Source organism: Myripristis murdjan, chromosome 13, assembly GCF_902150065.1.
Source record: "Myripristis murdjan chromosome 13, fMyrMur1.1, whole genome shotgun sequence".
Taxonomy (NCBI): Eukaryota; Metazoa; Chordata; class Actinopteri; order Holocentriformes; family Holocentridae; genus Myripristis; species Myripristis murdjan.
The window spans coordinates 19,391,273-19,535,451 of record NC_043992.1 but is presented as its reverse complement, the minus strand read 5'-3'; the positions used below and the strand labels follow the sequence as shown (position 1 = coordinate 19,535,451).

General features: G+C 41.3%; 5 protein-coding genes across 9 annotated transcripts in view; 1 reads left to right on the top strand and 4 right to left on the bottom strand.

Annotated features, from left to right (window-relative positions):
* Positions 1–2,113, bottom strand: part of polr2i (RNA polymerase II subunit I) — a 4,493-nt gene extending 2,380 nt beyond the window's left edge. The window contains exons 1-4 of the mRNA XM_030067900.1: positions 1,937–2,113; positions 1,723–1,777; positions 565–638; positions 171–245 (exon numbers count right to left, since the gene is read on the bottom strand). Of these exons, the coding sequence (XP_029923760.1) occupies positions 171–245; positions 565–638; positions 1,723–1,777; positions 1,937–1,998 (266 nt within the window). The 5' untranslated portion in view covers positions 1,999–2,113. The remainder of the gene's footprint in view (positions 1–170; positions 246–564; positions 639–1,722; positions 1,778–1,936) is intronic.
* A 24,083-nt stretch (positions 2,114–26,196) lies between these two features.
* Positions 26,197–28,651, top strand: c5ar1 (complement C5a receptor 1). Its single transcript, XM_030067081.1, has 2 exons — positions 26,197–26,226; positions 26,660–28,651. Exons 1-2 carry the CDS (start codon positions 26,212–26,214, stop codon positions 27,707–27,709), a joined length of 1,065 nt encoding a protein of 354 aa, XP_029922941.1. The 5' UTR covers positions 26,197–26,211; the 3' UTR covers positions 27,710–28,651.
* A 1,663-nt stretch (positions 28,652–30,314) lies between these two features.
* dact3b (dishevelled-binding antagonist of beta-catenin 3b) lies at positions 30,315–42,768 on the bottom strand. Its single transcript, XM_030067127.1, has 4 exons — positions 42,538–42,768; positions 33,951–34,083; positions 33,306–33,416; positions 30,315–32,703 (listed from the first exon to the last, which is right to left on the bottom strand). The coding sequence occupies exons 1-4, from the start codon at positions 42,766–42,768 to the stop codon at positions 31,196–31,198; spliced, it is 1,983 nt and encodes a 660-aa protein (XP_029922987.1). The 3' UTR covers positions 30,315–31,195.
* Positions 42,769–47,847: 5,079 nt separating this feature from the next.
* Positions 47,848–104,022, bottom strand: LOC115369905 (protein Aster-B). Of its 5 annotated transcripts, none has more exons than XM_030066631.1 (22): positions 103,983–104,022; positions 75,384–75,594; positions 72,127–72,147; positions 70,448–70,471; positions 67,191–67,211; positions 66,423–66,446; positions 60,964–61,048; positions 59,826–59,929; positions 59,605–59,700; positions 59,060–59,140; positions 58,732–58,847; positions 56,824–56,986; positions 55,153–55,345; positions 54,921–55,064; positions 54,373–54,491; positions 54,049–54,191; positions 53,692–53,795; positions 52,827–53,127; positions 52,509–52,520; positions 52,224–52,331; positions 51,668–51,788; positions 47,848–49,873 (listed from the first exon to the last, which is right to left on the bottom strand). In XM_030066631.1, the coding sequence occupies exons 2-22, from the start codon at positions 75,495–75,497 to the stop codon at positions 49,784–49,786; spliced, it is 2,184 nt and encodes a 727-aa protein (XP_029922491.1). In that variant the 5' UTR covers positions 75,498–75,594; positions 103,983–104,022; the 3' UTR covers positions 47,848–49,783. The 5 variants fall into 5 exon arrangements, with proteins under 5 accessions (XP_029922491.1, XP_029922487.1, XP_029922488.1 ...); XM_030066627.1 differs by lacking the exon at positions 103,983–104,022 and adding an exon at positions 83,629–83,853; XM_030066628.1 differs by lacking the exons at positions 66,423–66,446; positions 103,983–104,022 and adding an exon at positions 83,629–83,853.
* Positions 104,023–113,904: 9,882 nt separating this feature from the next.
* On the bottom strand, positions 113,905–124,972 carry LOC115369689 (uncharacterized). The gene is made up of 7 exons (XM_030066360.1): positions 124,563–124,972; positions 124,235–124,346; positions 123,774–123,778; positions 118,146–118,235; positions 114,647–114,673; positions 114,162–114,176; positions 113,905–113,956 (listed from the first exon to the last, which is right to left on the bottom strand). Exons 1-7 carry the CDS (start codon positions 124,970–124,972, stop codon positions 113,905–113,907), a joined length of 711 nt encoding a protein of 236 aa, XP_029922220.1.
* Positions 124,973–144,179: the final 19,207 nt, after the last annotated feature.

Genomic DNA, 144,179 nt, shown 5'->3' with positions numbered 1-144,179 from the left:
ATATTTCCACCAACACTGACAGTATGTTGACAACACTAATGATAATGTTTCAGAGAAGGACAACTTAAAATAAAAACACCAACATCAGCCTTAAAGAGAACAATAAGGGGTGTTTTGTGTGTGTGTGGACAGAGGAGGACAGAGGAATACTGAAAGACTGTAAAACTAACTTGGGACAGGGGTGGTCTTCTGTTCTTGGTAGCGTTGGATCCTGGGACACATCAGCGATGATTTGTGTCAACTCACTGGAGAGAGATGGAGACAAAAGTTATGATATTTACTAACAACGAGTCCTACAGTGCCTGCCATTGTATACGCTGCATGTACATCCACACACAGTAACAGGTCTTTGTATTGTACACAGGGCTGGTGCATTACCAATACTTTGCACCATGTAGTAATCAATATTTGTAACACCATGAAACCACTGATTCAGTCTCAATGTGCACAAATAAAAATGAAGCCTTGTTTTACCATTACCATTTTCCGACTTTTTAAATGCTGGGTTTGGTTATCGTGAAGGAGTCGCTCTCATGTGTCGTCACTGTGGGTCTGTATACTTACTCAACCTCGTGGGTGATCTTATTGACATAGATGCAGCTGTTGTCTGCCTCTTGTTGGTAGTCGCAGTTCCTGCACTGTGGAATGAGATACGCAAATCAGTTACGGCTTCAGATTGTTCTACACCTATTTTTCAAGCAACATTTAGTTTTGATTTTTTCAAAGTTCAACAAAAAGTGACAAAAGCTTATCTTGTGCACAACCACTTGCAATTACACTGTAACTATCAGCATGCTTATAGAGATCTGACAGCCAGGCAAACATTATGGCACGTTTCTTTATTTATTTGGCAGAGGGATATGAATACATGATTATTATTAAAGTTTTGGGCTCAAGGAATATTTTTAGGCTATGCATTTCTTAACATTTTCAGATCTGCTGTGTACAAGATAAATATAAATTCTTCCTCTTTGCTTATATGACACCAGATATTTAAGGACAGGTGATAAATGAAAGAAAAAAAAACATCAAGTATCTTAGTAAAGAGTTGGGCCACCACGAGCCACCAGAACAGTGTTTATTGTGCCTTGGCATAGATTTTCCAAGTCTTTGACAGTCCACTGGAGGGATGAACACCATTCTGCCAAAACATATCCCTTAATTTGGTGTTTTGATAATGCCAGTTGAGACCGCTGTCTAACATGTTGGTCCATAATCTCTCACAGGTCTTCAACTGGATCAGGATCTCATGACTTAAAAAGGTTAAACCATATAATTTACATCATTAAATGATTTCCATCCAAATCAAACCATTCAGTCAGGCCTCATGCCCTGTGGATCACTGCACCCACTGTCACAACTGGTTTACACTCAAATTTGGATTAGTAAGTTACTGGCTGCCGTGTTAGTTTGCTTTAGCTTTCCTTGTATATGTGTATATGTTTCCTTCTTCGGATAAACTGGAACCCTTTTTTTTACTTGTGGAAAAAACAATGGTGGGAACAGTAAAGGTCCAATCAGGGGCCATCTAGTCTAAAGGTGACTGCAACAAATTGAAGCCCAAAAGGACATGATGACATGATAATGATGATGGTAACATAATCCTAAAACTACAATAGTTGCCAAATCGCCACAGACTTCACATTTCCAGTCATTGACAGTTATGCTAGCTAAGTTAGCTAACAGTAATTTACATAGAGATAAACAAATGTGCTAACTTACTGCGTAGAGGAGGATGCGGTTCTCCTTGTCTTCTTTGGGATACAACATGTTGTTACTGGAAAACAGAGTCAGTGTGTTTACTGGAGTTATGATGTTTAACTAAAAAGCGACGTGACGTTATTGATATTCATTCATACGCATGGATAACGTTACGTGGTTAGCTAGCAGGCTAACATGTAGACTTTCTAACCAAGCTATTCGGCTATAAACTTACCATTCTTGACAAAAACGGATTCCAACAAATCCAGGCTCATATGCTCCAGTGTCCAGATCCATCGGGTTAATTCACTGATAAAGAAAAACCAAACAAATTCAATAAATGTTCGCCTCGTATCAAACAGCGGCGGAACTCCTCTTGCCGTTTGAAAACACACCGTCTTTTTCTTCTTCTTCCTCGTTTCTGGCAGTGTAGACGCTACTGGGCGTTTTACTGCCCTCTGCAGGACAAAACTGAAATACCACGACCACACTTCATATTTTCAAATAATAACCCTCAGTCATGTAGGAAATGTGTAACTGCTTTATTGATCAGCCGGTGGTTCTCACATTGGCTGGAGAAAGACTTAATAGAAAAAAAAAAAAAAAAGACTTCTTTCTGTTCTGTGTTCTGCACATTCCAGGAAAACATGCTTAACTATTTCAGGATGTCCACAATTCACACAATGTTTTCCTATAATGTGCAAGTACTGGTTTAACCCGTCCTGTCTGAGTCTCAGTTGCTCTAGTATCCCTTCTGATACTAGAACAATAACTGGATTTTATAATCTGAGGATGAAAAGGAAAATAGTTCCCTTCTTTAGTCTCCTACCATAATCACGGCCACTCTCTTTCAACACCCTCCTTGATTTTTCCTCTAAGATCCACTCTTCCCAAGGGTATATTTACATCGATTTCTGCTTTCTTTAGGATAGCCTTTGCTGTAATTTCATTTCCCGTAAATTCAGCATGCAGGAAACCAGCAAAACTTGACTTTAGAGCCAGGCATCCCAATTTAAAACAAAGCAGATAAGATTGTATTAATAAGGAAAACAGACTCCAAGAGGATGCTCAGTTATTAGATCAATGAATTTATTGATGCACCTTCACAATGTACCATCCAAATTCATGCATTCTGTTAAAACAATAACAGCAAAACCTCTATTGATTCCATCACAAGCAGGAGGAATGAGCCACATTTATGCTTACTGAAATGCCCAGGTTTCTAGTCTTGACACCAACAGCATCATCCTAAATAAAACCCCGCAAAGACAGTGTCATTACTTTCCGATGCGTAGATGGCATGTCGGCCATCACCCCATAAATTGACCCAGATGTCATCTCCTTTAGAGAGTTTGACCACACTGCTGATACTGGCAGTGTAACCTCCATTATCTGAGGAGGTGGTGTGATACAGTGAGACCACTCTCTCACCGTTCTTAAAGATGGCACACTGGGCCCGTCCGTTCACAGAGACGTGCACAGAGAAGTGATAAAAGCCATCCAGAGGGCAGCTGAAGATGCCCGTGTCAGGACTGTAGGCTCCTCCTTCATTGACCGTCACATCAGCGAACCTCAGGGCACCGGAGTGAGCTGGGTAGCTGTCAGAGGGGCTCAGACCGGCTGTGAAGGCGAGCACTCTGCCTGTAGGGTGAGAGAAACCATGTGGATTAGAGTGAGGTTTGAACATTATCTGAATACATATTGCCTGACTGTCACAGCAGCATGGACATATTGCTATGTTCATATTCAGGCCCAAGTCATCAATCTTTCTTGAGGATGTTTTTTTTTTTTTAAATATTAATTAATTAAATACTACTTAATTTATTGTGGAAAGTTTTGTGGGAATGCGTTTAAACAAGTCACAATAAGCAACAAAATATAAAGTGGGCAGTTATGAGAGATGAAGAAATACAGTATAGACTAACACAGACTTGAGCAAATAACCTAGATTTTTGCCACTACCAGGGTAAAAACAATTCAGTGAATACATTATAAGCCACAATTAATGTATAATATTATAATATTCATATCTGAAGGAGCAAAAAGCCACCAGGTAACTGAGTGTAGGAGTTCAAATTCCTTGTACAGTGGGCAATGAGGACAAAGCAATATTGCCTTGTGAACATTAAATATTCTCTAACAACCTCACGATAAAAAATGGATTGATTACATACTGACAGTTTCATGACAGAATTATTAAATAATACACATGAGATGATGTTGAAAATGCTTAAAAAACACCTGACGTATAGGTCATGTCTCCACGACGCGGTTCATCCATCACCCAAACATATGATGAGGGTCTGACACAGTTCTGGTGAAAAGATATGTTCATCAGTATCACTGCTGTTATGTTTGGTTTTTGCAGGTTTCTAACACTGGAAGTAGTTTCTTAAACTGTCTGGTGGTGATGTTATGGTCAGCCTGAAAGGAATACTTCCCCCAATATACAATGAAGATATTGTCCCACATACCTCAGTGGTGCAACATATCCACAGACCTAGCCCACTGAAATAGTATTTGCAAATATTGTTACGGTTTGTTTTAGCTGTGTGCTGAATGATTGAGAGGCAGAGGTGTTAGAAAATCACAGTTAAATGTTTCAAAGTCAATTTAGCGTACAGTTCTGCACCTGACTATATCTACTACCAACCACACATGTTGGCACTCCAGTTCAAACTCTAGGAATTATTTTGCATGCACTTTTTAAAATGAAGTTTAAGGAAACAAATGTAAACGTTTGGAAGTGAAGGGCTCCTTACCTGCTGCTGCCTTGCACAGGAGTGCGGTGACTTTTTGAGGACTTGACCGACAGGTAGAGACACTGACAGGAGCTGTTTTTCTGGTTTGAAGAACCTACTGAGGCGACCTGATGAAAGCTTTAATAGATATTTTCAAGGACCATGACCATTCCTGGGCAATTTAGTTTGTAGTTTATGAATACTGTGAGATCTAAATGAAAGAGGCAAGTGTAATAAATACACTGTGGCACTGGTGCAGACACATATTGAAAACTTCAGTGTGATGTTTCATACTGAAACTTCTGACTTCTCCATTGTAAAACTGGTCAGGAACTCTTGTTGTATGTCAGGATTCTTGACATTTTTCGACAGCTTAGTAATAAGAGTTGTTATTTGCAGAGGAGGTGCATGATAATAACTGCATCTGCCAATGCTGGGACAGCCTTTGATTTATTGATATTTTTTGTAAATAACTAAGTAATCATTTCATTTAATCATCCTGCACATTATTTGGTGCCCAGCCCATATGGTCTCAGTCCTAGCTGCAGTATAACCTGTAAATCTCACCAAAACAAAAATCTCCATACTAAAAAAACAAAACAAAAAAAACCCTCAACATATCAGCTTCAGACATCCAAAACAAATCAGGATTTATTTTTCCAGTTGTTCCTGAAGAGCGAGCAATGAAAGACAAAATGGAATTCATCCGCGACAACAACAAGATCACAAAAAAACACACTTTGTTGCTGTTGTTGTTGTTTTTAACAAGACAACATGATCCATTACATATCTAGAACCACTGTTCTTGAGCGAGTTCTGTCTTTCTTGCAATATTTATTTAGATGTGTGGTTCAAAATAATAGTGTTTTTCTTTGCACTTCCGAAAAAGTAAAATCATACTCAACTCAAAAAACAGCATAAGTACCAAACACCAGTCCATGTTTTACTGTGTCTTTATTTATATCCTCTACTTTGCTGCTACAATTAGCCAGTTTCCCCTCAGTGGCCACTTGGCATAATATTTATATTGTTATTATTTATTCACAGTATATTGTCATTATCTTACAAGAATGGTTATAAGCCATATGCACTCTATGTGAATCATGACTTCCTCAAGGGAAAGAACTAAAAGACCATCATTCACCCTAAATAAAACCCAGTGAAGACAGTGTCATTGTCTTCTGTAGCAAAGACAGCGTGTCGGCCATTTCCCCACAAGTTGACCCAGACATCGTCTCCTTTAGAGAGCCTGAGCACGCTGCTGACGCTGGCCACGTGGCTGCCATTATCAGGTGGAGTTGTGTGATACAGTGACACCACCTTCTCACCGTTCCTAAAAATGGCACACAGAGCTCGTGCATTGACGCAAACGTGTGCAGAGAGGTGATAAAAGCCATCGAGAGGGCAGCTGAAGATGCCCGTGTCAGGACTGTAGGCTCCTCCTTCGTTGACCATCACATCAGCAAACCTCAGGGCACCGGAGTGAGCTGGGTAGCTGTCAGAGGGGCTCAGTTTGGCTGTGAAGGCGATTACCCTGCCTGTAGGGTGGGAGAAATCATGGCCATGATTAGTAAGGCAAGGCAAGTTTATTTGTATAGCACAATTCAACACTAGGTAATTCAAAGTGCTTTACAGAAACATTAAATTCAACAAGACACAATTTAAAACAATAAAACTATAGAAATAGAAATAGGAAATAGAAATTGAGAAAGATAGCGATAATAAAATACAGTAACATAAAATAAAAACAGGCTCCTGCTCCTGCTCAATACATTACATCTAAAAGCTCATTATAGTTAAACTATAGAACATTTGTATAGCTGCCTGAGCTATACGACCAAGGGCCCAGGGCGTGATAGGCCTTATCACCCCTGCGGCTCCTTGCCACCAAAAAGCAATAGGCCAAGGGTCCAGGCCGTGATGGCCCATATCACTCCTGCGACTCCTTGCCAGTATGAGGGTCTGACATCATCTGATCGAGAGTAACCTATTTTGAATTGTTATTATGGAAAAACATTTATGAATATTCTCTGAAATTCTCTTATTAAAAGCAAAGTGGGAAATGATAACAAACAGGTGAAGAAATGCAATATAAACTGAGTAAATAGAAGATTTTTCTCTTCACAACTGCAAGATGCTCACAAATCAGCAACAATGCAGAATGGGCTAAGTGAGCAAGAAGTCACCATGCAGGCAACTGGATGCAGGAGCTCAAATTCATTATAGGGGGCGATAAAGAGAGCTCAGTATAGCTTTCTTGGTGTCCAGTACTTTCCTAATGTCTGACACGACCCGACATAATGATGCTGAAAATGCCTTTTTTTTTTTTTTATTACCTGAGGACATGTCTTCACAACGAGGTTCAACCAAAAGACTCAAACTAAAGATGAGGACCTGGTACAATTCTGTTGAAAAGATCAGCAAATGTAGATGATTGTATTTCAGTATATGCTTTAATTAGTATAATAATAGGCTTGTAAAAGTGAGGGCCTGTGGGGATATATAACATGGGTTATAATATTTGCAAATACTTCATATGGTTTCAGCCTGTGTGCCAGATAATTGGGTAGAACAGTGCAATGAGTGCTAGAAATGTTAGACAGTCACTGTTAAGTGTTTAAATATCTATTTATAATCAAACAGTTACGTGCCTGGCAATTTATCTTTCACTATTTGAATTTCTTTGATCTGGAAAAACGATTTCTAGACAGAAATTCTAGACAGTGCTTTTATCTAAAAATGAGATTTAATTGCATCTTCTGATATGAGTAACATTAATGAAAGTTATAAAAGTTTGCAAGTGAAGGGCTCCTTACCTGTTGCTGCCTTGCACAGGAGTGTGGAGGCTTTTTCAGGACTTGGCTGACAGGAAGAGACACTGACAGGAGCTGTTTTTCTGGTTTGCAGAGTGTATAATACCTACCGAAGAGCCCTGATGAGAGCGTTTGAAAATATTTTAAAGGCCAAGAATCCCTCCTGAGTAATTTAGTTTATGAATGTGTGTTCGTTTTACATTTAAATAAGAGAATACACAGTGACATTGTTGCAGACTCATTTTGAGAATGTGTAGCATCACAGTGCAGAGTGACTGTACAAGAAACACACTGTAACTGTTGACTTTACAAGTAATATTACTGAAAAATGTCTGATTATTATTGAATGATTCCATGTTGTTATGTTTAAAATCAACTTCAGGCATTTGTATAACCAGCTGAACACACGACTGTTTACTTTGTCAAACTAGTGAGGAGCTCCTGTTGTACGTCAAGATTCTTCACATTTTTGTTGTCCCTCTGTAATAACAGAGTGGAAATTTGCAGAGGTGATGTATGTAATAACTCATGCATTGGCCAATGTTAGACCTGCCTTTCATTTTCCCTGCTTTAGTTATTTTTTGTGTGATTTTGCATTTTATGTTTCTGCAAGGCAAGGAAATTTTGAAAATGCCACAAAAATGTGATGTAGTAAAGAATGCCAGGCTGGAAGTGAGACGGCTGGTGACACAATCAACACTTTGGTTCTGTAGAAAGGGGTTTGAATCCCATGTCGAGCAGGAGTTTGTTTTGTAAAGTTTGTAAAGTTGACCTTTTCCTAACCCTAACCAAGTAGTTTTGGTGGCCAACAAAGCAAACAGAAGTTGATAAAGTAGTTAAAACTCCAACATTAGCTAGCGTCTGCGCATGAATGAATGTTGATGCAGGCTCCACCACAATGGCTATAAGTATAAATGTTGGTATACAATGTATTTTTGGTTCAGAAACATTGGCATTTCAACATATTTGTTGATTTGCAGAAACATAAAGTGGCAACATTTTATTCTGGTGTTTGGGTTGCCAGTTCATGACTTAAATAGAGAACAGAGATACGTAACTGTTACCGCGCGTTGAGACAAAACGCAAAACTCCTCAATGGTCTTTTGAGGTAAAAAAAAGGTATAATAATAATAATAATAATAATAATAATAATAATAATAATAATAATAAAAATATAATATATAATATATAATATTATATATATAATATTATATATAAGGGGGATTAATATTATATGTATTCTGTTTTAGGAGCACTGTCCGGTGAGAATTGAAAGCTTAAATACGTGCATACACATATACAATACAAACAATACAAACATAAATAAGAGCAAATGAAAAAACAAAACAAAAATTACTTTTATCAAACACAGTTTTATTACATTCTGTGTCTACAGTATTGACATTTAGCGGCAACAAACTCAGTGGATTAAAAAATGACAACAACTCTGTGTTAGTAACAATAATAATAACAATACATTGTATTTGCATAGAGCTTTTCTTAGTACTCAGAGACACTTTACAGTAACTGTAGTAATACACAGAATACACCTATGAAGGTCATAAGTCACAATATTATCATTAATCTAAATAAAACCCTACAAAGACTGTGTCGTTATCCTCTGTTGCGATGATGTCATGTCGCCCGTGACCCCACAAATTAACCCACACCTTGTCTTTCTCTGAGAGCTGGAGCACGCTGCTGACACTGGCTACCTGACTGCATTTATCTGGTTCACTGGTGTGATACAGCGAGGCGACACTCTCGCCATTCTTGTAGATGGCACACTGGGCCCGTCCGTAGACAGACATGTGCACAGTGAAGTGGTAGAAGCCGTCCACAGGGCAGGTGAAGACGCCCGTGTCAGGGCTGTAGGCTCCTCCCTCGTTGACAATCACATCGGCAAACTTGAGGACACCAGAGTGGTACGGGGTGCTGTCAGCGATGTTCAGTTTGGCTGTGAAGGCGATTACTCTCCCTGTAGTGGTGAGAATAAACAACATCATCCATTTGCACATAAACATGCATTTGTCCTCCAAGTCTGTGAATTGAATTGACTTATAATTTTCCATGCATAACCACATAGCCTTACTTCTCCTAACTCTGTCAAGACAACCGCCCTCTGATGGCTCTGGATCGCCTGGACCCGGCTCTGTGGAGCGTTAACATAAAGTTAAAACATTTTCATGCTGTGACACAAACCTACTGAATGTCAACAAACATAGCGAATATAGGATGTATGAATTATTGGCAAAAACAGCACATCATTTTGCTGTGTAATTTCACTGAATATTACTAACAATAAGCAACATTTCATTCTCCTAAACCATTTGCTTCAAACTCTGTTATATGCCAGTCACTCTAATAACTATGACTCACTCTTTGTCACTTCATATTTTTGTCACTCTAAAATTTGAATTCCATGTAAAAGTCATTTTCAGCAATGGCACATATTGTACTTTATGCACTTCATACAGCACAATGGAGAATAAAGGACTTGAGCGTAGAGGACATGCAGCGTTCATGTGAGACGGGTCAACTTAACCTTGATGTGATGACAACATGGACACATAAACACAAGTCTGGGCATTGATATGTTTAATTATTTTGCACGCTTGAACACAAACTTACTTGGACTAGGAGCATCAGGACCACCGTGCTCTGCTGGCTCTGGGTTATCTGGAGTTGGTGCTGTTGATTTTTAGCGTAATGGTATGAGATTTTGCGGTTGTGACAGCAAACCTACATCCTGGCTCTCTCTGCTAATATTGCAACACAAGTATTTGAATTCTGTGTGTACACCACTTTACAACTAGAGTGCATCCTCTACTTCCATGCACCCCCCACTCCCTGCTAACTACAGTGAGAAATAAAAGACAAAAACTAAAAAAGTACACAGTATATTTGTGGAGAATGCCCATCTGGTCAACTTATGCATTGTTTGATTAGAACACAGCCATCAAAATCATTCATGTGTCCCCAGTATGTCATATATTCTGTCACTCCATGCTAACACTTAATACAATTGACATTACGTATGACAGAAATGATGTAAATTTTTGAACTAGCAGGGACTACTTTCACTTTGGACACATCTCTATCCTCTATCTCCATGAGATTAGTTTTGTTTCCATAGAAAGTGAATGTTGCTGGCAATGGAAGAGCGTTCACAACTATAGAAACACTGCACATAATCACTGAAATAGCCACAAAGCTAAACTATGCGTTTATCATCAGTGTAGAGTTAATAATGCTTCAAATGCATGAGACTACTGTACTTTAGCGTATGCAAAAAGTCCAACATGGAGCCCCCGAGTAAACAGTGAAGGGATCTAATCTAAGGAGTGGAAATTAAATCTTGTGAGAATGTACACATCATGACGTTGAAAATGTTTTACCTGCTTTACGGCTGCTGTGACTCCACTTACACCCCATACCTGAAACTTAAACTAGTGGCTGGACACACCTGTGTTGAAAAGATAATCAAACGGGATGCAACATGAAGATGGTTTTACAGTACAGCGTTTTTTTTTTTTGTTTTTTTTTATAACAATGCTTGTTTTCTGTAAGACAAACTTTTTCTGTAAAATAGTATTTAGAATATGCATTTAGTTGTTTTTAGCCTGCCTAGGTGCCACGTGGGTGAGGTTTTCTCATACAGGCCAATGCAATAAGCAACAAACCACAAACCACAGGAAATGATTTGACACGTATTGTTTTTACAACATTCCTGCATTACCTGAATTATTTGAAACACCTTCCGAAAGAAATCTTAAAGTTAGATATAGAAGAGCACCTTACCTGCTGCTGCTTTGCCTGAGAGTGGATGCTATGAATTTTTTGACAACTTGACAGACTGGTGGAGCACAGAGCAAGAGGTTCTTCTGGTTTTGCAGAGTGCTGGCCCTTGATGAAACCTGAATGCTTCGGCAAAGGATCTGAATAATAATTTGTTGGGAATTGTGTTGCTACGACCATGACCACATTACACAACAGCATTTTTCATTTTTTTTTTTCATATTTTACCATAAGTAATCACTGAAAGATTTTTTTTTTACCTAAAATTATTTATACCAATAAGTTACTTTTCAAATGCTTTGCTACATTAAGACCTCAGGTAAAGTTGTCATGGCCACTTCTGTGTGACATACTGACCTAATGTGTGTTAACTGTTGTTGCCATTGATAGTATTTCCATAAATGTTCTCAAAATAGCCTAAAGGCTTTCCGAAATATCAGGAGGACCTGACTGTTCTATAATCAATGGGCGACAAGGTGAGTCTAGGTGAAAACTCCATATTCATTTGGGCACTTGAGGTATGGATAGATGAGGGAGAACATGCTGGTTGTCTTACTGTAAACATTAGACATCAGCACAAGTAGGGTATTCCTAATGGTTTGTGCACTCATTGTATTCAAAAGATCTGCAGAAATAATACACAGGATCCAATGTTGTGTTGGCTGCAACCACACTTTGTGCAACATATAGGAGGTTCAGCCTAGAGCAGGGATTACACACTGCTGCTACCAGTGCTCTGTTTGTTTAGCGATGGCCGCTGCCTGTTTATATATATATCTCCCCACCCCTCCCCTGAGCCCTTGATCCCCGGGCTAATTCCCTGAATCGTCAAAATCTAAATCCACACAGTTGGAAGGAGGGAGGGAGAGAGAGACAGAGAGAGAGAGAGAGAGAGAGAGAGAGAGAGAATATGAAGTGCTACATAGGCAGACAGAACACAGGAGGAGGACAGGAACTCGTCTGAAAGAGCATAAAACTTCTTATTGACCAACTATGAGCAGTTGTGCCCTTTCAGAGTCAATTCATCTTCCCATAGTGGGGCCGAGGGCCGTCTGTATGCCCATTACACATTTCCTCAGAGATGCCCCAGGGACCCAGTGTGCCAGTTCATCAGATGGGACGGTCAAGCCCGGCTGACGTCACCCGGCTAACCTCCGTAATCGAAAGAGACGCTAATCCTCGCTCCTCTCCAAAGCCTGGCTGTGGGGTTGGGTGGGGTGGGGGGTGGAGGAGAGGGATCGGGATAGTGAGACAGACGGGAGGAAGGAAGTTGGAGACAGGAGACCGGGGAGAGCTTGTAGGCTGTGGGCTGGCTGGCAGACATATTCTTCATGTCCTTTGGATCATCAGGAGGGGTGCTTTCCTGATTAACTAGTGACACCAGCCTCACCTCCACCTCCTGACTCGGCTGACTGCCTGCCCCCCCTGAGGCTTCAGGACCCCCCATCCAGGCTTCGCCCTGGAGGCCAAAAGCCTCTCTGAGTGCTGTGCGGAGGGGGAATGCTGCGGGAGCTGCACCCCTCCTCCCGCACCCCCTCTTGTGCCATCTGCACCTGCTGTGGAGGTACCCAGCTTCACCAGCGTGGAGCTGTGCCAAGATGAAGAGGACATCTGCCTGGCCTCCACTGAGGGGTAGGAGGCTGCTGCTGTTTGTGTGCGTGTGTGTTACTGCTGTCAATCACGATAGCAAGGACTGTATAAATTTTTTTTCTTTCACAATGAATCAACAAACTGTCCCATCTGAAAACACAATCTTGACACAATTTGGGTGCATAGTATTTTTAAGAGGAAATTAGATTGAGTTTTAGAAGTGTGATTTCTAAGAAGTGCGTTTAATCAGCCCCTCCAAATCTGTTGCATGCGAGTGAGTGTATGTGGGTATGTGCGTGCGAGCATCTAAATGTGTGCACTGTGTGTGTGTGTGTGTGTTTGAGTGTTAGTGTTAGGGTCAGTCAGTGCAGCTCAGCAGCGGTAGTAAATACTGAATGATGGACAACAGTTTTGAGCCCAGTAAATGCCACATTCAATTTGTAACCTCAGATGATCTGAGGTTGGCAGATAAGCAGTACTCTATGTTTAACTTTACCCTGTGTGTATCATCCGGATGTAAAGCCTTCAGAAGTGCTTTACTGATCTATAATGGCAGTGAGAGCAACTTTCCGGGCAACTGTAATGAGTGATGGTGCCCAACAAGCTGATTGTTGCTCTAACTGCAACATCTTATTGTGGCGAAACACTTTTGACCCTGTGTTTTGTCACATTTAACCGAGTTTGTTTCCTATTCATTGGACCTTTTTTGTCACCACCCTAATGGTCAGATTAACACACTGTAAGAAATGGAATAGGACTGTGTTAGAAGGAAAAAATATGAATGGTTTCTTCCAACAAATGCAGACAGCAGATAGCAGTGGGTGAAGTTAGTTTGCTGTCTTTGTAGTGTGTGATCTCATGTTGTAGCTGTGGTAGTGCTTTGTCACCTAACCCAGTTTCCTGTCCTTAATCCCACCAATGTTAGCTGTCTCGTGAAAACTCAAGCCTCGCTTTGAGTCACCTCAGCTTGGACACGTAGTTCAGTGTTCATTTTATTTCTGTTGAAATGCAAAATTTGAATTGCTTTTCGGTTTGTAGAAATAAAAAGTTTTTTTTTCTTTTTTAGTGACACATATGACAAATTTGTATTAACATTGCTTTCTTTTTATAACTGCCACATAGGGCTTGTACATTTGTTTACCTGAATGTTTTTTTATTTTAATGTTTTAGTACATGTTAATATATTCATTAAATTCGTAATACACAAAATGGCATTTTATTACAGCATTTCTTTTATTTTGTAGCATTTTATAGCATTGTATTAAAACAAAATGTACAATACAAATAAAGACTGGTTGTAGGTGAAAGATGCAGGTGTTCAAAGGGAGTGTATATAAGGGGGATTACACAGTGGTTAAGCTGCTTCATCATAATAGCTGCTGAAAGTTTCCGTCACAGGTGGCACACAAACAGCTTAGCTTGACACAGTTGTCGACAGCGTAATATCAGAAATTGAATTGCAGGGCTACACACATTCACAAGTGGGTCAAAAATGATAGCCTCCTCCCAAAGCTGATCCCATTTGGACGAGAACAGGGCGTTCTCATTCTGACGGCTGTGCAAACTGGCTTACTGTTTCTTCATTTGTTGTCACACTGTACAATGAACCCAGGCGTGTTGACAGTAATACTAAGCTTATAAAACAAAGTCGGTTAGAGGAAAATCTGCTCTTCAGTTCAATTCAATTCAGTCAGTTCAGTTCATTTCATCTTAACTATACCATGATGAAATGGATTTAAAGGCAAAAGGTTAGCATGGACCAGGGCATCAGGGAATGGCCAGATGCATTTGGTAAAATTATAAACTCCATACTATGTGATGACCACAATGGGTGCATATAACATATTTTATAGTATTCAACACACTAACATGAACACCACAGACAAGTGATAATAGTTTTCTGTAGTAGAAGAGCAGTTTTTTTTTCTTGTCATTGCTCTGTTTACTAGCTGCAGGGCGCCACAAAGCAGACTCCAGATTTAGGCATGATACTGGATCTGGTAAATTACACAATCACAATGTAGGGCTAGACGTCTGCCCTTAAATATTTTTATAGGCCTTCTTCTTCTTTTATAAAAGCCTTCCTCTAGGCCTTGCAACTTACTGAATGCAGGAAAGCCACTCAAACCGGCCCTGAGGCTCTTGGAGCAGACACTTCTAATGCCTTGCAGGCAGCTTCAAGTAGCAGAGATTTACAGAAATATTTCAAACTATGCAAAAGTGTATTATAAACTCTGCTTATGGTGTGTATTATAACATTCATTTAAATTATATTTTGAATGAGATTGATAATACAGTGCCTTGCAATTGTCCTCCTATATTTCATGTATTTATAGTATATTCAAAATACATTGTGGACAGTCAGGGAACATTTTTAAAAGAATTTTATACATACCATATATTATTGTACATGTTGAAAAACATCTCAATTTCTGAAGTCCTCATTTATCTAAAGATTTAATACGAATTCTTATATTTTTTCCTTCCCTTCATCTACATTTACCCTTTACTGTTAATTTCAGGTCTTACAGTTTGTTTTACACTCATAAAACAGTGTTCTTCCCTTGTGTGCCGTCAGTGTAGGAGAAGTAACATACATGAACTGACATAACTCCATCTTGCACCTGCCTTACTGCTCACTCTTTGAAAGAGCTCACTTTTGACACTTTTGAGGCAGAGCTCATGTCAGACTGACGTAACAGCCGACACGATTGCTGGCAAATGCCAAAACACTCAGGCTTCTTTGCCTAAAAACAGTTTTCTGATGGAGAAGATGAGCTGTCTCTTTCAGCCCAAGCTTCATTAGCGAGTAAGCATGCTTTTAGCAGATTGTGTCACTACAGCCTGCCTCAGAGTGACAACAAGCCATGATTGGTATTTATGGTGAGAGATAGACAGGGAGAGATTGCGAGAGAAAGAGAGATGAAGAGAGTAGGAGAGAGGGGCAAAAAGAGGATTCAGACATGATCTTCAGTCTCTCTTAATCCTCTGTCAGCTTTTCCGGAGACTATAAACAGACTGAGCTTAGATATGAACACAAGCTCACACATATAACTTAAACAAACAACTACTTTACTAATACGACAGCATATGGCAGTTTAGGCCTTACAAAGGTCACAGCTGCATAGGCTCAGGTTTGATGAGGAGATGACAGAGATAACATAGGTTTACGTCAAACCACACATTGACGATAATGCTGGAAGTTTGTGGTTTGGCCTGCAGATTGGTTAAGATAGTATCGCACAGTAGTACCCCTTTTTAAATAAGTGACAGAGCTAAACACTGCATTTATTCTAATGGTCTCCCCGTCAGAAAAATAAAAAATGAGGGCCAAAGGACATAATCCATTTTGATATGATCAAGCCCTATTTGAGCTCTACTTTAATCTGGGGCTCAGCTTAGCTTAGTGTCTGTGTTTGTGTGTGTGAATGTGTGTGTGTATGTGTGCTTGTATGAGTGTGTTAGGAAATTCCATTGAACACACACACACACGCACTCGCAGCCACATAACTCACATAATTCAATACTAAGACCAGCTCTGGCCGATGACATGCAGCACTGAGAGTCTGACCAATCAAAAACCTGGAAACTGACATAAGAGACAGTGATACTAATTCAGCAAGCAATACCAGGTTATATGAGGGACCAACAATCTTGTTTAGGAAAAATAAAACGATTATATGATTTCATCCTTTACCATAAATCGTCTTTGGATCTGAACGTCTTGTGGCAGAGAGACAGAAAGACCCACAGACATGCAGAGGAAAATATAAAGAGAGTCATGTTAGCATGCAGACCACAGCCAAATTTCCTATGATTATGCAAAACCATGTAGTACCTAATCATGTGATAATAGCAGCTTTTGGCCATTTATTGTGTTGTCCTTTGTCACAAAAATCATTCATCTGGTACTCCAAGTTGGTTAAAACAATTAATCAATCCAACCTTGAGCCACGACTGAAGGAGAATTTCCCAAAGTAATGCTCATGAGGTTATTGTAGATTAATATTAATGTAGGCAATAATAACGTTAATGTTGAAATGTGTCCCTATATCACTAATGTGTCTGTTTTTGCGTGCATACATGTTTTGGTCTGACTATTGCTTTGTTTTATCCTCAGTGGCTTTGAGGACATGAGTGGTCAAGATTCAAATATCGAGCTGATGCAGAAGCAGGACTGCAGATTGCCATTCCAGGCAAGTTCCATCGGTGGACTGTGAACAGGCCGGTCATGACGTACTTGCAAAATTTTGCATATTTTTTAAACCTACACTTGTGTGGGGTTTATCATATAAAGGAAAGTCAGATAGTGTTGGAGCAGATGTCACTCAAGGAAGTGAGATCAAGTTTATTCATAGATTGTTTTTAACCTCAAAAGTGCTTCACAGACATAAATGAGGATGATGAAAACAAGCGATAGAAGGAACAGCCCGCGCAGACTGCAAGATACTGGGTCAGAGATTTTGCGTGTGTGTGACAAATAAACCGGACAGTCAAAACAAGAAGTGAAAAATCATGCTACTTAACTGATGCAAGTTTACAAATTCTGCCAATGCTAATGTAATTTACTATACACTGACTCAAAAGGCCTTTTAATTCTTACTCCATATATTTTTGTATATAAGTTCAGTGGTGAAAGAGTGCAAGAAATTGCTACTCAAGCAGAAGCATTGTTAGTTTGCTGGTATTTTACTAGAAATAGAAGGGGTTTTTTGTTTTTTGGAAAAAATCTACTCAAGTAACACTGAAAAAGTAGTTCATTTAAAATGTACTCAGGGTTTACTGAGTTACTTTTCAGACACAGCAACTTCATTAAATGCTATCTTTTCCATGCAGGTCTAAAATGACAACAGGAAAGAGTTCAGACTAGATTTTTGTGATTGGAAATTTGGAGAATAAAACACATGGACCAACAATGTAAAGCCTCATTACTCTGAAGATCTCTACTCTCTGAGCGGTCACTGTGAAAGGCTCATTGTGTCAGTTCCAATTTCTGATGCTTATAGAGAGCCTATAACATTTACTCTGCAGTGGATGGAGTTTAAAATGAAGCTATGAACAATACTTCAGCAACAATTTACTTTAAGTGATAGTTCGGATTCTTACTCATATAGTCTTATTTGTTGGTCCATGTGAGTCTAATACATCTACGATGTCTGGCCCATTAAATCCCTCCCTGTCACAAGAGTGAGAGCTACAGTGTACTGCTCCAGAATAAATCTAGTAGATATAGACCGGAAAATAATACAATTCTGAGCATTGACACAACGGTGAAAAATTGTATGCACAGCAACACACATTTGTTTTGGTTTTTCTTTCGTCTCAGCACCCAACATGGCAGACCTACAGTGCTGTGGTCCCATAGCCGACTTACATACACTGGCATCGCTATGGCAGAAATTAGTTCTGCTATTTTGGAAGCCATGGGAGTGGAAAGCACAATGAAAATGAAACCAAAACAAATGTGCGTTGTGCATCCTTCAAAACAAGTTAAGCACTGTGTCGCAGCTCAGAATCATATTGTTTTCCAGTCTATATTTATGTCATTCATTCTGCAGCAGTCACTCATGGTGAAGCTCCTCTTAATGCGATAGGGAATGATTTAATGTAAAACTTAAAAAAAAAAAAAATCCAAAAAGTCCATGCACAGAAAAAGCTGCTTAATTACAATAAAGTTGGAGCTTGCTGCTTAGTGTAGGCATAGTTCAGACTGACTATCAAATATCCATTCAGTTCTAGTTTAAATATAAGGAATATACATTTCCTGAGCCAGTCATTGACCTCCACTGTGCTTGGATTCTCTGAGCTGCCACAACAAAGCTGAAGAGGAGCTGCTGAGCAGAACTTGAATGCCCTGGAAAAAATAGTTCCTCTCAAGTGTGCAGATTTGAATGGCTTTACTGTCATTTTAGTGAACGTGCACGTTGGGCTAGTCATGTATTGACCATGTAACATGAATTGAGCAAGTTAGCCATGACATCTAAATGAAAAAAGTATATTCGGTTCTCTCTTATGCAACTGATATTTGTAACAAACAGATGCAATCACAACTGTTGGCAAGAAGTCAAAATAGGACCTGCATTATATAATTGCCTTCTTGCCTTTCCGCTCCAGATCTTCCCTGACCCCATTGAGGTCGTCCTGGGTCCAGACAGCTCCCTGAACTGCCTGGATCACGAACATGGGAAGGAGCGTCTTCCCTCCATCGTGGTGGAGCCCACGGAGTTGAGCGAGGTGGAGAGCGGAGAGCTGCGCTGGCCTCCGGAGAGCATGGACCTGGAGGAGGATGAGGAGGACCTGTTCCTGGAGCAGTGCATCCCCCCAGCCAACATCGCCGACTGGGGAGATGAAGAGGAGGAGGAGGAGGAGACGTCAGTGATCCTGAACCACCAGCAAAACTCGTCACTCATTGGTGAGCTGGTGTTGGATGTGAATATCATAAGATTAGTATGTAGTGCTCTCTACTTAAACGCTTTTTTTTTTTTTTTTTTTTTTACAACCATTAAACATATTCATCTCCCCAAAATCATACCCATGTTTTAATTCATTCATTGATTAGTTGGTAGAGCATTTAATTTTTAGAGCATGTGCCTTCATAGCAATTCATGAATACTGAAACACCCATTAATGCCACTTTTAAAGATATCTTTGTTGCCTTCATCAGATCAAATGTCCTAAATATCACTTTTCATGAGACATTTTTTGTTCTTTCTTTGTTCATTTTTCAATATTGGAAAAAGCTTGTTGTTTGTTTTAAAACTGGATCCCCAGAGCAGCTCATGTTAGAGGCTGACTGCTCTTTAATTGTGCAGAGCAGATCTGTAAAGTGTGACAAAAATTTGGTGGCCAAATTTTTGGGATTCTAAATCCATTCTTTTTCCTGTCCTTTACAAAAATGACAAATGGCTCATGATGACAGGGGGCGCTGTGTCTTTGGCCATGTTATGTGAATCCATTTGGAAGTTATGCATCTTTTTTTATAGACCACTCCCATCACCACATCCCCTTTTTGCCAGTTGGCACAAATGCTCAATCAGCTGTTGTTTGGCACATGACCCACATTTCCACAAAAATGTGTGAATCCTTGGATGTGAATCCATCCAAGGTATGTGACTATTTGTGTTGGTGGCCACTCTCATTGCCATGCCCCTTTTAGCCAGTTGGCATGAACACAAACACCCCCCTTCACACACAACACACACACAACACACACACACACACACACACATACACAAACACACACACGCACACACTTAACCTGCATGCCAAATGTCAGCCTCCTAGGACAAAAACTGTGGCCACAGGGAAGGGAAACTTTTTGTGGATGGACCACAGCTAGGGAACTCACAAATTCTACTGATTTTTGTTCTACCATAGTAAAATGTCATTCTTGTTTTGGACTTTCTTGTGGTTATTTTTATTTATTTATTTATTTTTTTGGCAGACCTCCAACCTGATGCATTCAGAGATGACACCCCAGTTCTTCCACCAAGCAGCACTCCGGCCCTCAACTGACTTTACTCTGCAAACTTTAAAGCCCCTGATGACCCAGTGACGAAACATCCTTAATGACTGGGGTCAAAGTTTCTGCGAGAGCTCAATCCCTGGATAAAACGAACTATAAAAACACTGGTTGAACATATGGCTCATACAAGGACAGCAGATCATAGCATGTTTTCGCAAATAATTTCAACACTGACTAATTTCAACACTGTAAAGGCTGCATGTAGGATGTACACTTGCACTCCCACGAGAAAAAGTGTGACATTGGTGGTGATGGAAAGTTTAGTCATTGCCATTTTTATCTTTCAGATTGGGTTTTGCTGAAGTTGTGATGTTATTTATTTCCATTTTCATTTCCTTATTTTAAGGGCTTGGTGATGTTACAGGGCCACCACAGGGCGTTCTGCAATCGCAGCACATTTTCTTTAGTTTTCTTTTTCAGTATTCTCAGTTCATCTCTTAAAGTCTTCGCTGTCACTGATACAGATAAGGGCATGGACCTTGTGTTGAAATGTTCCTCACACATTATCATTTTGAACCAGTGATTTCTGAGGACCTGGTTGTACTTTGAATATATATTCACTGGCAGCAATCTGCATAGTTTTTTCTCTGTATCTGTCAGCTGTTTTGCTCTCTCTAGCGCCTGTAGAGCATTGTAGGATGTGTCTTTTTCATTGATTTCAGTGCTCACTGTCATTGACGACATTATTTGATGTAAAACACATGTCAACGCGTTACTTGCTAAAGTCTCTCATGTCTTTTATATGAATTACTGATTCTACCAGCTGTTGTTTTCGGTCACAAATCAGTATTTTCCGTACAGTCATAAACGCCACTATTTCGAAACACCACTTTGGCTTGCTCTATTCTTTTTTTTCCCCCCACAGGCTGTAATGAAAACCACATAACTGCACACTTCATACATGCTGAATCAAACAAAAGATGGCAGCTCTACTTGCTTTTCATCACATTAGATGTCAGTGACATTTGTAATTGTATAATGCTCAATTTTTTTCTATAGCTTTGATTTGTTGATAAACTGTATATACAGACAAGTTCTTGTGTCACAGTAAAATGATTATTATGGATTTGACAATAAAGTATTTTGACCAAGTTGAATAATAACATAGAGCTTGACCTACTTAAATGCCATTATGTTTTTCCTTGAATCTGCTGAGAGAGAATTCATATTCCCCAACTGGAACTGTCCTGTTTAGTTATCATAAAAAAACCCTAGCCAATCCACATGGTAAAAAACAAACAAACAAGTAATCACAGCTTTAACTAATATTTTGAAATAACAAATGAATCACTTAGAGATGGCAATGATATTCAATGATATGCAACGATATATCTTAGGAACACCTTCTCTATTTCCTGTTGAGTCATGGAACAGTCTTGTAGGTTTTAAACGTTTGTGTTAGCAACGGCCCAAGTTCACGGTAGTATTTCTTGGAATTAAGGATATGCTTTCTACCAAAATGGAAACATACCATATGGGTTTATGAAATTATTTCTATAAGATGTGAGAAATGTATCAGTAATTTACATATTTTACCACAGGACATTCTGGGTTCATTTTTATAGTTCTGAATTGTGAGATTCCTCTTTTCTGAGTGACAACTATATTCATCATTGTATTCAGGGGCGCCGCCTGGAATTTTGGGCCCCATGTAAAAAAAAAAAAAAAAAAAAAAAAAAAAAAAAAATATATATATATATATATATATATATATATATATACACACACACACACACACACATATATATATATATATATACACATATACATACATATATACACTATATTACCAAAAGTATTCGCTCACCTGCCTTTACTCATACTATGAACTGAAGTGCCATCCCATTCCTAACCCATAGAGTTCAATATGATGTCGATCCACCTTTTGCAGCTATTACAGCTTCAACTCTTCTGGGAAGACTGTCCACAAGGTTGAGGAGAGTGTTTATAGGAATTTTTGACCATTCTTCCAAAAGCGCATTGGTGAGGTGTTGGTCGAGAAGGCCTGGCTCTCAGTCTCCGCTCTAATTCATCCCAAAGGTGTTCTATCGGGTTCAGGTCAGGACTCTGTGCAGGCCACTCAAGTTCATCCACACCAGACTCTGTCATCCATGTCTTTATGGACCTTGCTTTGTGCACTGGTGCACAGTCATGTTGGAAGAGGAAGGGGCCCGCTCCAAACTGTTCCCACAAGGTTGGGAGCATGGAATTGTCCAAAATGTTTTGGTATCCTGAAGCATTCAAAGTTCCTTTCGCTGGAACTAAGGGGCCAAGCCCAGCTCCTGAAAAACAACCCCACACCATAATTCCTCCTCCACCAAATTTCACAGTCGGCACAATGCAGTCTGAAATGTACCGTTCTCCTGGCAACCTCCAAACCCAGACTCGTCCATCAGATTGCCAGATGGAAAAGCGTGATTAATCACTCCAGAGAACGCGTCTCCACTGCTCTAGAGGCCAGTGGCAGCGTGCTTTACACCATTGCATCCGACGCTTTGCATTGCACTTGGTGATGTGTGGCTTGGCTGCAGCTGCTCGGCCATGGAAACCCATTCCATGAAGCTCTCTGCGTACTGTACTTGGGCTAATCTGAAGGTCACATGAAGTTTGTAGCTCTGTAGCAATTGACTGTGCAGAAAGTCGGCGACCTCTTTGCACTATGCGCTTCAGCATCCGCTGACCCCTCTCCGTCACTTTACGTGGCCTACCACTTCGTGGCTGAGTTGCTGTTGTTCCCAAACGCTTCCATTTTGTTATAATAGAGCTGACAGTTGACTGTGGAATATTTAGGAGCGAGGAAATTTCACGACTGGATTTGTTGCACAGGTGGCATCCTATGACAGTTCCACGCTGGAATTCACTGAGCTCCTGAGAGCGGCCCATTCTTTCACAAATGTCTTGTTTCACAGTCTGCATGGGGCCCAATTGTCCTAACTTTCCCCCCATATACGGCACCCCTGAGTGTTTTGTTTAAACATGTCCTCACATTTTCTCACAATCTGTGATTGAAGCTGGCCTGTGAAAGAAAGTTGTTTGTTCCCCTGCACATGCAGTTTTTAACATATATTTCATAATTTTAAATTGTGAGCAAGCTGAGACTGGACTGTTAAAGGAGGTGTTTTTTTTTTTTTTTTTTAAATTGCAAAAGTAGCACATTTGGTGGCATTATGTATTCCATAGCAAATATAAAACTGAACTGAGGAAACCGCCCAGGTTTTTACCAAATCCTTTCCGAATGCAATAATGGTATTACACATGCGTCATAAGAAATATGACACTGTGTGACTCAGTGTGGACAGAGCAAGGAAATATTTAATCCTGATGTTACCACATTCTTTCGCAACCCCAAAAACTGTGGTCATTCAATTCTGAATGCATTGATGATTATGTTGTTCCTTTTCAGCAGGTTTTACATTACTCAAAAGCCACCGCAGTACACTCCTGATTAAAATCTTAAGACTAGTTGAGAAATTGCAAGAATTTACATTTTGCAGTGTTGGATCTTAAGAAGGTTCTAAGTAGAGCTTCAAAATGCAAAAAGAAGAAATGGGAGTGAGACAAAAAAAAAAAAAAAAAAAAATTGAGCAAGCAATTTGTTGCAAACAACCATTAAACTGAAATAGGCTGTTCATCAGCTGATCAAAAGTTTAAGACCACTGCCTTTAAAAGCCCAAATCTTGGCAAAAATGTGGATTCAGTGTCATTTTCTGTCAGGTATCCACACTGCCATGACCTCCTGATGGCAAAGGCAAAAAAGCTTTCTTGTTAATCACCTCAAAAATTCGTTTCGGCATGCTTGATGCTAGTGTTTCCAGTAGGCTAGTGGGAATGTTGCTCCAAAGGCCCGTTTCCACCGCCGGAACTTCGGGGTAATTTTACGGGGCCGTGGCCGTTGTCGCGTGTCTCCACGCTAACGTTAGCTTTAGCAGACGTTAGCTAACGCTAACAACAGGCTTTTTTAACAACACGCATTTTGAATAAATAAAGGCATATTTATATAATAAACATATATAAATAATAATTTAAAAAAACATAACGCATGTTTTTTTTACATTAGTAATTCATTTTGCGCATAATTTTACATTATTGTTGGTAATAAATTAATTTAAACAACAAAAAATCTGAAGAGCCACTTGGGAGCCGATAGAGCCGGCTCTTTTTAGTGAGCCAAGCCAAAAGAGCCGGTTCTCTAAAAAGAGCCGGAATACTTCAGTCATGAGGGATGCCCCCTTCAACATCTCCACATAGCCAGCTGCCGTTTGACGTCTCTGCACAACCTGAAGCTCCATTGTTCCACTGAAGGAAAAAGCCCCCCAGATCATGATGGCGCCCCCTCCACTGTGCTGTGTAGAAAACATCTCAGGTGGGATCTCCTTGTCATGACGTGTATATGTTTATATTGGGGTTTATTTTGGAAACCACCGAAAACTGCCTTATTTTGTGGCCCAAATTCAGTTTATGAGACAATTTGAAGCTATTTCCTTGCAATAGACTGATGCATTTGGTAGCTGTGCAGAAGAGATTATTCATAGTCTCAACTATGCAGCCCTGAAAAAAGTGCTCAGTACTCAAGGAAATGTACCATGAAAACAGACGAGAGGAACGTGATCGGTCAGAGTTTAAAGGTCCCTCAGCTTACATGACTGAGTGTAACCGCACAGCATGAAGAACCAGGGTTCAACACCTGGCACCTGTCTGGATTTTTTTCCTCCCTGGGTGCTCTGGTATTTGCTGATCTGTTCAGGATGTTTACTTGCTTTATGCTGAATGTACGCCGGGATAGGATTCAGCCACATGTGACCATGAACAGGAATATGCAGGAAAAATCAATAAACGTACAGAGCAACAATGTCGTGGCACGGAGAGCTTAATAACCTTTTCAAGTGTATTGAGACATAAAGTATACAAGAAAAGCTTGTTTAGAACAATTTATAACTGTAGGATCTTGGAGGAAGCTGACACAGAACTTCCCTCATCAAACCTATTCCTCCCTAGCAGCCGGGACCAATAAAAGGTGCCCTTATCACCTTTTTGGAGCCCAAAGGTCTCCAACACCTTCACTAATAAGGCACTAACCCTAATCCTAATGAGAAGTAACTTCCCCTTTAAGACTCTCCCTTGACTTTGTACCTCATAATTATGACTTTATTTATCTCATAATTATGACTTTTTAATCTTATCATTTTGACTTTTTTAAATCTCGTAATTATGACTGTTTACCTCATTATTTTGACTTTTTATCTCATAATTATGACTTACCATGAGGATTTTAATTTTTTCCCCCTTTTCCCACTCCCATAGTATGGAGTGCGAGATAAAAAGTCTTACTTATGAGACCCAAAGGCAAATTTTTGAGATATTAATTGTGCATGGTGCATCCATGTGTAGTCATGACACTGCCCAGATGTCTTCAGCTGCCACATGGGGTTTGTTCTTTCTACAATAGAGCTGTGTCTTGCTTAAAATTATTTCTAGTTTGCATTCACCAAGTAATATCCCATGTGAATCAGCAAGCAAATGAAGAATTCCATCTGTGGTAAAGCCACAGATGAAGTAGTCCTCAGTGTCCTCACAGTCCATCTCAAATTTAACACGACTCACACCAGCAGAACTCATGCCTGACAGCTGCTGCACTTTGAAAGTGTATCTTAATTTCTACATTTTATCTCATAATTTCGACTTTTATCTAGCAATTTTTCCTTTTTTTTTGCCTTTCAGCTTATTACAGTGTACTTGTACTTGTGCAAAATATGAGTAAATGATAAATTAAAATCATTTAATCTTCACAGTATTTACCACGTCGTGTAAGGTGACTGTAAAAGTTTCAACAGTGCATTTTTTTATTGTTAAAATTCTATTGTTTTAAGACTAAAGGTGCAGTAGCCAATAATCATGGGACATGTTTGCATGCATCTCTCTCTCTCTCTCTCTCTCTCTCTCTCTGTGTGTGTGTCTGTGTGTGTGTACACACCCATACCCAAAACAAGCTGAAAAGCAGAACAGTTCAGCAGTTTCTGTCTTGCTGTGGCGAGCCAACATCACCATGGACCTGCAAGCTGTAAGTAAAAAACAAAATAAGATTTTTAAGTTTTACCTGTCACTGACTGCTTTAGCAAGCGGAGCTGTACAACATGCACAAAATATTAAAACTTACATTTTAAAGTTTAATTAACAACCATTTGCGACAATTGAAGTCTGTCTTAGTAAAAAAGGTATTTTTAAATTTCAATTTACAGTATGTTTAAAAACCAATGCATTTGTATTATTAATAAAAACTGTAATCATTTTTAATTAAATAATGCAACATTCACAATACTAAACAGTAAATAGTCTGATGGGTGTACCTGAAAACACAAGAACTATTTAACATAAAACACAGTGAATATTAATAAGGAGTCTAGGTCTTTTGAAACACCTGGTTTAAAACTGATTTAAAACTGGCACTATTCATTACAATGCTATTTCTGACCAATTTTCTGTTTATCCAACAGCCTACACCAGCCATGGATGTCTTTATCTTTGACTATGATTTTGACAATTTTACAATTGACCCTAATTTCACTTTTCCTGAGTTACCTTGGACTTTGACCCCTGAGATTCAACCAATCCAAATCGTGACGCTGATATGCTATGGCCTTGTTTTCCTGCTGGGTGTCCCTGGAAATGGCCTGGTGGTGTGGGTGACGGGATTTCGCATGCCCCGCTCTGTCACTTCCCTGTGGTTCCTTCATCTTTCCCTGGCTGATCTTCTGTGCTGCCTCTCCCTCCCCCTGTTGATGGTTCCTTTAGTCCATGATGACCACTGGCACTTTGGCTCGCTGGCCTGCACGCTGGTCAAAGGTTCCTTCTCCCTGGTGATGTACTGCAGCGTCCTGCTGTTGGTTGTGATCAGTGTGGATCGCTGGTTGCTGGTTGGTCAACCTGTCTGGTGCCAGAACCACAGGCGACCTCGGCAGGCTGCCTGGGTCTGTGCTGGTGTCTGGTGCCTGGCCTTGATCGTCAGCATCCCCCAATTCGTCTACGCCAAAGAGATTGATGCAGGTTATGAGAAGAGGGAGTGTGTGTCTTTGTATACTTACCTGAGTGCCTGGCTTGTCACCTGGTTCCGCTTCCTAGTTGGGTTCCTCCTTCCCTTCCTGGCTATCCTTCTCTGCCATTGGGTGGTGTACAGAAAGGCAGAGAGTGGCATGTCGCGTGGTGCCCGGTCCAAACGCACACTGAGGGTGATCATCGCTGTGATTCTGAGCTTCTTCCTATGTTGGGTCCCGCTGCACATTTTGGATTTCATTGTACTGCTTACCCCTCGGCACTCCCCTCATCGGCCAAGAATTTACCTGGCACACTCGCTCGCCCTCTGCCTGGCATACGTCAACAGCTGCCTCAACCCGCTGCTGTATGTGTGCCTGGGCCGAGGCTTCAAGGACAGCATGACACGCTCTCTGCGCAGCCTGTTCCACTTTGTCACTGAAGAGCCCATGCCCACCAGGAGCGTCACCGACACCAAGAGCACTTCTACTGGAAAGGAGACGACTGCGATCTGATGGTGTAATCACTTCATGTGGCATCACACATATGCTCTGCTCATGTCATTCTTGCAATTTCCATACTTTGGCAGAAGCACCGATTCCCACATAGTTCAAAGAGACTAAGTTTAGTCAGTGTATTTAGCTTAAGTGCAGGGTAGAACTAACTGCTGGTTAGACAAAACGTTCAGAGAAAATATGCTGAGCTACAATGGACTTAAGACAAATCTACCATAACTCAATATCTACTATGTTTCAAGAGCAGAATTGCTCCTGGACTCATTGCTTCCATATTTTGAAAATATTATGTTTTCAGACTTATTTGGCCTACTCATATGGACATTTTAAGCTGTGTTAGCATGGTTGGAAAGCATGAGTCTAGAACTAAGGGTTTACTCTATGTGTAAGACCATGATTATGTTCGCATAAGAACAAAAACTGAAACATCATTTGAAAAATAAACATCAACTGAATAGGGTTGATCAATTAGACTCAACCATCAAATTACGTGCTTCTTCCATGTTTTTTGCCAGTTGAGACAAAATGTCCTAACTTACATCGACCCTCTGCACTTTTGCACAGTATCCCTTTAGGGTTGTTTAAACGTGAGTTTAGAAACATGTAAATGATGAGAAGACTGGGCGCACTGCTATTCTATTTGTTTTTCAAAGGTTTTGGTCCCAAATTGTGTTGGCTAATTGCCTTTTGTGGTTATTGTTGGTGTTTGTGTATTTGACAGTTGTCAGTACGCTATTTCACAACAGGAACTATTGAGTAATTTGCAGGTTATTTCCACTGAAGATTTAGGTATTGTGCAATCAAAGCTGAGCTAAAAATGACTTCTTCTTTTACACTTGTATGCATAAGGATTTTCCGATACTGTGTTTAAAAATTTGTTTTTATAGAAATGAATAATCTATGTATTGTTTTTTGCTTACTGTAATTTAGTGGGAAGAATCACAAAACAGATACTGAGATGACAGGAAATGTAAGGAGTCATAATATTATTTCATGATGATAAGTAACTTTGTGAGTCAATGCTTTTCATTATTATATTTAAGTAAGTAGTCTATTTCAACTTGTGTAAATGCTCTCTTGTTTTTTTTCTCTGCACACATCTTTGCATGTGCATACTGCACAAGCATTCTCACATCAGTGTTTCCCTTGCTCTCCTGCCCTGTCAACACCCTGTGGTGTTGATAGGAGCCATGTGTCTCCTCTCCTCTGTCTAATACACATGCAATACTAGTGCAAATGATGATGAAAAAGTTCCTTTACTGTACCATGGTCTGGAAACACTGGAATATACCCTCTCTCTCTCACTCTCTCTCTCTCTCTCTCTCTCTCTCTCTCTCTCTCTCACACACACACACACACACACACACACACACACACAATGGGGGGTGGAGATGGTGGTGCGGAAGATAGAAACCATATTTTTTTATGTAAAGCATTTTGTAACTTTGTTTTGATACGTGCTCTATGAATAAAGCTATTATTATTGTTATGATTTGTGAAGTCCATTTTAAACATTATGAACACGGAAGGCAGTACTGTTATGATAGTGATAATGCTCCATGAAGTTACCTTACCACAATGCCCTCAGAGGACTGCAAAATCACACCCAAACGCACTCCTTGTAAAGCAAATTTATGTTATTCCTCTTCTTGACCACAAGAGGGAGTTATGCTCTAAAACTTATGCTCAGTGGACCAAATTCATCAAGACGGTGGTCTCATTGTCTGACACTCATTCTATAGTTCATGGTTTCCAAACGTTTTCATATCCAGGACCCCCAGTTTGGCTTTTATTAAGGTACAGAAACCAGTCTGAAGTGGTTTTGTCCCATAGGGACCAGGATATGAAAAGATAATTTGGTTCAAGAGTTAAAATGTTTACATGTCATATGAGCACCAACAAATGGATTCAATGACATACTGTAATGTTAAAATAATCACTCATACATTTTTGTATCATGACAAGTTTTGGGGAATCATAATGAAATTCAAGGTGCATTTTGCAAAACTTCCAAAAGTCAGTGATGACTCAATATATGACAAAAATGTGAAATAAGCTCATAATCAATCAGTGAGTTCAGTGAGTTAGATGATGAGAACCATGTACACTCAACTATCAAATTATTCATTTATTTTATTTTATTATTATTTACATTTTTGCCAGTTTAGTCTCATAGATCCTCACTTCAATTGGTCCTTGGTAATTCTGATTTCTCATGTTGCTTAGAACCACTTGGATGCCCATGAAAAACCCAGGGTGGTCCCCCGACCCCAATGAAAACAGTGCATAAGGCACCTAAGATCATGGTCAAGATCAGCTATTAGGATTATTAATGTCTGTAGGTTTGTCTGTAGCTGAAACAAATAGCATTTCTACTGAATATGTCTGCTAAAGTCCAAGTCCATGATGTGAGAACTCAAAACTTTATATTTGTTTTGGGATTTAGACTGATAACTGAACTGACAGAACCAAAGACAGCACACAACACCCAGTGGACCTGCCTCCAGTTAGTAATATTTATTACAGTATCTGCAGATCATCTGACTAGACCGACTACAATATAAACTGTATTTTCCTAGTTATAGTGAAGTGATAAGGTACCACATTCAAGAGCAAAGGATCTTTATTTACAAACTACATTCATTCCAAACAAGGCCACAGGATGATATTTACATTTTTACAGGTATGAGTAAGTCTGTGTCTCTGTGTTTCTGTGGGTATGTGCATATGTGCATGCATGCATGTATATTGGCTCCTGGCCTCTAAGACCCATTCATCCCTTAAGATGACACACTAACAGTTCAGCTGAGGTCACTGGTTCCTGATCATGGTCAAAAAAGAGGAGAGCAGCTGGCAAACGAAGAGAGGTAGTGGATGATTCACTTCTATATATCTGTTGATTTACCTGGAGAGACAAAACTAAGCAAAATGAAATGAGAAAAATCACTAGGCCCTCTTTCCCTGCTTCTAGATTCTCAATCAATCCATGAATTTTAAGAGTGATGGTGTGCATAATCTAAATGTGTATTTGTATCCTGCTAACCTGTCATATTGTTTGCCATATATCAGTCTTTACACATTGAACGGTCTTTGCTGTTCACTTATAAAATATTAAGAACTGATGACTGTAATGCCATCAAACAAAACAACAGTCTCATGGCATGGCCAGCTAGCTAACTTTACCCAACAAAATGGGTCATGCATATCTACACATTGTAATTCATTATGGCAGTGTATCTGTTAGACCAGAATAATTCCCATTAGTGAAGCATTGGCTGGTTATGAGCTAGGAGATAATATTCAACATAACACTGACATACGATCTCTAGCAGACCTTTAATTATGGCCACCAATTACTGTCACTAAAAAAATAAGCAGAGGTAGGTAGAGTACAAGAACAGAACTGGTCATCAGAGTGAGCACAATGCTGAGAGAATACAATACTGCAGGAAAAGTTAAACTTTTGAAAGAATTTTGACCACCTTCTCATACGGTGGTCATGACTTTGAGGGACCCTGAGCGGAATCTGAGTATCTTCTTTTTGAGAGCATGGGAGGCTTTGATCTTGACAAAGGCCTTGGGTTGTGAGGAGGTGTTGGCAGAGGCCTGTGGTGAGGGGGAGGATGAGGATGAGGAAGAAGCCAGGCGTGGTGGCAGCTGCTGGGGCCACACCAGCCCTCCGCTTTCATCAGAGTCACTGGACAGAGAGCTAGAGGCTGGGGAGTATACCTCGCTCATGCTGGACTCGGACTCTGCAGGAGCAACTCTAGCATACCCTTCTTCTCCCTGACAAAGAGGCGCTCTCTCCGTAAAGTCTGTGTGCCGAGGTTGAGTGTGGTGGTGATGGTAAGTTTGGGGTTGGGAGTGGAGACAAGGATGACCATGACGAGCCCTTCGAGGTGGTCGTCTATGCACTCGCCCAACCTGGGTTTCCCCTTCGTCCTGGCTGAGCTCCAGGTTGGAGCACCAGCGTCGGGTCCCGTTTTTGCCGCTACTGCCAACCTGGACCCCAGTGACTTGGACTTGGTTCTGAACCTGGTCCCTGCGGCCTTGGGGCCTCTCAGTGGTACTGTACCTGCGCTCAGGGAGCCCTCGCTGGCCCAGAAGGCTATTCTCTGACTGGGATCGGCTTGTCTTGCTGTTTGATCTCTTGGAACTCTGTCGCTCATCGTGATTCTTCTTAGAGGCTCTTGATTTGGAGTTGGGCCGGTCAGGAGAGGTGATAGATGGATTCGGTTTGGGTTGCTCTGGGGTATAATGTCTTGGGGACCGCACAGGGGCATGGCAGCCTTGGCCAGGGATATACTGAGCACTGACTAGATTGTGGTTGTGATGAGCAGGGGAGTATGGGAGTCGATAGTGCTGGGGGGACTGGGGTTCACAACAAAGGTCAGGAGCCCCAGCACCACAGTTGGGGTCCAGTGAGGGCAAAGGTTGTGGTAGCCCTCCAGCCAGGGAGTGTGGCCTGGTGTGGGGGTAGGGCAGAGCCAGATAGCAGTCCTCCTCCAAAGATGGGGCCTCTCCTCCACAAGCCTCCCCCTCTAACAGGTCACAACCCCAGCCTTGGCACTCAGGGTTTGGTGAGAGGTCAACTCGGGGCCCAACACAGGGGTCAGGAAGGCGGTGCTCTGTGGTGTGAGAGGGCGTTTTCCTGTGTAGAGTGCTCTGTCCTGAGGTACTGCAATATGGGGGGTCGGGGTTCAGGCTGGTGCGTGGCTGACATGGTCGAGGTGAAAGGGTATGGCGCTGGATAAGACCTAGGATATAAGCCTCTACCCTCAGGGCCTGCTGGTAATCCTGCTCAGTGACCAGATCCTCTGCAGCCTGCTGGTGCCAGGACTGGGTGGCTCCACTGGGCTCCAACTGCCAGGACTCCATCGCTGAACCCTCCTCAGCAATGCCCTCCAAAGGGGGATAGGGGGCAGAAAAGGAGCGCGGCAGAGTGCTGCGTGGAACTGGTGCATCTAGGTCTCCATTCAGCATGAGAGGGTCTCCTAATAATAGAAAACAACACTATGGTAGATAATGGTGCAGCACCACAATTATAATAAATAAAGGATGAATGGGTGCAAAACAGACTTAACTGGAGTGGTTAAATTGAAAACACTGAACTTGAGAAGAAAAATGTAACACTAATAAAAGTAGTATAGCAGATTACTCACATTGCACCTGGCACACACATAATGAGTATGGCATAAATAGTCCCATTTGATTTCTCTTTGCCTTTATTTTGTGTTTGTGAGGCATATTAGTGTGCCGAGATAGCCAAAAAATGACTGTGAAAGTATTGTGAAAACATGGCCATGTTTTTTCACTTCATTTAGACTTAAAAAACAAAAACAAAACAAAACAAAAACATTAAATTAGAGAGGCTAAAGTGTGTCCTGCATCAAGCAGATGTGACTCAAGGTTATTATGCTTAAATTACTCTTTCTTCACCTAAACAGCATATTTGGGCAAAATGAAATAGAGCAGTGCCTTATTGTATCTTGGAAGTTATGTTACTGCTTTAGAGGATGTTTGTGTGACAGGCTAAATCAAGTGTACTTCAAATAATTACTGTTTCTTTCCTGTTGTGCTGCTCATTTTACCTTACCCAGAGACTTTGGCCTGTCGCTGGTAAAGGTCCAAGAAGAGACAGTCTCTGTGGGCTCAGTGGAACAAGACCTTCCTTTTGGAGACTGGCCCTCACTTGACTCATAGAAGCCTGGGGAAATATATAAACACACACACACAAAGAGGGAGAGAGAGAGAGAGAGAGAGAGAGAGAGAGAGAGAGAGAGAGAGAGAGAGAGAGAGAGAGAGAGAGAGAGAGAGAGAGAGAGATGAGGAGATATGAGATGATGATCTCACTAATTATATCTCAATGTTCTTTCCAGTTTCAGGTCTCTAAAAATATATGTTGCTTGCTGCACTTGGCTGAAAACTTTTTTTTTTTTTTTTTTTTCTCAGTGACCCCGTGCTTTCCACAAATAGAGCAAAAAGTACAAACCTTACCAATTGGAGCATGAACAAACATATGGGTGAAAACAAATAAAACATCAACCTCATTATAAGCATTTTCAAAACCACACAAAAAAGATATTTTACAATATACCTGCAAAAAACACATTTTTTGCAGAAAATGTGCTCCGTAGATATATTTAAATTAAATTAAAGACACAGTGTAAATTAAAAAAAAGAAAAAATTACATGCATGTCAGAGCTATGATGTAAACAAGGGCCAAAACTAAGGGAGTACCAGAGCTTGGTCGACTGTCCCCGGTGTCCCCTTGGGCTCCGTCATAGCAGCCATCGTCAGTGTCTATCCTTAGCTCTCCCACCTGCTGCTCCAGCGCCTGCATCAGCCCCCAGGGGGAGTTCTGGAGGGCGCTCTGAAACACACAAACACACACAAAAACAATGAATGTCTCTAATATTTCTCAGTGCCTGCATTTGATTGCAGTGTGGAGAAATAATTTGATATCAGAGGTAATAATCATCAGTGAATTCAGCTACGACACAAAACGTTCAGACATTTTTCACAAACAAATTATTGGTTCACTATCATGCCCCCAAAAGAGGCATCTCCTTGCTTGATGCTCTAGCTGCACACCAGATCTTTTTTTTGTATGGTTAAGTCTGATGGAGACTGTATTCATTTCTTTATGTATTTATTAGTTGTAGATAAGCTTGCAAACTTATACAGCAGTGTTCTGTTTTGTGCATAGATTACATTTGAGTTCTTTATTTCCAAAACACCATAAATCCATTTTGGGACCAAAGGAATTTTCCTTATCATCATCATTCAGTGTGTCTAAAATAGGAAAGTACTCATCATGTATAAATATCATTTTGTCAAGCAATGACTTAAGCTACACTATATTACCAAAAGTATTCGCTCACCTGCCTTTACTCATACTATGAACTGAAGTGCCATCCCATTCCTAACCCATAGAGTTCAATATGATGTCGGTCCACCTTTTGCAGCTATTACAGCTTCAACTCTTCTGGGAAGACTGTCCACAAGGTTGAGGAGAGTGTTTATAGGAATTTTTGACCATTCTTCCAAAAGCGCATTGGTGAGGTCACACACTGATGTTGGTCGAGAAGGCCTGGCTCTCAGTCTCCGCTCTAATTCATCCCAAAGGTGTTCTAACGGGTTCAGGTCAGGACTCTGTGCAGGCCAGTCAAGTTCATCCACACCAGACTCTGTCATCCATGTCTTTATGGACCTTGCTTTGTGCACTGGTGCACAGTCATGTTGGAAGAGGAAGGGGCCCGCTCCAAACTGTTCCCACAAGGTTGGGAGCATGGAATTGTCCAAAATGTTTTGGTATCCTGAAGCATTCAAAGTTCCTTTCACTGGAACTAAGGGGCCAAGCCCAGCTCCTGAAAAACAACCCCACACCATAATTCCTCCTCCACCAAATTTCACAGTTGGCACAATGCAGTCTGAAATGTACCGTTCTCCTGGCAACCTCCAAACCCAGACTCGTCCATCAGATTGCCAGATGGAAAAGCGTGATTCATCACTCCAGAGAACGCGTCTCCACTGCTCTAGAGGCCAGTGGCGGCGTGCTTTACACCATTGCATCCGATGCTTTGCATTGCACTTGGTGATGTGTGGCTTGGCTGCAGCTGCTCGGCCATGGAAACCCATTCCATGAAGCTCTCTGCGTACTGTACTTGGGCTAATCTGAAGGTCACATGAAGTTTGTAGCTCTGTAGCAATTGACTGTGCAGAAAGTCGGCGACCTCTTTGCACTATGCGCTTCAGCATCCGCTGACCCCTCTCCGTCACTTTACGTGGCCTACCACTTCGTGGCTGAGTTGCTGTTGTTCCCAAACGCTTCCATTTTGTTATAATAGAGCTGACAGTTGACTGTGGAATATTTAGGAGCGAGGAAATTTCACGACTGGATTTGTTGCACAGGTGGCATCCTATGACAGTTCCACGCTGGAATTCACTGAGCTCCTGAGAGCGGCCCATTCTTTCACAAATGTCTTGTTTCACAGTCTGCATGCCTGAGTGCTTGATTTTATACACCTGTAGCCAGGCCAAGTGATTAGGACACCTGATTCTGATCATTTGAATGGGTGAGCGAATACTTTTGGTAATATAGTGTACTTACAATCTTAAAAAAATAAAGCATTTATTTTAATTTAGTTTGATTATTTCATTTTAGAACAAAACCATTAATCATTATCGTGTTGTATGTTGACCCATGGAAGAAACCAGTGTTTCACCTAATAGGGATAAAAACTGACAAAATGTTTAAATGCAGGATGTCGGAAAAAAACAAAAAAAAAAACAAAACAAAACAAAAAAAAAAAACAAAAAAAAAACACCTGAAATGCAGTTTCTTCTTCACTGGACTGTACAACAATAGACTTTCCAGAAAATTTGACGGTGAGTGTCATAGGTCATTGCTGTCTGTGGAACAGGACAGGAGCGCATCTGAGCACATGCTCCATATCTGTTGTCAGGCCTCTTACGTAAGGAAACTGCAAAAGGAGGCAGTCAGCTGGAATATGAATAATTCACTGCTCTGGGAAGTGAGTCGAGGTGTTCTTTCATGTGGATGCAGGAACACACACACACACACATGCTATCAAGATGTACAGATGTATTTGTTGCCTCATACAGCCCAGATACAAGCACACAATTAGAGAATAGATGGCCACAAAGAACACGCCCACACACCCAAAAACACATACACACACACACAAACTGACCCATGTGTTCGCTCGTCATACACCACTGAGTAAGACAATGAAATCAGACATGCTAGTTCAGTGAGCCAGACAATTTCCGCCTGTCTCATGTCGAGGTCATATGACGAACACACTTACATTGGTTGTGGGAGAAATTTGCCTTTGGGGCTTTTTGCAAGAAAGCCTCTCTATTTCTGCAAGAGAGTCTTTCTAAGGTTTAGGGTTAGGGTTGCAGTTAGGGTTTGGGTTAGACAGCCCTACTGTCAGAAAGCCCTGAAGACAAACTTCTCCCATGTGCACTTACTTCAGCAGACACTTGCATGCAAGCTTATCTCCATGGATTAGGACATACACATATAAGTGCATGCACATATACGCGCGCACGCGCACACACACACACACACACACACACACACACACACACACACACACACACACACACACACACACACACACACACATTTCAATTTGTCAGACTTGGTCCTGCAGACACTTGAGGCTCATTAAGGGACTTCATTACCGAAGATGGAGCATGTTCTCATAATGAGGTGACATTTTCTACATTACAAACCTTCGATGATGAAGAACCTGTCAGACAACTGCTACAAGCTGTCTCCACCCTGTCTGTTTATGTGTGTGTCTGCACTAATATGCACTCCTTGTACCAAAAGACGTGTGAGTGTAAACACACTGCCAATAGTATGTGAAACAATCAGAAATTACCGAATAGTACAGCCTGTTATGTTGGTGAACTCTCATTTTTAACAAGCCAAAGGATCAGTGCAATACCAAAAACAATTTACCGATGGTAAAAATTCACACAAGGTTAGCTAGCACCTCTGGAGTATTCCTTACAATGCAGGAGGGTCTGGTAGAGAAAGAAAATGGCCTGTAACTGAAGACTCATAGGTTTGATTATTATAACACCCAGATCGCCCATGTTACCAAAGTGTTTTAAAGCGAAATCCTTGCATATTCCAGGGACACGACCTCGGCCTGCCCCTGTCATCTGACCCTTCATGAAATGACTCATGTCAGTGCCTCTCAGCGTTATATGTGAAAAAAACAAAACAAAACAAAAAAACGGTATCTAACCAAATTATGTAATATGTAGAGCGAAAAATTCCTCAGGAAAACGGTTAAATAAGTGTGGATCCCTCAGAGTGGTCTTTTGGCCACTGAAGCAGTCACTGCTTGAGCTCAGATTCCTTTGTCTACTCGACTAATGTGGTGATAATGCAGAGGCTGTTGAGGGGCAATTGACCCAAGCCAACCTATGCTTCCCACACAACCTATTTACACAAAAACATTGTGATTTCTTTTGTCTTGTTTAGTGCGCTTATTGTCTTCCTGCAAACAAAGCATTAGATCACTACATCAATACTAGTTTGTATAGGAGAGAGGGAGAGAGTGGGGAGTGTAGCCCTTGCCTCTAATGTGAGCTAAAGAAATTGCTGTGTGAGGGGAAGACCATTGGAAATCAATTCATCAATGATGCATTTTCACACAATCGACTGTTTGCCTCCTCATTCAAACCGTGCACACACACAATGCATGTACACACACACTGTGGGCCCTGTGGTGCTAGTCATTAAAACATAATGACACAGAAAATAAACAAAGCTTTGTGGACAGACAAACCAGACCAATTCTGTCTTGAGGCATAACACAACATAACCTCAACTATTGTGGCATTTCATGGCGTGGTCTGTGACTATGTTCCATTATTAATGGTCTCACCCTGATTCACTGACACCCTGCACACTGTATCATTACTGGTTTACTGCATCCTCTGCCCCAGGCTAGTGGGGGGATGGGGGAGACAGATGAGGTGGCGCAGCCAGCAGCACCTAATGATTAAGCTGTTATACACCAGGCATACAAAATTCTAGGAGGACCACCGGCTCTTTCTGTGTAACAGACCCAGTAGGTCAGACTAGGGGAACGCTATGACCCTGTACTGATTGACCACACTTATCTACTCAACCATTGAGAGGAAATGCAGATTAAAAGCTGAGGACAGGTTGAGGAAGGGATTTCAAGCCAAGAGACAAATGAGGCATTGATCAAACTCAGCATTAGGAGAACTGGTCCTTGTATTTTACGATGCACAGCTCTGCTCTGATGTCATCCGAAGCTGCATGCATACATAAATCATCCACCCACTGCTAATCCAAATGAATTATTTTCTCTGATTCAGAGACCTGCACCAGCATGGATATTTAACGTAAAAGAAACCTTAAAATATGTTCACATTTTAGAGCATGTAATTCATATTTTCCTGATTAATAAGGTATTATTCCACCTACCTGCCGCCCATCCATTATTAACCAGAATGTTAATTTTTATGACCCGGTCCGCCCAATCTGGAGATTAGGCCTATCCGCCTTGCCTGCAGATATAACGGCAATCCTGCAATAACCATTACGGACGATATAATTTTGCCCTCCCTAGTTTTCTGTGGGCCAGAAAACATTTTTAACATTATATGGACCAACTGGTGTAAGCTCCCCTGCCTCCAGCTCCAGATAATTCTGATAGCTCCATCCCTGGAAAAGGTCATATAGTCCTTTCAATAATTAATTATATTAATAGGATATTTATGTTTGGAAGGGATCGGGATAGTCCATGGTGGTGGAATTGGGGTACTCTTGTTTACATGTGTGTTCATATGTGTGTAGGGTGCATAGTATATTTTGGTGCATATGCACAAAACACAGCGGGGAATATATGTACCAGGATCAACACTTTGACACAGCATTGATCCATTTAATGTATTTAACACTTGTATGTTATGACTTGCAGTTAAAACTAATAAAAATTTATTTTGAAAGACACTATATGGATGAGTGCTGGTGTCAAAAAGAACTTATAATGGACCTTTCAACCAGGGTTATGGAGCAATAGAGCAGGGACATACACAGCTATGGAACAGGGCACACAAGGCATGCAGGCACACCACTGGACCCTCTATAATTAAAGCAGTGTTGTGACTGGCTCCAAAGAGAGAGGGCTGTGGGAGGCCAGAAACCGCCACATGTACACACACACACACACACATACACACACACACCCTGCCCCTGACTCCACTGCTTCACTGAGCCTCTGATCCCTTATTTCTTTACACACACACTCATGCACACACAGATTTTAAATGCTTTATTTGATAAAGCTAAATTAAATTTTAATGTTTAAGATTCAAACTGTACAGAAGATTAACATGCACATATGCATGCATGTGCACACTCTTGCTGTGTTTACATAACCATATAACAGTGAATGGCGTTCATTAGCATGCTCTTACTCCGTCCTACGTGCACAGTCTCTCGTAGGCAGGCCAGCAGGCTGTGCTGGTTGTGAATGAAGTCTCTGCAGAGAGAACTGCCCCAGTCTGTGTTCATGTGACTAAACAGCTGCATGTGTCGAGTGACAACAGCTCTGGGTGCAGCTTGTTTAAGACTGTGTGTGTGTGGATCCATATTTTGTCATATGTTCTTTTGCCTAATGTATGTATATGCATAGATGTTGTATGAATACATCTGTATGTTGTGTGTGTGTGTGTGTGTGTGTGTGTGTGTATACGATCCAACAAAGGAATGGAAAGCATCATCTTTTCAGTGATCAGTCTCTGTTGAGCAGGCTCACCGCTCTACTCTAACTAATAATGTGGCACTGTGTTAACACAGGAACACACACACAATGTAACACATGCATTGACAAGCTGAACCACAAACCCTTTGGCTGGGCAATCCAGTCAATAAGGATGCAAAGCAAAAGCACAAACTGCATTTATAATGTGGATGAGAAAAGAACATTTAAGGATACTAAAAGCATCAACTCTCTCTCTCTCTCTCTCTCTCTCTCTCTCTCTCTCTCTCTCTCTCTCACACACACACACACACATACACATGCAAACACATGCACACACGTGCACAAACATACACATACACACACTCATACACAATTCATATAAGCTTGCTCACTCTATCCAAACACACACAGCAGGGTGGCTGAGTGAGGTCAGAGCCTTGTGCTTTCCCAGCTGCTGTCTGGCGTCCCACGGCTGTCAACACCTCAGCCACCACAGACTGTATAGAAGAGAAAAGGCTCCAGCCCCGGCCTGTCTGGGGCCATGGTCAAGGGAAATGGAGAAACTAAACACACACACACACACACACACACAGGTGGATATACATTTCTCCTGATTTACTTGATCTCTCTCTCTGTCACACACACACACGTGCACGCGCGCGCGCGCACACACACACACACACACACACACACACACACACACACACACACACACACTCACACAAGTGGCTGGATACCAACAAATTTCTTCTGATTTACTTGATCTCTCTCTCTCTCTCTCTCTCTCTCTCACACACACACACACACACACACACACACACACTCACTCACTACATGGGTCTCATGGGTCAGTTGTTTCTGTGTCACACCCCAAGCTATACATTGTGAAGACTTTAACCTACATGGAAGATGAGGCTGGGGATTTGGCTTGGACGCATATGGTGACCTAGCTGATATTTTAGAGGCTCAATTTTGAGGCTTCAATTAGAGTCATGTCGGGCAAATCTCCACGCAACTATCTCCAAGGAATTTCCTGTGTAATTACTTACACGCCTGACTAAGCATTGCAGTTAATAAACATCGATCCAGTGACGGGTTTCTCTGAAAATGAAAACGGGAAAATGTGCGGCCTGTCGGGAAAACATGTCAGGAGTTGACTGGCCTTGGAAATAACTCTTTCCAGTCGGTGAAAACGTGGAACCAGGCTCAAAGGCATTGACAGCTCTCTGGTTGGTATGGCACATTGGGAACAGGGCCAAACTGCTTCCTAATTTTTTTTTTTTTTTTTTTCCAAATGTGTCTTTCAAATGTCTGAATCTTCAGTCCCTGACATAATTATAAAAAGCTATTTAAGCAGAGGCATAGTGTCCATATCTTGCCATACCAAGTGACACAAGGAGACCGCCGCGCCTTGTTCCGCTCACGGCGCAGCACCGGGGGCCTCGGGATCATTAGTATTCAGCTCCATATGCGCCTATTGTTAGGGCCCCGGCAGAGGAGAGGGAGGGAGGGAGGAGAAAGGGAGATGAGAGGAGTGGGAGGCGGTTGATTTAATTTCTTTTTCACCCTCTTTCATAATGGTTTTCTGTTCAAGCCATGGTGAGACAGCTAGTGGACTGCTCAAAAGCAGCCTGAAAGCAACGAAAAAAAAAATCCTGAGGTTATTCCTCCCTTCCTCATTGGAGCAATTACGTGGAGAAGAAAATTATCTACAATGAATACAAAAAGTATAGAGTATAGAAAACAATATTTACAATGACGAGGAAGGATGAGTATGGGTCTGCTTCCACGGTCAGTCGTGCGTAAAAGTTTCCATGGGAGAGAAGCTCTTTCAGCTCTGATGTCATAGAAAAAAAATCTTTATGGATCTCGTGTTAATTGTGATATCTTATAATCAGTGGGACAATAACTCCCAACAGAAAATTTCTTAACTTATAGTATTCACTCTGTCGCCACTTTCCCCACAATTCAAGAGCCACCACATTCACAATGAGCCCCAACTCATCACTTATGAGGGGAAATAATTTTGACTTAAAGATGCAAGGTAATCTAAACGCCAGACATTATCAAAACGAATAATTCATCCCGTTATGATCCCGAGAGAGCATCAATAAGAGCTTGTTAAGTAGTAAAACCTATAAAAGATCATGATCAGGGAACAATGGGCCATTAAATAGTAGGCCTATACCACAAACGGCGGGTGCTCCACCCCCTGATTTCGTTACCCACAGGCATAAATCTCAGCCCAAAGGATGGAAACCCATTACATCCTTTCAGACAGAGACCCAATTAATCAACTTGAGTAACTTTTTTTGCAGATTAAGGGTCGCTTGACACAAAAGGCGCACCCCAAACCGAGGGCCCCTCCAACGTTTAAGCTGGGAAAAAATGAATGCACATTATATTTTGTATATTATTCAGAATATATTGGACGTGGAGTAAAATGGAGCGTCACATAGTGTATTATGCTGTGCGCCGACATCGGAGTCCATGCATGCGACAGAAAACACTAAGAGAAACCAAGCAGTGAAACTTCTTACCAGCTGACGTCTCAATGTCAAGTTTTCCTGCCCCCAGCTGCTAAAACACGACAGCTCGCATCTGGAGCTGCTCTGGGGCAGAGGGTCTCCCAGAGCCAGCGCCCCCAGGACCAGGCACTCCTGCCTCTGCTTGCGGAGCTCCAGCTCACATAGCCCGGCCAGACTTGCCTCCAGGCGGTCCTTGGTCCGACTGCGCTCCACAGTCACTGGGAACGAGAACGCACGGTGCATGCCCCCCCAAATCCCAGCCTCTGCAGGGATAAGAAGAAAAAGAAAAGAAAAGAGCAATCCTTAGCTGCTATTTCTGGAGGGGTTAAGATTTATGGCTGCACACGCATGCTATATACAGCCATGCTGCGTCCCATTTGGTGTGATAGTATGGTTGCCTTTGAGAAGCATGGTTTCCCTCAGAACATCTATGCGCTATACATTTTCTATTTCGCAGCTGTCAAACACCGCAAGGAGCTCCGCCCTCCGCGAACAGCCACGACGAGAAAGTGGGACTGATCCGCCCCTTGCACATCCAACCTCAGCGTTCATTGGACATCAGGGGTCGGTGGCTGCTGCGTGTGACGTTATCCCATCCCCCTTGATTCATTATATTGACGCGTCAGCCTCACCCCTTTTAGTCCAGTGTCAATGGAGCGCAAGGGCACACAATTCTGGGTGGTGTTTTGCTTCCTTGGAACTGGTGAATGAATGCATGATACTGCAAAAACCCCGGGAACCCAACTGTAACACCGAAGAAAAGCCTCAAAGCCCGAGGTCTGTTAGATTCCTGGCTTACAGTCCACTCCCTTGGTGACAGGGCAGGGTGCACAATGCATGAGCACAGATGCTGGATGCTGACATTGCAGGTCAGCACTATGAGCTCTGTGGTTTTGTGACACTATTATGTAATCTTGTCATGAAAAGAAATTACAGTCTAGGATAGGATGCCATAACTATAAACACTTGTCTGAAAATTTTTGTCAAAAGAGGCATCTAGCTTGCATGGAACTATAAGCTCCTTGGGTATGGGTTATATTTTTATTGTAACCTTTTTTTTTTTTTTTTTTTTTTTAAACTGGTATTGAATAAGGCTTTATCTTCCTCCTTACCACCTACTCTTCCTTGTTCTTTCTTTCTTTCTTTCTTTCTTTAAGGAGGTCTATTGAGATTTGCTGTTTTAAAAGCGAGCGAAGGCCAAGAAGGCAGCAGCTAATGCTTAAATATACAAAATAATTTTTCACACACAACAAAGAACAAGAGATAAGGACAAACTGTACATGCATCAGATGCAAACAACCAAACAACCACATAGTAAAGTAACAGAGCAGCTTATCTAATGGACAAACTGCAGGTGACACTCATCTGTCTGACAAAACCAGATGTAATAGTTTAAAGACATTTTTTGCTACAGTTTAGCTCAGTGATGTTATATTTTGCATCATGATATCACATGAGACCTGGGAACCCCTGGAGATGCTGGTCAGGCAATGTCCCCTGAAAATAGGTGCTCTGCAAAATAACAAACACCCAAGCACCTAATAAAATGTGCTGAGAGAGATCAGCAGTGGCTCCAGGGGCCCACAGCATCTTCTGCCAGTCATCTGGTACCTTATTTGCCACCCTGTATTAATAGAGTTCATAATGTAAATAGAAATGTTAAATAATATGTTTTCAGTTTGCTAAGCAGTGTTTTATAATGAACAGGCCCACCACTAGTCCAGAGCAGAGCCAAAGTAATTGAAGACAGAATAAACATGCTTAATAATTAAATTATTTTGGTATTTCCTATGCATTGTTTGCATATTGAAAGGGAAAGGAATTAATGTAATCATCAATTATAAGTTAAATATTTCTTTTGCTATACCATATGGAAATGAAAACAATACACAAAATGTTAGGGCTATCTCTTTCCAAACTGCTCCTAAATCAGTGTTATCTGCTTCATCTATAGATCCCCCTCAGTATGGGATTATATCTTTCACAGAAATGTTTTATCCACTGAGTCTATAAAGTAGTGTTTTTTTGTTGGTAATTGCACTGAGACCTTTAGATTTCCATTTTCTTGAAGTTTCAGCATAATTCACTTGACCTTGACTTTCCTGAATCAGGAGGCTTTGGTGTAAACATACAGTAGGTTATAAAAAGATCCTGGGTATAGGTCCCAAAATAACAAGGCTTTCAATATTTATCAAAATCAATATTTTAAAGTTGATTTTATTTTTTTTTCTGAAAGTGCAGTAACAGTTGAAAAATTCATGTGGCTAGGGATAGGCTTTCCTCACACTATCATTCTCTTCTCCACTCTAAAATCTCCTGAGGTCCCAGGTTTTAGCAGCAGTCTCCACTGCTGTCCTAACCGGGTCACATAACAATACACTGGTGAAACATGACGAGAAAGCTATGTGAAATATGACCACAAGACATGGAGGTACACAGAGCCCTGTCATTCAAAATTGTCAACAAAATTACAAGCAGATGCTCCCAAGTGAATGGGTATCAGAAAATAGAAGTGGCTCAAACTGTCTTCTGAAGGTTTTTAGATGGTGTTTGGGGCTGGGTCAGACGTGTCCATGTGTGAGGCATGCACTCAGAGGGTATTCTTACCTTATATTTGGGATAAAAAAAAAAAAAAAATAGATTGATGAATCAAGACTTTCCAAATTGTCTACAATGGTGTGGAAGAGTCATGAGTTGATGTTTTGGAATTTCATTAGAAATACCACCTGGAGAAAAATGTTCTTATGGCCGCTTGACAGCAATCAGCACTGCCACACAAATCATGGAAAAAAACATCAAAGTACAAACTCAAAAGATCATAGCTTGGATTTGTTCAATAATCTTTTTCTTTTTAATTCTTACTTCCCATTTCTACTTCACATGAACCAGAAAGCCACTTTTATCTTAGTCTCTATTAGGCAAAGTCATCGGCAAGTCAAAACCCACGCACAGCGCAGGCTGGATTCTTTTATCAGTGTGTGTGTACACTGCAGATATACACAACATATACTGACAGTATACATTTCATGTATAAATTTCACTAAAATTCTCTCTAGCGATCAAAACATACTCTAAAAAACAAAAAAACAAACAAACAAAAAAAACAAAAAAAACAAAAACAGGAACAGACAGTAGAATTCTTTTTGAACAGAATTACACCAGTATATATGCTGTCAAAAACACACTCGAACAGGAGCATTTGCTATGAGTTTGATCAGTAGTAATTTCCAGGAGGGTGTGTGATTATTATCACGTGTTAACCAAGGTTGTTAGTACTGAGCTGTGCTTGTGGGACTGTTGCCGCGCCGTCCTTGTGACAGCAGGACAAATACCAATTAATGTATTCAGTGGAGCACACAATTCATTAGGTGTCAGAGACAAAAAGGTGGGATCAAGACCTGTGTTACTGCCTTGGTTCCACAGCTGTGCACTGATAGCAATCATACAATCATTCGTGTAATGCCGATAAATGAGTGCACACTAGACAAAAGAGATTCAGAAAAAACAAAAAAACAAAAAGCAGAACAACCAGTTGAGAAATCATAGTTCACATTTGGGAACATCAAATCTGTTGCTTGTTATAAGGAGTAACATGGAGTTTTTACGGGACTGATGAAGGTGAAAATCAAAGTCACTGTGGAGATCGACTTCTTCACCTGTGACTGAGATGAATAATGCCTTTCAAAATAAGGTGCCTACCTGGCCTTGGCCTACTGGGACTGAATCCTAAATTCTGTCTGAGAGCAGGATGTACTTCTAACAGAAATTCTGGCAAAAATAACACTGGTGAAATTTAACAGGCCATCAGTGTCAAAACTATTTCAGTCAGCCTAAACATAGTGCAGAAAAAGCATTGCAGTTGCCCTAAGAATACAAATCAATAAGGCAATAAAACCAGAGCTGGATGACCCAGCAAGGAAAAGTATTACAGACTGGAATGAAAGATACTGGCATATTTAACCAACTGTGCATCATCATATCCTGTTCAAAATAGCTGAGAATGTTTGTAATTTCTAAAGTAAAATGATACAAATCAAGCAATGAAAAAATAAAAACGAAACAAAAAGAAAATCCATTGCTTACACTTTGAAACACAAACTCTTAAAGCATTTCAGTCAAATTCTCATATACCATCATATGAAACATAACCTCATTATAATTCTTCAGCATCATTAAGCCTGATTGTGAAAGTGATTTCTATAAAACAGAAACATTTCCAACCACTCACATTCAAATCTTCAGGTTTCCCATATCTTGTCAGTACTCTTTGCCCTCTTTAAAATGCAATTTTACACACGCACACACAGCAGGGGGTCCAATCCTTTGTTTTCAAGAAGTCGTTCAGTAACACGCCAGAGCAGGCACACTGTAAAGATACCTATCAGCTCACACAAAGAACTCACTCCTGTCTAGCCCTGAAATCCACTAGAAAGTCAGCAGCGATGCTTAGTCTGGAGCTGCTCGTTTGGAAAGTGGAGCAGAAAAAATGCAAACTACAGATTGTTAAAATGCTAGTGCACGTGAGTGTGTTTTTCTCTGGTGGATGCTTGATTTTATGAAAATGCACTGTAAAACATAGACAATAATGCAAAAACAACTAGAAAAATACTATTTTGAAGTGAGAACAAAACAGCATGACCCAAACCCAGCTACTCACAATGATTTTGAAAGTTCTACATCCACCTTTGTGGTTGGCAAATATTGAGCCATGTCAATGAAGCCATTTCCTCAGACCTCCGTACATGAACACTGTCACGTCTTCACTCTTTCACCCTCTATTTGGAAAGTCTGTAAAGTGCATCACTTTCTCTTTTTATACATATGGAAGTTTTCTTTTTTTTTTTTTTTTTTTTGGAAGTGCTGTCCTCGCTGATTCAAGTCAGCTGTAAGGGGTTTCTGTTCACAAACTCTTACGAGATGCTCTTTACTGCACCCAATCCAATATATATAATACATGAAATACATGATAAATACTTCTTTTAAAATAACATGACATCTCGTGAAGGTACATATCGACTTCTCTCTTTTGGTTCAATTTAGTTGTGTCAAAAGTTCATTCTCATGCTTTCACTGCATCCAAGACAGACACTTGAAGTGGGGAGGGGGCAGTATTATTGTTTGGGTGGAGGGAAGGGTTTCTCAGCAAAAGGTGGTTGTGTGACTGATGCCAGGCCACTAATGTGGTGGCAGGGACAGAGCATTTCCCATAGGGGACAGAGGGAAGAGTTAATCTCCAAAATGCTATATATCCTTTTTAAGAGGAAATCATTAATTAAGTTTTTCATTCATAATTTTGAAAAGATCTGTAAAAATGTCATTTTGTATGTCAAGGAATTAAGCAACTTTTTTTTTTTTTAACTGTCTGTACCATTAATGGTCAAGTTTTTGCAACTTATCTTGTTGTAAAAGTAGGTTTAATTAGATTTTTTTTTTTTTCAAATGTTGGATACCTCATTTTGGAACAAAACTCTTCATTTGTAAACTGTAGCCTGGTGGGGCTAATGCAAGGCTGCATCCAAACGCATGAGCATCAAAAAAGGCAGTTTGGCTACATGTGCCAGAAATGAAATCTTGAGAAACACACAAGTGTGGAATGGTAAAAATGTCACACTTTACACATGACAGCACACATGTATGCATGCATACCTGCATACACACACCCGCACACTCGCGCGCACAAACACACACATGCGCAAATGTATTTGCACAAATGCACACTCACACTTGCACACTAGACATGTCACAGACATATCTGGCATGCATTTCAGAAGAAAAAAAACTTTTTGTTAGAAATTCTTGAACCGGTCTAGAGCTCTGATAACTTTCCTATATACATAAATTAACAATAAATATATGTCATGTTTATATATTTTGAAATATATATATTAAATAATGAAATATATGTATATATTTCAAATATATTCATAGAATTCTTCCTAATTTGAAACATTTTAAAGAGATATAGTCACAGTTTAGTAATAAAACATAAGAACATAGGTCTCCCTACTTGTCTGGCTGCAGCATCCCTTTTTCAAGGACTGATAACCTTAGATCAAAGTCTGGTCTTTTTTCCTCCAAGGCTAACACTTCCTCCTCTTTCGGAAGGGTGGGGAAATATGCATTGTAAGGGAATCAACACTGTGCATACAAAGAAATACAAACTTAAGATGTTCCAGGATTCAGCAGCAATGGCAACAGACACAGAGATCAATAGACAGTAGAAACAGATTCCTACGATTTGTGTGAGAAGGTTCAAAATACTGTTCAGTGATCCCATAAACCTTAAGAGTGGGTTTCATTTCTTAGCATCTCTGTATCCCGTCTGTTTGTTTTTGCTTTGAGGTAACAATCCTAAGAGAAAACAGTGGGTTTTCACAATCTTTAGATTCAAACTGCAATGAAAAGTGGAACCAATAAGTGAATGAGAATAAATATTTCAACACAGCAGCCTGACCTGAGGCCATGCAGGGAGCCAGCCCTGACAGAGACCACACAGGCCCGGCTAAAACAAGGCAGTAGGGACTGATTAGTGAAACTGAGCTCCCTCCTACAGTACTATGCTGTGCATCCTTCAGTACTGATCCTGGCACTGCAGTGCACTCAGATGACCTGTGACTCTACTGGTGTTTTATTAAAGGGACACTGCAGCGAGGACCTCTAGGGGGAACAATTGGTTTGGAACAGTCGAGAGAGTGTAGAAAGCCTTTAAGACTCGAAAGGACCGCCTTTCTTTTGTCTCTGTCTCTCCTCTTGTCCTGTTCTTCTTTTTTGACACGCACAGACAGGAATTGAACCACATAACACTAACTGAGGGGAGCTAAGTTGACTAAACGCATGCAGCAGGTTTCCTTCTTTCTCTCTTCCACTCTCCACGTAGCCATGGCTTACAGTAGGATGCCCTTGGAAATAAACTCAAGATAAAAGAGAGGAGAAGGAAATGATTATCACACAGGTGTGGTCAAGGTGCAGGCTTAGCATCTTCCCACAATGCCTCAGTGCTGTTGGGGACACCTCAGTTCCTGTCTGTGATAGGGGCACTTCCTGTCCATGGTTTCCTCTTCCAGAGTTGTGACCTCTGTGAGCTGGAGGGGTGGGACTTTTTTGCACTGTTCCTCCTTGGTCGCTATTGGGCCAGCTCTCTCTTGGTCCCGCCTCCCCCCTTTGTCCTGTCTCTGTCTTGCTGTTGCCTGCATACTGGTACACAAACAAAACAGGTCCTGTATTGCACAGCATGCCCTCATGGCCTAGTGGTGGTGTGTCAGTGATAGCGACTTCTCTTCTCCTCAGCCTCAGAGCTGTAGTCCCTTAAGCCAATGCCCCGCTGGAGGTTCAACAAAGAGTCCTTCATCTACAGAAGAGGAAGAATAACAGACATCAGTGAATTAGCTTGCACAATATATCTGTGACAATTACAACAAGGCAACAGTGACCATGACTTTCCCTATGACTGATACAAGTTGGCTTGTGTGTAATTGCTTAACTTTGGTCTGTTGGTGGCACAGTGGTGGCCCCGATACTTTCTTTTGAAGATGCTGGATCAGTGTAAAAATGCATCATTACCCAAAGGTTCATCAAATTTGACCCATGAGTGTCTGAGATATTTAGAATGAAATTTAGGGCCCTGTTGGTTTGGTGGTGGCAAATCAGGGTTACATCCAAAATGCTGGACCACAGTGTCAGAATAAAGCATTCCACCAACGTTCGTCCAAAACAGTCCACCAGAGGCTGTGACGAACATTAGGAGCCCAATCCATCGTCCCTTCCCTGATCTTCTATTGTGTGGAACAACAGCCTACAATGATAAAGCTTTTTGAAACAGTGGGAGCAGTCCAGCTCCCACTGTGTTTTCTTCTTTGCTATGACAACGGCGCTGAGAAGACACAGAGTGAGGGGACACATAAGAGAGGGAGTTTTGGTAGTATTAAAGCCTTAGTCAGTTGGGTAACATGTGGATCCAGAGGCAAGGGTTTTAAAAGACAAATCCAACTTATAGAGTAACCAAATCCCAACCCAAATCTGAGTAAAGCCTGATATCTAGTTGTGAAAGGCTACTGAATTGGCCATCTGCTGTTGGCTGATCTTTGGTGACAGGAGACATCACCTTCTATTGAGTGCCACCTTCTTTTGAGTGGTGACATCTCCAGGCATCAAAGATCAGCCAGAAGCAGATCATATACTAAGCCCCACATTTGGGTCTTTGGTTTGGTCACTTTTTAATCACTGACTAAACGCTGACCTCTAATGGTGAAAAGCAGGATGCCTGGTCTTTGGTGGCAGGTGATGTCACCACTTGTACTCTATGGGTGGTGACATTACCTACCACCAGACACCGGGCACCCTACTTTTCACCATTAGAGGTCAGGCTTTACCCAGATTTGGATTTGAGGTAGGGCTGGCCGATATGGACAAAATCAAATATCGCAATATTTTTGATCAACTACATCTTGTTGTCTCTTACACAGTGATAAATAATTATCAGTAATGCCTATGTGGTTAGAGGCAAATAACAGAACAGCCAGACCAGTCTGGTTAGTTCAGAAAATTTCAGCACATTATTGTAATGCAGCCCTTAAAACCAGGAAAAGGCAATACTTGTGCCATATCACGTAATCCATGATCCCAGCCAATGTCAAGTCTCACATTAAATTATCGATATTTCACTATTTTGCCCAGCCCCAGTTTGAGGTTTGGTTACTCTTTAAACACAAAGGAACAGCATGTTGAGTGTATCCTTCTCATGTTAAAACAGGATTCTGAGATTGGACGTAATGCAGGGAGGGAATCACTCAAAAGTGTAAACCACTTGGATATATTGTTATTTATCTTGCATGGTAATTCTGGGGGAAACTGGGAACATACTCCCACAGTCTGACAACACCTAATCACAAAATTACTCCTGGATTGCTCTGAATATCGTAACTTGATGACATCTGACAATGTAAGTGCTGGGGATTTTTCTTTAACTACTACACTATCACTGGGCTTCAAGAAAAATTTGACATCAGCCCAAAAGATGGCTAGCCTCTGTGTCAGCATTACAAAGAGAAAAGTAACCATAGCATGAGTGGGTTTAACTTTGCATATTATTTCTACTATCTACTATGTTCATATACAAGTTTTTAATATACTTGTGCCTCAGTACCTGGTCTAGTAGCACCACTGACGACTTGATGATCTCTCTCCATTTCTGCAGCTCGGCGTCATGGTAACGCTGCTGCGACTCCAGGAGCTGGGCCCACTCCATCTGCGTCTGAGGCAGTTTACTGGGAAACACACACAAACACACACACTCAACATCAGGGTGAGGCCACTGAAGCATGACTACCATTTTGATGGACTGTCAACAACTGTTTAGTAAATTGTTTCAGTGAGCCAAGAACCATTCCATCTAAACGCTGAAGTGTTTTCCTGCCACACACATGAATGGCCATATGGTTATGGTTGAATGTGTATGTGTGTGTGTGTGTGTGTGTGTGTGTGTGTGTGAACAAAACAGCTTTTGAACAAAAAAGGGCCAAGTAACTAGAAAAATTCTGTTTAGTCTCTGCAGTAATAAGTTGCAAGGCTGTATGGCCCAAAATGCCTCAAATGTCCTTAAACCATGTTGAACCTCTGCAATATTTAAATTCTACATGAACAACAGATGCTGAAAATCTGTGTAAAATGTGTGTGTGCGCATGCTCGCTGTTTGCATGTACCTTTCATGAAGCCGCAGACCTTGCCAGGTGGTGAGCGACTGTGCAGAGTACTCCAGCATCCACAGCTTGTAGAAGAGCATCATGTTGAGGAACACCAGCAGAACCAGGCTGAGGGAGAGCAGGAGAGAAATGGTGAGATGAAATAAACAAGGCACTGTAAGATGTGATTTATGATAATACCCTGAATTAGCTGCTCCATAAGTGGAAGTGACATTTAAAGTGTAGTGGGAGGGTTTTTACAATAAACCCCACTGGCTACGCTGGTTGATTAGTTGAGATATGTACCTGAGACAGATCCTATGGATGGCAATGAAAGGAGAAGAGAGAGGAGTTACACTCAGAAAACACACAAAAACAAACACACATTTACAAGAAAGACAATAATTTTCATGACTTTAGACTGGAATTAAGAGAAAATCCCACAGAGATAATAGATGAATTTATGATACGGGTGAATCAGAAAAGACTGCGTGGGTTTTAATGCGAGTGTGTGTGGAATGAAATTGTTTTTCTATCAACATTTGCATACTCTGCATATGTATTTGTATTTGTGTGCTTGTGTGTGTGTGTGTGTGTGTGTATGTACTGTGGTCAGTGCCGTACACAAAGCTGATGATGAGCAGCAGTTTGGAGACACTATAAAGAGCCAGGCCTCCAGGCAGGTGATGGTGCTCTGGGCTCTGGTGTCTGGTCTGGGTGGAGCCTGCCACTTGTTTGATCCGCTGGATCACGTCCTCATCTGTTGGCGTGGTTACGGGGCTGAGTGCCTCGTCCAGATGCTGGCTACGCATGTGTGGGAGGGGCCTCTTCCTCCGCCTCACCATCGAGTTCTTCACCACCTTGGCCTTGGGAGATGGGCGGTGGGATTCGGTCAGCAGCTCCTCCACCTTGGACAGCTCCACTTCTGATGAAGAAAATAGGACCAGGGTTATAGTGCATATTCATATCACATTATCATCCAAGCTCACTTAGATGGATAATTAATAAATTTATATGCCACAATCCTCACATGTAATCATTTGCTCAATTCTCTTCTTTTCAGAAGGTCGATACTTAAGGTCATAAGTTTTCTATCTTTAACCCAATATTGGTGGCCTAATAATGCTGAAGTGCACTGCTAAGAACCGTACAGTTATATGCCACATTTGGACTGTCCATTTTTGTGTTTAACTGATATTTCTCTTTATTCACATTTGTGTGGCAAGTATTACAGTGTTTCCACTGAGACACTAGGAAAAATGAATGAAAACAAAATGAAGAATTTCATTCAATAATGGCTTTTGTACTCATTTGACATGGAGGCCCTTGGTCATGTCTCTTTGTCTTAACGAAGAAAATAAAAATACACCATAAATGATAATGTTCCAATATGAATTTTCAATTTTTTTTGCTTTGAGCCCGAGTCACATCACACAGAAAAGAGTGTGACCAAAACCAAACAAGTCAAACCAGGAATGCTGGAGTTTACCAAGATGGCGGAAATTTTCGTCCAGCCCGCTCCAGAAGTTCTTCTCAATGAAGCCTTTCACCAGCCCCCATGGCTGCTTCCTGTAGCGCAGCTCTGTCGATACCCTGAGACAGAGAGAATTAGAAATCCCTATGAAGCACAGTGAAGTCACCCTAAATCAAAACAATGCAATGGATGCTAGGAAAAAACAAACAGTGAAATATATAAACGAGATACAAAAAGAGGGGTCAGCTCAAAAATAAGAATATACAAGGCTGGTTAAAAATATAAACAATACTGTATGAAATAAAAGAGAAACATTAGAAATGATATGTAAAATCAATACATCTTGCATTTTAGTATTATGGACTTACTCACCGTAAGCGACACTTGTTCTTGGCCACCCTGGTTAGCATGTAGCGGTTCAGGGTGTAGAAGTAGTCGTGGTAGGGCACGTCATGTGTGATGACCTCAGCATCAATGATGTAGCACTCACTCTCCTGACTGGCCTTGTACAGAGTCTGGTACAAAAATGGGAAAATGTGGCATTGTGTTTGGCAACACAAAATCAAACATATATGTGATCGATGCTGGAAATATCTCTCATGTGTCATTAAACATGGCATTTGCTGTTTTCTCCCCTGACATTTGATTGTCAGATGAACTTGTCACAACGACATAGATAAGGACAGTTTCTGGTACCTGTGTCTCCGTGACTGTGGCTGTCTTGGGGGCCAGGGGGTTGGACAAAGAGATGGTGTACATGATCTCTCTGGTCTGGTTCCCTGCATCCTCCTTCTTCCACGGGTGGTACACCACATCTGGAGTGGAATAGGGCAAAAGAGGGACGAGTTAATATTATCCCAGAGGGAAGCACTCAGATTTGCCCCTGCGTTATGGAGACAGGAGGCCAGGGTCAGGGTTCAGTCTCTTGGTGCAGACACATTAGCACTGTAGATGTGTGTCGACAGGGGATTTTAACCCTGATCATCCAGCTGCAGGACGGTCAAATTAACATTAACAGCTGCAAAGAGCAAGCAGTATCTTCATTTTCAGACTTCGGAAGGCTGAGATGGCCTGCACATGAATACTAATTTGGATGTGTATTAAATGCAGTGCGCTGAAGTCTGTTTTGTGTACCGGGTGATGCCAGAGACAACTTTGCCAAAGTTATTGTGATTGTCAATAAAATCAATGCAGAAAACATTTGTGCTGCTAAGCAAACCCTGATTTCTGACAGAAATACTGACCTGAGAATCTACGCTGCTCCATGAAGTCACTCATGAACTGTGACTCAGTGAAGAGGATGTCATATAGCTTGTCCACACTGAATTTGTATACCTCGTTGATGTATTGTCTGCCATTAAGATCATCATGGAAAGCTTGTACCTCACCTGTCCATCGGAGACACAGAAAACAAAGTACTTTAAAATGCTGTCCTCATCTGTTGGTTTTTAAATGTGGTTACTGTGAGCGCCTTACCCTCGTCATGAGTCTCAGAGGAGTCGCTGAGCTCGGTGGGGATGTCTTCGTTGTCATTGAAGTCAAGTGAGGGTGAGGGCACAGGGCCACCAGGTCCGCTGGTCTCGTTGCTCTTCTCTTCCACCACCAGTGGCACGGTCAGCAGCTCTCCATCTGGCAGGCAGTCTGCATACTCATCTGATGGGAGGTCAAACTGGGAAACAGAGAGGCAGTCAGGAGGGCAAATGTAAGGAAAGCGTGATAATGTGGAATGAAAACTAAAGCAGAGATGCTTCGAACAGGAGGTGTGCTACAACAGCCAATATAATAACTTCCCAACAATGTATTAAACCATTAATGTAATAACAATTTTCATTGTATATCATAATAATCCAGTTAACGTAATAAATTATATCTAGGCTGTGGAAATAACAGGAAGTTTAATGATCAATCATTAACTGATGGAGAAGGAGTGGCGTTCAATAAGTTCACACTTCTCCCTGCTCCTTTTCAAAGATGTATGTGTTTTGATATTTTCTCATGCACTCAGCTGTTCATTGTTGGAAATTACTTCATTTTCTTTCTCTCTGTTTGTTTTTATGTTCTCTTTCTTTTTACATGTTTCAAATAAATCAAAATGAATGAATGAATGAATGTGTTCCCTGCAAATGTAAAGGTACCTGCCATTAATGTAATACATTTGTTTCTGTTAATGTAGTGACTGTTAAATTAATGGGAGTTATTACATTAATATTAAAAATGTAATAACTGAACTGATGATGTAATAACAGTTCACAGATTTGCATAAAGGAGGTGTTATGTGATCATTGAAAAAGGTTTAAATTATGAATAAGAGTGCTTAGGCCTTATTATCAGTTACTCTCAATAGGTTATTTAAAGACAATAATTTATTTATTTATATAATTAAATATATATGGTCTTTGTCTCCATACACTCCACAGGTTGGAAACTGAAATATATAACCTAAGTCTATGACAAGTCATGACTGTACCATTTTTTTTTTTAAAGAACTGAAACAAAAATGACAGATTTCCTGTAACATATTAACTAAACTACTTCCAAAAAATGTCTTTGACTGGATAAATGAAATGAATGCAGGCTATGTGAGTTGAATTATGTGGCAGCATAATTTTTTGCCTGTACTCGGTCTTCTGTGCACCTCTCTGGGTGAGTAATGAGATATAAAATGAGATGCTCCATAACTGTCTCAGTGTCATTTGGCTCGGTTAGAGAGAGAGACAGAAAATGATTTAACTGTAATAAATGCCTTCACACCTAACAGGAAGGCTAATCTGTGTAAATTTCATAAAGTGATTCAACATGGTTATTTTGCAATTTTTGGAAGAAGGAGAAAATAATTGATTTAGGTATGAAGACAAAAGTAAGTCTGACGTGTGCACAGTATCTGCTGCAAAGTGGTTTAAGTGGTTACGGTATGTAGTTCAAAGACTGGTTTGTCGCTTCAGAGAAATTTACTTACTGCCAAAGAAATAATTTCCCCAGTACTTCTCAAATCCTTATGTCACAGTATAACACTTTAATAATCCCAAGGAATTCTCTCTTGAAATCACTTCCTCTGGTTAAAAAAATATATTGAACTTCACTTGACACTATCACTGCTGTGTGTGTGTGTGTGTGTGCTAGCAAACAGTATGTAACAAATGAACTTACGGTGATAGGAGTGTCATTGTTGGCTGGGCTTGGGATGGTGCTGTTGGGAATGACTTTTTTATGCAGGGGAGGAGGGCTCCCCTCGGGCTTGGCCTCCGCGCTACTCTTTGATGAGTTGTCATTGTTGATCTCATTCTCTTCGTTGGGAATCTCTTCACAGAACCTGGGGGAACCAGAGAACACAGACGAGCAAGAACTTTACTGATCATCACTCTGGAATGAGGGTCTCGCTAAAACTGCAAATTCACTTTACAGTGCGTTTTGGCATATTTTGGTGCCAGGCGGGTGGAGTTTGTCACGTAGCTGAATGAAATGAGAGGAGTTAAATTAGAAGACTGAAAAATTGTCCATGTTAACAGGTCATTTAATCTAGTCTTCATATCTTGTTTTTACTGCAACAAGTGAAAACTCTACCAATGGCATGGGGTAATTTTACTTATTTTCACTTATTTCCATGTTCTGAGCTGTTTTGACAACTTGAGACAAGCGGAAACAAGAAAGATCCCTCCGCTAGCATAAATAAACTGTCACTGGATTCAATAAAATCCTTAAGAGAAACTGATTTATGTTGCAAACACGTGAAATATCTCACATGATCGCCCCACATTTCCTTGCTCTTTGAAATGTAAACCGATTAGCTTTACTATGAGGTTGGAAGAGAGAGGTTATATTCAAGTCAATCCCCCCCTCCCGGCCGAGCCAAACGACAGTGACACAGTTATGAAGAGCCTCTTTTTATCTCTCGTTCATCACTCCCAGGTCGAGCAGCTTCAGACCTCAGTTCTGCTTTTGAAGTTTAGCTGTCAGTTTGAGCTCAGTGCACAGCAGACTGCTGGATATTACAAACAAGTTATACTGTCAAAATATTCAAATCACACAGTATTTCATCAGAGGTGAAGAAAAATCTTTACAATGTTGTGCTGACAGATTATTTTGACTGTGACGGTCAGAAAGTGTTTTACAGAGGCCCCCTTCAGTTCTGATATATAGCATTTCCATTTATTTTCCATTTCACAATAACAAAACCACTCTCCTTGCATATACTTTAATGATTGACTGTGCCTCTTTCCTCCTGTTTGCCCTCAGAATGCAACACCTGTTCTTTCTATGAAATATACTAAGTAGGGCTGGACCTGAATATTTGATTATTTGGGTATTCACTCATTGGGTAGGTATTTGGCATTCAGTTATGGAATTCAAATATTATTTTTTTGTTTTGTTTTTTCTGTAGTAGTCTGCTGACTTTGCTCATCATTTTTATGGTGGTGAAATGCCAGGGGCTGACACAGCAGAAAATCAGTGGAGGAAATCAATAGTAGTTTTCCCATATAAATCCACTGCAACTAAGAAAGAGACGTAGAATTGACTGCACAATATCTGCCTTTCCGTGAGACCGACTGACGAGGTGAATTCAAGTGAAAACTCTGATTCCCTGCCGATTTCACCCATGAAATCCACTTTAGTTATCAAAGGAAGACATGAACAAAGAGCGTTTTTTTTTTAAGCCTTTGTCTTTTTTGGGTGTCGTCTCTAAATGTCTGATGGGCTGCTTCATTCACAGTATCTTAAATATTCTGACGTGTTGACACCCACCCATCTGGTTCTCCAAGAAGGTTAAAACAAGTGCTAGGCAATGCAAAAATGATTTGACCCATGTGTAGCTCTTGCAGGGTGAATTAGCAGGGAGCTGCGAGGGGTGTTACGCGTGTGTGATTGTGTGTCTGAGTGGGTGAGAGCGAGAGAGTGAGAGAGTGTGTATGCCTACAGCATGTGTGTCTGTGTTATGAATGTGTTCAAGCCAGCCATTTGTAATGGTTCCGCTACCAGCTCAACTGTGGTAATTGACGGGACAATGTTTACGCTGGTAACTAGAGTGACGGATACTGTAACCACGGTAACCTGACTCACCCCATGGTGTTGAAGTCATCATCAGGGGGAACATAGTCCTCATCGTCGCTGGTAAGGCCAAGTTCATTGCCGTAACACTGATGGACAAAGTGCCACAGCTCCTTGGGGCACAGGGGCTACAAGAATGATAAATCAATCAAAATGGGCCAAGAGAGAAGCAGAGAACACTTCACTTTAGGTTCTATGAATAAAAATGTGCTTGGAACGTCCCAAAAAGCCAGTGCGGGCCTCGCTATGTAATTCAGAGGTGCAGAAAATCTTTTGTTTTAGATGTATGTGAGCAAAAAGACACACAATCTGATGAGATGACTTCTCATTGTTGGCTTACCTTGTCCAGCAGTGCATTCTGCCACAGTCTGAACATCATCATGTAAGTCCTATCCCTGGCTCCAAACGAGGTGAAAAAATGCTGCGAAGGAAAATTGGCAGTAATGTGACAATCCAGATAAAGTAGTACTGAAATATTGCTGCAGTGGAAATTACAGGGGCATTGTGACCAAACCAGATCCTAGTCTTTGATTACTTTGAACAAAGACAAAGGAAAAATTTCACGTGCTACATGTATGTATTATCACAGAGCTCCGGACACATGGTTAGGATGCAGGGTTTACTGTCTTTCTCGAGGGCATTTTGGCAGCGCTGGCAGGCATTAATGTCTTGCCAGCCTTTCTCCTGTCACCAATTCACAACTGAAACATACACCACTGCTGGCATTTTGGATTGAATCAGCAACATTCCTGTTACCAGTCAGATTCTATACCTGCTCTTTAGACTCTACTGCAGCAACTAAACTGAATTCATGCCCATCATTTTGTCTGATGTATGCCTCTATTGGGTTGTGTGAGGTAACCTCTTTGATCCTGAGTGCCTTACCTTTTCACTGTCTGTGCAGACCTGGATGGCATTGGGAATGAGACGGGCTGTCTTCTCTTTTGTCATGGAGCAGATGTCCTTTAGCCGCACTGTCAGCTACACACACACACACACACACACACACACACAGGTAAACAACAGCATAGCACTAAGTGTATGAAACTACTGACAACATACAGCAACCAGGTATGAGAATGCCAAGAAGTTCAGGGAGTGTGTACCAGCGTTTCCCAGCGGAAAATGTTGCTATAGAAACAGATCCAGTTCTCAGAGAGGTAGAGTCGACCCTGCAGGAGGATGTCCCGCTGCAGAGCACACGAGTAGTCTGGGAACACAAAGGGGACAGTCACAAACTTGAGATTGACACCGTACCAAAATCAATAAAGAACTCTTAGCTCGTGTTCACCATATAGTAATTTTTCTGTTTTCAATGTATTTCTGTATTGACAGTATTCAGTGGTGAATGGGGGAGACATGCAAGAGAGCATAAAGATGAGAGCAGCGATAAGGGATTATATGTGACTCAGGTCAAAAGCCAGACGTGAAAACTTGACATTTTGATTACATGGTGTACACCCCTGTCTGCTGGAAAAAAGGACACATACGGTAAAATGATAACCTGCAGCACTGTGTGATGGCCAAAACGCATGCTGTTTGTCATTATGAGCTAAATTCTGGCAACAAAGGTGTTTTGGCCGCAATCCAAAGAGTTTAGTTAATTTAAGTTTATCTCAGGGTTTGTGAGTGGGAACTATTAGGCTTGGGCCAAAATCTGACAATACTGAATATTGAAACAGTTTTGTAGTTACATACAATATTTTCTACAATATCAATTTAATATTATTTTTTGTTTCCTACTAATTTATTACATTGTTTTCTGTTTGATTAGTACAAGTTTGTTAAATTGTTGGCACTGCAGCTGGGGTCGAGTTACCAATATAACAATTCAAAAAGTGCACAGAGTAACTGATTTTGACTGCACATGTGACAATTTTGATGAATGTGAAATTTATGAGCATGAATCATTTAATTTTGGGAAATTTTGGAAGATGAATTTTTAATAAAAAGGTTTTTTTGAAATGCTGGGGAGGATAACACTGAGTATATTTTAACAGGACAATATTGCAATGTCTTGATATCGCTCAAGGCTAGTCCACACTATCGCTCATAAAATCCATTCAAAAAGTGTGTGATGTTGCTGGACAGCATCTATTTCTTAGTTTTATCATGATATTTTGTTTCTACTCTCAACATAGTGTAAAATAGAAAGAATTAATCATTTTATAATTAGGAGCAAATCAGCTGTAGTACTCAGATGGCCCTTGTGTACTACCAGGGTCACGTAGCGCACTCACTCACCCACAATGAGTCTCTCTGTGTCAGGGAGCTGCTTGAAGAGTTTCCTAAAGTCCTCATTGCGCTGCTTGTATGTTGGGCTCAGCACCTGCAGTGAAAGGTGGAGTAGGATGAAACACGCACACACACTCCCAAAACTCACACTCTCATCTTCACACACTCTTACTCGCTCATTCACAAGTGCCGGCTCACTCACGCAGCCCGTGTTATTTCTTTCCACTAGGATGTGAGATAGCCTTGTTAAAACCACCCACAGTTTCATCACGGTTTTTGGCTTTGCACTAATCATACCTTTGCATTCGTTCCAAGAACTGTGGGGGATTTTGACAAGTGCTGCAAATGGATGTATGTGTGCATGGCATGCAGACGAACATGGTCTGAGTATACTGTAACACAGCATCGTTAATGCTAGTCGATCCCAGCAATACAAAGCGCAATTCCAAAACATCAGCCAACTGCAGGTCATTCAGTAAACATGCTGCCATGGCTATGAGCATTTCTAATGTGAGTCACATTCTCTAATTAGCAATACAGCAACATGTTTCTGACAATGAGGCTTTTGTTCAAGAGGTAGGACAACCAAAATGAAAGCTCAAATTGTACACTTACACATTTCTCAGAGTGATTTGCTCCAGTGTTTTTAACATTATGAAGATTATCTTTATATGGGTGAGTACATTCTCTTTTGCTACTTTGTCAGAAAGTGGCCTGAATCTTATCTTAGGCTTTGGCTCAGCAGGATTGATTATTTTCAGTGAGGCTGTGGTGCCTCAAACCTCCGAGTACGTGCCGAGGTGAGGGCTCTAAGTGTCGGCGCCAGATGCTTTCCTTCAAGAGGAAAGCATTAGGAAATAATGCCTGCCAGATCAATAACAAAAAACAACCATTTGCAAAGAACACAATCTCCTTTTTCATCAGTTCACATTAAAACTCCCTTTGTGTACCTTACTTGCGAAACAAGTCTATGAGTTGGAATAGTGTACAGGAGTCTGTTTCTGCTCAAACATGGCAGAAAATGAGCATGTCTGCTTTGGAGTTAGTTTATTATGATGAGGCAAGATGTGCCAAAAGAATGTAACATTACTGAAAGCCCCGAATCCTATTCAATTCCTTGTAACTGAATAAACCACTAACATCATGCTTCTTTTCTTGAGATTTCTTTCTGAAGAGAACTAAGAGCACCAGCAGTAACACCACAACCAGAAACAAAACAAAAACAGGCCTATACTGACTAAAACATGCAATAAAACTTGTTCATACAGTAGTGATGGCATGATCACTCTCAACAACAGGCCTCCATGAGCCCAGAGAGAATTCAAATAGCTATGACTCATACCAGAACCAGTTGTTTTCTTGAGGGCAGAAGAAGGAAATAACCATAGACCTATGTTTACAAGACTCTACAATGGCTCACAAATTATCACAAGATGAAGCTCTCTACAACCGTGTTCTCTGAACACTTGTGGCTTTAGGTCAATCAACTAAACCACAGTTTTCTAACTACCCCGCCTTGTCTTATTCACAACACTCCTTGTGGTTTTACACTTGCATATGCAGGGAAACTTACAGCAGGGACCTCCTCTGTGTCCCCGTCAGAGTCCTGTAGGTCCGAGGCAGCCCAGCCCCACTCCCAACCCCACTCCCCTCTAGCTGGAGCCTGTAGGAGCCACCCTGCCAATGCCTCATCCAACTCCAGCATGGCCTCCCACTCCGACATAGTGCAGTCCTCATCTGAATCCATATTCATTACGCTGGATCCTTATGGCATGTGGGACGCTTGTTTTCCAAAACTGCCCCAGCGTGTTCCTCCAATTTGGGAGGACTTGTTGTTTAGGCTTGGAAATGAGAGCAGACGAGTAGATAGAGCTGCCGTCCGGTGGTCTGGAGCCTGCAGTATCCGCCCCCTGTTTTGGGTGCTGCTCCCTTTCAGCGTTGAGCAGTGGACCCAGCACACTCCAGCCACATGATCCTTGTCTCGCTCTCTCGTCCTCTGGCTCTCTCTCTTTCTTTGACACACACAGGGAGAGGAGTTACGGCCGTTGCCCTCTAGTAACCCTGGCCAACAAGTCCTTTATTATCATGGTTGTAGCTCTTTCCTTTTTTCCCCTCTACTCCTCCTAGTAAATGTGTAAGCTGAGTGTGTGTGGTGCTGTCCAGGTCTGGATGCCTTGGAATTACCCTGTTTACGACCAGCAGTGAATGAAGCAATAGTTTTCCTTTGTGCACAGGAAGATTTATACAGATGAAGATGAGGCTGAGAAGAATGAAACTGAGACTAAGAAGAAAAGAAAGACCGAGAGCGGTGAGATTGAGCAAGTAAGAAAACAGTGGGAAGGGCCGCCGTTAGAGGTGGAGAGTACGGTCGACTCCGTCTTGCTGTCTGACAAGGTGATTGAGTTACAGAGAACAGATGTGAGCACCACCTCCAGTTACCACCACTCACAAAACAAGACCATTAATCTTGATGGGGTCTGTGCTGGGTCGCATGCCTGCACTAAATTTGCTGGCCCAACATAAATATCTATCCGCCTGCACAGTTCATGTATGAAGAGCCAACTGCGCTCCAATCCAAACTAATTTTAAGGAGCTAGTGAACCAAAAGTGTCGATCCCTGATGATATAAAGGTATTCACCACCCCTTCCCTCTCTGCCTTGGTATTCCTATTTGGGCAATTCCCTCTCCCCAAATAGGTCATTAGTGTTCTCCTGATACTTGATCACTGTCTGTTGCTCTCAGCAGGCAAGAGAGATGCCGAACTCTTGGCTCCTATTTTAGCAGTGATAAACTACTGACGTGCAGGTCCGTCCTCTGTTCTTGACTTAAAAAATATTTTTGACAGTCAGGAAGGGGGGGATAATGATGAAAAACAGCAGCATCAATTAAAAAAAATGCCACAGCTAAACCTTGCATTTCACTGACTCCTACTCGCCCACGACTCTACCCTGGAATGAATCCATCAAGTCCATCTTCCCTGTGCTGTGTTGCTCCCCGGTCCTTTTCTTAAAAAGCTGGCCAACTCGACGAGAAGAAATTCGGAAGCGGGAAAGTAGCTGTGACTTGGAAAATAATCTTCAACAGCAGCTCATCATTCACAAGCAGCTCTAAAAATGGCCATCTCCCAGCTGAGAATGCCTTTAAAATCATGAGGATGAAATTTCAGCGGGATGAGGGCTCGTATCCAGAATGAATTTTCCATACAAAATATTGTGGCATCCACATTCAGAAAAGTCTTTTTTTGTCATTAATCCAGTTCATTTTGTCCGATCAGTGAGTGCAGAGACAGTAGAAACTGGTGCTGTATCAGATTTTCAGGTGACAGTCAGACAGGTAGAGTCTTGTTTTGTGGTGGTGATGAGGATATTCAATGTTTATGGCCATCGCTAACTATTAACCTGCTGGTCAAACAGTGGGAGACGGCAGAGACTGGTACTGTAAACTGGGGTGGGGTCTGAGTCCTTTATGGGTGTGTGGGTTGACATTTTTCTGTGTGTGTGTTATGTGTGCATGAGACATTGACTGTCCATCATGTCAACAATGAACCCATTCTGTCACTGGGGTTGTATATCGATTGATGGAAAGGCAGGTGTGGTATGTGTGTGTTTAATAGATCCAAGAAAAAAACACCTCCCTCTGCTAGGTCAGTGTCCCAGGACAAGAGGGGGAAAAATCCAAGGGAAAAAAAACAGATGTCTATTCAGCCACACCAAACTAACTTATTTATGTTGTTTTATTGTTATAACATTATAGCCCTATTTCAATAAAGACTTTTTAATTTCATTCACAAGTGTCTTGGATTTTTTTTTTTTTTTTTAAATTTCTGAGAACTCATTAATCTATTTATTCTTTTGAAAGTATTAGCAGATACAGATCCACTGAGGCTGAGACTGATAGAAATCATCAAACAAACACATGTAAAACACTATCACAGTGTATACTGCAGCTGAGCATATCTCAGCCTGTGGGTTCAGTTGCCATGGAAACATTGCGCCAAACTCTGCTCGCTGTACTGGGAACATACAGAAGGGCGGGGTCTGCGTCACTGTGTGTCTCTAACAGGCTCAGAACTCACATTAGGACGGTTGGGTTGTAATCACTGTGGGCTCAGTGCCATGGGAGGTCATCATTGCCATGTAGAGGTGCACACACACACACACGCACGCACGCACGCACACACACACACACACACACACACACACACACACACACACACACACACACACACACTTTCCTGCACAGTAACAGCCGAGGGGAGTCCAGGCCTATCTCACTGATTGATTTATTGTAACAGTTTGTTTGACTGGGGATGAGTGCGACTCTACTCTTTTTAACAAAATTATGTACATCAAGTGTACAAGATATTAGGAGCACAGTCCTAATATAGAGGTGCGCCTTGTTTTTCAACAATCCATGTTTCAGTTTCTCAGTTTCAAAGCTTAAATTTGTTTTTCTTACCTTCAAAACCGAAATAGATATAACAGATAAAATTAGCGAGGGACAACATATTTCACCTCGATTCAGTTGCTAAATTTATTGAGTAGAGAGAGCAGGTGGTCCCAGTATGTTGTACACTTGGTGGATACTGTGCCAATAACCCACTTTGTTGTCTGTAAACATGACATTTACAAATGTTAGGTATTAAAATCATACAGCTCAGAGCAGCATCAAATGTAGACTCTCACTTGATGTGCTCCTCTTGTACTAGTGGATCAGTAGAATAAATGAGAGTGAGTAGGCTATCTATGCAGTTTGAGTGCATCAGAGGAAACATTAAGTAGCTGTGTGGACTTGGTGGACCGAGCCTATTTTGAACATAAGAGGAGAGCATGCCTACATGTTCAACAACCCCACAGAGGCTCCTGTCCCATGATTGTCATACCTGAACCCTGAAACCAAGAAGGCCCAATGTCCATGTATATTAAAGACATGGGAGACAATTTGAGTTGGGGTGGAGGGAAGCATGCCAAACCTAAAAAGCCCCATGCTCCATTCTCCTGGCATTCAAAGGCATTAAAGGCTCGTCCAGAGGCCCTTGTGATGGTCTATTGGTTTGTTTAGTACAGTGAGCAGCCCAGCAGACTTGTTACCACCTGTTGCATACCAACATTGCCAAAATAAGAAGTTCAAGTGGTGACAAGTGGAACCCTTGGGACATGTGTCAGGGATTTCTAAAATACACATTCAGAACTGTCGTTAAATATGTTGGTCCAGGAAATCAGGCCCTCTACCTGTAGCTGCTGCATATTGCTTTTAGACAGATAGATATTAATTCTATGTGCAATTCAAAAGGCTAAAATGTGATTTTTCTGTTCTCAATTGCGGCTTTGCAATTAGGTGGAAACAAGACTGACTGGTTGTCAGTGAAATGAAAAGCAGACAGGTGGGAGGGACATATCATCCAACCGGTCTGAGAAAAAGGAGAGAGAGAGAGGGAGAGTTGCACAATAATACAAGTCATGCTTACTCTCAGGATGTGTTGTCTTTCATGCTGGGGAGAGAGGGGAAAAGTATATAGACACAGGGAATAAAAAAGAAAGAAATAAAACAACATAAAATGGGGGAAAATGAGTCCAACAGAGACACTTGTGGATAAACTAGGGCTTGAAGTTGTTGAGAGGCATCGAGCCCCTCCTGCACAAAAACCCAGTGGGCTTTATAAACATAAAGGCATGTGTTCAGTCTGACAGAGGTTTATGGACATTTTTGGCTGAAATCATTTCTGTATCAGAGTTGGGTTTATGCAGTGACTGGCCATTTCTGAAGAGTTACAATGGCATCAAAAATAGGTGAAGCACACCACCTGGTGGTAAAAATATGAAGAGACTAATATTCCTCCTTTCATATAAGCAAAGATCTGTGGTCAAATATTATACTATTATAATTAACTCTCATGTGCTGAGCTCTATGTCTCCTACTCCCTGGATACCTAAACACTGAAGGCCCATCTGTCGCTGATTCAAGCCCTGGCTAATCCCAATTTAGAGGACCAGTAACACGCACTGGTGACTTGGTGCTCATGTGGTTGCAGTAAACAGGGTCCAGGACAAGAACCTTTCACCTCCAATGCAACTCTCCAAAAACAACTCCTGGACAGTCTTCAAAGAGACACCCACAAAACATACTGTATGCTATTGTACATACGCAAACACACACTTGCCTAGGCAGGCTGCAGACACACACACACACACACACACACATAGAGAGATATATAGAAAAACATGATATGACTTACGTTGTACCAGCTTTGGCTCTTCTGTGAGGATAAATGAGAGAGAGAGGGAGAGGGAGAGAGAGAGAGAGAGAGAGAGAGAGAGAGAGAGAGAGGGAGAGAGAGAGAGAGAGAAAATATATAAGACTCAATGAAACCAGTGCGTAACAGGCTTGAGGGCTCATCACAGAGTCAACACACACACACACACACACACACACACGCACACAGCAGAAGAGGGTGTGACATGTGATCTGATCAAACAGTTTTATTTATAGTAGGTATGAAGGTCATACAACACGCTTGCCTGCCAGCAGTCACAGGAGGCTCTCCAACACTATTTAAAAACCTGTTACAATGGCCCATTTCTCCAAGAGATTTGATTCTAAAACTCACAACCACTGAAGTAAATAGCCTCTCTTCAGTGAAGTCTGTTTCATATGTGAAATGACACTGCAATTCACAGAGTAGTGATGAAACCTTTTTTTTTAATCAGTAGTTTCTTCAATGATGGAATATATGGCAAAGAGTTCCTTCCAACCCTGCTATAAAAACAGTACAGTTCCAAGCCAGGGGTGTTAGCATTTACGAGTCGTGGCTTTCCTCAGCTGAAAAGTGATTACACTTCAAATGTTTTTTGGTTAAAAGCCTGAAGTGGTTAGATGTATGAGTTAAGGCAGTTTTATGTTGCATTCCGTGAGTAAAAGTTAACAAAATGGCTAATGCCCAAGAGTTTTAAGTACAAAATCATGACTATATGCTAAATAGTCTCCCTTAAAGTCTCTAAACTCAGGAATTTGTGCTCTCTTCAGTTGAATGACATTCAAATAATATTTACCAGTGTATAGGCTACATTTTTTTCCCCAAAGTTTTGTAATTTGTACGTTTTTTTTTTTTTTTTTTTCCCAATAGGCAAGCGTAGCATTAGCATTGGCAGTTAATGTGTTAGTTTTAGCTTTTGGTGTTCATGATTTTGGAGGAATGGGACCTCTACTGTAGTTTGTTTTGCTAGCCTATTATTAGCTTTTTACTAAATTACATTTATGCTGTAAAAAATAATAATAAGATACATGGATGAATCTATTCCTGGCACATTGAAAAAGCCAGTGAAGACCATAGCCAATGAAGCAGAGCTAACTTCAGGGTTAACTTACACAAGTAATTTTGCTGGACTGTAACCAAAACCACATTGGGTTCACAGGCAAGTGTTTATGGTTTGATTATTTTACATGTACTGTTAATTATCTATATCAATCTTAACAAGTCATTCAATAAATACAATTTTACTTCAGTGACTTTTACCTCACCTTACCTAGTGTCTTCAGTGAGGCACATCATGCTAGTGGATTTAAGAAAATTGTTCATGGCTGATTATCGTTGGAAACAGGTGATAATATTAGGTAACAAGTGAAAAGTACCTAAGATAGAGTTTTTCTCCTTTGTGCTATCATTCAGAATACCAATGCTCCATGCGTTAATGCAGTTTTCAGCAGTGACTCAGTGTCTCAGCTGCAGACACAATGAAGTGGCTCTGCTGTGGATTTTAGACCAGCAGAGGGTGCCAGTGGCGCAGTGTCATCATCATGAACATGACAATACAACACATCCCAGCTGCAGACACACACTTTCTGCTCTCAAAGTCTTAAAGCAGACAGTGCATTATATAATACAGGAACTGCCAAAGGGACAACATGCAGGAGATCACCCAGGAGGTGAAAACACAGTGGAGGGGTGGGGGGGAATGACTGGTTTCCAGTGTCTGATTAGTAACATACCAAATAAAATCACTCCTTTTTGAATCTGAGAAACATTCACTGCACTCAAAAAATGAAGTATACAAGGGAATATGAACAAGTAATCCTTGCATGTTTTCCTATTTTACATTTGGAGCTTTCACAGAAAGACCACAGTTGGCAGTTTTTCTTAAATAACATACTACTAATATTATTTGGTAATTTCACAATAAGCAATAAAAGTTAATCATGATTGATTGAGCATCTAAACATTCACTTATTTTGAGTTGGCATACATCCCTACATTGGCCATGCCACTTGTCATACAAGTTAGATTTATTTATTATTCATTTATTAATTAGTTATTTAGTAATATTGTTTTTAATTGCAAAAGGGACAAGGGAAATTTACACAGCAACATGAAGCTGATGAAGCACATGAAGCTGATTATCTGCATATGGAGATTAGAAGTTTTCAACTTTCAACCCTAGTTGGGCTTTTTTAAGACATTTGCTCTCTTCATTATTAATTTTTGCCTTCAAATTTAAATTTCAAACCTATTCCATTCCTGTTTTTGTCTGTCGTTGACTGAATCGTCTACCTGTCTGAAAAGTTTTGGCATCTGTGAGCCGCAGTAGCAGCAAGATGCCCGGCTGTGACGATTGCTGGGCTAATGTGGGCTAATCTGATTTGAAGGTGCCACAGAGATGAGACAGGAATTACCTCAAGGCTACTGTCTCCATAAGGTGAGTGGGAGTGTGCTATTGTGTTTGACTTTGTGCAGTCAGACGCTTGTGAGCTCGTGAGCTTTATGTGACAGCACTGTTTGTGTTGTGTAGAGAGAGAGAGAGAGAGAGAGAGAGAGAGAAAGAGAGAGGGAGACCCTGTGGTAAGCATTATGTAGTTTTACCCTGTACTTTTCCCAGGATTCAGAGGTCTGTGTTTCTACTTTCTGTCTTAAGTCTTTTTGTATGTCACTACCCTAACATATCCAGCTTCAAAAAGCAGCCAGCGTGCTATCTGACAATAAGCATTAAATAGTGAATCTTGACTGGAAATCTGGCCAACAGGTAGTGAGGCTGACATCATCCTCAGGTCTGCATGCAAGTGCAAGCTCTTTCATATACTTTAATGGCTGTCTTAGTAAGCAAGATTAATTAGTACAACTACTGGACATGACTTGTGAGTTGTGAGAGTGATGGTTTCAAACCCTGTTGACATGTACAGTAAGGTAATGCCAATCTCTCAGAATCAAAGATTCTGCTTTTAAAACTTTTTGAATCATTTGTCCAGAGGGGATTTGATTAATGAACAATTGAACAGGCTTTTAAAAGTGCTTAACCTCCATTTTTCAAAGGAAGGATTCACACAAATTATATCACTACCCTCATCAATTCAGGGCAAGGAGAGCACTGGAAAGGAGACAAGGGTTTGAAACTACTGGAGGGGACCTAGTGCATCTACAGAGGAGGAGAAAGAGGAGGGCTGGGGATTTAATGGGGCCAGGGACTGTCAATGGGTCAAATGAAAACAAAAAGGAATGCTTACTTTAATCAGGTTTAGTCTGTCATACTGAAAGAAAAATTAAAGAGAAAATGAATTGTTAACCAAAACAGTGAGCAACATGAAAAGAGAGAAAAAAAACAGAAAACAAGAAAGAAAATTATGGGGACTAATGAGTTTTTGGTTCATTAACGACATTCCTCTGCAATTCCTCTGTGATAAATTATTACATACTACTCTAACAGCGCAGTGTTATCAGTGCTCAGACATCTGGCACTGAAAACTTTACTGTGCCACAGTCGCACTTTGTTGCACGTACACACAGGTGGTTTCGGTCGACATTGTTGCTCTGCATGCACTGTAGCTTGTGTGTTACATCAGCAGCCAGATTTATTAGCGGTGAGTCACTGTCACTGTGGCTGCTGCTCAGTCAGCCAGTCAGCCAGCCAGCCGGCCGGCCAGCCTCGGACGGGTTTGGCTCTTCCTGGGAAGAGGCAGGGTGCCCCTTTTGGTGGATGCGCTCTCTTATTTGGACTGGGGATTGGATTAGGGCTAGGGTGACAAAGCTCACGTTGCCTGGACGATCTCACGCGATGACTGGGGTCATGTGACCTCCGCTGACCACACAGGCTCACGTGGGGGATTGCAGTAGGGGTTGGGGGGAGAAGGCTTGGGCTGTGGCATAGAAATGAGGGATGATGTAATCAATTGGGGTATGTGTGTATATATTTGTGTGTGTGTGTGTGAACCATGCTACTGAAGCATAGCTGCAAACAGATTCTGTCATGAAGTGACTATTATTACTGACCTCTCCTTTACTGCCTGTATCTCGCTGTATGTCCATTCAATTTCTGCCTTGATTTATGCAGTTACTTTCTGTTTATGTTAAGTATAACACAAATTTCTTCGCTCTAATATGCATTACAGACCCTGTCAACATGAATCTGTATGGTGACTAAAAAATACTAAAAAATACAATGTGAGATGAAGTCTGCCAAGTAAGATAAGTAGAACTGGGTGCAAATTGGGTGCTACGTGACAGTATGGGCTATGCACTACAACGTGACACTAGGCTGCAGTACAGTTGGAGGCGGGAGGGGGGGGGATATTTTGGGATTCTCTCATGCAGCAAGAGAGAGGCTAGCCAAATAATGATGTGGTCCTAGACTTTTGGAGGGGGATGCTGGCAGGGTTTTTAAGAGTTTACTAACGTCTGGCTTTTCTACAGCATCACAGACAGTAGGGTGCTAGTAACAAAATGTAAAAATTGGACAAGTCATAATGGATTTGTATATAGCGGAAAGGGGGAAAGGGATAGGAACACAGGCCAAGGCAGAAAAAAATGAGAGGACGGAAGAAAGGAATTTAGACAATTGTGTAATTAGGAATTTGCTACTTTGCATATCCCTCCAAAGCAGTATAGCAAGAAATAGTGGGAAGGATGGGAAGGGAGGTAAAGGAAAGGAAAGGACAGGAAAGGAAAGGACAGGAAAGGAAAGGGTGTGATGGTGTTCTGTCAGTTGCAGGAAAATGCCATCTGCTAGGAGTGTGGGTGCAGATGGGAATTACAATGGAGGCAATGAGCGCAGAGGTAGGATGGGGTCAGCGGGAAGCATTGCACACACGGTTTGGGCATTTCCACAGAGCAGCTCACAAGACAAGAGGTGGGGCACGGGGAAGATGGGGACAGAAATATTTCAAGAACAGAAAAGAGTAATGCTTACTTTGGAAAGTCGCTTGTGAGACTAGCATGCAATCGGGAGAAGAACAAAGAAAAATCAGATAGAAAAAAAACAAAAAGAAAAGAAATAAACAGCAAGAATACACAGCTGAAGGTACCAACAAAAGAGCAGAAACAGTCATTATCAGATTGCACACATTATCATATGGCACATAGCAGCAGCAGCAGCAGAAAAAGTAAGAGAATGCGTGCACACTGTGTTGTGGAGAAAAGAAGGATCCGAAAAAGAACAAAATGACAAAAGCAACAAGTGACTTACAACACCAGAGATGAATGAGGAGGGAATGAGAAGGGAAGTGGAGGAGGTAGTGACATGATTTATGTTTAACATTTTGGGAATTCCATAAATGCAATTTAGAGTGGAGGAAATTATTTGACAAATGACTTATACACTTCCGGGCATATGAAACATTAGCGTCACCTGCTCTTGTGAATCAGACTAAACCAGTTGAAGAGGAGCATTCAGGTTCATAAAGAGCACCTAAACTCCAACCCAATATCTCTGCGAAGCCTGACCTCTAGTGTTGGCCTCTTCATAAAGATTTTATTTTGTGGTTTAGTTACTCTTTAAAGATGGATTTTAAGAGGTATTTTTTGTACAAACATGCCAACAAGCCAAAATCTACGAAGGGTATTCATTTTATTAATATTTTATACATTTACTTTATGTTCCTAATTACTCTTTTACTGCCTGTTTTATTTTATTGTCATTTTAATGGTCTGTTTAATATAGTGGAAATCCTAGATCTGGTACACCACAGAAAAATTAATCAGTTAGTCCTGTCAGTTCACCAAATTGTATGGAAACGAATTCAAAAGTTTTGGGATATCCTGCTGATGGTAAGACAGATAAACTAATAGTGGCAAAAGCCTAACTTCCTTGTTGGAGTTATCAAATATACTTCCATTCTGAAAATGCCAGTGATGACATTCATCATTACACTTTGTACTGGCAAAATTTGATTTGTTCAATATCTGACATAATGGAAAGAGACTGGTGCACGGTCCACCCCTTGACTAAACTCAGTTAACCCCACTCAACTCACCTAAACATCAAAGTCTTAACCAGGGGATACATTTTTTTTTTTTTTTTTTTTTTTTTTTTTTTTACCACATTACTACTGTGACATGGTGGGACTTATTGATTATTACTGTACTTCTTGTTGTTCAGTTGTTGCAATTGTGTGGAAGGAAAGGAAAAATAAGCAAAGAGAGTGGAATATGTGGGATGTAATAAAGGGAAAGCCATGATGGAGAATCAAGTAAAACCTTTCCTAATAGGGGATCTTTATTAACAAAAACTGTGTGGGTGTCATCATTACTAGATAGTTCGACTGGTTGACTAAGGCAGGGTCATAGTAACAGCTCAGTAATTACATACCAAAATGTACATGCCAGTCATAAGGATATGTCACAAAACTGGGGGAAAAAATAATGAGACTAGGCTAACTCTGACATCTATTTCCAGTCAGGATTTGCAGACGGATTGCATGAATGACAGCAAGACTCAGCATATCATTTGACAGTAACCTATTAGAGAGTCAGGGAGAATCTGCACATACTTCAAGTCTATAATGGCTGTATCACATCTAATGCAGTATGGCGGGCTGATGCTGAGGTATGAGGGGGATAAAATCACTATGAAATGGCAAAGAAAAGCACACAGCTGCTAACACCATGCCATTTCACTCTATTGATTTGCTATTACTTCAGACAGGAAAGAGATAACATGTCATATTCTTACTGTAAAGAAACATGCTGTACCAGTCAGTTACAGCATACAGTATCATCAATCCTACTTCAAAATACACGGTTTCACATGCCCCCTCATGATTGTATTTTTTTAACTCAGTGTTTGCAATAAACTATGTCAAATATGTCATGAGAGTATGTAGATTTGAGACTGTAAGGAAGACATTCTGTAGCCTTGGTCTCTGTTGAATCTAACAATATAAATTTATGGGTCGATAGTAGGGGTAAAAAACTAGCTGTGTTCTAGTTAGTCAGTTAGTTAGCTTTGCTGCTAAAGTGTAAGTGCATGTTATTTGGTCATAAATAATACATCAGCCAGTTTCACAGGAATGTCTTAAGTCTATAGTCCTAGAAGGAGTAAGAATTGAATGCAATCAGTGTCTGTGAAATTGGCACCTTGTGTCCCACAATAAAGCCTTTCACCATAGCCAATCTGTTGAGATGTTTAACACATTAAGTGGCGTCCACTAGAAAGGATGCACTCTTGGCCGTTCTTGACGGAGCTGAAAGCTTAGTATGGTTTCGGTGTTCAAAATGCTGAGTGCTTCAAGTTAAATATATGTCAAACTTGGGGAAAGTAAGGCCACCCTTCAAACTGGGTCTCTTAGCAGTCGCTTAGCAACTACAAGAGCAGTGACCCATCCGTTCCCAAAGCATCTGTTTAGTGCTACTATCTGAAAACAAGGTGCCTTGTGGACACAGGGGCCAAGTTCTTCCACTGAGCTCTGAGCTACTATATGGGTCAGTTTTACCGAAAAGGCTTAGTCCTAGATTGCAAAAAAACTCCAGTGTTTGGGGCTAACCTTAAACGGACAGTTCAGATTTTTTTAACAAAAGGTGGCATGACCTCCTCACTGCTGGTGATACCAGTGCATGGACATTATCTCCTGAGGCAATGCATGTGGTTGGAGTTGTGGCCAATTGTCCAAGTGAGTGGGTAGTAAAATGAATAGCAGTCAACAGGGTGTGCTCATGGCTAATTTAAGCCATAAAAAAAACAGAAGCAACAACCTGATTCTATGCCTTGGAACTATTTTGCTAATTGAATAATGCTGATATATTACTACACACTGGAGGCTCTTTACCTATGACTCTGCCAATCAGTTCTGTCAACTAATGTAATTCCAAGAGTCAAAATTTGTGTAGTTATTAAATGAATAAAATTATTAGATAAAGCATCATTCTAATGGGGGCAATAAACAATGCAATACATTATTGTTGTTGCATTCTGATAGCTGATTGTTGATAGTTAATGAAATTATTTTCAGGCATGAAATGTTAGCCAGTAACTGACCCTGTTGACTGCGATTCACAATTACCCACAACTCTGACCACATGCATTGTGTTGGGAGGTAAAGTCCATGTACTGACATTCCCAGTAGCAAGGAAGTCAAACCAAATTGTGCCAATAAATCTGAACTATCCCTTTAATTCAAACTGGCAACAAGTGTTTCCATCAGGCAAAAGAAGCTTCTTGTGGTCCCTCACCTTTGAGTTCTTTCCCCCGCTTCGTGCCGACTGCAGGGAGTAGGTTCTCTGGACGACCTGCTCAGGTGTGGAGGGGGACTTGTCAGAGGAGTGGTCCGAGCCCTTCTCCACCATGTTCTCACCCTCCTGGCTCTGTGGTGTGGGAGAGCGTGAGCGTTTGCGCAGGACTGGCGAGCAAGCGGGTGTGCTCCTGTTTGAGTTACTGGCAGTGCTAGAGAGAGAGACAGAGAGAGGGAGGGAGAGAGACAGAGAGAGAGAAAGAGAGAGAGAAAGAGAGAGAAAGAAACAGAAAGAGCGAGAAAGAGAGAGAACGTATATTATTATTATTAACATGTAAGTATACGTACAAATATATAACAGATTGTCAGTATGTGGTGGGATGAAAATTATATATGGAATAATGCTGATAACAACACTATAATGTCTACACTACCTCTGTGGCTTCATCAAATTGGCCATAAGCTCAAATCTTTTAGCTTATGGCAGCCCACAGTGCAACTAGCTCAAAGATCTATAGTTCATGTGGCCCAGCAGCACAAGCAGAGCAACTGCTTCCTCAGACTTAGTGAACATCACTCAAGGCTTAAGAGGCTCGGGACACCATGTGCTAACCTGGCTAGTGACAGCTAGGTAGCTAACCTAAGCCAATACTAGAGGGCTGAGGCCAACAACAACAATAACAACAACAACGACAGCAGCAGCAGTGAGAGAGAAAAATGCAGCGTGACACGTCACACATCAGCTGAGGATTTTCTCACTAAGAGCTTTCTGAAAACTCCTTAAACTGCACTTCAGAAGGAGCAAGGAAATCAATGTGTTTGTTTTGCACCCCGTCGCCAATTTGATTGAGAAATGTACTGTGTCTGTGGCTGGAAAAACATCCAACTCAAATCGCCTTGACCCTGACATTTATTGAGCTGTTGAATAACAAAAATCCCTTCAGCCATCCGCCCTCTGACAATATTTTGAGCCCCCCCTCGTTGAAAAACAACACAGTTGTATGGCTATAGCAAAGCCATGGAAACCACAGTGGAAGACATAATGGATTAAGTGATCAGAGATACAAGGCCATGTGTAATACTCAGATCCCACTGTCACTACCTTAAAGTACCCAACCCAACAGTTTAGTGAACATGAGCTACATGATCACCTTAACATGGGGATTTGTAGTGATACCCTCACTAATAGCACTCCAAGTACGTACAAAGGATTGCTGTCTTATGGCAGGTAGTCCCTGTCCTTCCATGGTACCCAAAACTCCTATCAGGTAGCCTCTATGTTCCAGCACTAGAGACTCTCTTCCAACCAACCACACATACATGCAACATGCACACACAATAACTCACCAAGGAGCCTTCTGCTCACAATGGCTGGAGCTAACAAAAGGTTCTGTAAGCGATCCGTGTGGCAGTGTGCCCGCCGGGCCCGGTTACTTGACATGGTATTATGCAAGCTATTACGTCACGTCCATCGAATGGCCGTTGTTGGTGACCATGAATTATACTGCTCTACTGTTACAGCCGGGGCTTCAGTGCCGCTCAGGCCACTGAATCGTAGTGTGCAGTGTTGACAGCTTTTGTCTGAATGTCAGGGTCTGCTCCACCAGCTGTAGGTTGATTCGAAATGGCCAGGATGGCGCAGAGCCTTCACATCTGTTTAATGCATGGGGCTAGATGACGCAGATCTGGTATATTATGGCTCTGCACACATTTGTTTGCATCATTAGCAAATGGTAGGCTGTTCAGTGGATGATGGCACATTACATTCTCTGCTATGACTGCTGATTAGTCCATACTGACCTGATTAAGAGTGAAATTGAGTTATAATCTCCCTTTGCTGTTTGAAGTAGAGAAAATCCACTACTGCAACAGCAGTGTGGCATGTCAGTGCTTGAACTCACTATAGTTTGGGTTTGTAAAGTTTGTGCATCCTATCTAGGTACACCTGTCTTTTGACGTTTAACGAGATGTTTGTTGTCATCCATTTTGTAACAGACTCTGGTCATGTGCTGTATGTCATCCATGCCGGCATGGCTGGGTACATACACATGCACACTAAGCTGGTAGGAAGAGGAGTTCATTGATATTTATCTTGCATGATAATCTCTGTCTGGGCCAGGAGATTGCCTGGGTTACATGTACACAAATGCATGTACACACACACAAAGACAGAGACAAACACAAGCACACTCAAAAACCCAAACGCTGACATTCACATTCCCAAACACTGAATTGCATATTCAGTGAAGACAGAAACACAGAAACACCAAAGATGGTGGATGCACAAAGATTATGTGATTGTACATAATACATAAGTAAGTGAGTTACTAAGGAATAACAAATAGGTGTTGATCCTAATGCAGGCACTTCAATAGGAGGCAGCTTGGCCCAAGCCAATGGCTGTTTCCGAAGCAACCGACTGGCCAAACAAAGTTGTTTGTCACCTACGAACTGCTTATTACTAAAGCAAAGTCAGTTAAGAATGCAGTAGGTCACATCACTCTTCTTTCCTCCATTGGAGCCAATACCCTGAGAACACACTGTTTGCTGTGTTTTTTTCCCAGTATACAATGTGACACACCATCGCCAGACAGTAATGCCGGAGGCAGACACTTTCCTTCTTCCTCATCTTTGGAAGCACCAACACAGCAGGTCAAACATCTCCAACTTTTACATCAGGCTCCTCAACATGCTTTAGGAAAGAGTGTCATTTGATGGCACTGACATCTTATGTTGTTACTACATTAAACTGTTGGATTTAGTCATTATCTTAACCTACTTATTAGGTGTAATATGATTGGTGTAGGATATAAGAAGACCAGCTCTACACTGGAGAAACAATAGGTTCAAGCTTCCATGCTGGGAAAGTATCCATCTTAAATAAATGTCCATAAGCAAGGCATTACCTGGCTGTTCTGTACAGTAGTATGGTTAGGTTCGGGTAAGACAAGTTGACCAAATGTTAAGATTGTGATCTGGATTAAGAAATGCATGTAAATGTTCTATCTGGGAATGACACATTCATTATGGTTAAGTTTGGAAATTAACTTCAGACCGCTGAATCTGAAGGCAAACACTTAAGCTTCCCACCTCTCATCCATCTCCAGTCAAGACGTTTGAACACTAAGCTTATCACTAGCCTGGCACAGCCACACTCTAATTTTGTTTCCTCTGATTACGAATCCATGCACACGGATTTGTCAATTGCACCCATGAATTACAAATCCATGCACAAAGATTTGCCCTCGAAATGTGAGGGCACAGTTTACAAATTTGTGGGCATGGATTAATAATTTGTGGGCACGGACAACAAATCCGTGGGCATGGATTCGTAATCAGAGTGCACGGATTATAAATCCAAGAGCATGGTTTGTAAACTGCACATAAAGATTGCTCAACTGAGAACACAGATTTACTATTTTTTTTTTCTCAGCTGACCCCAGAGGGGCTCCGTATTAATTAATTCCAAAACGGTAAGGAGTAAAAAATGTGTTCCGGTATTTAGGATATCTAGTATTTTCTTTTCTTCCTATGTCTCTATATATAGACCAAACAAAACTGCGATGGAAACTTTTATAGGAATGATTTACCGACTGCAAATATGTGTGTTTGACCCCGAGGTTGTAAAGACACTACAAATCCAACTGTGAGCTTGTTATAAGTTACCAGTGAGCAGCCACACAACCCGATGCAGGAGTCTGCCCGCTCTCACTCACAAAGCTGCATTTGCTTTGCTGGTTGTGACTGAATAGCAGCAACCCAACAGCTGAAGATGAAACCAATTCAGTCTTTTATGAATGCAATGAGGCTTGTGCCGTATCTTCATGCAAGCATGGGGACAAACTCATAGCTCTTATTTAACATTTCATTTTATATTTTTTACATGATCACATTTAAAAGACATTTTGGCTTTTTCTTGCCTGACAAACAGTTCAAAAGGCTTTTCTTCCTGCAAGCGTTTTCCACCAATCAGGACACTGCATAGCAGCATCAAAACCAGTTAAAGTTTATTAATATTTCCTGCCAATCAGGACTTCATTCTGCAATTATGTTTCCGGATTTACAGATTTGAACCATGACTTCTCAGTGAACTGCCTTCCTCTGCGCTCTGATGACAAAATTTTCTCATTAAACAACAATAGACTAATTAGGCCTAAATAAATTAAAATGTTGTTATTTGAAAGTTCGGTCCCCACAGTGTCTGCCCTGGCCTACAGTATGCCAGTGGTTGTCTAGAAGCCACATCATTTTTCATGTCACATCCTGGCATGGTTGTTATTACTCTTTCATCATACTCACTCTCTCTCTGTCTCTCTCTCTCTCTCTCTCTCTCTCTCTCACACACACACACACACACACACACACACACACACACACACACACATATACACCATTACCACAGTTATCACTGTCACCACCACTGCTGTCCTATCTCCTCTATCAGGACAGTTTTGGAGGTTGTATCTGATACAAGGCAGGTCAGGGTTTATGGATGTTCATGGATGTAAATCTTACTGGGTAGGGTGGGGAGGTTTAGTAAGAGGTTACATCCAGACTGGCTGAGGTCATCAATTACCCAACTATGTAGCTAAGATCTTTATTCTTTCTGGTTTGAACAATTATGCATCTAGGCAGTTTAATTAAGAGCCCTCAAAAAGCCCTCGAGTGAAAGAGGGTAGAATTAATCTGAAACACAAAGAAAAATGGAGATAATGAAGAAACAATAAAGGATATATATGCACAATAACAAGATATCATTTTAATTTCTTGAAAGACCATGAGCCTGAAAGGTGATATATTCCATGATTATAGGCTATGATTGGATAAAAGCCCCATCCAAAACAAGACACAAGAGAAAAACAGTGTTACATAAACCAAAATGGAAATGGGAGCAGATCATTTCTCCCCTTTTCCCTCCATGCAGAAAGTGACAGAATCTCCATGGTAACTGCCACTAGTGCTGCTTTTTTTTATATAGATGAGTAGGAATTTACAGCTCACCTCGCCTCTTCAGATACATGACAGTAAACGAAGGGGGACATGGGTCCATCATCAGCATATGAATGATTTAGCCTGATCAGTCATTCATGGCATTCATGGCAATGTGCTCTTTCAGCCAGCAGAAAACCGTGCAGGGTGAACACGCGACTGATAACCTGCACAGAGGCAAACAAAAGGGTCTTTCACTGACACTTTGTGTTTGTAGCTGCTTCACAAAACAGAGAGTTTGACAGACTATCTGTCAACACATCTTGTCTGGACCACACTGCGAAGGGAAGTACAATGGATTCTCCAATTGTAGTATAATAGACACAGCTATTACTGTTGTAAATGCTGAGCATTACTGTCTGAAGCTAAACAATACACATATGTTGTTGTTCCAGCTGTTCTTGTAGTTTAAAAAAAGCCATGCCTTAGGTTGTGGCAATGGAAGGACAACACACTCTAAAGTAAAATTTGGAAGACACAGACCAATTAGAATCAAATATAGCCATCAAGCACATCTTCATACTGTGCTGAACTGTTGAAAATTGGTGATTTATACTCTCACATGAGCTATGAACTTTCATCGATTGACTGAAAGGCTGTAGGCTAGATTTGTTTTCACTGAAGCAGAGAGAGAGAACAAACAATTTAACAATTAAAGAGCCATATTGCTTAGTGCACCTCCCACACAACTACAAGGCACAAACAAAGCTCAGCTTAGAGTGAATATTGCTATAGCAACAGTGAACAGAGAAAGAGAGTGGTTTAAATATTCAGAGTGTGCGACTAAATATACTCCACTGACTCTGCTGTTGAGAACAGCTCTCAAAGCTGGAAATACAGCAGGGATGCAATTAGAGGGAGACAATGAATCACGGCTGATCTCGGCTTAGCTGGTGCACATTTAACTACTGGTGGGCTGGGGTATTTTTCAAAACTTCTTCATACGAGTGTTAACAATAGAATTTGAAGCTGCTTTGAACATACCATTATATGTTAGGGATGTTATTTCTGCTTTTTTTGATAGTAACAGTCGAGACAGACAGGAAAGGCAGGGGAGAGAGGTGGAATGAAATGCAGAAAGGGCTCGGTCCACAATCAAACTCAGGCTGCGGCAGTAACGACTTAGTCTTGACTTATGCTCCAGCGGCAGGGCTTCTGGGGCGCCCCAGAGTGACGGGATATTTCATGTTATTTCATGAGTACATATTACGTTTTGTTATTCTGCACATTTACCACATTGTTTTTAATAGGAGAGTGACAATAAAGAGAAACATACAAAGAGAACCCTTGATATTGCATTTTAAAAGTAACTCTTACAATAGATAGATAGATAGATAGGTATACTTTATTGATCCTAAACTGGGAAATTCACAAGTAGTGATGTTCATGAAAAATCCATTGATTGATTCTTATTTAAGTGTCATGTTGATCATGTTATATTTAAATTGCACCATTGCAGCACCAAGTCAGCTTTGTGGCCACTAGTTTGGAGGGAAAATGCCCTAACTTACTGAAACTGCTCACACACAGCCCTTACCTCAGACCACTCACACTATCCTACTACATTACTAGGCTGTAATTTGTAGCATTGGGCGCACTGGTGGCACATCAATGCAGTCACCTCACTGTGGTGACATCTGATACTGTAATGTTGCCTCACTCAGCCTTCAACCAATCAACTGACAAATGCAGCCCAAACAATACAGACAAGAGTGCCTGACTCCGTGTAATTAATACAAGTAAAAATGTTACTGCATGCCTTTTATAAAACAGTCTGAAGAACGTCATAATCTTGATGTGTGGATAGAACATGCGTACAAGCGTCGGTGAGTGAAAAATACAGTTTTTTTTCAGTGGCACTAAAATCATTCAGAGAAATATCTATGACTCAGTGTTGTTTACAGTTTGCCAGTGTCTCTAAATATGGAAAGCAAATGACAATACATATGCTAGAGAGAAGACAGAACCAGCTCTTCATTCAAAGAGACTGGGCTCGGTCTTGTTGGTTGTGGTTTCGGCGAGAGTGGCGAGGGTGATGTCTCCACTCCATTCTGTTCATGTGTATCAGTGTCAGTTGTATGTTCAGGCAAGATTAGTTAATGTGGGTTGTGTGGAGCCGTACACGTGGGGGTGCTTGTCGCAGGTTTGGGTGTAAGAATGCTAATTTAATGTGATGACCAATTAAAAAAAAAAAAAACAAACAAAAAAAAAACCAAAACAAAACAAAATGTGCATTCTTAATTACAATATTTGCAATCCATTTCAGTAGTGGTAGAAATATCATAAATCATGATAACTGCAAACAGCTGCAAACATTTAGATACCGAATACTACTTTTTGGTAATAAAAAAGCATTATGGTCTATAATCTGAATACAGGTTTGAAGACAGAGACAGTGTATAAGGCAATTTTAGATGTTCTCTTGCCGTATCTACTATGGTCAACATCTTCTCCCACTGTTTGATTATTAAAACATTAAAACTTCAAATTTTGTGTGGTGCAGCATATTAATTTGCATACTGGGTGAGAAGGATCTGTCACACACAGAACTCATCTACGTTACAGAGCTCTGTGAAGCTACACAGTAGACTGACATCAAGGAGACATGAATCAGACAAGACCCATACATGCCATCCATCCAAAATACGTTTTCACATACAGAATAAAACAAAAGAAAAAGAAAAACCGTCAGGCTGCTTGCATCATTTCGTTACAATCTTTGCTTTAAATAAGCTCTAAATCTTTAAATCCAACAGAGCTCAAGCTGTCCAAACGCTTGGCTTCACAATAGCCCGAGTTCCGGGCCTTTCTGTGGGCCCCAGTTGTTTTTACTGTAGTGTTTTGCTGACCCTGGAAAATACCCATCTGGCAGTGGCCCTTCAGCTCCACTCTGTTTAAAAAAGGCCAGAAGTGGATCACACTCACCAACAATAAGTGCACATGCACACACAGGAATGCACACAGTTGCACGCAAGCACACACAAACATGGGCGTGCGCATGTACACATACCATAGATTTACCCACACACTGCAGAGCTTACATCTAACTAACAGCTGACTGCATCCATATTGAAATGACATGCTAAGCACATATCACAAAACTAATCTTCCATCATATAACAAAGTCAACACTGCTTAATTTTCAAACACAGCCCTAGACTGTGTATCTTACATAACTAAACCTATACCACCCCACCCACATGCACACACATCCATCCCAACACATACACACACATGCACTACAGAGTCCGCCATACCCATGCTGAAAAACACAGTCCCTCATGGCTTCGCCATAGCAGTCCTCAAGGCAGCGACAGCCTTCGTTGGCCATCGTCACACACTCAAACACCACCATGTCCTCGTACGTAGCCCCCAGCAGAGAGCTGTTCACCCAACGGATCATCCCAGCGAGTGTCCCCTTTTCCTTTCTCTGTCTAAGCGAAGGAAGAAGGGTGGTTAAGAAAGAGAAATGGAGGGAGAGGAGGGAGGAGGCAGGCAGGGAGATTTTCTTCAGCAGGCTTAGGGCCACTGATCTTCCCCTGCCTGCTCTGATCTCCTAATTACCAGCTTACATCGCCCTTAACGCCACCTGCCAAACAAGAGGCATCGCTGGTTTGAGGAGGAGCTGCTGCCCACCCCCCATCATCCCTCCCATGTTCTCTTCCTACATAGTACATGTTGATCTTCCCCCACCAGTGAAATTAACCACCATGCAGCTTCCATGTAATTCTGGCTGAGCGCAGGCTGGCAGTTGTTCCCAACACTAACCTGGTCGTAGCCATGTAGAGAGCAGCTCCGCAGCGATCAGCCCCTTTCAAACGGCTTCATTCACGCAGCAGGAGCCGTGGACGGGGTGTGGGAGGAGGAGGGGGAAGAGGAGAGAGGAGAGAGGGATGAGGGATGAAAGGGAGGAGGGTGGACGAGTTCCGGAGCATGCCAGGAGGAAAAGCAGGAGGAAGCAGACGCAGTGGAGAGAGGTAGAGAGAATCTATTTTGCCAACAGATGGAAAGCTGATGATCAGTCTCTCGCTCGCTCTCTCTCCCGTTCACTCTTTTTCTTTGTTTAATAGAAACTGATAGCTCCCCCTCTCACTCCACAACCTGCACTCTCTCCTGCTCCGTGTTCCTCCTCAGCTCTCCCAGCCGCTGGATCGTCTGCTTGTCTGCTCCGTCCGCTAGTAGCCAAGCAGGGCTCTTCTCTCGCGATCTCTGCTCTTTGCTCACAGAATTTCACGGGTGCAGACTGATGATAGATGGAAAGAGATTGACCGAGACAGAGAATGTGAAGGGGGAGAAATTGAGAGAGAAAGAGAGAGAGGGAGAAAGAGCGAGAGAGAAAGAAAAGAGAAGGCTTCCACTTTGCATTCTGCTTCTACTTGGTGCTGGTGCACTGAGCCTGCTGGTTCCTCAATTATTCATGCTTTTCATGAATGGAGGGGCTGACATCACTGGCGTTCAGGTCACTTTACATTCTAAGCTTCTCCTAAATCACACAATAAGCAAGCCCAGGCTTTCAGGTGAATGTACTGTATGGTATCCCACAGACACATGTCCACACCCACATAAAATTTAACATACATGTGCATCTATACAAACACATGCAAGACAAATGAGTCCATTTCACTGTCGGAAGTGTATTATCTTTCAATTTGAAATACTGTGATAATGAATAAAAACGTTGTCCTAAGTAAACTACTTAAAATAATTAAGAATGAATCATCTATCAAACAAATAACAACTTTAGTCTACACTGCGAGAGGCTCTGGTTGCAGCAGAATCTGATAATGCCGCAAGCATTCAGACCAGAGTGCATTAAATATGTACCAACTTTCAAGACATCAGGCATGACTGGAACGTTTTGGAACAGATTAACATGCAATGCCCCCTAAAGGACAGCACTTCTTTACTGTGCAGCATGGTGTAATAAGTTAGCAGCATGCAACAGAAAATGTGAAATATTGTCCATAGTGCATCATTAGCATCCATTTTAAGTTGTGGCGTCCAGACCCTCAGGCAATTAAACTGCAGTTTAATGCATCATGAAATACTGCGACAGTGAAAAGTGCTTACTTAAGTTGATTTCACCCGCATTTATTATGTGTTTAAATGCTGCAGTATTAACTAAATATGCTAAAATATACATGAGGCATGCTGACTTAAACTACAAATGAACCTCATTTTCCATTCCAGGCAAAGGTTAACAATACAGCTTTATTTTTATCTTTGGTTAATGTCTGTCATCATGCTGATTCAAACTGAATGAGTGTATGTTCACACTGCCAATGTTATTGCAAGAATAACTGAAAGAAAAATGAGATGTCTTCCATCTTTTTATTATCCACACATTCCTGTTTGGTAGTGTAATGCAGTTGATATCATGAGTTAGAGCCATATGGCTCAGTCTTAATTGCATAAATCCACTAAAAGAGATTTCTAGTGTTAGACCATTAGAGTGTAAGTGGCACCATTCATCCCAATGTAACCTAACTGCAATTAACAATAGTCTGTTTTAAAATGCCATTTATGGCTGATAGGAGAAGAGAACAATCTCAATATACAGGATATTCTTTTTAGTTGGCACTGCAACTACATCTTTACATCACGAGGACCAAAATAGGTGTCTCCCTTTACTGTGACTGACTTATGTTTGATACATCCTTAATGTGTTTTAAGGTTATGAAATCAAAATAAATTACTTAATTGGTTCAGCTGTTTAAAGCCTATGAGAGAGCTGGATGTCACCTGGTTCCAATGTCCCTGTAAGTCCAGGAGCTCTGGTGGAAAATGTCACCCCCACCCTAAAAGGCTTGAACCACAGGGCTGGAACTGCATGTTCACTATTGGGTTACTAGTGTTGTGGCACACACTTACTCTACAGCAGCATTTTCGGCCTGCATGAGCTAATGAATGTGTTTCAACAGGTAGTTCATGTGTAAATACAAGAAAAAATATTTCTTTAAAAAGATATGTGCACAGCATTTCTGCTTCTCATTCTTTTCTAACTCTGTTATTGCAAAGCATCTCACAAACACCACATTAAACTCACGACGTACTTAGAAAAGGTGATTATGATTCTCCTGGAGGGATCAAACAAAATAGATACATGAATCAGCAATCACCTCGGTATCTTTATTTGTGAAAAGAGCCGAACAAAGCTGGGAGGTCTGCTGTCGGAAAGACTTGACCCTGGGGCGGCAGCAATGCTGGCTGCCTCTGTGGGAGCGCTGAGCTGAGCCGTGCGAAGCAACAAAGGGAGCTGGTCCACTGAGCTGGACCACTGTGTGCCCAGATAAGCCTACCGAGCCTCACACCAACGACTGACCTACTTAAGGGACCTCTGTTCTCTGTTGTTGTTGCACCAGGGGCACACACAGATGGTCAAACTGACCACACACTCACAGATACTGTATGAAATGAGCAGCCATGGGCAGACCTGCCGTTCAGTACAGGTTGATTTAATTATCTTATCCTGTGATGGTGATAAACAGACTGTTCATGTCAGGCAAGGCAGAGAAGTTCACCTCAAGTGGTTTGAATGTGGGAAAATCACAGAGTATGGCGTCACTGGAGAAAAATATCCTCTTTCAAAGTGTTGTGCCAACACACCCCGTTCAACGTTTGAAGGGTTCAAAAATTTTCTCTATCGTTCTGGTAGGGAGGCGCAGGGTTTATGCAGTTGTCATAGCGACGCCAATGTGCCGACGCCTGGCTGCATCGGAAACGTCTGTCAGCCGACTGTGTTTTGGCCATGCAGTTACCATGGCAGCCTGTCAAGCCATTCATGTGCACTGCCACTTAAGGGGTTACCAATGAGAGACAGAGAGAGCTGAAGGAGGGTGTGTGTGTGTGTGTGTGTGTGTGTGTGTGTGTGTGTGTGTGTGAGGGGGCTGGAGGGTGTACTGCTGGGTGTTTGGACCCATTAGGCGCTAACACACACTGTTAGTTATCTATAGGCCCTGGAGTTTAAGTGCACTTTGCAGGGGGAGCTGCAAAGTGTTCTGCCGGCTACCGAGTGACAGCACTGATCACTGATATTTTGACTATTGGGGAAAGATTGGTCCACAGCACACTGTCAGCAAACACTTGTGTGTCAGTGAAGTTCATAACTCCAGGTTAGACCATGTCACTGCACATGGGAATGTGCTGAAATCCAAAAATTCTAGAGAAATGTAAAAATGGTAAAAATTGTAAAAATTCTGTCACAGACAGCTGGCAGTGCAATACATTTATGTTCAAATCTGTGCATTCTAGGATTATTTTCAGAACAGATCAAACTGTCCAATGTAACTCAAACAATGGTCGATATACGCCCTCTCAATGTTAAACACATCACAGCTTCCAATTTGAAAAATATAGGAGCATCAAGAATTCTCTGTCTAATTGTTTTGTAAATAAAGGTAAATCAGATAAGTTCCATAAAAGTATGTGGGCAATTTTGTAAATATTTGGAAAGCCAGTCATGTAAAAACATCTGAGAATCGTATAATGCTACGTCATATACAGTAGCATGGATCCTGTGTGTCTGAAAGTTTGTCAGTGCACTGTCATGTATTTGGGTTCGTTTCATCTTTACTTGTGCTTGGATCTCAGTTGGAACAAAGTGTTTGAAGTGAGTAATGTGATAAATCTGTTTTTAGTATCAATTAAAATGTAATAAATACAATGCAAACCAAAACAAAACTCTGAGTTAGACCATGAAACAATCTAACAAAGCAAACACTGGGTGATGCATACATATGTCATTACCTATAAGAGGGGCTCTTAAAGCTATGTAAACAAGAATATTGAGCAATTTTAAACTTCAGACCCTGGCTTGATTAAACAGATGGTTTTGGGCACTTGAGCCTCTGTCCTATCCCTGGGTGAAAGAAATCATTTTAAAACCAGCTGTAATAAACAGGCTGATTTAAATTCAAGAGTGCAATGCACCCCAGTGAGGAAATTTCGGGACTTAAGGGTGATGTCAGAGAGGGGTAGGAGGGGACAGGAAATAAGCTGGCAAGTGGATAAAGCCTCTGTGGGACACACTGTCCCAGTGGAATGGGGCACGGCCATTGCCATCTGCAGGGGATATACTGGCGGAAGGAAGCAGGCTGGGTGACACAGAGGGCTGGGGAGAGAGAGTGAGGGTGAGGGGTTGAGAGAAAGAGAGAGCTTAAGAGTGTGTGTATATGTGTGTGTGTGCTTTGAGTGCAATTTGAAGAACTAAGGTGACCTGAGGAAGTGCATGGGTGAAATTCCCTCTAGGTCTTAAACTCATACTGAAAATGTAACATGGCTCACACCATGAGAAGGTGCCAAACTGCTGGGATGAAAGCCGAATTAATGTTCTTATGTTAAACGTTTAATAAAAAAGGCAGAAATGAGTCACTGTGGCATTAGCCTGTAAGGACTGCCTGCCACTATATATACTGTAAGGGCTTTCATCCCAAAATAATATCCTGCATTGTAAATATTTTGCATTTCTGAAATTCAGTCACTAATTCAAAAATCCAAATGACTCTACCTTTAAAAAACAACTATTCTGTAAGCAAAGGTCTTAAAATGGATGTTGTTATAACTGTATAACTGTGCTATATGCTTTCAGTTCTTCCCAGCAGAAATTTGTCTCAGCAAGTCCCAGTTTGTCTGTTTGTCACACTCTTAGTTAGAAATCTTTCACATTTCGCTATTTCCACATGTGGGAAATAGGTAGGTATAAAGAAGTAGAAGTAGGTATAAAGAAAGGTGGGCCTATTTGTACATTATAGAATAGGGCTGAGTGGTATGGTAAAAAATAAATAAATAAGTAAAAAAACAAATCATATTGTGAATCATCATATTATGTGTTAATTTTATTCATTTTGCGATTGTGATCACAATTTTGTAGCAGGAATGATAATTTTTGCATTATAATTTTCATTTTCCCCTGAAAAAGCTATTAAAATGGTGAAGGTGTGATTTTTGTTGGGGTCTATGTCCCACAATCTTGTTTTCTTACATCTGGAGAATTTTTTTTGGCCAAGGCATCTCTGCAGCACCATAATACTTTATTTACAACACTATTTTGTTGCACATTTTAGCCTCATCAAAAAGGTTGCAGCATGTAACCAAAACCTAATACAATTGGAAAGGATAAAATGACTTGATGGCTCAGATTTATCACTATTATTAGTAGTAAAATAAGTAAAATAAACAAAATACTTTTGTTACAACAACTGACAAATGATTTTTTTTTTTTTTTTTTTTTTTACAATAAATCATTAATAAAAACATGCAATCAATACCTAGCACTCCAAAACATATACACACAATAAGTTTCTATATTAAAAGGCGATTAGATGGCTCAGTAAACAAAAGGCTGTTTTGCTGGTTTACAGTGGCATTAGTGATGCAAGACAGGGAGCAGGTTATGATTGTGCTTTTAAAAAGCTTAGTGGAAAATGGCCTTTTTGTTTGGACAGGATTCATTTGGAAAACAAGCGCATGGAGCACAAATGTGATGCCCATTCATCAGGGGTCAATCAGAGAGGGGTATCATGGGAAAATGCATGTACGCTCTGTCCCTGAATGCAGCTGATAATCCATTAAAGATGAGGCTGGTAGATGCTCAGAACAAAAAAGGAAAGAAAGATACAAACAAAACAAACAACCAACCAAAAAAAAACAAAAAAAAAAACAGTGTTCCCTCCCACAGCACAACACAGCTGATGTTCAAAAACATGCTTACAGGCAGCAGGTGCACCTCTGCCTGCAAAGGTTATTTGATAATTACATCATACTACATATGCATTACCTTATAAGTAGTATATGCACTATACAGTGGTATGCATATAGTCCTCATGTGTCCACATATAGATATATATGCCAGCTGTCATTCTAGCTTATATTAAGTCTTCAAGTCAAATCATCCACTATCGACATGATCCACTATTACAAGATCAGTACCAGAATAATAACTGTGTCTGTATTAATCATGTCCTATACCACCCAACCCAGTGATGGAAAGGTATTCAAACACACACAAAGGAAAAAAGGTGTTGGCTAATGGGGGACAGAATAAACAGCATGGAGGGAGAGTTTGGAGTGTAATCACTGTTGACAAGTGGCTTGTGGGAAGGGTGCTGTGATAAAAAAAGGGGGACAACAGAGAGAAAAAAGTGTGTGTGTGAGAGAGAGATAGATAGAGAAAGAGAGGGAGACGGAGAGAGAAAAAGCTGGGGCCAGGACAGAAACAATTCTGCAGTTCCCCTGCTGTGGACGGGGACGAGCAGGATGGCCTGGTCTGGCGGCACAATGCTTTATCTGTGAGGCTGCAGTTGGTTCCAAGCCTCCCAGTTCATCGCTGATAAACTAGCCACTATCTCAGGACACTCTGCGGCTCTGTTGTTAGAGCAAGTGGAAATAGTTTGTGCCTGAAGAGGCGTTGGTCAACAAATTTAATGCTCCTATTACACCTAGATCCTGTTGTTGTTGTAGAAGCACTTCTACAGTTAATTTATTGTGTCTTTTTCACTGCCTCTCTAATACTGAACACATATTGAGTCTTTCTGGTGCAGACGGCAGAAAGCCACCATTGTCAAGTCAGGAAAAATAGGCCAGCAAACTATTACTGGCTCAGTCTTGGATAATACACTCCCTTTTTGAATGTGTGCACTGTTTCCCCTAGAAATGTTTTAGTGGTGGGTGGTAAAGCATTGTTGACATGGGGGATTAAAGCTTCAAGTCAATTTTTTTTACAGTATACTCATAGCTGCAAGGGTGATACCAAATAATACCCCAAACAGTAATAATTAATTATCTACATCTTGCAACCTATATGCTGTCTGTTATTTCAAACTTCATGGGTTTACTACGATTTACTATGTATTTATAGGCAGACGATGATGATAATGAGGAGAGGAGAGATGAAGAGAGAGGAAACACTAAACCACAAATCACACTGTGGTGCTGACCTGGTCAATACTGGGTGCCTAGTGGGAGAAAGCATAACATCACCACTAATACAATATTGAAAGGAAATAGGACTGTCGAGAATAGTAGCAGCTTTACATGTGGGCAATATGCATCATTAAACATGGCACACACACAAACTGCACAGTTGGCCACTGCTGAGGGGTGGGGGGGCTTATGCATGTTAACAGTCCCATTAAATCCAACAAAATGGCACTGATGTGACGCTTGGGGTCTAGACACAGCACAACCTTCAAATTAGTATTTTATGGGACTGCTGGCAATCCCAGATTCAAATTATATAAATTTTATGGCAATAACTTTATGATTCTATGCTGAGATTTTTGTGGTGGGTGGCCCCATCACAGTGGTGGAAGGGACGCCCAGCACTGCGTATGGTAGGAGGAAACACTGGTGCATCATTTCTGCTCATGTATATGTGTATGAATGTGTCTGTAAGTGGAATGTTCACGTGTTTGGCGCATTGTGTATGTGTGTATATGTGGCTGTGACAGAGATAAAGGCTATTAAGGCGTAATAGCTTAAAAGCAGGGATGGAGAGTCTGGTGCTCTGCTCATCTGCTCTCCTGTGACTGTCACATAAAAGCAGGAGAAAACACTGCAGTCAGTCTCCTCAGAGCAGCAACGCTAGGTCAATACAATTAAATGAGAGAGCAATGGGACTGGCATGCTGCGGGCAGAGATACACATATGCATGTACATGTGCATCTACATCTCCACACACACACACACACACACACACACATGCACGCACATCCCTGCCATCCTGCTGCTGCAACCAGTTTGTCCAGAGAGTCACGTGCAGAGAGTGAGCTCCAGCTCCAGCCTCCTGTCAGTGCCTTGTTGCTACGGCTGCTGGTGTTGGCTGTGTCTGCACATCTGCGTGTGTGTGTGTGTGTGTGTGTCTGCGTGTGTGTGTGCGCATTAGTGCACAGATTTAAGTCACACCAAATGTCATATCAAGAGCAAACATCCATGCGCTGGCAGGCCACTGCTGAATCCAGAGCAATCTCTCTTTCTGACTCTAAGTCCTCATCTCTTCGCTGTCTTCTGACAAGTGAGCAATGCTGCAAAAATATCATCTCACTGCTTCTGTCAGTCAAACTTGTGATGCACTGTAACACACACACACACACACACACACACACACACACACACACACACACACACCCATCATGCCTGTCCAGTTCTCAAAAGTTTTTGACAGTGACTTCCCCTAAAATCGTCATCACCATCATCATCATCATCATCATCACTATCATTTAAGATTTTATACAAGTAGTCACTAACTCTATATTTGATTTATCTTGATGCAATCTTATTGTAGAAGAATGACATTAGTACTATGATGACTCAGTGTTGTTGCAGGTGCATGAAACAACAAAAAAAGTCTGAGATTTTCTGCACAATGACTCAAATTTGCTTCTTGTCCCTAGGAACATTAGGAGCCATCTATATGCAAATCTTGATTGCAATTGGTCAGAACAAATGTTCTGACCAATATCACTAGACTATAATGTGGTAAGAATTAGTGACTTTACACAATTGAAAAAGGTGCACAGCCTGGTAGTATCACTGGCCAACTACTGGAACCCTGCAAGTACCTGGTTGACAGTGTATGTCTATCTTTAGTGCACAGTAGGTTAGTGTAGATAAGCCACTGTATCCAGTGCCAGCTGTCTTTAAGGCTCAGGACAACAAACGCTCTGATTGAGGTATTGATTGATGGAATGACCCGGAGGTCACCATGTTTTGCCTACGTGGCACATTCACCCTGGGAGAACAGAGGAGTAAAATGAACTCTCATCATGATCGTTTGCTCCTTGATTGATTTTTTTGTCCCTTCTCCAACCTGGTTTCAAACTGAGCTGAGGGGGAAGCTTTTGCAATTACTAAGACCAGCATCCATGGTAGTAACTGTTTCAAATCCTCCTTATTCGCATTCCTGAATAAGCCACAAAAAGCTGTAAATATAAAAGCAAAACACAAAAGGAGGACACGGATGGGTCCATATTCATACATGTACAGCTCTGTGTACATGCAAGCTATTTAGTAAACAACATTATATAAGAGGATGGTGCATAAACTATAGGCAGCCAGGCAGCCAGACGGACAGACAGGTCACCTCCATGTATAGGAGATGGGATGCTAACAGATGGCTTGTCAGTGTAAGGTGAACTGTGCCTGCCAGGGCGCTGCACACAGATTAGGTGACGACAGACTCATGTTTAACCATGTTCCTGTGATTCAGAACACACAGATAGACACAGAAGACTCAGACACACAGTAACAGGGCGATGCATTACCCTATGGGCACTCAATCTTATTAATTTTATGAAGCCCCCGAAAGAAATTTATGGTTTACAATCTATGGAAACAAGACAGGGGGATTAAGTCACGGATTTAAGAGGTACAGAAGCAACCAAGGAAGAGAGAGAAAGGAAAGAAAGATGGATGGAGTGAGAGTCGCAGAGAGAGGAAGAACAAGGAAGGGGAGAGGTCCTGATGAAAGTGAGAAGTGAGGAAGCGGGATGCACGTTGCCGAAACTGCTCCCCCTCTAGTTTTTTTTCCTCCTGCAGTGCTCTGTAATTCGTCTCTAAAAATATCCAGCAAAGGGAGGAGGAGGAGCATAAACAAACACAACGGGAGGAGAGGAGAGACAGAGGGAAGGAGGAACAGTGCACCAAGAGAGAGACAGAGAGAAAGACAGTGACAGTAGATGTGGACAGAGAGGAGAGAGAGGGACAGGCAGAGAGAAAGGGAGACATATTGTAGTGATAAAGGCGAAAAGGAAAAGTGAGAGCAGTGCCATCTGCATGTCGATGCGGATGTGTGTCTGCATGTATGAGTGTGAGTGAACAAGAGAGCAAGAAAACAAGAGGAAGAGAGTGAGAGTGAGAGCTGGTGAAAGAGGGGAGACAGAGACAGAGAGAGAGAGAGAGCATGTGCCTGCTCTCTTCCAGGCTGCCACGTGACGGTTCTCCTCTGCTGCTTTGCTTGCACAGAGCCAGCCGGAGGGGAGCAGGATGGGGTCGCCACAGCCACAGCAAAACACCAACAAAAACAAAAAAACAAAACTGCTGGGCATTCATACACGCTCTGGTCACGACTTCACCAGTGTCCTAGCTTTCATATTACGCTGGTATGAGATCAGACATTTTTTGGAGATTTGCACAGATAAAGACAGATAAAAAGGTCAGGGAGACATACACTCACGTCACGTTTGCCCTTCTCAATATGTTCCCTCTAGAAAAAAAGAATCACAGGTACAGATTTTTGACTCTGTCCAGCCTTGCCACGCAAGTATGTCGTCTTATTACTACATACGTCACAGTCACAGAAAAACAGTGACACACATGTAGCCCCTGGCTGGGGGTGTGCTACATGGTAGCCTCATGGCTTAACCAGCCTCCTGGTAAACACACACACACACACACACACACACAGTCACAGAGACCTACAGAAAACCAGCAGACAGGAGAACAGACAGAGCCTAGATTTGTTCATTCTGAATGCATTTGCTTTAATCAAAGGACAGACACACATACACACACGGACACATCATTTGCTCTTTTCAGCCTTACCAGGCAAGCTTGAAGCCTTTCATTAGTACGGCAAGGAGAGTCTGATGTCCATAGCGTGTTCTGGGCGCTGGGCTGCCCGCTCACACCGCTGCATGCTGGCCGACAGCTCGCCAAAACCTCACCTCCCATACACAGAGCAGGAGAGATGCACCGAGAGGAAGAGGGGAGGAGTGCACACAGTGAGAGACAGACAGATGGATGGACGTGTGAGCCGCTCTGAGCAAAGTCCGTGATGAGGATAAGGGTCCGTTTCGATCCTGTGCTCTTTCCCCTCGCTCCGATTGAGGTGCCGCAGTGCCGAGTTCTTGTGCCAGAAACTCACATCTCCCTTGCGGCTTTGGTTCCTCAGCTTTTCCAAAAGAGAGAGGGCAGGTCACCCCTCTCAATATTCAGCAACACAAGCTACGCAGCAGAACGAGCAGGATTAGCAGTTGCAGACAAATGCCAACGTAGCTTGTCACTACTTCCTCCTAACTCTGTGCCCTTTTCTCTCAAACGCTCACACTCTGACAGCTTCTGTTTGCTTGCTCTCACACACACACACACACACACACACACGCTCTCTCTTTCTCTCTCTCTCTCTCTCTCTCAGCCCCCGCTGCGGATGGAAGCTGCACTTGCCGGTCGCACAGTGAGCAAGCGCAGGCTCTGTATCCGCCTCCCTTACCCTCCCTCCCTCCTGCTCTCTCTCCTCCTATTCCCTAGATGGCTCTGTTTCGCTATCTCTTTCTAGCATGAACCTGTCTGGCCCAGGGTTGAGGGCGAGCAGAGGTCGTGGCCACTAGCCTTAACATCCTGAGTGGACTGACGTCTCAGTGGAGGTGCTGGCCTTTTCACCCAACCCCCTCTCTGTCCACGGCAGTGTGGATGAGAAGGGTATTAAGGCGGATTTTAAGGGGGGACCTGTTGCTGTTCTTTCTTCTCTTACTGGACTCAAGCCCTGATCAGTGTCAGCAATTAGCCCAGTTAATCTCTTCATGCCGGGACTGTACTGGGGTACTCCTTGTCTGTGCATTTGTTTGTAACTGTGTATTGTGTCAATGTGTTATGCATACAGAACGAATCAGACAGGGGACATTTTGGTGATTCAGCTGGCTCAGTAGTTAGTTGTGCTCCATGTAACTGCAGCATCCTGGTCTGGAACATGGACAAAAACAAATATCACAGTATCTTTGACCAAATACTGACACTGTGATGATATCAAATGAATGAAAATTTCCACACTAGAAATATTTGATAAAAAATAATGAGTAATGTGGATAGGATGACCCAGCAGGTTGGGGCAAATAATAAAACGCCTAAAAGTTCAGCCAGTTGCATTTCTTTAACGCAACACAGTCTTTAAATCCAGGAAAACACAACACTTAGGCCATATCATGGTATTATGACATCCAAAAACCCAGAAGATATCTAGTCTCACATAACAATCATTATACTGTTATATCAATTCTCACTCAACTGTTAACTCATAACAGAAATGCCATAAAAAATAATATTTCAACAACTACAGTGAATCAGACACTATATGCCATCACCATGACTACATTTCAACCACAGGCCAACTCTCACACCGTAAACCCTTTAGTCTGACAGAAGTAGGACTAGGTGCCTAATCTCTTCCCCTGACAACAGAAGGGCAGAAAGGTCACAGAGCAATCTACCATTCACTTTAATGGCAGCTGTCAACAAACACAATAGTTCACTTGATCACAGAGGCTGGGGCAGGGTGCAGCACATTCTTCCCGTTTAATCTTCTTAAAGAACTGCACGCAAATTACACCTCATTAGAGGTGGCTAATACTATGGCTAATGCAAAACACTCCCCACCAACACAAGTGATAGGTGGGCTGGCCTTGCCAGATACTGCAATACCAGGTTGTTGGCAACAAATGCATAAAAAGATTACATGCAATTATACCTTCTTGGGGTGATTAAGAAACAGGGACTAAAGACGATACGCCACACAATGCTGATTCAACAACAAAGAATAAACAGCTTTTTATTTCATAGAAAAAACAGAATAAATCAATGCCATATATAATGATACATACACTACAGAACAATCAGTGTCTGTGCTACCACAAAGCCACACTAGGACGCACAGGCGTTACTCACTGCATGTTTCTATGTATTACTGATGGAATGAAAAACTGAAACTGAAATTGCAGGGGTGAAGAGAGAAAGCTGTAAGTGTTAGATCATGGTGACGCTCCGATGACCGCGGTGATCCTGGGATGGCATTTAGAGTCCCAGGAGCACTTCAGCTAGTTACTGAGCTTAGCCTGCTGAGTCACTGAGCCTCATTCACTCACTCTGCTCTCTTAAATGCAGATGGGGCCAGTGGGTGAGTGACAGAGAGAGAGGGAGGGAGAGAGAGAGAAAAAGAGAGAGAGAGAGAGAGAGAGAGAGAGAGAGAGAGAGAGAGATTTAGCTTACTGTGATGAAGACTTCTCTTAAAATGAGCCAGCCCCTAAAAACCAGCTCCTAAAAAGCAGCACACCAGACCAAACTATGATTAGTATTATGTAGTATTATGATGTAGAAGTCTCACTGGGATAGGGATCAGTGCATCTCTCACTGCTGAGCCACGGGGCAGGCAAGGACAGGCAGCAGGACACACTGTGTCTCTCTTGATAGACAGCCCAGTCGCTCCCCATGGGAGAGACTGCAAATGTGGAAGGACTGCAGGGGAACAGAGGTGAGGAAAAGAGTGTAGAGGAGGCTGTGAGACTGATCTAATCCCTTTCCAGGGTGAAGGAGTGATTGTCACAGCCCCAGCTTCACTCAGGCAAGGAGACTGTACGTTATCATCTGGGGGCGGCCCAGTCAAGGCCTGCGAACTGCTTTCACCCCAAACAAAAACAGAACAAAACCTACAATGGTAATGATTCTGTGAATCCCAGGGCACTTCATGGAAAGCTGCACAATTTTGGGTCATGTGATGTCACCTGAGAGTTTTACTCTCAAGCTGGACAACTTCACCCCTCTACCCTGTTGATGCATCAACAGGGAAACATTGTTCATTTTTGTCGGTGCACTGCACCAGGTCAGAGAAAGGAGTCACAATGTTATATCTTTAATATATTAGCCCTACCCTCTCAATTAAACCTTCATATCATAAAAACTTTAATATTTTTTATCTCAGCTTGAATGTACATAACCACATGCCATTTTCTGAAAAAGGGCAACATACCTGCAAGATATCAGAGCAGACCCTACCCTGATTTTTCAAAGAATGCAGTCTCTAAATCGGTTTACTCCGGCTTCATTACATCACTCAGCCCTGCGCTGCACTTTGTTTATTTCAAACCAACCCAACCCACTGGGAAAAGAGGACACCAGCTCCTGCATATGGCTAAGATGTGTTTTGTAACTGGGATAATACAGCTAATCTCACAAAAAACACACTCAAGACACATTCAGAGGTGGATTTAGCCACATCTGAGCTTTTTGTTTCTACTCTTTGCCACCCCCTCTCACTGCCTCAGGTCTTCCTCATCCCTCCACCTCTCTGTACCCACCTCCCGTCTCAGCACTATGGGGAGCAGAGCTTTCTGCCGCTCTGCTCCCCAACTCTGGAACTCACTCCCATCAGACATCCGAAACATCGACTCTCTTCCTCTGTTCAAATCCAGACTCAAAACTCACCTGTTCAAGATAGCCTACTCTCTGTAACTGCTTTGTTCCATTTTGTTTTGTTCCATTTTTGTTTTATCTTTGTAAAGTGTCCTTGAGTGTCGAGAAAGGCGCTTATAAATAACATGTATTATTATTATTATTACTCTCTCAAGACTTTGCTTTATGTGTTTTGACTTGTTTGTTTAATATGTGTTTGTGTTCTTGCTTCCTTTGGCTCTGCTGAGGAGAAGCAGCTAGAAGGATTGTGGTGCTGAATGGACAGCTCCTCTGAAGAAGAGTCAACCACTGTTCCAGTCAGATGTTTCTCTCTGACACCCCCTGCTGACCAGCTACCTGGTGGAAAACTGAGCATCACTGTTTCACTTATTATTACAAGAAGAACTGAAACACTGGTATCTCTGCCATCGAGTGCCACAGAATTTGTTCCATACTGCTGTGAAAACGCACTTGTTTGTGCTCTATATAGAGGATATTCAAAGGAAAAAGCTTCATTCTCTGGTTTTGGTTAAAGATGCTTTAGCAGATAAAAAACAACAGCTAGAATTTCCATTGTATTTCATCCAGTGTCTGATATCGTTGAAGCTTCTCAACAAAGAGTAGTCACCATTATACAAGTCAGCGAGACAACACTCGTGACTTCTGTATCAGCATCTATTTTAGCATGCCCTGAGCCTTAATCTGTCCTGGAGTTTTTTCATTTATTTCTAAGAATAGTAGTGGCAGATAATCTGGATTAATTCCTGTACACTACTTTGTGGCACTGGATGGGGCAGCTGACAGCTCTTGCATTATGCCTGGTGGCCCGTTGTTACTCTCTAACAGTATAGATAACGCTCACACTGTTCAGCCTTGACGTGGATAAATCCCATAGATTGATCTTCGCCATCTAATCAGGGAGGGAAATGGCTGATCACGTGACTTGCTGGTTGTCACATTTGTTTATTGTTATACTGACCATGTCAGATAATCCAAAGCCTCAAGGCCACAGAGGGGAGACAGAGTGCAGCAATGCATTCATTGCCTATGTACACACACACGTGTGTGTGTGTATGTGTGTGTGTGTGTGTGTGTGTGTGTGTGTGGTATATACTGTATGCATACTCAAAATAGATCACAACGAATATATCCAGAGAGGAACACCCTGCAGTCTAAATACAGTTAGATTACTATCTAGCATAAAGAGAGAAGCTGTTGGAGAGACTTTATTTTATATATGAATTTAATTTATTTATCTAGGTCAAGTAAGAATTGCAATTATAGGCATGAAAAAGCTATTTTTGAATGGCAAATGGACAGAGAACATAGGCAGCAGATTAGACAGTAAAATATGAAGCATCAGATAGGAAACTGTAGAGAAGAGTAGCAGGGCAGACCAGATGCAATCATGGGGCAATAACACCTAGCAGGAAGTGACACAGTAACAAGTCTGGGTAAATTTAACACCCGACCATGTCAAGGACTAAATGAACAGGTACTACACAGACAGCTAAGATCGAGGAAAACACACAAGCAACCAGTGAAGAGCAGTGAAAAAGAGAGTGATAATATGACATAATATGTTTGATAGCAGAATGAGGAACACTGTGAGGGATATCACGTCCAATATCAGATCATCCCAAAAGTGATAAAGTGGGATACAGCTGGCCTTTGGTGGGGCTGTCACATGCGCCATAAATAAAAGAACAAAGTGCTGCACGTGCTGACATTAAAGCACTCATTAAATAAATAAATATATAAATAACTCTTCCATTTCCTGTTTCTGCTGCAGCAAGCAGGATGAAAATAGACTTAGGTTTCTTTTTCCATAAAATCTCCAACACACACCATTAATTACTAAACAAAGAGAAGCAAGAGGGAGGAGCGAGAGGAAGAGAGATAGAGATGAGGAAAAGTTTGAAATTATTTCTATTAACTTAATGTTTTTCACCCTGTTCACCTTGGGTTTATAGTAACAGATATAATTCTTACATGACTATTCTTATCACCTAAATCTTGATTTTACCTATGACTGATTTAGCCGCTGAGATCAGGCCATCTCTCACATAATCAGAATATCTGGATGGATATCTTGCTTTAGGAGAATGACATTTCTTTCAGAAAATAACGATGTTGGAAAAATTGTGAGGTACTGCGATTTGTGCCAGCAAGAACCGTACGAGACGTCTTTGTGTTTTTCCACCTTACACTGAAGGTCTTGTTGTTATACAGTACATCAGTGACTCATCACATCTATGACCCTGAGCTCCTCGAATACACAGCTGCTCTGTTCCAAGAAATGATGTCACGACATGGGGAGATCAGGTTCTGCTGCCACCACATCTAGTCAGCATCCAGTAGTATACATTATACAGAAATGCTACTGTGTGACTCCACTGCTGACACTGCCGTCTAGGGACAGAAATGTCAAAGAAATGTCACTGTAGGGGGGCTGTCAAGTACACCCACCGTGCTGGAACTTTTTCAGTTGCTTTTGGTCATTTTAGTGACATTTTAGCACTGCAGCAAAGCCAAAAAATATACAATCTCAGTGCAAACTTCTGGAACACCAGTCCTTTTAAGATAATCTGTCTCTTCATTGCCTCAAGGCTTTAAAATTCCACTATAACTTGTCTAAGCCAAAAATGTACGTTATCAATCCATTTCATGTAAAGTTACAAATGTGTGCACTTTGGTTAGCATATTTTGAAGATTAGGACTGTAGACAAATGATGACAGCCTGTGCTAATATGTAATTTATAGAAATTACTATATGTGCAAACTGCATAAAAATATATCTCATGCAAAAATTACACTACAAATGTAGTGTAAAGGCAAAACACCCCTTTTCTGACTTACCCGGACTAAGACAAGATGTTCAATAGCATTTGCACCTCTGTATGTCCAGTGGTTCAGTTCCTATAGGTAGCATTTCATGTTAGCTTAGCATAAAGACTTGCAGTCTGTGGGAGTCATTACCCTAGCTCCGAGATACAGAGTATTTTGCCCAAAATGTTGGAGAATTCCTTTAAATGAAAGCTAAAGAAAAGTCTACACCGTTGAATTTGACATGAGAATATTCTAAACTGGTCTCTCATTACCTCTATGCAATACCGACTTCTTGCACAAACAAACACAAGCTACTACCAGAAGTATTGTTTTAGAATAAGCATCGGTTTAAAATTATTTAAACCCATATGACTGTCAAACAGAAAAAAAAACACAACCCCGTGACACCAAGCCCTGCCCCTGATTGTTCATAATTACATAACTGCATAATGCCTGCTCAGTCCTCACAGAATTATAAAATAGCTCCACACGACCCCATCATCTGTGAGCGTGAAAGACCATCGTGTGGAAGCCAGCATGGTGAGATATGCAGTGGCTGAGGGGCTGTTCACTATTCGTAACACTCAAACACTCTGCGGGTAAAACAAGAGCCCCATCTGTGTCCTTATGCTCTGTCCTTAGTGGAACCTTTTTGTTTAGCCTTTATTTAACCAGAGTGTTTGATTAAAACACTGTCTAGCTTGGTAGTAACTGTGCAGATGAGACTGTCTAAACTGTGTGTGTCTGTTCAGCTTCTTTCCTCTGTATCATTTAGGTGCCACTGCTGTTCACACACTTGCATGCTCTGAGGCGAAGGCCAGGGGGTGAAGTGAGGAAAACTATTTTTATAATAGGACTCTGGCCACAGAGCGGTTCTGGGATAAAGGATTTGGGAGGATAGAAGGGACTGAATGGAGGGGTATTGACTGACCCCCCATGCAACCCATCCACCAAGTGAGTCAGTGCTGTTGCCATAGCTACGACCCTGCCATCATCAAAGTCAGCAGTGGTCGAGCCTGCTGGCTCAGGGCTGCATGTGGACCTTGCCTGCTGTTTTCAGTCAAACACTCAAGAAAATACAATGGCAGATCCCCACACACATGCATTTAGATTTACTTCTCATTGGTTGCTATGCTATTACCACCCACAAAGCATTCAAGAACAGCACTTGAGCTATTTTGAGCCCGACAAATGATCTACGTCACACATGGTGACAAAGCAAGATCACCTAGCAAGGCCTCAGGTTTTGAGCCACCTAAACTTTGCATTGATGAAATCTGCGGAGACGGTGTTTTATATCGTCGCAAACAACCCACTGCTTTTTGCCACACAAATTCTGCATCATGGAAAGTGAGAACTTTCATCAACAAGGTCACATACCACTCAGAGGCAGGTTACAACGTCCTCAAATAAAATGACAACCAACAACAACGCACCATAGCTCTGCATTACATAATCCCTGAGGTAGGTGTAATAGGTCTAATTCAAGTTTGCACTAACAAAGTCGAGTGAAACGAGACAGACGCACAACAGTCGATCATGGCAGCACACTGCATCAGAGGTTTGGGTTTGTTCAGCTTCATTACTTAACTTGGCATAAAATACACAGAGTTAAAGTGTTATATTGATTTCACTCCTTTACTCTGCCTTAGTGTCTGACAGTCATATGCTGCAAAAGCATGAAACTGGCCATTAACCAAAAGGTTGAAGGACTTATTCCTGGCACTGACACTGAGTGTGCATTCAAGCTGCAAGCAGGGGATTTGAGGGTTGCAGATATTACACTCTCTCTGCGACACCCACTATCTCTAGCAAACAAATTTAACCCCAAACTGCACCTTGAGTAAAATGCCAATCAGAGTCTACATATCCATTTTCAAACCCACAAGTCATAAATGTACTAGATAACTGCACTAACAATTTAGCTTGTTTATCTTCTCCTGCTTATGATGTTTTTGTCTGCTTGACTCTTGCATACAATGCTGTCAGAGTATGAAATAACATGTATTTCTAACTTTACTGATTCTGGGTTTTAATTTTGTTGTTGTTGTTGTTGCGTTATAGATCTAGCAGTGGCAGTGTATACCTGGCTTTTGTACAGCCTGACTCGGGCCTCAAAGGTCATGTCATAGCCCAGGTGACTTGTGTCCCCATATTACTGCATGTTACCCCTCCCCCACACCCACCCTCTTGTACTTATGCTGAGCACAATGCGGACAGTGGCCTTGTGCACCACAGGTTGCAGTGAAAAAAACAGATGCTGCAGCAACTTCGGTCCTGGATCTCACACTGTGGGAAATATGAGAGCTAGAGGATGTGCGGAGGAGGTGGATGAGCCTGGGGTATTCATTTATACCCAATAGGAAGAGCTCCCTCTTTTGGTGGGCTTGAGTGTGGCAATGTCAGAGGTGATGAGTCAAGCAGGGAATGTAAAACAATAATGAATGTACATGACAGTTGTTTTTAAGTCCTTATTTGAAAGGCAAATTGGCTGAATTTGTATGTAGAATAAAATATGTAACAATCCGTGTTGATTCTAGCCAAAATGATATGAAGAAGGTGTAAACTGCCATATTCTGTAAGACTGCTTGTGTGTGGTGTGTCTGTTGCTTGTTGAGTTGTATCCTACCTTTGAGGTCTCCATATCAGTTTCTTCCACTTCCTCTGCTTGGCCTATCAGTGAAGGCAGAGAAGAGTAAATGAGAGGTTTTTGAAGATTTTCTTCTTTCATTACTTGTCATGTTTCCAGGTGAATGTGGATGTTGACTGATCATGTCGTAAGAATTAATAAAAAGTCCACACTGTTGAGGTACTTCAACAAAACCCCTCATCATACTGTTAGCTCAAATTATGTTTGATGGGATCTAAGGAACAAACAAAACAAAACAAAATCAATTTTAGCCCGTGTAACTTTTCCAATGAAAAATGAAGACATACGCTTATCCAAGGATAAGGAACTGCTGGCTATCAAATGTAAACATCCCACATCCCACTTTATACCCATTAAACTGTATGGTTTGTTGTGGATTTCTATAGTTGGTTGAGATTTCATTCTCCTGTCCTGTTGCAGTTATTTGGTGAGTTCATATAGCATTGCTCTCACCTTTCCAAACAAACCAAACTGGAGTAATATGTTTGAGGAGTTTGAAGAAGATTTGCTCTTGCTTGGTGTGAACACGCCCAAAACTGAGGCATGTTGTATAAATGTTGTGGTACTCCTTGTAAGCTATAATCCAGGCAAGTTAAAACAAATACTACAAATTATTTGTGGCTATGATTTGACTTATGACTATTTGTGTGCGTGTGTGTATGTGTGGTGTGTATGTAATGTAAAGTGTAATGGGGCTTGCACAGCGCAGTCTCTTCCCTCCTGCTGCCGCCGCCAGTGACTCAACGTGGAGCGCCCACATCCACCATGAATCACTGTAATCAGACGCCCTCAACCACTCCTCCACCTATTCAATCAATTCATACTGTACTCTCTGCAGCACATGACAATGCATTTGCTCCTCCAGTCAGAGCCACTACTTCCCACTCCTTTAACCCTGGGTGTGTTTCCAATTGAAAAGTTTCTTTTGGCTAGACGACACCTCCTGGAGATGCTCTGCTTGCCACTGAGATAATTAAGTGTAATTGTTTCTCTCTCAGAGAAATTTACAGTTGAAACTAAAGAGCATTAAATGATTGATTTCGCATTGTTCTACCAACTGTCTATGCTGTGTTGTTAATAAATGCAAAATAAACACAGTATCAAAATCTTTAAGTAACATTAAAACCTACAGGGGATTAAAGGTTGAGGTGAGGTGGCACTGACCCTGAGTGCTTCCCTCTGCCTCCCAAACCAAGGACTAAAGGGTGGATATCCAACCCTGGTAAGAATAATCCAGGGCCAGCTAGAAGAAAAATCGATCATCCTTGCGAGGAAGGAGGGGAATCCAGGAGAAGACAGAATTCAGATCACAGTACTTGATTTATGAAACCTACAAAGGCCCTCCATAAACAAGGTGTAAGTGTAACAAAAACAACCAGGCAGAGAATTAGAAAGCCTAAATTGAGACCATTTAAAGTGTTAATTCTGAGAAGTTCTGCATATTTAAAACTGTATTCTTTCCAGTAATCAGCATTGCATGGCTGTGCTATTAAGGTTGAAAAGGATTTAACAGATGGATTTCCTCCTACAACATATTGATAGTACATCCCTGTGGATATAGATGTAGATATGAGTGCTTTTTCGTAGAAAAAAATACTGTGGGGGGAAATATATAAGCATTTGAGTGATCAGCGGGCGTGATTCTCTGATGAACATATGTGAATTACATCGTGAGTCATTGCAGGCCCTGTGATTACGAAGACTCGAAAGCCTGCTGAATGCAGACAGATGGGGTGCTTTCCATTCGGCCAAAATGTGTCTCATCTTCTGTCCTCCTGTCCTCCACTCCCTACTGACTCGGCATCCAAAAATTAGCCACGATTATGATAGATGTGCCAAAACATTAAGGGATGCAAGAGGGATCCCGCAAATCTCCTCACTTCTGTCCCCTGATGAGACTGCAGAGGACACACAGGTGAATCCTCAATTTGGAAATAAAGAGTGACGATAACTGACATGCCTATGTTAGCCCCACCTCTGCACCATCAGAAATGTGTAGAGGAGATGACATCCACAGCTGTAAGCAGCTCAAACTATTATGCCATATATTCTCATGAGAGTTAATGGTTTTAAACTGCAGCCTAATATCTGCAGTTTAAAACCATTACACTGCAGATATTAAACGGTCATATATTAAACGGTCATATGATGACCGCTGTTTGAACTATAGTCTCTAAAACTTAATAAATAGACATAAACAGAATAAATAGCCAATAAAGACAAAAGCATCTGAGTTGTCATGTAATATGATATTAAGGACAGAGTAGTGGCACAACTGTCACTTTGAGCTTCAGCATAATTATGTCTATTGTTATTTCTGAGTGATAATACAACATAATTTAAACCTATTTGGTGCAGGCAGCAGGGATGTGGACGGTACTTTCTGTGCTTTTTATGCAATACCTGTTTCAATTCTGGCCATATTGGGACATGATATGGGTGCCTAATGACTGTGCCATATTTTCACATCAAGGCCAGCACATTGGTCTCTTTTCTGGGCAAGCCGTTTGTTGTATTTGAAACCCCTGATGCGTCTCATCCTGTATTAATCTGGACTTATGATTTGGGTTTGTTTGTTGCCATGAAATTTCCCTTTTGGGTACAATACATTTTTTTTCTGCACCTTATTAACAACCTTTCATTGCCTATTCTACACAGTGTGTTCTCAGAGCTAAATCTATGGTATTTTAAGAATATAAAAAGATTAAAATTTAGGATCATTGCTACTGAGATGGCTGTGCGAACACTGCTTAACCCAAGTCACAATAAGGATTAAAGTTCAATGCTGACAAATGCACATCAGCTTACAGTAAGAATTACTGTACATTCACAAGGTCAGTAAAGCTCATTAGGTGCTGACAGAGGTAAGATGAAATAAACAATCATCATTTTGTGAAATGTTTTTTATTTTGAGTCTTAGAATCATTTGGAAATAAGATCAGGACTTCATTCTTGCCAAATATGAAACACCGGATCTGCATACACTGGGATCTGAAAAGATGAGGTTGGATTTGTAGATTTACAATTACATTTGCAAATGTGTACAGAGATTTGAAGACCTGTTTCTAGACTTGGAAATATGCAACTAGTAGCTTGCACTTAATTTAACTCAGTTTCAAAATCCCCACGGATCTGTGAGTTAGCATCAAGCTGTTTGTGAATTTTGTCCCTCCTTTGGCGCAGCCAGATCTGTACTGAAAATTGTGTGTGTGGAGCTGTGCTACCACACCCCACTGTGTCTTTTCTTCATTTCCCCTGTGACATTTCAGCAAGGAGTCAAGGAGGAGATTCAAGGAGAAATCTTTAAGAATGCACCCATGGCCTACTGAAAAACCATATGGTGTGCCTCTAATATGACACACAGCACCACTGCATCTTAGCAAGAACAGAGTATGGATAGTTTAACAGTGAAAAGTTAGGTTTGATAAGGTATTAGAGACAAATACCAGAATCCATGTACATTAATGGCTGATTGTGGCCTGCCCTACCTAGCTCTGGGGTCACTTTTGGCTCTGTCCTGATCTTTGTCTCCTTTGCCCACAGAACTGCCTCTGTGTACCTCTTCCACCAAGCGAGCTCCATCTTCATTATCTCACAGACATCCTCCTGCAACCTCTGCCACACTAATAAGCTACTATATCGAGTGTACTGTGGATGACTGACAAATGGATTGGCATTCATAATATGGACTGTATAGACTACAGTATCAAATTTAGCTCAGAGTATGGACAGATAAATGGACAGATCCAGCTTTCGGAATTATTACTGAAAGCCAAAAGACAGGTCTAAATTTATCCTTCATGCTATTAAATGGCATATGTGCATGGCATATCTTCTTGTGTAACTCTGCAGTGAGGCAGATGTCCACCCAGCATGAAAACAAGACCTTTCTCAAGTGCAGTAAGTGGGTGTGCCAGTGACAGACAGATTGTCTACCAACTGAACTACTTAATAAATCACCTACAGTATGGGATGTCCACAGTTGGCCCAAAATAAAGGCTGTGATGTAACAATAACAATTCAAATTAGCAAATATCTTAAAATAGCTCATCTTTATTCCTTTGCGTCATCTAATTAACCCTCAGTGAAAATGGATGAGGTATGTGGTTTAGAAATAATTCTCTAAATTTCATGATCTAAAAACTATAAACTGCAGTGTTATATCCCAAATGCAAATTTCTTGGCAAACCAAGCTGAATGGACATCGGTGTAGAGATGCATTGTTTACCAGTTTTAAATACAGTGACTATACAGAGAGACATATATTTAAACAATTGGTAAATGCTGATTACAAAATACATTGTACTGTGGGGAAAAGAAATCCATGACGCTATCTGCAAAAGCGCTGGGCCATTTTACAGGGAAAACTTGATACAGAGGCAATCCCTGTCCACTTGTAAAGAAAAGGAACTATTCTTTCATTGTCTCATTGCGTAACAAATAATGGACCTAGGTGGGCACGAGTTAATAGCACTTGATGCGATCATTAACAACCATCACTCACGTGTAATTAAAGAGCAAAGGAGACAGTTATGCAGTTATGCAAGGATGGCACAAAATTACCTGTCAGGGGTATTCACCACAGTGAAGTAACTGAAAGCAGCCCTAGGACCAGCTCAAGTCCCAGCTGACAGCCACAATATGCCTAACCAAATTACCTCTAATGGGCCTGGGGAGCACAGATCACAGTGGCAGAATAGCCAGGTGGAAAATCCTTAGCATTTAAATGCGTGTGTTTATGGACATGTGTTACAGAAACCCTGACATACTGTGATTTATTCCACAAAGGCAAGGCACGTACTGTGGGTGAGTGAGCATATCTATCATTTTGACACTGTCATGTTTGAATGAACCACTGAAGAAAGCAGTACCCGACAATGTTTAGGTAACTGACCCCTGAAAAGCCAGATAGATAGACAAGGGCCAGTCTGAAAGTGAAGCCTAAACCAAAAAATGGCTTAGGCCCACCTGCAAGAATAAAATCAGGGAGTACGTCATGCATGCTGACATTATGACCAGTTTACATCTAATGATCATTAACTTTGCAAAAATGTGCCAGTATTTTTATAACAGACAGGTTACAAAAGTCCCAAAAAATTCTATACAATGGTTTGCAATTCCCAATTGGTGTTTTAAAATAAATAAATAAATAAATAAATAAGATAATAATAATAATAATAAGTGCTGGTGTTTAAACGCCATTTTGTGGACAAAGGCTATACAGAAGAAGGAAGAGCTGTAGAATATAGTAGGGCGGTCCTGATCATGTGAGCCAGTCATCATTTTTATCTGCAGATAACCAAAAGACCAAATGTCGATCATATAGTATGTGCTCTCTTTTTACTTGCTACTAGAGTACAAATACAGATATTATTACATAACAACCACAGAGAAGTAAACTACTTTGACTTTTGAATATTTAACTGTCACTGAATCTCATCCTATGGAGCTATATTCCAAATAAATAAAAATCTACATATATGTGCAAATACTGTTTTACCCATATCTAAAAATGACTTCCACATAGTGTGCTGAAAACAAAATATGCAACACCCTGTGAGAATATTGACTGCGAATGGCATACATGAATATTCACTATTAATTTCATATCCGTGCACTGAGAACATACCGCATGTCCAGAAAACAGAAATCAGACCTGACCTTATGCTTGTGCATGGTGAACAGGCAGACACCATCCTGGCCTCTCTCCTGGCTCTCATGGCCTCTCTTCAATCACTGTCCCACTGTCTCGCAGTCAGACCGAAACTTGACCAGCATGCTTTGTCACTGTCTCCGAGCCACAAAACAAAATCACCTTGTCCTTCTCTTTTGCACAAGACATCCAAAATTGTTTACGGGAAAAAAAGCACTAGCTTTGAAAATGAACGCTGCAAACAGAGACGATGCAGGAGGCACATCTGAATCTAAAAAAGCCTGGAAAGATCAAAAGCCACAGGATGACCAAACTGACCACGTGAACATCTTGATAGAAAGATGTGATATGGTATGATAAATATTCTGTCCTTTGCCCTTGAATTCTTCACAGCACGCTGGAGTGCTTTTTCTCTATTTCCTGTATTCCCGCAGCGGATACGAGGAGTTTTGGAGTTTCGTGTCCAGGTGGCTTGCAGGATCCCGTCTATCAGTACCATCTCACATCTGCTTCTCTCAGCTGTGGATGAACAGTTGTACGAGTGGAGGATGGGTCAGAGATGCGAGAGCACTGATTGGCTGGCCGGCCATGGTGTGTGTGTGGGAAGGTCCCTTCGGTAGGCTCTCCGAGAATGACTGTGCTCGATAAGGGTGGTCCTTCACCTCTCTCCCTCCTCTCCCTCCTTTATCAGTCTCCTTCCCCTGCTCGTTCCTCTTCACTCACTCTGTCTCTCCTCCTCTCTCTTCCTTTTTCCTCTAGCAGCTTGGAGGCAGGAGCTCGCGCTGCAGGCTGCATTCAGCGACAGCCTCGCGGTATCTTTGTGAGAAGACACATCAGCTATTCTTGCTGCTGAACACACACACACACACACATGCGCATGCTTGCTTAAACGCACGCATGCACACTCCCATGAACATGGAGAAAGGACCGCAGCTGCATCATAACCTCATAACACCTCGTAGACATAGCTACCCTGACCCTGTTGATGACCCAGATTTACCATAGTCATCACTGTTACAGCAGCGCCATGGTAACCATTTGCTGTTTCAGGCATTTTCATGCGTGCAAATGGAGCTGCACTTTATTAAAGGTAACCCCATGGAATCACACACCACTAATAAATCTAGAGGAAGATTACTTACTAACCTTGGAGGTTAGTAAGGTGTGAAGGTGACCTTATGGAATACATAAGTTACATAATAAATGACGAAAAAGAGACTGTAGTAGTAGAACTGAACTGAATCCCATTAAACCTGAAAAAATGAAAATCACTGGAAAACCAGGCCAAAATTCAAATATTTGAAATATGAAACATGCATGCACTGCAATAAAATGAAACTGTGTTGTATGCATGCATCGGGAACAAAATTTACGTAGCTTCATATAACCCCAACAATCCCTATTGTTATGTTTGTTAAATTAATTGGTCAGTTAAGATGTGCTCCATTTAGCCTTGAATTTATCAGTGCATAAATATTCATTCAATATTAGCCTTTCAAAAATACTAATATCAGCAGCTGACACACTTATAACATACAGCACGTCAATGAAATTTCATATTGATAACATATGGTTTTCACAATTACTGAAAAGAGGACTAGACAAACAATTAAGTAGAAAATCCTAGCACTGTTTACAGTTTTGGATGAGAATGTGGTCTGTTTTAGATCAAACATTCATGCATATTGGCCTTAGCTTGGGTGAATGATGCTTTATCTAAAACTGCCCTGTCCTTGTCTGAAAGTCATCAGGAAGAATAAACTGGGAACTCAAGCATTTGCTGCATATCATATATTCATTACATAGGAACCCTGCATTTGTGAGGCTCCTGAGCAAAGTAAAGGGTAAGATCAGATTCTGCTGACTTCCACCAGTGGAAGCTAATGTCTCAAACCACAGACGAGGATGGATCGATGATCCAGCAACTGAGAAGTGGAATAGCGCTGCCAACAATAGAACAGACAGAAAAGAGAAAACTATGACACAGGGCTCTTTATATAAAACTGAGCAACAGATTGATAATATCACAAACATAGTAGCCATGAAAAAGAGAATTTTTTATTTTACCAACAACTGAGCACAACAGAGTATTTTCCTGCTTTGCAGAAAAACTGACAAGCAGTCAAGATTTACTACTGTATGGCTGGTATCTGGCATTAGCTCCCCGCCCATCAGACAATATAATCAATCTTTATGCAAAGACAGCTCTCACAACATGCAAGCGGTAATATTTATGCGACTGTCATCTTCTTGACAAGTATTTGTCAACATTTAATTTTGTCTTTGAACTTTCATTCAAATTAAATTTGACTAAGTCTGCAACATGACAGGATGAAAAGCTAAGCTGTGCTCTGCAACTTGAGACAGCCTCTTTTTTAAAACATGCAAACTGTAGAGTTTCCTGAGACACTAGGACTCTCCACACTTTAGCCAGCCAAAAGGCTTTTTGCATGCATTATTTACAGTTGCCCCTGAAACAAACTAAGTATCGATCTTGTGCAGTTGGCGTGACTCATGGGCACTTAGGCAACAACTGTAGAGTGTTACAAACACAGAAACAAAACACTATCTTGTAAGAGAGAGCTACTTGGGTACAAGCAACATGGGGATGAGCTGTATTTAAGAGGACATATATTTTTCTTTTTTTTTCTTTTTTTTTAACTTTATGATGTGTATAAAAACAGAGTGAAAACACTTAATCAAAAACTTGTTTCCACCCCAGGAATCCACTAAAGATAATGGACACACACAGTGGGGATAAAACAATAGCACAGATAAATCAAAACCTTCATGTAAAATCAAATGTGCAGGAGGGCTAGTGCACATGTGAGTTTGTGTGTATGTCTGTGCACAGTGGTGATTCCAGTAGAGGGTAATGGATTATTGAAAACATCATGGTAACAACTTAGGCCATTCCTGCAATAGCATGACTAACACAAGCCCTATTAGATCCAAACAGTTTAATGACAATGTTATTTTATTTAATTTTAAGAAAATGTACAAACTATATTTCCAAAAGCGTGAGAAGGGATGTAAGGATAAAGTTCTGTTTCTGTGCTCTTTGTCACAAGAGAAGAGGGATGCTAGGGAAGTATACTCCATATTTGGGTTTCACTTGGATTGCTCAGTTGTTGGCTGTGCTGCATTAGCATTATGATCCTGATTCTGTTATGATTGTCTAATATGTAAATGCTGACAAAACTCGAAATGCTCAAAAGCTGAGAAACCCTCACTTTATTTAGCGATTGCCTTTCTGCCACAAATTACACTCTTCTCTAGCAAAGTGCTTCACTGTTGCACCAAAGTGCTTTTTCAAACTGTATAATTGAGTCATCTGTTTAAGTCCAGAGTAGAATATTAGAGTATCCCCCTGACTTCAATAAGCAGTGGTGAGCTACAACAACAGGGGGATGGCCATCACTGCTACGGAAAATGAGAAATTAAATAAATGATGCATTGCTCTGACTTCTCTCAAAAATAGCTATTGGCCAAGTGGTTACAAACGATAATATCTTTGGTACTGCGAGCTGTGTTTCATCTAGAGCAAAATTCAGGACAGACATGGACTGCAGCTATGAAATGATTACAAATAAAAAACTGCAGGTTTCATCATTGCAAGTTTGCTACAAAAACAGAAGCTGCTTCTGCTCGTTTTCTAAAGGGCAGGCTGACAGTGCCTGGACACAATGTATAGAGAGGGCACCGACCAGGCTCAGCAGACTACTGCTTGGTCATGTGATGGACGACAGAGACTCCTAGTGGTTCAAACCTGGCCTGGCCCGCTGGTCACACCACTCGCATGACTGACCACTCAAAGCATACCAAACCAGACACACACATACAAATACGCCCAACTGCCAGTATCCACTCTGCTCAGAAAATGCCAGACAAACACAAGTACGCCTGATTGCCTGCATACACCACACACACATGCACACACACATACGCACACACCCACGCATACACACACACACACACACACACACACACACACACAAAATGAAGTCACAATCATGACTTCACACAATGCTATGAACATCACTTCTCACAGCCTTCCCATCACCTTAAATAGTACACAATACATGACTGTTGCTTGGTTACCATCTGAATCATCGACTGGGAAGATATTAGCACAGTACGCCATTCATGTATGCACACAGGGACCCACATGCACTGAATGAACAAAATATTAAGGACACTTACTCTGTTCATCTAGCATACAGATGAGGTAAATCCAGGTACAGGCCTCTATCCCTTACTGATTTCCCTTAGGGAATCTGAACCAATCACAAAGGTGGAGCTAGACGTAAAAAGAAGCAGGGATGTTATGGGAGGATTTTTAATGTCTGAGACAGCTGAGACTGTGCAAAAGCAGCTGCGAGTCAACATCAGGAACACGCTCCTAATATTTTGTACATTCAGTGTATGTAACAGTAACAATTAACTGTGCATATTCAACAGTACGTTACATTAGCCAGTTCCCTTGAAATGTATCTATCACTCACCTTTTGAGCTTGAGCCTGGACAGGCACAGCGAGTCTTGTGATGGCAAAACCTTCAGAGACGGAGAACACGGCGACTGTGCCGACAGATCCTCAGTGCAGACCTGCTGCCGTCTGGCTGGCTGGCTGGCTAACAGACTAAAAGCTCCCGACCTACAGTGCTGTCCACCTCACAAAGCCCTGTTTGTGTCTGCTGTTGTGACTGATGTTGTTTGTCCAGTAAAAGCAAACAATGACATTCCATGGCTTGCAACTATATTCACCGCTGGCCTCTCCAAATGTAAAGCGTATTCAGACACTTCGGTTGCGGGACAAAGCCATGGATCTGTGTCACATGCAGGGTGGGCGGACCGGGGCTAGTGGGGTGACAGCAAAGCCGGTCCCACTGTACCCTGCTCCAAAAAGCCCAACACAGCCACACAATACAGCCCGCATACTTCTATACTAAAGGAGGAGTGTGCTGGGTGGTCAGAGAGCAGCAGACTTACCTGATCTTGTCCGCTGCACTGTCAGACCTGCAGGGAAGAGGTAAGGAGAAAGGCTTCAGTCCTATAAGCCTCTGAGGTCAATTCATTTTGAATGCAGTGAACAAAGGAAGTGAATATTTACAAAAAAAAGAAGGAGGAAATGTTACTTGCTTTAATAGAAAACCTAATGCGGAAAAAAAACGGAAATGAAGGCTCACATTTCTGATATGTAACTGCAGTTTTGCCACAGTTTCTGAATAAGACTGAAACAAAAAAATCAGCTGACCCGTTGATGGCATTTTATGCAATGCATAATGCATGGCTCATGCCTCAACAGAGAGTCTGACCAGGTACAGCCTAAAAAATCAAATATCACACTATTCACTTAGGAGTAAGGTCCTATTGTGCCTCTACACCCATCTGCAGTTATTGTGGAGGAGTTCAGCCTGACAAAAGCCTTGGATACAAATGTCGGGAAAATGACAGCAAATGAACAAACTTTTCTGTCTACGTCATCATCCCTGCTCGTGTCAATTCTTCACCTCTGATACAGCTGATACTCTGAAACAGACACGTGAATGCCCTGATAATCCATCCGAGTGAAACAAAATTACTGCTTGTAGTCCATACAATGTTAGCCGACAGCCAGCTGTCACTGTGCAAGCAAATGCAGCTGCACACAGTGCACTTGGCAAACAGCAGCACACACACAGACGACCAGACAGACATACTGATAGTGGTGATGAAAGCGAGACAGAGAGACAGAGAGACAGACAGACAGGGGGAAGGCGAGAATCTGGGCAGACAGCGGTTCAGCCTCCAGGCAGAAATGCAGCTGTTTTACCTGCAGAGGAGACATGACATTCCGTGCCCTCTAATGCCGGCCACAGAGCGCTGCGCTCCCTGCAGCTGCTGCAGACACCCCACACTAGCTAGCACCGGCACAGCAAAGAGCAGAGCAGCGAGAAATCCCATAGGTTTGAAAGGTAATGTTCCTTATTCGAGCAGATGGAGACGCAGAGTGAGAGCGAGGAAGGGAAAAACAGACCACGAGAAACAGAGGTGCACAGGGAGAGCGCAGGACAGAGAGAGAGTGGAGGTGTACTGAAATGTGGACTGAGCAGAAGGGAAAGATAGCTACGTGGGTGGTGATTGTGATTGTGAGGCTAGACTAAGAGGATTCCTATACACTTTCTATTTCAAAATGCCATATTATTTCACACCTTAAAGGAGTACAACCATTTTTTTTTTTTTTTTGTAAATAAGCTCTTTCATCCATAAACAGCTGCACGGCAACCAAACTGGTTGCAGATTCGTCTTTTTGAGCCCAGTAAATTAATCATTACAATGCATGACTACATTGTTGTGGCACATTATGCATGTTTTGCAGATGATTCATAAGTATAAGAACAACCAAAATTATTTTTTGCTTTAAAATTTTTTGTCAGTGTTTAATGTGATGCTTGCTAATAGTGATATGACTGTAAACTATGCTACTAGTCGTTGCCACGTCTTCCAATAATTTTTTAAGGCCTGCAAATGATTAGGTTCACTGTCTGTGAGTTGGAAGGAAGCCATGTTTTCATCCCTGTCTGTCTCATTGCAAGATATCTGAAAAAGCTACAAATTCGGCAGACAGAAAGCCTTTATACCCATGATCAGTGATGATCCAAATATGACATTTCCACCATTTTTAGGGTATTCTTTTTTTCAGCCATGACTCTCGGAAGTCCAACATCACAGACTTTCATCACGGCTAGTGAACTTTGCAGCCCTGTGCTTTTTTGTCACAATATCAAACCCAAGAGACACACGTCTTCAAACAAACATGCACTGCTGCTGCAAATTTCTCCAACGTTTGCGCTCGACCGAGTGACTTTGTCATTGTTTTCTACTTTCACAGAAACCCTGTGACTAAGAGGTGGCACACAGAGCTAGCAGAAAATAGAGATCTCTGCGCTTTTCAAAGTTAAAACAACAATAGCGAACTGTGCACTGATCTGCTTCTCATATTTCACAGCAGTGTTCCGGGCCAATATGACAGGTGCGCTGGTGCAGGTGGTTCTAGCTGCCTGATGCAAGCTCTTTCTGTCCCCTATGGTAGGCAAGAGACAACCTACTGAGTTTCCCTCTGGCCACTCAGGGATGCAATATGAAGCTTTGCATCACAGGTGCAGCACTGTATATGCTGATAACAAAAACAATGTTGTTCTACCAGTTAGCAGGCAAGAAGGCTGGAAAATAGCACTGATAATGAATTCCCAGCAAATGTTTGCCATTGTGCATTCTTCAAAACATTTTTTCAGCGATGGGTTGCCAGTCAAAATCACGTTGTTTGAAAGGCCAGATCCACTTCATTCACTTTGGAGAGGAGATCCACACACTCATTCTCATGACACAGAAGAACTTGGAGGATCTATTACACTTGTGTGGAGAAGCAAATATCATTATATAGGTAAGAGTGCCCACTATCACTTAACCTTACAGTCCTCAGACCATCAGTGTCCTGCCATCCAAGTCCCCATCAGCCCTGCTTGTCCCACTATTGGAATCATTACTACAAATGCATGCTATGCTGCCGATCTTTGTTCAAATGCACAGAACACTATTTTAAATTCTAGCTGAGAATATGTCCTGCTGGATCACAGGGAAATGTGTATAAAATAATACACAAGACATCTACATTTTTTTCTATTAAATTCCATAAAACAATGGCATCTTGAGTTTGAATATTTCACTTAATATCAGCGTGATGCAGCTTAAATGAAGTGGTGCAACATCAGAAACAAACAGTGCACATACCACTGTCTACACTATGAGGAAAAAAAAATTCTCTAACTTCTAGGACAGTTTCTTCAACAGTGGCGGCTGCAGCTGTGAATCGGTAATGTCATGAGAAACAAAAAGGCTCCTAAAAAGACACAGTGAAGCAGAAAGCAACAGGCCTTGGAGCAAAGCAATGTTTTTGTCAGACCACAACCACCATGACAAGAATATGTGCCAGTATACAGTTCTGTACAATGTTAACAGGTGTACAGGAACTGCCCTCTGGTGGAGAATGTAAGAAACAAGTAGATAGAGGATTTTTTTTGTTTCTTTTGGCCTTCAGTTTCCCCAAAAATGGCTTTTTAAATGGGACGAGCAATCCTCACTGAAACTGAAGGGGTACAGCCAAAAAAACTGGTGTCAGCCCTCCATCAACAACTGGTAACAACAACTTTGTGGAGATAACACAACCACATGAACAGGCACAGTAATAGAACCATAGAGAGTGCCTCAAAATGTGTTTAATTACTGTTGATTACATTATAATTACAAAAAATGACATAATTAAGACATAAACATTTGTCTGCCATTCAAACTCTGTCAAATTAACAATAATACTATTTTGGTTTGGTTCAAGATTTTCCCCATATTACAACTTTGATATGGGATTGATCATAAGCACAACATTTATGTCGAAAACAAATTTTAAGAATGAGAACGAGCACACACACACTCACATATACATGTTGCTCACCTCTCCTCTCGGATCAGCGGAGTCAAGAAGCGAGTGCAGTCGTCCTCATGGCTGCTCTGCTGGCTGCTCTGCTGACTGCTCTGCTGGCTGCTGCACGGCACAGGAGACAGGGGGAGGGACGTCAGTCATCGCTGTGTGCTAACCCTAAAACTATAGTGTGAAGGCTTACTGTTTGTCATCTCATAAAACAAAAGTTTTCCCCACTGCATTCCTGGCTCTGTAAGCAGCAGAGGCCTATTTGTCTTCTCAGAGTGGAAAGTGAGGAAAAACAAACCTTCTAACGTGGCCAATATTAGACAGTTTCATGTCAAATGAAGAGCCCATATTACACAGCAGCAATTCTTCAGATTTTAGCAGTGCATATATGTGCACTTTGCATTGTATGTGTACGTTTCCACTGTCACCACTAGAGGGGGCTATGTGACACATGCAAAAGGAGAGCCTTTGAGATGGAGTCTGACCTCAGGACTTGAGGCATAAAGATAAATGAATATAAAACTCATAGACAAAGTCATAAAAACTCAAAGTCATAAAAGTATAAATAAAAAAAAAAATGTGTTGGCACCAGGGAATCTTCTGAAGAAAGGGTGTGGGATCAATATCACTACTTTTTAATACATAGTTTGGATGCTAAAGTTAAGTAATTCATATGCCCATTCATCATCAATAGCCACTCCAGGATGCATATATTACTGACATCACTGAACAATAAAATCACAGATGCTAGCTGTCACTTTTTTGTTTGTTTTTAAATGAGTGGTATTTCCTTTTTTGAGATACTGTTGCCATTTCCATCCACACTTTGACATTTAAAAAATGAAGCCTGTCCTGTTGGGAAAGATCTTCATTAATTCACACTTCCACAAACCAGGAGGCCTTAATCTGATTCTGGGAGCAGCATTTGGCTGGATAAGGCCTGAGGGGGACACTGAAGAAATATGCTAATTTTAAGAGGGATCAGGCTCTTTCACTACAAATGCACTTTGAAACTCATTTTCATGGCCAATGACTGTATTCTGTTCCACTGTGGGCTTGTCAATAATTAACCGGCCATTTAATCCAATTTTGAATCTTAAAATCTTATTTTTCTTAAAAACAAGAAGATGTGAAATGACAAAGATGTGAGATTATTTTATTTTCTCCATTGCATATGAGCTTGTTTTAATATTATAAACTAACATACATGGGGAAAAATGTCATACTGCTGCCTTAAGGTTGAAAGCATGTGCAGTTTCATGCTAACCACTGACTTTCAAGGCAAAACAAGGTCAGACTTCCCAGCTTACAGCAAACTTGATGGATAGATATGAATAAGTGTTGACATAGAGCAAACTTCAGTAACATTGTATTCCTAAGTTGAGGGGCATTTTGCTCTTAAAGAAACCTATAACGTGGTTAAATATTCATTTGGTTTGTTCAAGTGTTTAAAGAAGTATAAGATGAACAGATAGATTTACACTTCTAACCTTTTCAACAATGCATTCGTTTTGTGAAGGGCAAAGTACTGTATCTCCCTTTAATGCATCACAGTTGCATGTGGTCTTCACAGTATTTAAATCTTTCTGATCAACTAGGTTTGCATTATTCCATTTGAAACCCTTCTATGCCATGTCTCCAATAATAATCACAATTGGCTTCAGGCTAATGCATTCAATTTCATATTGTCCCTCACAATTTAATTTTTGACTTCATTTATTCAACAGTCTTATTATTTAATTCAACAGATCACCGTGAGCATGACGAATTCAAATTCATGCAATTTAAACACAATCTCTGCTTGCACTAATCTCCCTCCATTGTCTCCACTCAGCAGAGCAGCATTTAAATGAAAGGAAACTTGTCCTATCTGCTACCCATAACTGACTGTTGTAGTTCAAAATTATATCTATTCATCCAGTTAATTTAAGAAACATCTCATCAAATATAATATTGAGATTCTGCAAGATGTACATTATTGTTCCTCTGTGCATAGTATGACCAGATTCACTGATTCACTCCAATGACTTGGAGTTCATTGGCTCATATTTTAAATGGTGTGTCCAGTGCAGCAACTGAGGCATGCCTCTCTTTGCATTAAGTAAGCTGTTCTCTCAGAAGGAGGCCACCTATACTGTAACAGGAAAGTGTTTATTTGTGTTTCTGCAACTGTTTACACATGCATCCTTGTCCTTTAGCCCAAGTTCATTTTACATCTCGAGCACAGAAAGCTGACATGGCCTTGGCTCCCAATAAATCATTCATCACTCATACACAATTGATGCAATATGCACTTTGAGCATGATAGCACAGAGGTGTAACAAAATACTGTTGATTTTAAGGCAGCATTGGAATTCCAACATGATTTGTTTGGAAAACGGTTTTTAGTCTTGTAGCTCTGTTATTGATTTATACACTGTATGATGTTTTTTTTTTTTTTTTTTTGTTATAGCCATGTTTAATTTTGTGCTTTTGCTTTTTGTGCAATGAGCTTTTTGAGAGACAACCTATGAAAAACAGGGGACTTGACACCTTCACGGGACTTGACACAAGACATCCATAACCTAGCAACTCTATATGCCATTAACTGAGCAAGAATCTCCTGTGACGTGTGGTTGTAGTAAGGCACTTGTATTACGCAGTGTGTGAGAAGGGCTGATGCTGAAAGACTAAACCTGGACGAAGTTATTTTATAGATATACAGAGAGCAGCAGGGCTAAATGAGACTGCTGGATCACACAGTTGCTCTGGGCTGATCTGAGTCTGTACATGCTGTTACTGGATTCTAAGTTTTAAGAAAATAGTGTGTTAAATTTGTAATAGTGAGCCTGATTTCAGCTTCAGCTTCAAAGGGGTTCACCAATCCTGATCTGTTACTTTATTTATAGTTCATATTGCATATAAGCTGTTCAGATGAAATCCAACTAAAAAAAAATGTGAGCAATGCAGTTCCTGCCGTAAATTGTCACATTAGCCATGCTTCAGATAATCATTGCAGAAACCATTTGTGGAGCTGGTAGACATTCTCTTTAAATGGGTAATAGTAATACAGCCAATGCCATGTTTTCATATGTCTCCAACATCCTCCTGAGAGGTTGTGTCTCTGAAATATTTAAATGCTTAGACTAGGCAGAACCAGTGAAGCCTGGTGAAAGATACTGCCCCGTTTGCTGAAAATAGTCCCGGTCTTATCAGACTGCACAACAGCAGATTCCACCATGTCTGCAAGCTTCCTCTGTTCTCAGGCACACAAACATACACACACCTACATGGTGGCACATATGTAACAAAATTACAAATTACAAATTACAAAAAAAAAAAAAAAAAAAAAAAAAAAAAAAAACATAGCTAGAATGGCAAGAGTAAGATGCTGGCCTTTATGGCATTTTTCTAACCTCTGTATATGTATCTGTATATATTTGTATACACAAAACCCACTTTTCTTACTTTCTTACTGTTTCTAACCTGGTCAAATAGAAGCAACACACATTTTGAGATGGACTAAGACAGATTCACTCACTTTGTTTTCAAGACATGTATTATGAAAGACATGCACCCATTTTGAGGTTTCAAGGCAGTTAAAGATTAAAATCTAACACCAAAATATATATATATAAATATATATATATATTCTTCATCACAAGACATTTCTGTTCTCTTGGTTAAAAAGGCTTTCAAGAACCTACACCAACTTGTCCAAATTAATCTAAGTGGAAAAGTGAACCACTTCCTATCTCATAGCCATTGTAGCTGAAGTTGTGTTCTAAAACTGCAATTCTTTAAGTATTTTGCAAAATCAAGAATTTATGCTTTTAAAGCAACCAAGTTCAAGGCATCTAGTAATATTGCAGTATGTCAAATTGTCAACTTAGACATAAAGCCCTGCCTGCTGACCTCTGCTTTAACACAGAGAACACAGCAACACTGCTCCACTGCACTACACTTAAAACAAGCTTTAGTTATTCTCTTAACGGAAATGCATTTGGATACTTACAGCATTTTTGAGAAGTCCTTGCAGTAAAGACCAAGTTAATACTGTTTGAAGTGTCCCAAGCCTCCATAAGCAGACCGATCTTGTCTAACTATTAATATCACAGCATGTTTGTACATTAACTACCCAGTTACAACCAGTTACGAGTCATGATTTTAGCAATATATTATGTACAACATTTAAACAATATATTAGGTTGTATAAAACATTACAAATCAAATACTGAGCCCAACAGTACTTATTCTTAACAGCTACCTGCACTGCACAGTTTGCCTTTGGTTAACCTGGAGTACAATAAAGTCATATACTCGGCTCAGTAAATTATTCACTGGTGTGGTTTATATACAAATTCCATTTGGCAGCATACAACCAAAAGAAGACTGGTGTCAAGGACACAGTCACAAAGGAAGGAGAGATAAGCATTTATCTCAAGCAGTTCAAACCTGAACATATTTTCAGGCATTGCAATTGCCCACTTACATAGACTTTAATTAGGAATCTGTGTCTTATATCTCTCCTTGGTGGAACACAGGTATTTCTCCAGGGGGTCAAAATGCAGGCACAGCCATGAATAGCAACCCTGGACAAGGGAGGAATTCAGTGTCCCCATTGTATTCCACTCAAATGATGCTTTGAGTGGGATAGATTAAAGGATTGCTGTATTTTTTATTTTATTTTTTCAAAACACTGTACAGACTACACTAGTTTTGTGTGAGAGAGCACAGACCCTGTAAAACCAAGCTAAATCTCATTTTCACTACAGCATCAAAGGATACTGCAGCTGTGAACATCACAGCATGCTGGCATCAAATCTAGCTTAAGTCTGAATAAATGAAAAGACGAAGCGGAGCGTATGCTGTTTGGTGTTAATATTCTTTTATATAACAGTGCAGTTCAGGGAGAGCTCTCTCCTCAAGGCAGCCATAATGTATGGACGTGGGCATCAACGCTGAGAGGGTGTAAAAGATCTTGCTGTGGCCTCTGTTCAACTTTGTCAGTAATTGACTGAATTATGATGCAGATAGTCCAGATCTGGACTATTTAACTCAGTTGCATACATTTTAAAGTCTGTAGATGTTTTCATACTGTACACCAGGCTGGCACGAAGAGAACAAACTAGGGAACAACTCCTCTGTCCTCTTAATGCCATGTTATTAAGCTGAAGAATGGCTCCTAGGACAGTCCACATCACACCCCCAGGAGAACATAGGCTGTGACAATAATGTGTTGAAATGGATAATGGTTCAGTATTTTACACTCCGTGATGCTGTCAGGGTTATGGACACGCGCCTCTGGAAAGAGGGTGTCTCCAGCTCAGAGCGAGATGACATGTTGACAGAGTAATGAGCCTATTGCAGTTGGTCAGCTGTTACCAATGGTGACAAGTCCCTCCGGATACTGTAATTACCGAGCCTTTTTCACAATTTTTATTTTTACCCAGAATAACTGGTCTCTTGTTGTGGATTTTTAATAGTCAGTGAAGTGCGCAGGAGTTTTTATGACCAAGGTGCATGGGCCCCCTCAGTGGAAACTTCCCATGGTTGACTGATTTTCACCAAGACTGCAACTCTTAAGGAGTTTAGCTTGAGCCCTTCTCTCAAAACCACAGTACCTCATGGCATTAGAAATGGCTCCTAAGTCCCTAATAAACATGTCTTCACTTGATCTGAGACACAAACACATACACATGCTCAAAAGCAAATTCAAATGCACAACTGCTATAGTCCTAGAAAACAGCCCCCTTGTCTTATAAAACAGTGGAACCCTTTACAATGCCGTAAAGGGTCCTCCAAGTTTATTAATAAATTCATGGTCAAATTGTCATATAGAGGACTTTTATGACATGTTGTTAATTGATACATTTTAAGAACAATGCAATGCACTTTATCTGGATTAGCCAATTGTTTTAAAATCAACAGTGTGAGTTGAAGAAGGATAAAAAGCATAAATATTATCGAGGGCTGAGGTGATCCAGACAAATCTTAAGAGCAACAAACTGAGAGCATTATTTTGGTGTTTCAGGTGCTGCACGGACTAAATAATAGTTCATCATATGAAGTGAAAATTCTTCTTCTGATTCTATTAACCAACAGTTAGTGCAGAGAACCCCCAAAATACCAACAGTGTATCCAATGAATTTAATCAAATAAGCATGTTGGTGTGTGATCTCAAGTGAATAAATATACTCTTTACTCTTGTACACAGGATAGCTGCTTGCTGTCTCGGAAGCACCTCTGAAATGAAAAGAAACCTCAAGCTCATTAGAAGTTTAATAATTCACTCTTCTAAGATGCTTGAGTTGACATGGAAACAACTCAACTCGGTTTGAGTTAGTGATACAACACATTAGTGCAGATAGCAGGAGCCTCAAAGCAGCATGAAGGTATTAAAGAAGAAGGGGGGGAGAAGAAGGGAATGAGGAAGGGTGAGTGGGGTGGGCCCATACCAACCTGCTCTCACTGCCTTGCTCCTTCTTCTCGCGGACCCTCAGCCACTTCCTCAACAGGAAACGTTTGCGTCGTGGCGAGGCACTGGGTGTAGAACAGTTGGACCAGGAAGAGGGTGCGTCTTCATCACTGGATGGTGTGATCTCAATGGAGGGTAGCTGAAGGTACTCCTTGGAGCCGGAGCGGGTTCGGGCTGCCAGACGACTGCCAGTTTGCTGCAGCTGCTCGTTGTCCTTCTCACTGGGCACGTTCCTCATGCGGCGCATCTTGAAGCGTTTGCGACGTAGTGTTGGGGTAGAGGAGCTGGATCGCATGGAGCCGTCCGACACGGCATTGCTTCCACCATCTGAGTATCCTGAGGCATCACTTGGGACACTCACCTGAAGAGAAGGGGGTCTAAGAGTGTCACTCATGGTCCTGACTAGCCCTCTCAAATGCAAATACACCCCCTAAAGCACTTCTATTCTGAGATCCTCACTGTGGATATAGCAAGAAATGCAAATCTGCCAATTCTGCAGCTTGAAGGCCTATTAACCACTGAAAACTGCCAAGCTGAGGTTTAGCACTGAATGGATGAGACACAAAGTTAGATCCTTAACAGAACTTGGTAGACCACACATGCCCTCTGAGTTCCACTTGTTTATTTTCAAGGTGATCCCTCTCCATGCACTGGCCCTAGGGATTGACAGATCAGTCGGTAAGTCCTGCAGAGCAGATATCCTGGTCCTTCTCCTACTTCTCAGCTGCTGGTTTGATATGTATCATTTGGGCTGCCGGTTGACAGACTGTGAAGAGCAGTCTTGCGGCAGTCGTCAGTCTCTCAGGCTGGAGAGGAGAGGGCTGGATTAGATAACAAAGGGGGCTTCTGTTCTGAAAGCAGCAAATGAAACATGTATAAGGCCTGTCAGGGAGTGTAACACAACTCCTTTGCTGGTCCTCCCCAGGGACTGACAGGCCAAGTTACATACACTCACTCACACATTCACTATGTTGCTGACCAAGCCGCTAAAGCTGCCCAAGCTTCTATTGTAGCCTAGCCGCTCTTGCTAAAGAGGAGGGCAATGGGTGTCAGCCTTTCTTGACTGATGTTGACCCAAGTGATGGGGTTGGGTGAAGGCTTGCAGGTTGTGTATTTTGAAGTTGTTCCAGCTGAAGAGGACACTATTGGTCCAGTTTACACCCGTGTTGGAGGTAGAGGTTCTGCAGTGAGATGAAAAGTCCAGTCTGTCTGTGCTCCAGTGCGTTGCCGTCTCCGCGCAGTTACTGCCTACAAGTTAGAGGGAGGTGATAGGGTTGCAAGGTACAGGCAAGGCTGAGGGTAATGATGACAAAGTAAAGCAGCCACACACACAAGGCAGATAAGCAAGCAGGCCAGCATACAGTACGTGTACCATTAACATGCACGTACAGACACAGGTAGACAATACTAACCAACCACAGGTAACACGTGACAGTAAAGATGATATGCACAGACACATACATCCACACATGATAATCTATTCAGTCTGCACTGCCTAAATCCACCACCACGCACCAGCCCAAATGTGTCAGTCCAAAATAAGAGTTCTCCTGAAAGCCTGTGTAAAACAGTGCATCACAGAGCTTTTTACTATATATGGATATCAACAAACAGATATCAGATTACAAGCTACATTGATCACTGTCATGTTACATGATGAATTTTTCAGTGGTAGCTGAATACTTTATAGCTTTAGCAGCACCCACAAAAAAGATATCTATTAACAAATCACAAAACAAAAGAAAGCTCTCAGCACATGTATGACCGCTTGACTGAGTTTATCAGTATGCAGGATATTACTATCCCTTGTGCCATAATCTATGGTGAGCCTTCATATAGAGGCCCAAGTAAGAGTTCAATGGAATACTGTATTACCATACTAATGAGTACCATTACAGCTGGGCAATATAGTCAAAACATAAAATCTCTTTTAACATTTTACGATTTATGAGTTTAATCTAGATTTTTCTTCTTTTTTCACTAACAACATCTGTGAACTCATGAGTACCTTAACAGCCATGATCATTTGACTGTTGATTTGTGCATGCATTTCTGCACATTCTGTGTAGATGAGTGACTTGTTTGGCTTGTTTGACAAAGTGCTCAGCTACTTTTATATCATTATCATTTGCATAATCCAAATCTCTATTTTACAAGTCAGATGTTTTTTTGCCTCATTTTTAAACATAAATCCAAATTCTTTACCGCCCAACCCTAAGTACCATAGAGAACAACAGGTTATACTGTCAAAAGATGCCAAGACCGTAAGACATACAATAATATTTGCCAGCTACCCGCACCAGCTTTCAGGATACGTGCGGTCCACCTCTTCTCCATCACAACATAATCAGAAATCCCTCCGGTTCACTCAGGTCCAGACCACACCAGTAGGTTTTACAGGTGCTAAGTGTCAGAAAAAGGCAGTATGACAGTCTCTTGACCAAGCAAAGAGAAAAACAGCCTGGAAAAAAGTATGTGGGTAGTAGAAGCCACCACCAAGGAAGGAGTCTGGGCTGTGAGGCAGGCTCATGGGAGACGTAGGTCAAAACACAGCAGACATGCAGAGCAGTCAATAGTAAACACAACCATCTGTCCTCTTACCATAGCCTGTCTCACTAACCTCACCTCTTCTCTATCTATGGCTGTCCCAGTTGAGAAGCTGCTGATCATCTATATGGTGACAGCCACTGATGAGCAGAGAGGGACGGCATAAAAATAGTATTGTCTTTTATATAGGGATATGTATTTTTTCTGTATAGTTTACCATGTTCATGAAGTATCTATGTTTCCATGGATGCAGGCAAAGGTGACAGTGTGGTAGCAGTGAGGGAATATTTCTTCTTTTTATTATTCAACTGATTCTGAGCCCCTGTAAACAAACCTGTCAGTTCAAACACTGCTATCAGAGTAACAGTGACAGCAGGGCAAAATGTTACTGGTTCGCTTTCAATTCTTCACCATGGACTCAAGTGCAAATATTTGACTAAGGGCAATTGCACTGTTTAAAAATCAATGCAAACAGTCAAGGATAATATGCACTGCAGTGAAAATTCTTAGTAATGATGAAAACGGCCTTAAATGTATTCAGTAAGGATGTAACATTTTATCATACGCTGGGTGGCAGCTAAATAAGCCTTAAAAAAAAGAAGCAACTGCTACCACTACCTGTCTTCACCCCTGTCCCATCATGACACACATTTCTTATTTAAACAAACACACACACACACAGCCTTCATTCTGTTGTTCTCTGACCTGGCAGCCAGGCGTGTAGGTGGGGAAACATTATGCATTAAACATGACAAGCGTATGTTTCTCTTTATGGTTTCACATATGCTCACCTTGAGACGTACTATGGGACGGCTGGGCCCGACTCAGATTAACAGGTGTCAAGGTTGAGCACATGGGCATGACTGAGAATTAAATTAAGTGTGGGCTAAAACCTCTACCTGATACCTGATAGTATTTTTCCCAGTAACATTCTGACATAAAGTCATGTGTTGGGATGTCACCCTGCACTGCACAGTTACACCGTGTGAGAAATCATGCTAGCTTGAGAGAGTGTTGATACACCTGTGCACTATAATCACACAGCGCACAGCAGGAAGGACCTTAATGGTCTCAGCATCTTGTGTCCCTGTGCCTCGTGCACTTTGCCATGTGTACATTAGTGGAGTCAACAGATGGACCCACCACAGAGCATCTTTGCTGATACAGCTGAGACAGAGATCACGGTTTTCCCATCGACAAGGCAGCACACAACAACCGCGTGATTGCTCTCCTTTCACGCGTCATTTCTGACCATCCAGGTTCTGCTCTGTTGTTTCATCCGTCTCTATTCTTAGCGCCATGCCCCTGTCAAGACACTGTCAAGGACTGTGGGCAGATGAGAGAAGCATGCTAATGATGATTGAGCCGATGCACTTTCATGGCAGTTACCAAAGGCGGTAAATGCAGGGCAAAGTGCTCCAAATAATCAATCCCTCACGAGGCCATAAAAAACACAGCATCAGAGGACTGGGATATCTCGTTGTCATGCTGGTTATAATGTGAAAAGACCATGTCTTTCTATTTTTCTTTTTTTTTTTTTAATCTTTGCTTCTGTTTTCTATACCTATTTTTAGTTACACCTAAACACCTAAACAGACTAACAGTGAAACGGAAAGACTTCCACACTTTTGTTACTACTGTAAAATCAAAGTAACAGGCACAGAGCAGAACAGTCATTACAATTCTGCAGGTGCATGATACTAAAGCTATGGATGCCTCTTCTGAAGTTGAGTAATTTCTCAATAACGCACATCTATGTGTTAATCATTGTCCATAACACTTTACTGAGTGACATTAAGACATGATTGGCTGTTCACAGGTGTGACACTGGATGTAATCTGAAGTGCTGTTTTCATTGTTTCCTGATGAAGGACAGTTGTAAGAAGCATGTTGGGAAACCGTGAACTGTTTTTATTTTCTCAAGGACGACAGTGCTTTATCATAACTTATTTTTGTCTCATCTTTGGCGGGTAGTTACAGGATAGTTTGGCAGGAAGGAGTAAGACAAATGGAGTGTGCTGCTGGTCTGTTGCAGAAATTGCTTGGTGTGTTTATCCCAGCAGTAACATGTAATTGATAATTTACCAGTTATTTATTAGTTTATTATTATTTATTAGTTAAGATATGAATATTAAGTTAATACATTGCTTTGAGAGTAGGTATCAACTAAGATTTTGGATATCCTAACATCGTGATTTGGCATAAGTGTTGTCTTTTGCTGGTTTGAAAGGCTACATTACAGTAAAGGGATGCAATTTTCTGAACATAACAAACTGTTGTATAAGCTGTTAATCAATCTACTTGGGCATCATATCCAAATGATTGATGATTGTGGTCATCCCTACCATATTGCCACAATATCTATATTTGCTTTTGTCCATACTGCCCAGCCCTGTAGCCCAGAGCAACAAGGCACCCTGTGCACGTAGAGGTTAAAGCCTATTTAACATACCTGACCCAACATGTTGTTTAGAACTACTTATATGATATTCAGAAATTAAATTAGTGACACATGACAGACACCTTAAACTAGGAACCGACATTTAAACCACAGAAAAACAACAAAAAATGAAATTTGATGTATGAAATGAAAGTGCTACTTTTCCAAAGTACGAGTAAACAACAAAAGGGCAAAACAAATACATTTTGAGGTAAATTATTCATACACTGCCATAGAATGAATGACTTTCTTGCAGGCATGATGCTATCAAAGTGCCTTTGTTAACAGACCACACTAAACAACACCCTATCCATCTTAAGTCTAACAACAAGGCAATTTCACACTATGTGACGCAAGAGGATTACGGTATGTTATAATATGCTGGTGGGACGGTGGGGTAAATATTATGAGTGCTGTTAAGCTATGATGAGAACATAAACCCTGCTCATGTAACAGCCTTTACCCCATATTACCTCTTTCCTTTCTTGTGCTAATTTTTGTCTTGCGAGCACTCAGGTCACACTGGGATCTGACCGCATACTGACCAACTACAGAGAGGCACAAAAGAAATATTTCACCGTATTTCATGACTGTATTTCACTCTATCTCTTAGCTGAGTCCTGCTCTGCTGCTGTGCTGCTCACCATGTAAATAATGTAAATAAGCTTTGGTAAATATAAACAGCATGGTTATTTCAGACATGAGCCATACGGGTCATTTATCTGTTACATAAATATTAAACTAACAGCTACAGGGGATCATTATGCACTAAATGAATATTCCTCCGCATTCTCGCAAATGTTAAGGGTTTCTGCTGCCTTCATCTGCAAACTTTCAAGCACGGCTCCTTGAACCACATTTTGTATGATGTGTGATGAAGCGCCCAAAGAGAGTCCGATTTAATCAGGGATGCCAGCCAATGTGAAAATCCCACTGCTCTCCTCTTAAAGAGGACTGGCTCCTTCTCTTTGCTCCAACTCTATAGAGGCTTACTGGACAGATCAAAACACAAGCTTTTCATCTTCTATTCAGCCACCCTGGTTTCTAAAATTAGCCCTGTTACACTATGGAGACAAGTGCAGGTCTTAAGTGGGGCAAAATGCACACGGTATTATTCATGGCTGTAGTCAAGACTGCCTTCGCTCAATCACGGTCCAAATAATGATCAAAGGGAGATGAGACCAACAGCAGAATGAGTGCAGTCTATTTAAAGACTATGACATTTAACTGTGGGTATGCACTAAATATTATGTAACTGCATTCATACTATTTCAGATGATAGCCTTATACAGTAAGGAACAAGACTAAGCTAGGGTGTTTTTTTAATAAATGCAATGATAATGTGGAAAAAATAATAAAAAATAAAATAAATAAAAAAAATAAATAAAAATAAATAAAAAATAAATAAAAAAAAAATATATATATATAATACCTACCAGACCTACAGCACAACCCTAACCCTTAGCCCAGTAGCAGTGGCATTGGCCAGTGCTACTGGGCCCTACTGGCCTTATTGCACTGCAATGTTTGCACCAAAAAAGACAAACAAACAAGCTCAAAAATTCAGTGTACAGATACTTTTTTCGGATCTATGTTTTTGGGATGCACACACAACTGTCTGTTTGGATTATGTCAAAGTGCCCGACACAAAACCGAGTCTGTATCTGAACATTATATAAACCTGGATGACAGGAGGACTTGTCTGAGTTATTAAGGCTGATTGGGTCAATTAAATTTCAGTTTTATGACAGCCATTAGAAGCCATTAAGTAATGGTTACTAATGGAGCACTCACTAGATATTCTATTTGGATCCGTCATGCTATATTGCTCTCGCTTTTGGTCTCACTATATGAGCGATCACTTTATCTAGCTGTAGATTTCTGTCTGGGTATATTAGCTTTGCACTAATTAATGTAGGGTTAATATTTAAATGATGCAAAACTGTGCTTCAATAAACCTAATAAATAAAGAGATGTCGAGGGTCAAAACACATCACACCAATCCTTGCATCATAAGTCAGGCTCACAAGAAATTTAATTATGAAGAATTTATTTTGTGTTACAGGGCCATCAAGACCCATCCTCAAAAATGTCTCACAATCAAAAACAGCCACAGTTTTAAAGTCTAGACTCATCTGGATATCCCAACTCACAATATCCCGTATACAAATCTGATTTTGGAAAAACTGCTTTTCAGTATTTTGCTCCATACAAATGGAATTAATTACAGAGGACCATAACAATGAACCATCTCATTTTAAAACTTTAATTAGTAACGTATTTAATTATGTCTTTGACAGCTTCTGACGTTATGTACACTTATGTATGATTTTGTGCCTTGAGACTGAATTATGTTGATTTTTTTTTTTTTGTGTGTACTTGATTCATGTAACCGCTGTAAACAGGACTTTGAAGCTTGAAGTGATGGCTTATCAGAGAAGGGAGAGCACTTTTTGGTTTGCTTCTTCTTACCAGGTTCTTCAAATGGTGGGAGACGACTTCAGCTACCAAACTCAGCGATGTAATTGTCATTCTTTGAACATGAGGCTACCACACTCCATTTTATTCTAGTGTGGTATATCAATAAATCAGGACAGACAGACGTAAGCTATTATGATGTCCCATTTAGATTACATTGGTGTGTTATGAATTACTCGTTGTAGTGCTTTGTGAATACTATGGTATAGCAGCCTACATGTTACATTCAAAGATAAACAACAACACTAGAGGGAAAAAGTGACCTGCTGATGGAACATGTTCTTCAAATATCAAAGAGGCAGGAAATCCAGGCCAGACCACACAGGATGCTGACAGCAAACTCAACCCACAAACCCACATATTTTCCACACCTAACTTATACTGTACTGTTTCCAATAAGAGTGAATGCAGCAGTCATTTCTATAGAGGTCAAGCCACAACTATCCATGACAGCCTGTTCTCACAACACCTCATCATGAGCCCCCTCATTAGACTTATCACAAACTGTCGAGCGCATCAGCAGCGGCTAAGGGACCAGACTGATAAAGATACATGCAGAGAGGACAGAGCAAGCGGAAACACAAACACACGCACATACACCAGCCCCCAGTGCGTAAATTTCCAAAGAAATCACATACATCTAGCAGTCTGAACTCTCAATAGACTGTAAAGAACAGAGTTACCAGCTTTGTTGTCTCATAAGGCAATAAAGGGAAACGAGCAGCACCTCTAGGGAGTTAGTTGTTATCTCAGAAGTAAACATAAGGTCATCCACACTGACTGAGTCTCACAACAGTGCAGCACAACTCATTTTGCTATTACAAATGATCAATTATAGCAGCAGAAGCTAAGGAACCGTAGGCAAACTACCGTCCATGGCAAGAACCATCAAATTGCCGAGGCCGCTTTCACGGTCTGAATCACAGATCTTGAGCTCTGTAACATCAAGTCCCACTGCTCCTTGAACTGTTATGAATTACATAACCTTACAGTTGAGCTTTCAGTCCAAGTAACATGACAGGTAAGACAGGGTACTGTGCTTCTCTGGAGTTCAGTCCCTGGATTGACTGGTTTGTTTTTGCACAATTATTTGCATTGACAAAATGTTTGATTTTTATTTACTGTGTGTTTATTTATTCACTTCTAATTTCCAATCAATTACATCAAAAACTGCATGTAATTCAGTTTACAAAGCAGACACAGGGCGATGATTGAGATAGTAAAAAAATACAGTTGGACAAAAGCAGAAAAGCAGTAATCTCCCAGTGGAGATACGTGGTATTTAGCAGAACTGCATGTATAAAAAAAAAACACCTGAAAAATCATATCCCTGAGGATGAGCTGTGTGAACTACTTTCAGGCCACTGAGGAAAAGAAAACTGCACAAGAGTTTCTGTAGGTCTGTTCAACAACTGTCACTTCCTGTGAGGTTAAGAGGCATTTTCCCAGGGTTGACAGTCACCAACAGCTGAGAGAAGAGGAGAGAGGCTGCCGGAAACTGGGAGCCATGAGCCTGGACTGTGTGAGCCGCATTCAAAGTGGCCTTATTCAGAAAGAGGCTGGCCACGGCAACAGGCGCTGTACATTCAATTCACACTGGCTGCTTCCAGCGGGTGGTCACCATTGCTTAGCTTCCACTGAGCTATAAGCCCCTTTTATACTAAGAAAATATTACAAACAGAGCTGTTGATGGCCTCATTTAGACAGTTGCTCAGGGCCAGATGCACGCCTTGCACTTTAGTATCAAAGAAAGATGCCAGAGATTACTGCTTAACATTTGTGCACATTAAGCAAATCATAAATCAGACCACAGGGTGTGCGCACACACAAACACACACACACACACACACACACACACACACACACACACACACACACACACACACACAAACACTCACACACATATCTTGTGTTGAGTAAGAACTCACTAGGGATATGTTACAGATCCAGCTTGGGATCCTCTGAAGAGTTTTTCACCAGTTGTCCTTGATGCACGCTGTGCTGCATGCAGTCATTAAGCACAACATGACAGACATGTGCAGTCAAACAGCTGGGCAGTAGTCACATTACAAAACCAACACACAGTCTGTGTATAAACAGTCATAACCATTCAATGGAGACACTACAGGAATATAAAAAGTATGGCTTTATCATTTTGACATCGGATAGACATATTATATTTTGACTATTAATAGCAGTGGAATCCATGTTTACTTTGTTTTATTTGTTTCACTGTACACTCTGCTTTTTCCTGTGTGTTAGGTCCTCATGTTGGCCTTCTCCATTCCTATACTATTGCCCAACTTTGCTGTATGTTTTTTAATATATTCTCTAGCCTATTTCCTAGACCGGATAGTCAGCAGTTCTCAAATTTGGGTCCAGGGACCCCCAGGGATCCTTAAGGGAGTTCACGGAGGTTGCAGGAAATGAAGACTGGTTCAATGTCACCATTAGGCCACTTAATTTACCAGACATTAAAGCAGTGAGAGAATGTATTTGAGAGACTGATCTGATCAGAAGTTACTGTCTCCATTATGATCTCCCTATCTCCACTACAAACAGATAACACACATCTCACACAAAAACTTTACCATATGGGGTTGGTGGTCAAAAGCTTATCTTTGTGGTTGTCCATGATGTTAAAACTTTTCATACAGCACTCAGACAAGCATGCCACTTGGATTTTTCTTAGACAAAAATGGAATTTTAGACAAAATAGCATTAAAGGTTTAAAGTTTACATTAAGTTTGCAATCAACCACCTCCATATGCCAAATATACACCAAATAGCATCTGCAGCGAGATTTGCGCAGCAAGTGCCTGAGGAGCCTTACGACACAATTATTTCAAATATAGGCCATGCATTTGCTGTGGGGAAAGCGCTATGTAGGTTAATGTTTAATTAATGACATGTTGATGTAGGCTACAAATTGGAATACTGACGCCAATGTTACGCACGCCTTCATTCATTTGTTCACGTATTCGCTGCTTTTCTGACTTAAATGCTGTAATACACTGGTCAATTCATTCTGACAGCGCTAAATAGGCTACGGAGTGCCAAAAATAGGCTACCGATGTCCGAAATGAAAAAAAGAAAAGGAAGGAGAAAAAAAACTCATGATACATTTCATCAGCTGTCTGCGTTTACCTTCGATTAGACCTCGGCAACTTTCACCAAGCGGCCCGTCCAGTTCGGCCTCCCAGCCAAGCCCGGGGGATGAATTCATTACGCATCCATGCGGACAACAGTAAATAATCCCGGTGAAGTTGTGTGCTCTGTGTGAGCGTCGGACTCTCACAACAACAAAGTCAATCAGTGCGTGCTGGAGGCGGAGACCCGCAGCCCGTCACTCCACAGAGCAAAGAGCCGGGGAGAGCAGACCACTGAGCGGTGACCTATCAGTGTCTGACCAAACCAGAGAAATGACCTCCCTCCTTTTAACCACTTAGTGGCCCCGATGGTGCGCCCGACCGATCCGCTCCACATCGTCTAGGATTTCACCTCGCACTGACTTGCGTGCAAAAATGTTCATTTTCAGCATTCAAGTTTCATCATCTTCTGTTCAGGCGGACAGGAGCCACTCTGAGAAGATTTGCGGGGGTTCCCACTCATTAGAATTAGGACAAAATGTGTGAGAATCAGAGGTTTCACTTTCCCTTTTGTGTTTCTCTAGGTAACCGGCTAACTAAAGGAATGAATGAATGAATAAATAAATAATGAGTAAAAGTTCAAGTAGGACTCTGGGATAAAACCTTTATTAGATGAGGGCCTGTCTTCTAAAGCCTGATCACTTGAGGGTCCTTGACATGAGAATGTGGAATCATCTGTATTCTAATTTGGACGGGACTGTATAAGTGATGTGCTAATGGGGATTTGTTGAATTTTTAACTTATACTTCAAGGAAGACATGTATGTGGGGCAGGCACTTCCTGCTGTGCTGATATATGCTTTATTACATATTGTATGGCTACACACTGAGAGGCAGGGACAACCTGAAAAAAAAGCACTCCTCCTAATACAACCTGTTTTGATTCCCATTGACAAATCATTGAATTTCAGTTTTTGGGTGAGGGAAATCTAAAGGTACATCTTGCATTTTTGTTACTGTGTCATGATCTGAACATGTAGGCCATGCTGGCTTGTGCACATTCACCTGTTTCAGCTGCCATGAGAGTGTATAATACAACATAACAAGTCATGTGCACCCTAAGCTGACAAGCTGACCTTCATCAGAGAGACTGACCAAACAGTTTTGAGACATGGCACAAAGGAGGAAGATTACAGTCCTGAGTGACTTGTTATGTCACAGAGCATGCAGCCTGACCTTTTCCGCCTCTTTGGGAACAAAGGGTTAAAGGTTACAGACTACAATGTGGGCAGCTTGTCTGACAGTGTGTGTATGTGTCTGTCTGTCTGTGTGTGTTTTCATCACCTCCCCCTCTGAGTGTGAGCTTCTCACTGTGCCTTGTGCATGTTGTATGCAGAAGGCCAGCTATCTGGCAGTAGCCAAGTTGTTGGCTCATGGATTCTATTGACAGCTTCAACAATGTTTCTATTGAAGGGAAAGAGAGCGACACACAGACAGAGGGAGAGAGAGTAAGAGACAGAGAGAGAGAAAGGGAAACAGCATCTACATTCAGTTATTTTGAGGTTTCCATTTAACATCTAACTGCAACAGACTTCTCACTGCAGGGGGAAGCATCTTGTCTATACTATGACTATTTGGAGTATTTCATTTACAATGACACGACTCATGCCTTGTTTTTTTTTTTTGTTTTTTTTTTACTAATGGCTAATGGTGAAGGATATTTTGTGCTCTTCAATAAACACTGGATTTTAAGTAAGCAAGCAAGTTAAGTAAGTAAGCGAACAGGGAAGCCTTGCCTAATAAATATATCCTTGGCAAAATTTATGCAACTTATGCAAAACAAACATGAATGAATTTTGCTCCATTTTAATGAAAGGACATTCTCTTCTGATCTGAAGAATTTTGCCACAAATGCATAGACAAACACTACTATCAACGTTTAGACTGTTTCAGTCAGAATGATGAAACAGTGTGGAGAGACGAGGTGCAGTTCTTCGTCAAATGATGTGAGGTCAACAGCTCAGACCTAAATACAGCAGTATGTCAGTATATGGGAGGCCCCAGTCACCCAGCTCACAAGCTTTTTTACCTCAGGTGTCAGGAAGACATTAATAGTCTATTAGAGTGTTAATCAGCATCTGTGTGAGTTTTTATCCAAGTGACCTGTAACTCTTTTCATTTGGATTCAGAAGGACAGAGCTTGTCTGCTTCTTTTACATTATACAGTATCACCATATTTTATGTCTGTCACCCAAGATGGACAACATAATGTGGATGACTGAATGGTGTGTTAAAAAGATATACTTGTTTAAGAACATTATTCAGCAACATATATGGCTACTGTTTGGTTTAGTCTGCAGTTATTTTACAAAATTGCCTGATTTTGATGAGTTAGTGCTGTGAGAAATGGTTCGTATAGGCGCTGTTGACATGTGCGGTCACCGAAAGTAATTCATGGCACATACCCTGTGACTACTACCCACACAGACCATGCTGTTGCCAACTGGACAGCTCATAAAATCATGAGTTCATAAAATCCCATCCCAGTTGTCCATTAGCCCAGTTGCAGAGGAGGGCTGCCGTGTCTTGTTGCACTTGTCTTTTGACAAGCATGAGTGCATTTAAGATCAGCTTGCACATGCTCTCACACGACAGCCCACAACCTGTTTTTTTTTTTTTTTTTTTTAAGACCTGTGTGAAGTTCTTAAAAAAAAAAAAAAAAAGTAGTGGACATTGAGGACAGGAACAGGAAATGCAATATCCGCATCACTGGGCTAACAGAAGGAATCGAAGAGTCCAACACCGTCCAATTCCTCACACACTCGCTACCAAAGTGGTTACCTTCCATTGCTAACATCCGGGGTGAAATCGTGCGTGCTCATTGTATCTATAGTGACAAGAAGAAGAAAGAGGGCACCTGCACTTTGATCTCTAATGTTCTCTGCTCCTCCTTGCACCAACGAAAACCCCTTTCACCATTGATGGATGGAAGATTAACTCCTCACCTGACCACAGCAGGCATACCAAATTCATCACCTCTCTCCTGGCAGTACAGGCTCCACCATCGGCAGGAGACAAAGAGCCAGAGCCAGGCCCCGAGCACTCGACTGAAACCATCTAACAGACATGATCACTCCAAAGTGGCCTAATGCACACACTGTTCTGGATTACACTCATACTGTTGGACATCTTCCCATATGTCCGCCAAAGCAACTGGATTGTCCAAGTAGGATATTTTTATTTGGCTTCCTGGCTTCATAAGACAATATGAGGCTTCAGAGTTGCTGCTACGTTTATTTTTTCACTTTGACAAAGCTAGGCTAACGACTCCCATAGACTTCAAGTTTTTACGCTAAGCTAACACAGGATGCTACCCGAAGGAACTAAACCAGTGGTATTTTGCCCAAAATGCTGAAGTATTCCCTTAATAAAAGCTGGGAACCCGAGCTGGCCTCAGATTCATAGCCTTATTCCTGAAGCAGACCTTGTGCTGTTGAGCTCATCCTGTTAGTCAGACATCGACCTCAGGCACAATTCAGCCATGAGGTACAAGCAGATTGGCAGCACCGGCAGCTCCAACGTGGGACGCCATAAACAAGCTATACTATCAAGGTGTTCTTCACTGATTTGTTGTATGGAGCAATCCTGCACAGCGTGAATGTACTGTAAAACAATCTAATAAGCCCCTGTGTGTGAGTGTTTGACAGACAGAGAGAAGAAAGGGCCAGACAGAGAAAGAGAGAGAGCGATGTGTTAGGGAACCTGTGGGTTTTGCGCCATGCTCAGAGAAGTAATTGCAACATGCCCCAACATCACATTCATCTTCAGCTGCCTAACTGGCAGCTCCAGAGGGACGCAGGGAGAGGAATCTGTCGTTGTTATTCTCTTCTCCTCCTCCTCCTCCTCCTCCCCACACCGCTCCATGAAAAGACTCTTTCATATAGACACCACATCTTGTGTGCAAGATATGAAGTAATAAATATACAGTACAGGCGTGGGGAGGATGCGGTTTTGCTGGGTTTCCACGGTAACAATAGGAAGATGAAATATCTTTTGCTGTTATATTTAATACTTATGTTTTCATGTATTTGTCTCTATGTATTTTTTTATTTTCCATGTGTGTAAAGCACTTTGTAACTGTGTTTTATAAGGTACTATATAAATAAAGTTGTACTTACTGCTTGTTTGCTGTTTGTAGTGTATATGTTGTGTAATTTTACGCTTTGCTGTCCATATTGACAGCACTTTAACCTGGAATCCTCGACTACTCCAGAGATCGTTTCTCCTTGTTTTATCAGGCTTTTTTTTAGAGAGAGTGAGAGCGAGTGTGAGTGTAATCAGGTATGGAATGACAACATATTTTGAGAACCTTCCTGCATCATCAAAATCAAAGTTATCACATTTGGTTCAGACTGCGATAAAGATCATGGATCATAAAGATAACTGTAACCTTCAGTCTCTCTTGGACCGGTGCGTATTTAAACAGGTAAAGGGAATTGTCTGTTATCCATCCCATGTTCTGCACCCTCAGTATGAGCTGTTACCGCCAGGCAGACAATACAGAGTAAACTGAATCGGTTTAACTCCTTTGTGTCTGTATCTGTTAAAATTTTAAACAGTAGCCTAAAATAAACAGAGGTTACAGAGACCGTACTGCTGGATGAACCCACACAGACTGATGCCTCAGATTGTATATTTTCCTTCTTTATGTGTACTCTTTAATGTCCTCTGTTTGCTGGTGTTATGTGCCTATATGTGTTGATGGCTCTAGCTTTGTAGAATCCAAGTCTAATATCCCCATGGGAACAGTAAAGTGTATACCTACCTATATCTATCTATTTAATGCAAGAGTGGCTGCCATAAAAGGAGCTTCCAATATACAAGTGTGAAAACTGACCTCCAAAGTGTTACTATCTTGTGGGAAAAGGCCATAGTATGGCTAATAAGGCCAACACTACTGAACAATGACTCACATTTATTCTGGTTCTTTTTTTTTTTTTTTTTTCCAAAATGTTTTATTTCACATGTAATGTGAAAACTAGACTTGAGCAAGAATCACATGCTCAAAAGAATCCATTAATTTCTTTCTCAGTTCCTAAGTTACCTTGTTATATAATGTGAGAGGTGCATGAAATCATTTACTAAGAACCATTAAGAGCCTCGAATGTCTCTCTCTCTCTCTCTCTCTCTCTCTCTCTCCTTCTCACATTCACAAAAACACTTATTCAATGACAATTACTACAATTACCCCAGCATGAGCCAGTTATCAGTGTCACAGTGTGCTGCTGAGTTCAGGGAATTGCCACTAGCAGCTATGTCTTATCTGTATGTGGGTTACAGCGGTGTAGACTCTTCTTTTTCATCTACAATTTCTCTGAATAAAACAGCAAGGAAAATTTATGTCCTGAACTTTACACAACCTCTGATATGGCAACATTTAAGTAAGGCTGGGCTGAGAGGCACTTTGTCATCATTGTTGGGGGTCATGGGTTCTGAAAAGATACCAGAAAGACTGCATATTAAGAAAAGATTCTGTAGGTAGGTAGGTAGGCAAGGTAAAAACCCAGAAGGACTCTTCCCTCCAAATGAGCAAAAGCTGATTTGGAACAGAATCAAAACCAGGAGACACTCAGAGAAAACCTCCACAAAAGCTGTACAATTCTCCAAATTGCTGTTACACCCAAAACATCATTCCATTCACAGTTTTTAGTGAAACTGATTCATGGGCCTTGTGATATTTAGAATTACACCACTGTCTAACATGTTGGTCCATAATCTCCCACAGGAGTACAGCTCAGTTGAGATGTGGTGATAGCAAAGGCCATAACAAATGATTTACATTATTTTTAGTCTCATCAGTGAGCCCTTGTGCCCTGTGGGTGGGAGCATCGTCATCCTGGAAGAGACCACTCCCATCAGGATAGAAATGTTCCATCATAGCTATGATAAAGGTGATCACTCACAGTAACTTTGTATTCATCTGCAGTGAGCCTTGCTTCTAAGGGGACAAGTAGAAAATGCCCCTGCAGCATAACTGAGCCAGTGGACCCCGCCACTGCAGGGGTCCAGCATTTAGGCCTGCACTCGCCCACTTGTCCAGAAAATGCTGAAAGATGACTCATCTGACCACACATCTTTTTTCCACATCTTTGTAGACCAGTGTCTGTGGGTTTTACCCCAGTGAACTCTCAAATGTCCATTAGTTTTTAAAATGAGGGGTGTATGCCCTTCAGCCCTGGTATAATATCCCTCTCTATGTAAAAACTCTTTGGTAAGAATTGTGTCCATCTCTCCAGTAGAGTGTCAGAGAATTACAGAATCTATCAGAAATTAATTTAATTGGTCCTGATAACCTTGCCACCTCAGCTGTTCAGTTTATTGGCCCACTCCTCTCAAATATCAAATTTACCGCTAAGAATCTTGCTATCAACCTTGAACCAGTCTATATCTCTTGACCTTCATGTTACAAAGCTCACTTTAAATCGTTTAAAGTTGGTTCAGAATGCCGAATGAGCTGTGGGTCCCACATTACCACTGTTCTTGCTTCCCTCCATTGGTTCAGGATTAAGGATAAACTATGAGATTGTACTGATTACATATAAAGAACTACATGATCTTGCCCCCGGTTATATCACTGACCTCCTTATTCCTCATACCACTTTTTGACCACTCCAATCTCAGCTTCGTAGCCATCCCTCGCTTGAAATACAAAAGGTGACTGGGCCTTCTCAGTTGTAGCCCCCACCATTTGGAATAATCTTCCACAACCGATTCACCTTGCCGACTCCCTGGACTGTTTCAAGCGGCATCTTAACACAATTTTTTTTTAATGGAAGCCTTTCCATAGATCTCAGCTGAGGATCTTTGGAACGTCTTAGTGTCTATATGTCTTCTCTGTCTGTGCTTTCATCATGTGTGTATATGAGTGTGTATGTATGTATATACACTCAGTGTCCACTTTGTTAGGTCCAGCTGTACAATCTCATGCAATTCAATGCAACAGCTCTGCCATAAATTCTACCTTTAACAAAGTTTCTAATGTTAAGTTTTTATTGACATTGTGGAGAATTATTGAGGTTGGAGTTTGCAGAGGTCTTGTACTAGATTACATTATATTGAGAGGTGTTTCTACTTTTTTGTCCTCCCTATTTATATACATGAGGGGGACAGAATAGTAGAAACACCTCTCAATAAAATGCAGTCCAGTACAACAGCACCACTAACTATGAGCTCAATGGCAAACATAGAATTGATTGAACTCCTCTATGACTGTGGCAGAAAGACACCCTGAGCATTATAGGCAGCAGAAATGTAAACTTTATGACAGAACTTTTATATTGGATTGTATTAGATTGTACAGGTGGACCTAATAAAGTGGCCACTGAGTGTATGTATGTGTGTGTGCATGTCTGTATATGTATGCATACATATATGTATATAAATAAAGCTTAATTTTCTTACTTACTATGCCAAGGTGACACACAGACTAATAAAACAATATGAGGGAGAAAAAAAACATACCAGTAATGCAGGAAAAGAAATCATAAGGGAATGAGAGTAGTGAAGACTGGAGAGGTAGAATATATGAGTATATGTGTGGCTGTGTGAAGACAGAGAAAGACACACAGACAGACAGACAGACAGAGAGAAACAGAGGGCTCAGCCAGCAGGTGGCAGTAGCCACAGTCCTAGAAGTTGGCCTGTCTACAAAATTTGAGCATGTTGAATAAATGTTCACCATACTGAGAAGTGCATGTGCTGGTCCTCGGTGACTGTGACTGTCAAAAACAGGTATACAGGTGAACAGAGACAAGGCCAGCACTGGTGACAGCATGTGTTCAACTACAATTATTAAATGTCATCAGTTATTATAAAAATGATCATATCCATCTATCTAGATATGAGTTTATTGGATTACAGTTGCTATTTTTCATGTTGATAAGATTTTTTTTCTGATGTGTTTTGATGTTTGTTTTTCTTTTATGTAAACTTAATAACTTAAAGTGTTGATAATATGTAAGTCTCTTTGTGTGTCACCACAGAGGAAAGTGATTTTATTTGTGACAGTGTTCCAGCGCTACTAGACTGCTATGGATTCTCGATAACAGCATTACTGTTTAATTATATCAAATAACATGCTTGGAACCCGTTATTTAGGCACTAATTAGTGAGCAAGCCGGAAGCTTGCACACTAATGGACTGTTCTTCCTACTATTTCTTTCTTTCTTTCTTTCTTATTCCGTAAGTTTTTTGGCATGTAACTCCTCCTACAGTTTTCGTTTTAGGCCCACACAATGAATTGGAAAAATGTGCGGCCGGATTGGGAGAAGTGTGCTATTACTTTTATATAAGCAATCCGACTTGCAGAATGCTCGCAATTCCGATTTTACGGAAAATTTGGGCCATCCGAAATGAATCGCCAAAACTTCCCACGGCCCTGGGGTGCAGAGCTTTTGACCTGTGTCCACACACCAATACAAAAAACGTGCGTCTTGTGAAGAAGCAGTGTGTCGATTTTCAAGGCGCTTCAACCTTCCATTTTTCCACAATTCCAGTTTGAAGCCGAAATTTGGACGCAATACACACTAATGGCGGAATGTTCGGAGTGCCAGACAGCCGTGAGTGACATCACGGCTAGAGTGCAGCAGCCCTGGAAAATCGTCTAAAAATTTTGTCTTTTACTTGCTCTCCTGGCCACAATTTTCACTCCATATGCATAAATTCAGGTAAAGTAGTAGGAAAACTAGTTTTGCTTTGAAAAATGTAAATATAAAAGCAAAGTAGCTTCAACTTTTTAAACGGTGACACTTAACGAGGCAGGAGTGTCAGCTCTCTCCCCCATAGAATCTGGGGAGAGAAGGATAAACACACACTTTTTTTTATCTCGCTCTAGGGCAGGCATTTTTGGGAGTTGAAATATAATTTCTATACAGTTTGAAAGCCCAAAGCCTTACCGGAGGAGAGAAGGCGTGGAGTGGGTTTGACACAGCCGATTCACATTTAACCAATCAAATGAGCCCCTGTCCTTGCCTTTAAAATGCGCTGCGT

What these genes read in the sequence shown, in the direction of transcription:
- dact3b (XM_030067127.1), bottom strand. Translation starts at nt 42,768, where the DNA reads ATGCACCGTGCGTTCTCGTTCCCAGTGACTGTGGAGCGCAGTCGGACC. An exon ending in TGACATTGAGACGTCAGCTG is followed by an intron (nt 34,084 to 42,537) that starts GTAAGAAGTTTC and finishes TGTGTGTTTCAG; the next exon opens with AGCGCCCTCCAGAACTCCCC. An exon ending in GGACAGTCGACCAAGCTCTG is followed by an intron (nt 33,417 to 33,950) that starts GTACTCCCTTAG and finishes ATATTTCCCCAG; the next exon opens with GCTTCTATGAGTCAAGTGAG.
- LOC115369905 (XM_030066627.1), bottom strand. Translation starts at nt 83,774, where the DNA reads ATGATCCGTTGGGTGAACAGCTCTCTGCTGGGGGCTACGTACGAGGAC. An exon ending in CACAGAGAGACTCATTGTGG is followed by an intron (nt 59,930 to 60,963) that starts GTGAGTGAGTGC and finishes TTGTGTTCCCAG; the next exon opens with ACTACTCGTGTGCTCTGCAG. An exon ending in AAGAACAAGTGTCGCTTACG is followed by an intron (nt 53,796 to 54,048) that starts GTGAGTAAGTCC and finishes TCTCTGTCTCAG; the next exon opens with GGTATCGACAGAGCTGCGCT.
- LOC115369689 (XM_030066360.1), bottom strand. Translation starts at nt 124,972, where the DNA reads ATGAGTGACACTCTTAGACCCCCTTCTCTTCAGGTGAGTGTCCCAAGT. An exon ending in GAGCAAGGCAGTGAGAGCAG is followed by an intron (nt 124,347 to 124,562) that starts GTTGGTATGGGC and finishes TTTTCATTTCAG; the next exon opens with AGGTGCTTCCGAGACAGCAA. An exon ending in CCGCTGATCCGAGAGGAGAG is followed by an intron (nt 114,674 to 118,145) that starts GTGAGCAACATG and finishes TCTTCCCTGCAG; the next exon opens with GTCTGACAGTGCAGCGGACA.